The sequence below is a fragment of the Pleurodeles waltl genome, chromosome 3_1, assembly GCF_031143425.1.
Source record: "Pleurodeles waltl isolate 20211129_DDA chromosome 3_1, aPleWal1.hap1.20221129, whole genome shotgun sequence".
NCBI lineage: Eukaryota > Metazoa > Chordata > Amphibia > Caudata > Salamandridae > Pleurodeles > Pleurodeles waltl.
Window position 1 is genome coordinate 1,421,949,422 of NC_090440.1, and position 144,179 is coordinate 1,422,093,600.

General features: G+C 44.8%; 1 protein-coding gene across 2 annotated transcripts; it reads left to right on the top strand.

Moving 5' to 3' along the window:
* Positions 1-22,471: 22,471 nt before the first annotated feature.
* On the top strand, positions 22,472-84,895 carry LOC138285249 (uncharacterized). 2 transcript variants are annotated; one of them, XM_069224948.1, is made up of 3 exons: positions 22,503-22,992; positions 32,184-32,223; positions 33,474-34,537. In XM_069224948.1, the coding sequence occupies exons 2-3, from the start codon at positions 32,217-32,219 to the stop codon at positions 34,214-34,216; spliced, it is 750 nt and encodes a 249-aa protein (XP_069081049.1). In that variant the 5' UTR covers positions 22,503-22,992; positions 32,184-32,216; the 3' UTR covers positions 34,217-34,537. The 2 variants fall into 2 exon arrangements, 1 of the variants encoding a protein (XP_069081049.1); XR_011201552.1 differs by lacking the exons at positions 32,184-32,223; positions 33,474-34,537 and adding an exon at positions 84,104-84,895 and having other exon boundaries at positions 22,472-22,992.
* The last annotated feature ends 59,284 nt before the right edge of the window (positions 84,896-144,179 follow it).

A 144,179-nucleotide genomic window follows, 5' to 3' on the forward strand; every position in this document is an offset into this window, starting at 1 on the left:
GCATTTCAATCAGGGTTTATGGTGCTGGTGTATGGGGTAACTCCACACTACAAGTCGCAGAGAATAGATTTGTAACCCGCCTATTGGCACTACCCCAAAGTAAAGCAAGTTGATCCTTCATCTTGAATTAGGGGTAGATTATACTGATGACCTTATAGGCCTAGCTCCCCTGTTACTATGGATCAAAAATGTGGGCTACACCAAATTCAGTATTTTCTTAGTTAGTGTTAGCAGATTGTTTAAAATTGGCCAAATGGCAAGGGATCCCTTGGCTGGCATATTTCAAAAGAATTTTTTATGACCATGGCCCACAGGCTTTTCTTGATCATCCTGAGGCTATTTGCATACAAACTAAAGACCAGGTTAAAAAACAGTACCTGGCGTACAGGGAAGAAGGGCGTATCGTGAGAGCCCTACCATGGCATCAGTGACAAACTTTATGCAGCTTGAAAACATCTCAGGGGTGAATATATACTTGTCATGGCTGCCTAATCCACAGCATAGGTATTATATAACAAGGCTGCAGCTAAATTTGATTCACTACCTGGTAGCTTTTCCAGTAGCAGGGACTGGAATCTCCATACATTCTTGTTGTCCATGTGATAACATCTCTTTTCAATCTACGTTGCACTCTATGCTTTTTGTGAATTATATTCTGTTTATCGGACTCGCTTCCTTTGCCTCGTTTGTAAATATTTGCAACCACCATCACATAAAAATGGTCTAAGATACCTGCAATCTACTGAATCTCCTAAAATATGTTTTGCGGTTGTGAGTTTCATTATTGCGTCCTAAAATCAAAAGAAAGTCTATGGTACGGTCCATGAATTTTTAAGGCAGACTGATTTTCACATTTGTGTTATTATTCAATCCCACAGAAAATGCACTTTAACAGAATTAAATTGAGATATGTTTTATAGTGAACTGATTGTGTGAATTTAACGGTTTAGGGATGTTATTTTGTATAATTTGATCAAAGAAATTGTTGAAAGTGACTTGGATGTTTCTTACTTTACATAGCCGCTATTTAATTAGACGTAACATGTGCTCATATGAATAGAGCTGAAAAATATTTTTTAATGTGTCGATTCTTTCTTAAGGATTTTTATTGTATGTATCGGATTAAGAATTAATATAAACAAATATATTTCTTGCCCTTTTGTACATGTTTTGTAGCCTTTTTTTTATTTTAACTGTTTTAAGATTTTAAGATTATTTGTCACGTTTACAATGATTGATGATTGAAATTATTTCTGTGCACTTTTTGGTTTCAAGTGAGACTGAACAAAATTACCTTGTCTGTCTGTCTGACTCAAAGTAGAGTAGAGAGTTAATGCATCTCCTCAAAGCACACAAAGTAAAATGGAGATGGCAGATTTTTATTTAATGTAGATAGGCAAGTAGGTTACTTCTATTAAAACAGATACTTTTGTTAGTTGCAATTGCATTGTAAAACTTCCAATATAATACAGTGAGCTATGAACAATCATATGTGACTCCTATAACCTGTAACCCTCACTGACTTATGTAACATATCCTGCACATTGATGTACAAACTTGTTTGAGATGTGGTCAATGTAATGTGTATGTGTGATGTAAAGCGCTCTGATACACTGCATTGAGATGAATAGCGCTACAAAGAAATAAAATATAGTCATATATAAATTGTTATTTTGTCTAAATACTGAGACAGAGCAACACATCTGACATTCTTATAGTGCATGCATATGTCTTATAAACATGGACTGAACAAAGTAAGTGTGGAGTGCTAACAAACTGTGTGCTTTTGTTACCCTCCCACTACATTTACATGAAGATGTTAGGCTCCAGATAGCTCCCAGACAGGATACTCGAACAAAAGGAGGCCTGATGGCCACCTTAAATTATACATTTGTTATGATTCCAGCTGGAGTTTAAAATATGAAAAGTCCCTCCTTGCATGCAGGTAGCTGCTCAGAAGAGCAGACAACTCGCAGGTGTCCCAGTATTTGAAAATTACAATGAGATGAGTTCAGCATATTTCAAAGTGGGGGCCACCTTCTGGCATGGTGGACTGTGTGATGGTTCACAACCCAAACATTTCCCCTCTCCACTGGTATTTTCTCTCTTGACTCCAAGAACAACTTCCAGAATAAAGAAAGAACAAAAGGCACTATTTATATGAGACTCTATCGATATCATGCAACCATTAAGTATACATTTTAGGCAATAATTCTACTCACATTTGAAATACTTCTAAAAATAAAATGGTAGTATCAAATAAAAATACACATTTAAAAAAGAAAGATTTCCTCTATGCACAGAAGTTATCCTATTTCTGGAATCCCCAGTAGTAGTAGTATCCTGCACACAGTCATATCTGTCATCACCTCCATCTTTATTCCCTGTGTACAGAGGAATGTGGGTGGTACTTCCAAAAATCTTGTGATTAGTGATATGACTGACTCTGGAGGATGCTTGGCTACGTTAGGTTTATGGTTGTGTTTATGCTTATATGTATGGATAGGTTTATGATTATGTGTATGCTTATGGTTATAGTTAGGTTTATGTTATGTCTCTGTTTCTGTTTATGTTTATGGTTATGTTCTGTTATGATTATGGTATGCATTCTGTTATGGTATACTAAATAGGACCTTGTTACTCCTTTCAGATCAGAATCTACCACTAAAACAGTATATGAGGGTAGCCCTAATGTTAGCCTATGAAAGGAGCAGGCCTCACAGCAGTGTAAAAACGAATTTAGGAGTTTTACACTACCAGGACATATAAACTGCACAGGTACATGTCCTGCCGTTTATCTACATAGCAACCTGCCCTATGGGTTACCTAGGGCGTACCTTAGGGGTGACTTATATGTAGAAGAAGGGGAGTTTAAGGCATGACAAGTACTTTTAAATGGCAAGTCGAAGTGGCAGTGAAACTGCGCACACAGGCCTTGCAATGGCAGGTCTGAGACATGGTTAACAGGCTACTTATGTGGGTGGCACAATCAGTGCTACAGGCCCACTAGTAGCGTTTAACCTACAGACCCTGTGCACATGTAGTGCACTTTACTGGGGTCTTACAAGTAGATTAAATAAGCCAATTGGGTATGAGCCAATGACACCATGTTTTAAGGGAGACAGCATATGCACTTTAGCACTGGTTAGCAGTGGTAAAGTGCTCGGAGTCCTAAACCCAGCAAAAACAGTGTCCAAAAAGTGGAGGGAGGCAGGCAAAAAGTTAGGGGTGACCACCCTAAGGCTGTCAGGTCTAATAGTTGTGTTGTGTCATGTTATGTATTGGAGATTTGTAGAGCGTGGCTTATCACCTGCGAGGGGATCCAGATGCCAGAGCACGAGCTCTGTGCTGTTTGCACACCCCTTTTGTGTGCGAAGGTATCCTTGTGATGCTCAAGAGACTTTGAATAACACACAGGAGCACCAAAGGAGCCGTAAATCACCTACTTCTTTAAACTGTGTGCACACAGTTTAGAGAACTGCTTAATAATGCTGCTGAGTCTAACAATCATCTGCTGTTCTGCTGTGTACTTTGGGTGAAATCAAATGTGCCTATTGCTTTAATTTGCGGAGCATGAAACAGTCAGCTGACTCCTGATATTCAAGGGTCAACTGGTTGATTTGCAATCTCGAGGTGGAGCAAGTTGGCTCTAGTTCTGGGCAGAGATGGTTATCACCCAGTCTTTAAAAAGGAGCAATTTGGTACCCGGTGAGGAAGACACAGTTGGGGGCCAATTGGAGAGAAAGTTGGCATCCAGCCCTCATGGTTGAACTGGCTGGCACTTCAACCTCACAGTGGATCCGGCTGGCACCCTATCATCGTTCCCATCTCTCATGCATCATCTAGGGTTTTGGTAGCCTCGTGCATTTAATTCAAGAGTTTGCTGATCTGAAAAGAAATAGTTCGTGAAAATCATTTATTCATGTTGTCACCTGAGCAGATAATTAGTAAGGAGCCAATGGTGCTGGGATAATCCTTTGAAGGGAGGTCCAGATTTATAAAAAATTCATGCAACTCAGTGCAGCAACTAGTCTACTTTCCAGTACAAAAACTATCAACAAAACATCAAAAGGGGGCCATTCCAGTACAAGAACTATGCTTTCACACTCCATCTGCTATGTATATGTGCTGTGCAATGCAGCACATATCCAAAGTAGGAAAAATTTAAACATTTCTACATGTTACACCTATCTTGAGGAGGCATAGGATTTTGGCTGTGTATGAATGTAGGTAGATAGGGATTTGTGTCAAGACCCATGGGCAGTTGCATGGGATCGCACCATGTAGCATCCATGGAACACCCTCTTAATGCAAAGCAGTGCAGACCTCAGCTTTGTTTTACCATGGGAAACTATCCAACACAGATCCTGATTTGCATTGGTTAGTAAATGTACTAAAACTGCACTCATATTTCCCTATACTAATCCACCCCTGATTCCATTTGGGTTCCGGAGTAGCGTGCTACTCGCCGATAAGTGCTTTCTCGCCTCATCAGGGGTAGTAAGCGCCATATAAATATTATTACAATTATAATACAATAAATCTTTCTGTCTATCGTAAATGTCAGTATAACTCTTTCTGTCTGTCGGGGTTGTGTTATAAAAGTAATGCACCTCTGGCATAGAGCATTAGGAAGTATGGGCATGGGTACCTCAATATTTAAAAATATGTATACATAATTAACACAATTTAGGGGGTCATTCTGACCCCGGCGCCGCCATTTGGCCGCATCGCGGTCAAAAGACCGCTGGTGCCATTCCGACCTTCCCACTGGGCCGGCCGGCGCTAACAATGTTAGCGCCCGCAGGCCCAGCGGGAAGGGGGCCTGCAACACTGAAGCCGGCTCCGAATGGAGCCGGCGGTGTTGCAGGTGTGCGACGGGTGCAGTTGCACCCGTCACGCTTTTCACTGTCTGCTAGGCAGACAGTGAAAAGCAGGCTCATGGGCATTGCAGGGGCCCCCAGGGGCCCCAGGACACCCGTTCCCGCCAGCCTCTTCCTGGCGGTGTAAACCGCCAGAAACAGGCTGGCGGGAAGGGGGTCAGAATCCCCTGGGCAGCGCTGCTTGCAGCGCTGCCCTGGCGGATTTGCCCAGCCGGGGGAAATCCGGCGGGAAACCGCCGGACCCGGTTTTCTGACCGCGGCTTTACCGCCGCGGTCAGAATGGGCAGGGAAGCACCGCCAGCCTGCTGGCGGTGCTTCCTCCATTCGCGGCCCTTTAATGTCAGTAGACTTTCATCATTTTTTAAATTTTTCAGAACTTTACAGGATGCTTGGGTGGATGTGAAACCTAAGTTGTTTTTGTGTAATAAAGCACTTTGGGCTTTTGGGCTCTTTAAAGTGATGAAATAAGTACTGTAGTAAAGGATTATGAATATTATCAGCAGGTCTTTTGCTGAAATAAAACATGATATCAGAGCCGGACTGGGAACCTAAAACAGCCCTGGCAATTTTGTTGGACCAGCCTTGGATGGGGGAGCTGCAAGTGTGAAGTACTGCTGCTTTTGTTAATGGAGGCCGATATTGCAGCACTGCGGCAAAACCCAGCCCCTAATAACAAAACCAGCCCCACCACCTTAAAACCAGCCCCCACCTTTCCAGCCTACCAGGGAAACACCTGATGCCCGCTACGGCCAGTCCGGCCCTGCATGATTCCCATTTTAAAGTTGGTACACTGATGTTTTAAATGGTCAATATAGTCTAATTTTCCATTGAAGATGAACATATGGGCTTTATGTTTGCTCACTAACTTCTTGTTGACTTGTAATAATGCACTTCACTATTTTCCTTTAGAAGTTCTGAAAGACATAGACCATTATTAACCTCTGTTATATATACTTCCTTCAGACTCGCGTGAAAATTATGGTGTTTTTCAGGGTGGACTTGTCCAGGTTTCTGATATTGTTCACAGTGCTGATAAGTATGTCTGTGAATCTGATTGCTATCCACGATTCTGGTATCTTTAGCTATGTGAAAACGACTACTGTACGTGATGCTATTCCCTTTGTGTGGTTGTAAGCATTGTACATCGTGCTTTTATTTATGTGAATGTGAGTTCAATTTATGTCTGTTTTTTTTAGCTAAAGAGAATGCTATTTGTTACTCAAATATCCTTATGTGAATCTGAATGATGTCCACTGTTCTGACATCTTTTTCTATTTGAATGTGAGTGTTGCACATGGCTCTATAATCTATATAACTGAGTATGTAAGTACTGTCCAAAAAGATGACATCTACATCTCTGTGAATGTGAGGACAATTTGTGACACAACATCTTTGTGTGAATTCAAATGCTGTCCAAGGTTCTGACGTCTTTAGTTCTGCGAATGTAAGTACTGTCCTTGATGCTTACATTTTTATTTGTGGTTATATGCAGTGGTATAACAATGGCCCTAAAGCCCCTTGTTGTGGGGAGTCGAGCTCTAGGATGCACCCTCCGGCACTATGAATGGGAGGCAGGCCCCTGTTTGAGATCTCCTGATTTAGGCCCTCATTACGACCCTGGTGGTCGGTGATAAAGTGGCGGTAATACTGCCAACAGGCTGGCAGTAACTACCGCCAAATTATGACCATGGCAGAAAGATCTCTGAAAGACAGCCAATGTACCACACCGATCGCCAGGGCGGAAACAACAATCACCATGGCGGTAGCTGCCTACAGCCAAGCGGAAGGCAAAGTTCCGCCCACCATATAACAACTACACAATCCCCCACCTTTTCCGGGGAGGTACCAACGACATCAAAAGCCTAGCGGAAACAGACCTCGGAAGGGAAAGGACTAACCATTGGAGACACAGGGAAAAACCACGCCGCCATGGAACCTGAACTGCATGTCTTCCCCATGATCTTCTACATTCAGCTCCACCACGAACACCAACGCCAGTGAAGATGACGACGGTGAGTAGTACTGTTAAGCTCTGACACAGTAATGTAGTAAAAAGAGCTTTATTCAGAAACCACCAACCCGATAGCAGCGTAAGCTCCCATCCCTTCAACCATCCAGTATCTCTCTACTAGATTCTGACCTCACACCACTCATCCAGAATCTGAATGGCAGAGATTCTAGACTGTGCCCAACATTCTTAAGCAGCCACAACACATCCCCCTTATTACACTAAAGAAGGAATACATAAGGAGAAAAGGAGAAAACCCCCCCAAAACAAGAAAAGAGAAAATATATATATATATATATATATATATATATATATATATATATATATATATATATATATATGTGTGTGTGGATAAAAAACAAATAAGCAACAGTATGACAATATCATGGCAGAAATTAACATGGTAATAACAGAAATTAATATTGCACAGAAGCATGCAGAAAAGGAAGCGTCAGAATTCAAGAAACATAGTCCTTCCACCACAATGGTTTAGAACGGAGTCTGAAAGGAGTTTTCTTGTATGGTGTTACCTTGGACTCATCCCTTGTGGTGTGGTTTGCTCCACGGTTAGACAGATTATCGGAATAAATCCTGGGGTTGTTCCATTTTGCAATTCTAGACATACTCCACACACCACCATTGTCCAGCACAACCACATTTTTCCTCACCTCTTTGATACGGAAAGGACCTTTGAAACTTGACTTCCCTTTTGTTTTGTAATTAGGGTTTTTCAGCAATACCAAGTCATCAACCTTCCATGCAATATCGGACACACAAGATTTGGAATCATACTGCACTTTGTACTTTTGTTGATAATTGCTCCTACGCATGGACGCTTTACCAAGTTTCTCCTGGTCAAGTTTCTCCCGCACCAAAACACATGATCCCAATTTATCTCGGAACCACGCTGGGAACATCTTGCTGCAGCCCAACCTTCCCCTCATGTACTCAAAAGTGGCGATTCCAGCAACGCTATTGGGAGTACTACGATATGCCCACTATTGGTCTCTCAGGAGATTCCCAAGAGGAACCCGAGTCTCAACTGGTTCCTGGACACAGTACTTCACCATCCTGCTCATACGTTCTGCAAAACCATTCGCCTGGGGTAAGTACTAGGCAGTTCTCAAATGCACAATAGCTAAAGAGTCCAAGAAGGACTTCATCTCCACAGATGTCAACTGTACCCCGTTATCTGTAACCAAATGGCTGGGTACACCCTCTCGTGAGAATTCTTCCATTAAAAACTCAATCACCGTCCTGGTATCTATGGAGTTAACGCACTTGGTCACTACCCACCTTGAAGTATAGTCCACCATGAGTATGACGTACCGTTCACTAGCAGGGAGAAGATGGAAAGGGCCCATAAAATCTAGACCTAGCTTCACCCAGGGCCTCTCAGGCACGGCAACTGGGGAAAGTGTTGGTTTCGATACCACTTTACTCTTGTCATTTCGTGCACATGTCACACAATCTTTAACCACCGCTTCGACTTCACGATCCAACCCTGGCCACCAATATATCAATCTCAACCTTGATTTGGTCAGATTCCTGCCCAAATGACCCTCATGAGCCAAATTGATGATTTTACTTCTTAAACCAACGGGAGGTATACATTTATTACCCTTTAATACCTCACAACCACTTAAAGACAGTTAATCCCTAATATTCCAGTAACTCTTCAAAGATTCAGAAATGTCCTTATAGTCAGGCCACCCTCTTACAATGAAACCAGCAAGCTCATGTCTAATGGAATCTTGATCCACAGCAGACTTCCACTCATCTTCATTTATAGCCAACTCATTCACCCAGCTAATGACACTCTCATCCTCGCTTTCGTCATTACTATCAATTGAACTCCCAGACAAGAAATCTGCTACTGTATTCTTCGGCCCGGGTACATACTCGACAGAAAAAGTATACTCCATTAATCCTTCAACCCATCTCTTTATTCTGGGTGTCAATCCTTCACTTTTCTTTGAAGAGAAAATTTGTACGAGGGGTCTGTGATCAGTTCTCACAACAAAGGGTAATCCCCATAGATAGAACCTGAAATGCTTGACTGCCCATGAGCACGCAAGAGCCTCCCTCTCAATAACGGAATACTGTTGTTCAGACCCCTTCAGGGAACGGGAAGCAAAGGCAATGACTTTCTCCTCTTGACTCACTCTTTGGATTAACACCGCGCCCAGTCCAGTTACACTGGCATCAGCGTACAAAAAGGTTTTAGCGTGTGTGTCAAAATGGCCTAAGGTGGGCATCTTCCCAATGCAGTCTTTAACAAAGGTGAAAGCAGCTGCACAGTCACTAGTCCAGGCAAATTTGTTTCCCTTTTTCAACACGGATCGCAAGGGTTGGGTCACGCTCAAAAAGTTGGCAACAAATTTAGAATAATACTCTGCCAGCCCTAAAAAGGATCTCACACCCTCCTTGTCTTTGGGTTCAGGGGCGCTGACAATAGAATCAACCAACTCAAACTTGGGTTTAATCCCTTCACTGGTAATAGTATGACCAAGATAAGTTTCAGAAGAAACTCTAAACTTGCACTTTTCCTTCTTTACCGTGAGGCCAGAACCAGCCAGTCTACACAATACTTCTCTAAGGATTTTGTCATGCTCCTCTAAAGTTTTGCCATGAACCAAAATGTCGTCTTGAAAGAATAGGACTCCCAAGACCCCCTCCAAAACTTTCCCATAATGCGTTGGAAACAGGCAGCAGCGGGTCCAACCCGAAAGGCATTCTACGAAATTGATAGGCCCCTAGCGGTGTCACAAATGACGTGAGGTGTCTAGAATCTGGGTGTAAAACAACTTGGTGATATGCTGACGACAAATCTAGTACACTAAATACTTTTGAACCACCCAGTCCTGACAACTCCTCAGAAATATTGGGCAGGGGTTGGCGATCAACCCAAATATGCTTATTAAGGTTTCTGAGGTCCACACACATGCAAATTCGTCTCCCATTGTCCTTTGGCGCTAGAACAATGGGAGCCAACCATTCAGAGGACTCCATCTCCTCAATCACACCAGCATCCAAAAGCTTGTTAAGTTCCACCTTGAGAGGTTCTAACATTAATTTTGGAACTCTCCTCACTTTATGCACAGAAGGAATGGCATTCTTCTTCAGAATAATTCTGCGTTCAAAATTGGACAGACAACCTACTTCTTCTCTGAACACAGTAGGGAACTCCTTCAGAATATTAAGATCCATGTTGCTATCATTCACTACCATAACCTGACTCTTGGCATTAGGGTCCAATTTAATCCCCATATCACGTTGGTGACGCCAACCTAGTACATTGTTCCCTCGTTTTGCTACATAAACCTTTCCTACAGTGGCCTTACTTTGGAATTGAATGCGCATGATCTTATAACCAATGACTTCTATTTTAGATCCCCCATAACTGACAGTGTTGATATCGGGTACTGTTAACGAATGGAAATCCTCCCCAAAAATTGCCTGGTAATTCTTGCCACCCACCATGGTATAAGGAGAACCTGAGTCAGCCAATACTGTCACAATTTTTCCATGAAGCTTAATAGCACACTCAGGCATGGTTACAGGTCCTACATCTACCATTCCAGAATCATTCACAATGTTATTGGTATCTGAATCAATGCATAGGATCATCTTGTTAACATTCTCAGTGACAGCATCTATATTGCTCTTGTCACTTTTGCAGACTCTAACATAGTGCCCCTTTTTCCCACACTTTCTGCACTGAGAATTCCGCGTGAAACAATTAGGACTGTTGGCAGTGTGCCCTGTATTGCCACAACGGAAATAACGTTGAAGTCTAGGCTCCTTCTTCCTCTCTTGGGTAATTCCTGGGGTTTTACTGTCACTGTCACTGCTACCCCTCAAGACTTCCTTCCGAAGATGCGGTGCTTGAACCATGCACAAATCGTTCTCTCCATGGCCATTCATCTCCTTAATCCAACTATTGGCGCTCTCCATCCCTTCAACAATTGCAATGGCCTCTCTTAAGTCAGGGTTTTTCGTTAAAATGGCCACAGACATTTCATAGCAGTGTCTGGGTTCGCCTTCTGCCCCTCCAATAGACAAGGTCTCAAGACTATCATAGATATTCCTGCCTTCAATTCCTAAATTTTGCAACAAGACTGCTTGTTTCCTGGCAGGAGAGAACTTTTCCCCTCCTATCGCTATTAAATAGGAATCAAAAAGATTCTTCCAACGTTTCCACGGAAGAATCGGGTCACCTTTATCCGTTAGGAAAGGAGGAGGCTGAGACATTGTAGGAGTAGCCATAACGTGTATACAATAAGGTAATGAGGATTTGTTCAAGAACTAGAATAGTAAAACTAGCAATTGTAAGTCTTATTATACTCCAATGTAGAAGAAAGTCTCTTTAGACAATTATTAACCAATTGAATTGGTGCTCAACAATATCTGGCTTGGACGATTGAAACGCGAGCGCGTTGCTAGGCAGCGTTGCTTTGGCTGCGCATGCAATGCAGGCTCGCGTTATTAGGCCTCTTGTATGCTTCCCATTGCCAGGGCCGCGTTGCTAGGCTCCTGTAGCGACGCCACATGAAACGCGCATGCACCCTTGAGCGCGCAAGGTCCGTTAGAGGCCTAACACCACGCGCCGGTATTAAAACTGCAGCCGGCTAGAAATCGGAAAAAAAGGGGAACAAAAAAAACAAATCAACTGTTCCAGAACAGATAGGAAAAGGTTCCTGAACTGCGTGCTCACATCCACCAAGTGGAGGCCGCCGAAAATGCTCACGCTGCCATCAACACAGAGAAGACTTGGTGGAGGCCGCCGAAGACGCTCACGCTGCCGTCGACACAGAGAAGACCATCCTTGCAACCAGGAAAGCAGGCACCTTCACCCGAGCAGGTAGGAAAAGCGCAGCAACCCCATAGGAGATGGCGTAACGAAAGGAGAGCAGAGTAAGAAAGTCCGTGGGTTCTGGGTTGGTGGTCACCTCGTCGCCAGTGTTAAGCTCTGACACGGTAATGTAGTAAAAAGAGCTTTATTCAGAAACCACCAACCCGACAGCAGCGTAAGCTCCCATCCCTTCAACCGTCCAGTATCTCTCTGCTAGATTCTGACCTCAAGACCACTCATCCAGAATCTGAATGGCAGAGATTCTAGACTGTGCCCAACATTCTTAAGCAGCCACAACAAGTACATCCGCCTAGCACAGAAGGGAAGTGGGGAGTGACACACACATTCACAACACACACCCCACACACACACACTATACACACAACCAGATGTATTATAAAAACTATTTTACTCCATCACTCGGCTGAATAATGCAAGACTAAATGATTTCGCAAAAGTGAATGTAATGAGATCAACACAGTATGAAAAATAAGTTAGGCAAGACAATAGATATATGCATATGTCCAGGAAAAGGGGCACAGCCCAGTCCACAATGTTCGTAGGCCACATGGCCACAGGCCAAGGTCCAAGGCCAAACATGTCACCTGCTTCAACATGAAGAGAACACTGCAGGGGCATCAGTTGGTAAATAGGCAGGCACCTCAGGGGGATGGGGGAGCACCTCAGCTGGGAGATGTTACAAGAAACTGGTTCTGGAGGGGGCAACATGCCCTGTGCTTAATCCTGGGGAGTGCAAGGCCACAGTCTCTCAAGTGAGTGTCTTCCCCACTGGTTCTGGAGTGGGCAACATGCCCTGTGCTTGATCCTAGGGGGTGATGGACCACAGTCTCTCAGGTGGGTGTCATACCCACTGGTTTTGGAGGGGGCAACGTGCCCTGTGCTTGATCCTGGGGAGTGATAGGCATGTGGGTGTCATACCCACTGGTTCTGGAGGGGGCAACATGCCCTGTGCTTGATCCTGGGAAGTGAAGGGCTACAGTCTCTTAGGTGGGTGTCATAGCCACTGGTTCTGGATGGGGCAACATGCCCTGTGCTTTATCCTGGGGAGTTCAAGGCCACAGTCTCTCAGGTGGGTGTCATACTCACTGGCTTTGGAGGGGGCAGGCCGCACAGCAGTCCATGGAGGCAGGATTACATACTGTCCGCTGGCGGTGACTGCTGCACAGTGGTGGTGTTGCTGGTGGGGGGAGGCTCCTGCCCATCCCGTGCAACCTCAGATGGCTGCACAGTGGTGGTGCTGCTGCTGGTGGGAAGGGGCTCCTGCTCATCCCCTGCAACCTCAGACGGCTGGACAACCATGGTTGGTAGTGGGCTCTCCATCACAGTTTCTGCCCCAGGCCCCTTGGTCTTCCTGGCAGCTCGGGCAGGCTCCTTTCCCTTCTTGTCTGCTGATGCAGGCTCCTTGGTCTTCCTGGCAGCTTGGGCAGGCTCCTTTCCCTTCTTGCCTGCCGGTGCAGGCTCCTTGGTCTTCCTTCCTGCTGGGGCAGGCTTCTTTCCCTTGAGGCTGCCTGGTGCAGGCTCCTTCACCTTCATGACATGTGGCCTGGATCCCTTTCCACCACAAGTGGTTGTGGTGACAACTGGGCCCGTGGACTGTGTGGCTGCTGTGCTTAGCTGAGTTCTTCCTACCCTGCCCATATGTGCAGGATGGGGGGAGGGAGAGGGAAGAGGTCAGTGGTGGATAGGAACAGTTTTTTAGGAACATTGGGGTGGGAAGAGGGAGAAGGAATGGGAATGGAGGATGAGGCAGTGGTTGTTGGAGGTGTCTGTCTGCTGCTTTTGGGTGCAGGTACATGGGCTGTTTGCTGTTGTGAGGTGGATGGCTGTTGGGTGTCTGAGTGCGTGTGTTTGTGTACTTTAGGATGGGGGAGAGACATAGTGGGAGAGGACACAGGGGACGTGTGCATGGTTGTTGTGGAGGTGTCTGCCAGTGAGGTGTGTGTTCTGCTTGGTGTGGTGATGCTGGTAATGGATGATGAGATAGTGCATGCAGATGTGAGTGTGGATGGAACTGGGTGGGAAGTGGAGGAGGAGAAGGAGGAGGGGAGACAGTGGAAATAGTGGATGTTCGTGTGTCTGCAACTGGATGGTATTTGAGGGAGTGCCTGCGGGATGAAGTGTGGGGCTTGTGTTTGCCTGTGGCACTCTTGGGTGTTGTCTTGTGTGCATGCCCATCTACCTGTAAGCTTGGGATGGGTTGGGTTTGAGGAGAATGGGACTAAACAGTGGAAGTTTGAGGGGGGAGGGTAGAAACAGGGACAGTGGCTGCCATTAGAGAGGAGGCCAGAGCCTGAATCGATCTCTGTTGGGCAGCCAATCCAGCGTGAATGCCCTCCAGGAATGCATTAGATTGTTGCATCTGGGCTGCCAGCCTCTGGATGGCATTCACAATGGTTGACTGCCCTACAGAGATGGATCTCAGGAGGTCAATAGTCTCCTCACTTAGGGCAGCAGGGCTAACTGGAGCAGGGCCTGAGGTGCCTGGGGCGAAGGAGATGCCCACCCTTCCGGGAAAGTGGGCACGGGCAAATCGCTGAGAGGCTGCTGGGAGGGCGGTGCTGGTATGGGGGTGGTGGATGTATCTGTAGCTGGGGTGATCACAGAAGTGTCCGTCACAACCAGGGAGCTTCCATCGGAGGAGGTATCTGTGTCAGATCTGTCCCCTCCAGTCTATGCCATGGTGCTCCCCTCCCACTATGTCCCACTGGTGCCCTCAGCGTTGGTGGACTCTGCCTCCTGGGTCCTGTGGGATACAGCTCCCTGCATCGCCAGTGCCTCTGATCCTCCGCCAGATGATGCTAATGCACTTAAGGACAGGATGACAAAACAAAAACGGAGGAGAAAGAGACAACGAATACACTTGGTCAACGGCTGCACCCACACCACTGTTGCTTATGCAGCACCCTCACACACATAGAAAAGGCCTACCAATATGCCATTGCACTACCAGAGAAATAGTTACCGGCCAAGGCACAGGGAGGGCCACACACCACCAAATGCAACACTCCTGGGACCCACGCAGCCCTTACCAGTAGTAGATGCCTACAAGATAGGTAGCAAGATTTTCCATTCTGAACCCTAGCCACCGGGGGACCTACGCTGCAATGTCAGGCCTGGCCTAGGGCCACCCATTGACACACATCCCCCACCCGGATAACACCCTACCATGCATAAGTTGTAATTATGGGCTCTATACTCACCCCCTTGCGGCTGCTGTGAGGCCTTCAAGCACCCATCCAGCTCTGAATAAACCACTACCAGTATGCAGGCCATTAGGGGGGTCAGGGTTCAATGGACACCCCATTCCTCATTGGGAGGCCATACCCAGCTGGGCCTCCGCCGTCTTCCATGCTCAGCATCTCAGGTCCTCCCACTGTTTGCAACAGTGGGTGCTCCGCCTGCCATAGACTCCCAGGGTCCGACCTCCTTGACAATGGCACATCATATACCCTTCTTTTGATGGGCGCTGACTTGCAGAGGTAACACACAGGAAAATAGATTTAGAGAAACAGTCCTGCCTGTTAAACATATGGCCCTCCATACCCGTTTCTATCACCATTTACACACACATGGCCCAGCACACAACCTGTACGCCACCCAGAGGACATCCACCTACCCCCCTTACACGAGGCCTTCACACACACCACTCCATGCATTTATGACACATGCATTGTGCCCACAGTGTACTCACCTGTTGGTCTGGAGTCCCATACAGCAGTGCGAACTGGGGTTGGACCCCATCCACTAGCCTCTCCAACTCCTCCAATGTGAAGGCTGAGGCCCTTTCCTTGGTCTCATAGGCCATAGTAGGTTCCAGACACAGGTCACAGCAGCACATGCAGTGTAGGTCCTCACCTGTAGGAGGTCAGGTAGCAAGTGAGGAATCAGGTAGAAAATGGCGGTCATGTCCGCAGCGGTGCATACTGTCACCGCCGGCGTAGATCACCATTGGCCTCTGTAACCTAAGAGTTCCCGACCGCCTCCCGCAACTGCGCACATTGTGAGCAGAATTGCCTCACTTCCACCTGTCCCTCCACACAGGACAGGCGGACGGCATTTTGGGGGGGGCAGGTCCCTGAAAATTGTTGCATCACTGCTGATATTAGGACATACTGGACAAATCACACTGAACCATTACAAGTTAACAGAATGCAAAGTTCTGTTGTAGTTCCATTGTTCAGTTTGTGACCGGCTCCTCACTCTTTTGTCTCTTAGATTCCTACCGCTGCGGATGAATAGGAGATGGAGACATACCCCTGTGTACAGACCCATGGTGGACTTCGTAACACATTATCCTCACCTATAGACTTGACAGGGCTACAATCACAGAGCTGTGTGCCCAATTGGAGCCTGACCTGATATTGCTATCCGTCACCCCTCTGGGATCCCCCCTCATGTGCAAGTGCTATCAGTGCTCCATTTCCTGGCAACTGGTTCTTTCCAAGTGACAGTGGGCTTGGCAGCAGGAATGTCACAGCCAATGTTCTCAGTCGTGCTGGCAAGAGTCTTGTCTGCCCTGATTACACACATGTGCAGCTACATTGTTTTCCCCCAGGTCAAAGATTTGGCCACAGTGAAGGCCGAGTTCTATGCAATGGGACATATCCCCAACATAATTGGGGCGACTGATGGAACATGTATTGCATTTGTGTCCCCCCGCCAGAATGAACAGGTATTCAGAAATAGGAAGAGTTTTCACTCTATGAATGTACAGATGGTGTGCCTTGCGGACCAGTACATCTCCCATGTCAATGCTAAGTATCCAGGGTCGGTGCATGATACCTTTGTCATGAGGAATAGCACCATCCCAAATGTGATGGCCCAACTACAGAGGCACAGGGTGTGGCTAATAGGTGAGCCCTGGTTCCCACCCAGTATATGTTGGTGTATGGGTATGGTGTGGACCATATAGGATAGTGTGTGGCTAAATGTTGTCCCTCAATATTTCAGGTGGCTATGGTTACCCCAACCTATCATGACTGCTGACCCCTGTGAAGAATGCCCAGACAAGGACAGAAAAAGTTTATAATGAGGCCCATGAGTGAACCAAAAGGATAATTGAAAGGACCTTTGGCCTCCTGAAGGCCAGGTTCCTGTGCCTCCATCTGACAGGTGGAGCCCTGTGCTACTCACCCAAGAAGGTCTGCCAGATAGTGGTGGCATGCTGCATGTTGCATAAAATGGCCCTCAGACGCTGTGTCCCATTCCTGTAGGAGGAGGAGGCTGGAGATGCCTGTGTGCCAACAGTGGACCCTGTGGACAATGAGGATGAGGAGGCAGAGGATGAGGATGAGGATGAGGACAACAGAACATCTGTGATCAGACAATAATTCCAATGACACACAGGTAGGACAGTGTTACTTCACATTTCAATGACATTTGTTTGAATTTCTGTGGCACTTGGATGCTGATATTTCCCACTTCTATGCCCACTTACTGTTCCCTCTGCCAATTCATTTTGCAGATTTGGTGATCTCACATATACTCCTGGTGTGATTACTGCAGCCAGATACAGGTCATTAATCTATGCTCATGTTCTGTGCAGTTGAATTGCAATGTTTGTACCTGTTTCAATGAATACATAATTGATATACATGACATACTCCAAACTTCTTTTTTTCCAAGGGTGTTTATTGAAGTGTTAAAATATAGAGGGGCAAGTACAATGGGATAGGGTGATAATGGAGGAAAGTCCATGGTATTGTTCCAGTCTGTTTGTAGCACAGGTGCATTGTCCAAAGGGACATAGGAAGGGGAGCAATGGCAGTACAAGGTGGACAGGGAGACTGAGTGGGACACAAGGGTGACAATCAGGAGAGTCTCATTTCCTGGTAGTGGTCTTGGCAAGTGTTTCTGGCTTCTGTCTGGATCACAGGGAACATTTGCGGGGTGGTTCACCTTCTGCAGGGGGAAGGGTGCTGCTGGCATGTGAGTCCTGTGGTGGGGCCTCCTGGCCATGAGGGGTAGTGGAGGTGGAAAGCTGTTTGTTTAGATGCCTGGCTAGTGGCAGGGGCCCGCTGTTGTGAGACTGCCTCCCTCAAAATATTGGCCATGCCTGCCAGAACCCCTGCTATGGAGATCATGGTGTTTGTGATGGCCTGCAAGTCCTCTCTGATCCCCTGGTACTGTCCCTCCTGCAGCCACCTGTTCTACTGCACATTGTCCAGGATCGGGCCCATCGTGTCCTAGGAATGATGATAGGCTCCCAGGATCTCTGCAAGTGCCTCCTGGAGAGTTGGTTCCCTGGGCCTGTCCTCCCACTGGCGCACATCAGCCCTCCCAGTTTCCCTGTTGGCCTGTGCCTCTGTCCCCTCAACCGAGTGCCAACTGCCACTGACCCCAGGTCCCTAATGGTCTTGGGTATGAGGTGTGCCCTGGGGTCCCTGTAGAGGTGGACACACTGCTGATCGATGTGTCCTGGGGACAGAGAGGTGGGTACGCTGGGTAGGTGCTGTAGTGGTGTTTCCAGATGGGGGAGGCTCTGTGGTGGTGTGTGACTGGGCCTGGGTAACCAGCTGTCCAGAGGTCCCTGATGGGCCAGGTAGGCCATTCAGATCCTGAAGATCAGAGTTGCTGTCATCACTGTGGGCCTTTTCTGTTGGGGGACTGGATATTGCTGGCACCTCCTCTCCGCTGACATTGGCTGGGTTACCTGTGAGGATCTAAATGTTGTGTTATGGTTTCTGTGTCTGACATATTGTGCATCTGTGGCTTGCCCTCTTTGGTTGTATTTGCCCTGGCAGTTTTCACTTGGTATGTTGGTGTAACGTGGGATGGTTAGTTCTCTATAGTGTGCACGCTTTAGTGATGAGTGCCCACGCAGAGCTGTGAGTGGTGTCCATGCATTGGTAGAGCATGCAGGGCTTGGCATTGAGATGAGTGAAATGTGATGATGGTGTGTGGGAAGTGGTGGTGTGATGGGAGTGAGGGTGAGGGTGGGGGTGTGTGATGGCATGCAGGTAAGGGGTAGTAGTAGTAGTAGAGAGTTGACTTACCAGAGTCCAGTCCTCCTCCTACCCCAGCCAGGCCCTAAGGATACAGGATTGTCAAGACTTGCTCCTTCCATGCTGTTAGTTGTGGGTGAGGACATGGGGGTCCACCGCCAGTCCTCTGTACAGCGAGTTGGTGTCTTGCTGCAATGGAACGCACCTTCCCCTGTAGGTCGTTCCACCTCTTCCTGATGTCATCCCTAGTTCTTGGGTGCTGTCCCACGGCATTGACCCTGTCCATGATTCTCCACCATAGCTCCATCTTCATTGCTATCGATATCTGCTACTCCTGTGCTCCAAATAACTGTGGCTCTACCCTGAAAATTTCCTCCACCATGACTCTTAGCTCCTCCTCTGTGAAACGGGGGTGTCTTTGTGGTCCCATGGGTGTTGTGTGAGGTGTGTACGTGAGGGTGTGTTCGGTAATTTGTTAGGGTGTGTGATGTGGGGTGTGTGAGTGGTGAATAGGTGTGAATAGTGTGTGGTTCTAGTTGTGTCTGTGGTCTTGATGTCTCTCTGCAGGCAATGATTTGGAATGGTAAAGGGTTGTGGGTACTGTGGGTGTGTGTTTTATAGGGATGTGGGTGTGTGGGTGTGGTGTGTGTATGGGTGTCAGGTGTGTGTTGTTTGAATTATCCAATGTGGTGTTGTTTTTTTTGTGTGCATCCATTTTGAGCGCGGCGGTATGTACCGCCAATGGTTTACCGCCGTTGAATGTCTGCTGTGGTGATTCGTGGATCATAATGTGATGGGCGTAGTTCTGTTGGCGTAAAGGTGTGGGTTTTGATACCACCAGTTTATCACTGACTTTTGGCTGGCAGATTTGTGTATGTGGCTGAATACTGATGGATTGGTGTGTGTGTGTCATAATATGGTGAAAGGACATCCGCCGCCGTGGCGGTCAGTTGACGGCAGTCAGCATGGCGGTAAGTGGGATTTACTGCCAATGTCATAATGAGGGCCATAATCCGGAGTGTAGGGGGGCACTCCATGTATTTTACATGGGGGCACCTTCAAGTTTCCTTTCACCACTGATTACATGGCTGCTGTCTAAAGTGGAACAGCATGGTGGGAATGCTGACTAAGGAGGCCTACACTGACTACACAAGAGGTGGGCCTTCTGGCATAGCCAGCCCCTCCATAGCATACTCTTTCTCGTGTTCTGCCTTTGGGTTTGGCGCTTCCTCATTTCTCTCTCCTCCTCTCACAAGCAGAGCTCTCAGAAACATGTTTTAAAAAAAAATACAAACCATTTTAAAAAGAGGAAAATATTGGAGACCATGCTTGGTTTAAGTTTAATTGCATTAGGTAATGGGCAATTAACTTCTTGCTCATCAGAGTATGCAGGCTACACCCCAGCTCCCTTTGTGTCACTGACTAGAGGAGATTCACAAACAGCCCAAATGTCAGTCCGACCCAGAGAGGGAATCCACAAACAGGCAGAATCACAGACTGGTTTGAGCAAGAAAATGCCTACTTTCTAAAACTGGCATTTTCAAACTAACAATCTAAAAAACAACTTCACCAAAAGATGTATTTTAAATTGTGGGCTCAGGGACCCCACACTCCACATCGTTATCTGCTCTCAAAGGGAAATTGCACTTTAAGAATATTTAAAGGCAGCCCCCATGGTAACCTATGAGAGAGATAGGCCTTGCAGCAGTGAAAACCGAATTTGGTTGTATTTCACTGTTAGGACATGTAAAAGAAAATCACTACACGTCCTACCTTTAGCATGCGCTGCACCCTGCCCATGGAGCTACCTAGGGCCTACCTTAGGGGTACCTTACATTTATAAGAAGAGAAGGTTTGGGCCTAGCAAGTGGGTATAATTGCCAAGTCGAACTGGCAGTTTAAAACTGTACACACAGACACTGCAGTGGCAGGTCTGTGCCATGTTCACAGGGCTACTCATGTGGGCGGCACAATCAGTGCTGCAGGCCCACTAGTAGCATTTGATTCAAAGGCCCCAGGCACCTCTAGGGCACTCTACTAGGGATTTACTAGTAAATCAAATATGCCAATCACAGAAATGGCAATTACACATACAATTTTCAGGGAGCACTTGCACTTCAGCACTGGTCAGCTGTGGTAAAGTGCCCAGAGTAACAAAAAACTGCAAAAAAAGAGTCCATCACACAGCAGCAACCTGGGAAGTAGAGGCAAAAGGTTAGGGGAAACCATGCCAAGGATGCTAGTTCTAACAACTAGGAGCCCTATTAAAAAAGGCTGGGATCCTTTATCACCTCCATGCTGATGACACCAAATTCTACATCAAGGTGTCCTCTGCACATGACATCTCACTCTCCGCCAACCCTCAACTGTATCCATGAATGGATGATGTCTCATCACCTAAAACTGAATCTCTCTAAAGTTGAATTCCTTCGTTTATCTTCCTCTAATGCCCCACCACATGTTCAATCATGGATGGATAATCTAAACATTCGCAAAAGAAAACCTACCATCTCTGATAATGGTAATTCCCTAGTTGTCATCCTGGACAAAAGACTTAACCTCCAATCCCAAATCAGCACCATGATCAAGAATGCACACTTCCAACTGCACCTCATCTAGGGAATCCGACATTACATTCCTGAACAAGAAGTAAAAACTCTTGTCCAACCCTTGGTACTCTACCGACTGAACTACTCTAAATCTCTCCTTGCAGTTCTACCCATGACAAATCTATCTCCTTCAAAATCTATCCTCCACTCGGCTGTGCATTTCATCTGTAATGCCAAAAGAAATGACCACATCACACCTATGCTGCTAACTCTTTGGTGGATTCCTATGGAAGCCATGACTATACTCAAGATTGCATTTATCACCCATAAAGCCATCCACACTTCCACCCCTGACTTCCTTGCTAAAAAACTCAAGATAGCAGGTGGCTTTGCACCGTCACAAAATGCTGAAAATCTGCTGCCCGCACCCCCAATCGTCAAGAAGGAAAGACTCCTGGCACAATAGTTCTCAGGCAACGGGACTAGAATTTGGAATTCCCTACCTCCAAACCTTCGCACCACCACCTCTTTTCAGATCTTCAAAACAGATTTTAAACCTCTTTTAAAAAAAAAAAAAGTTTCTCAATGGCACTCCTTGTCAATGCGCCCCACCAGGCATATGCCCTCACATTATAAAGCATGACGATGACTGTTGCATGACACCCTTGAGAGCTATTATGACCTTTCGTCCAACTCTGTAAATATGTTTTATATATATTTATATAAGATTAATTGTTTTATCCTTTTCATTATGTGATTTGTTTGATTATTTAATACGCACTGTCACCTACTACCATGTTACTCCAAATTGTTCTCATGTAATTTTTCTTCATTCCATTGAAAAGTGCTCAGACCTTCTGGGTAATGCCTGCACTATTTGAAATGCTAAATAGGTAAATAAATAAACAAAAAATAGTTGTGTCATTATGAAGATCCTCTGAGATAGTGATGACACATTCTCATCAGTATATAAACTTGTACGATGGCTTCACCCCTGGGCAAGTGGATGCTCCATTACCTCCTGCACTTGCATTGTCATCATTCAGAAGGCTTCTCACAACACTCATGGGGAGAAAGGCTTGAGAAGTCTGGTACATGTGTGCCATGCAGCAGGCTAGGCATTCATAATGAAGCCCAGCAGAATAACCCCAGCTGATCCCTGCACACTGTGAGCGAGAGCTGTGAGGAGGTGCTTCTGTAAGGACATCACTTGTTTGCAAGGTGACTAGAAGGGCAGAGCCTGCGCAGGGAAAGGTCCTACATCAGCATGGGGTAACGGGAATGGCGTTACAGAATTGCTGCCGGTGCACCCTCCGACGACGGCACAGAAACTTTCCAACGAGAAGACCCGGCAACCTCGGAGTACTTCCGGGGTCAAGATAACGTGGGAGGTCCGAAGCAGAAAACAAACAGCGTTAGCGATGGAGACGAAGGAGGAGAGTGAGGAGATGCGGGGAGGCTGCAGCCGGAGGAGAACGGCAACACGAGCAAAGAAGACAACATGGAGGCGCAAGGAGATGCAGAGAGGCAGGAGCAGGCGGAGAAAGGCAACGCAAGGGAAGAAGGCGACACCGAGAAACAGGTGCAGGAGGGAAGAGGCTAGGCAAGAAAGGAGGAGCACAGAGAGAGCAGGTGCGATGGAGAGAAGCAGAGAGTTATATCGGGTCCAGGAAGAGAGGAGCCTGACACCAAAGAGCCCCACCACGTTCCTGGAGGGACGTGCCTGCACAAGGTACGATTTTCTTACAGGATCTTCCATTGGGGTGAAGGGGGAAGGAGAGGGGGTGAGGGGATGGCCAGGGGAACTATCCCTATAGAGAAGAGGTGAGTTAGAAGGGAAAAGAGAAACGCTTTGTCATAAGCATGCCCGACATGTGTGACACCTGTGTGAGCCCTCCTCACCCCACACTCACTACCTTCCTTGTGAACCTGTCCTATAACACATTAAACCACCTACCTGAGACCTGTTTTTTTTTCCTTCCTTTCTTCCTCGCGAGGCACGCCGGTCCAAGCAGGAAGTGACTCCAGAGGAGCAAGGAAACAACCTAGAGGGGAAAGAAAGAAGATAATAAAGGACCTTAATATGTAGTAACCATCTTATCCAAAAACATACCCAAGAAATACAAAGAATACACAGAGAACCCCAATTAGAGTCCGTATTCCATCTACTACGTACAACAAATTTGCACCTACATTGGGCCAGCCATAAGCCTCCAGAAGACTGGCTAAATAAAACCTGGGACTAGTCCCAGCATCTTATATACAGTTGAATTATCTGTCAGTCATAATGGGCCTGATTACGAGTTGCCTGTTAAATTCCGTCCCATGTATCAACCCATGTTGATGCATGGGCTGGAATTACAAGTTGTTAGGTATTCAACACATCCGGTAATTATTAGGCACGTTAAATAACTAATTCTTCATTAAACTGTAGCAAGTCAAAATTGCCAAAATTTAACTGGGAAAAAGCATACAATATTTACCACACCATGGGGATTTTGATGCGTAAAACACCAAAATGTGCATGTTATTACCCCTGAAAAATCGCAGTGGGTGCTATTTATTGCAGCCAATAAATATTGAACACAGTAGAGTCATTATTTATTAAGTGCCATAAATAGCACCTATACTTGTAATCAGGGGAAATAAGTTTATAGTCAGTTCTCCGTTGCCAGTGCTTAATTTGAATAAGAATAAGTGCCAGGCACCAACGTTTGTTCAGAAGCCCGCAGCAAGCACTTTCAAACGTCAGGGTTTTGAATACAAGGGTTGAATATTCTTGTTTCCATCTCATGTCTCTTTAATCCACCACCAGATGCTCCCTGCCTCTTTATCTCATTCTTGCAGCACCTTTTTCACCCCTGCTTTCTCTCCTTGTCACTGATCTTCCACCTTTCTCTATTTATTTCCCCTTTTGTTGTAGTTTTCTCTCTTGCTCTGAATGAAAGTCTGTTGAGAAAAAAATAAGTACTAATCCCCGAAAACAAATGCTGGTGGGCCCACCTGCAACCACTAGCTCAAATTAAACACTGACCACTGCTGGTGTGGGAAGGAATTTGCAAGAATGTCCCACTAACGTCTTAGGAGGGGAAGCACGCAGACCACATAGGCAGCTTTACCAGGGGTCGGTCCTAAGGCTGTGAGGGGGTACATCAGACCCAACACTATGTTAGAGGGCATGCTAACCTGTGTATGACGATGTGAGATTCCAAGATGACTCCCCATTCAGATGATGGTGTAAGGAGTCTGATTTGAAACAGGGTGGGTTGCATAACAGTCAGTCAAGGAACTTTACAAATGCCACTGAACTGGAGGTTGTAATGGAGTAACAGAGGCCCTTTCTGTGTTATTTAAAATGCAGTGCCAGAATGAAAAACATGCATGAAACTTTGAATGGCACCGTCTATAGAAGCATGTACAGAGGCAGTAAGAGAGCAGCCTATTATTCAGTACTGTAGCGAGGATGCCATGAGCCCTGGTGCAAGCTGGGAAATGGTCCATTTGACTGCTGCTCGGGTAGTAAAATACAGCAATTATCAGGGTTCACTGGACCCCACAGGGTTATGGACCCCAGTGCCACTTCACCTGCTTCTCAAATGGTAGATGCACTCCTTCTCTTATTGGCCACAGAGATAAGATATTAAAGCAAGAGAATTGACACTCATTGAACATGGAAACACATGCAGTGCACTACTAGCAAGAAAGTGGCCTCTCACTAACCACAGAAGCACAACACAAGTGCACTCGCCATGCAGGAAGAAAGGTGACTATCACAGACCACAATGAAGCTAGAGGCACATCTAAATGACCAGGAAAACAAACTTCTTGACAGTAAGAGAAGCTCACCTACCTATTCAAACATATACACTGACCATATTCTAGGGACATCTCAATGACCCGAAACATATTTATCTACCATAAAAGGGGCCTAGCACTGCAAACCGAAACACAGATGCTCATGGAAAGGGGTTTCTCTCATATACCATTGTAGTAAGAGAGAGGCCTCTCACATGCTTGGCTGTCAGCTGGTGACTCATGTCACAGACTTGTGACATAAAAATAATGATTCACAAACCACAACATAAAAGTAAACAAGTGTCCTTTCATCCAGAAACATGGAACATTTGTATTTAGTCCCATCCACAAAATAGACATCTCTTTGCTCCAACAGCCTCAGTTCCCCGTTAACTGGTGCTGGCCCTCTGCCTCATTATTTGAGAGAAGGAGGGAGCTTCCCGCCTATTTGTCTGAGTCATAGTGATAGCTCACTCTCTGTTATACCTGAAGCTTTTAGGCCACTGCCCCAAATAATAGCCTCTGCCATCTGGGATGAGGCAACAGCCTGTTGAACTGCAATTGCAAGCATAGGCATCAACAAGCACTGTTCGTGCATTTAGGCAACACACCTCCCTTGTGCCTAAAGCAGTTTACTGTTCCACCACAGCTCAACTGTGAATAACCTGCTTCAATAATATCATTAACCCTCATATAAGTATGGCTCATTAGAGTAGGTTGTATGCTGATATAAATTGCAGTTGCCTTCAAACTATGTTAAATTTAGGGAAACAAGCATTGACTGAACAAATGTTTCTTGTCTTTTTTATAGTGAAACGATTTTACCAGCAGTCACTAACACACAAGAGCAGCATCAGCTGCAGCAATGCAAGCACCTCTAATTCTAAAAGCTTATAAAGAATAGGAGGAATCAACATAAGGATCAGTACAAGATTCCCTCCCCCATGCACAAAACAGATAGAACTTCTAAAACAGCAATGCAACTTTCTTCGCTTGCAGAGGACAGGTATGGTTTTGACAGCAATAGTACAAGCACCCCTTACCTACACAACACAATTTCAGCCTATGCAATACCTATGTGAAAGTTGAAAGTATCGCAGGTGTATATTAAACCTTTTGAGCAGGACCCTCTAATGCTGAGGTGTACTTTTCTGCCAGGAATAGGTACTCTTTGACAAAACAACACAAACATTTTATGTAGTCAAGCATGATTGATTTTCAATTAGCCTGAGAATGCTTTTCTTACCCCCTTTCAGTTATTTGTGCATTACCGTCACAATTCCTAAACCCACTTGTGAAGACCACCATCGAGTTTACCCTTGTACTTACCTTAAGGTAAAAGTAGACTTTGGGAAAAATTGCTATTTTTTAAAAAGGGTTAATTGAGAGGTTTTTTTTGGGTGAGATTGTGTGAAAAGACATCAAACAAGAATTTATGAAAGAAACAGAGTCCACTCTGGATTCCTTTGAATACTGACCCCTACACTAAATCCTATGCACGTATTTACACTGGTGATACAGATCATGTTAACAGTTTTTTTACATTGTGTTAGTTTGCCTAACTCACACACAATTTGTCCTTTTTCTTTTTCTCCTGCTAAACTTCCTCAATTATATTCAAACCATAAGGGTGTTCCAGAGGAGAAGAAAAAACAAAAAACAAGAGCCTGTCATGACATTGAAAGTACTGCCTGCCATTCAGAAGACAGTCTCCAGCGGGGAAAAGAGGCAGGAAGCAGGCAGAGGCCCTCAATTAGCAGTCATTGTAAAACTAAAATGAAACGCCAGACACTTTGGTAGGAAATGAGGACATCAGGAAATTGAGGTCTTTAATTACTATGGAGTGTATAATTAGTTAGCAGCTGTCCTAGAAACAAAAACAACATTCCAGGCATTCCTGCAGAAAACAAGAACAGTAATAAAATTGAGGCCTTTAATTGGTTTCTCTGCAGTGCATGTTATTTTAACAAAAATACCAGAGGCTTGTACTTCATTAAACAGACTTGTTTAGAGCGCACACAAACTAAAGTGCATGGCATTCCCTTTAAATTAAACACTCAGCAGAGCATGCAAAATAGAGTACATAGCAGAGTACAAGCCACCTGTCTAAATGGAAAATAATGATGACAAAGGGGCACATGCATCCCTGGCAGACTGGGGCATTACAGACACACAAAGTATCTGAAATGTGGGGGTGTTGGTTTCTGAATTGGTGGAATGAAAATGGGGGAGGGGGTTATCACTGCAACAATAAATAGGTTGAATTATGGAGGAGTAATAGAGATGAGAGTGTAGGCAGAACTGCAATACACATCACTGAAATTGATCGTGTAGAGACGTCTGTTGCCAGCAACTACAGGAAGATGGATAACTTGCAAAGGCAGCACCAAACCTGGAGGCAGAAGAAGGAACCTGTATGAATTGCAGATGATGAAGAGGGGTATGAAACAAGTGTCGTTCACAGCATAGAATAAACAATTGTGATTGTTCTGGGTTACATGCACAGATAAGAATCATGATTGACAGGAGCAGCAGCAAAGGTTGACAGTGACAAGTATAATGTCCAGCTTGTGTTTTAACTCAACATGGATGTAAGAAGCTTGAAGCAAAAAGCACACATTTCTATTTAGGGGTATTAAATGAGGGACAACATCATGATAGGATGGGATGGGAAGGAGTAGAGCAGGAATGGTGAGCAGACAGTATGAGTCGTTGAGTCATGGGATGAGAATGTCAAATCAACAGGGAAAAGGGGTTGTCTCTGTAATGTTAACACACTTCTTTGTTCAGGATTGAAACCTTCACACACCCTCATATGTCATGTTTCATCATAGGGTCCATCCTCACACCAACATCAACATTGTTGGCGTGACCAAAATACACTTTAATAATGGAGGAGCTCTTTCAGTGTATTTTATGACATTTGTTTTCCCTTTATTATTGCGTTATATACTTGTATTTGGTTTAGTTTCTAGGATCAGTATCAGCAGCACACAAGGTACTCATGAGCCCGAGCTGCTGCCTTGCTGTGTTGTTGAATTCTAGAATGTTATGCCCCTCTCAGTGTCAGTTGATCTTTGCTTTTAGTCACCTATCCACTGCTGGGGACTTACTGCACAATAAACTTGTTTAACGTCAAGCAAGTGTCTTTTTTTACTCTACACATATTGGCAATGAGTGGTGTTGTACCCAGCTTCCTCATGGAGGAACCCAGGAGAAGCAACAGGATTTAAGCAGTTTTCCCTGCCCTTTTCATTGGTAATAGAATGGAAAGATCAGTGACATTTTCCAAAGTAATACATGAAGATTATCACTCTGACATTGCCCTAGTGCTTGGTGGAAAAACAGATTTAGTAAAGGACTCTCCAGTAGAGTTGCATCCAACAAACCTAAACGTACCAGCTGTTGTTCTAATACACACATGAATAAGACATCTTGTCCGGCTTTGTCTAAGGACTGCTCTAAATGTGGATAAATGGGGCATTTTTCCTAAGTGTGTTTGGCACAACTCAACATCAATATGAATAAAGCAGAAACTACTCACGATATTGTGGAGAAGACAAATATGGTGTTAATGGTAGAAGGAAAGGATTACGAAGAGGAAAAGGAAATAATATTTGCATCGGTTGACTCTGATGCTTGTAAAACTCCTATTTGTGAGATCATTATTGTTGGTCTAAAGTCCTCAATGTTGGTTGGTTCAGGTTCACAGTTTTCATTGTTTTTTAAAGCCTTTTTCAAAGAACTTTAGAGAAACAGAAGCCTTGAAGTAAAGCATATAAAATACTTTGGTTATGGGAACTCTATGACAAGCATTTTAGTTCATTTTGTTGCATCCATATCATTTCAATCTGACACCACCCTTGGAAAAATCTATTTTCTTAAGAATGGTCAACATATCTTTGGATGGTGGCACCAGGGAAACTTTGGATTGATTCTGCATCCATCTGCTGACATTCCAGTTTGCTGTATGGCTATTCACCAAATTATTGATGAGGTTATATCTCAGTACAAGGGTATTTTCAGGAAAGAGTTAGGCAAGGTAAGGGGATTTACTCATAAAATCAAACTTAAGTCTGGAGCATACCCTGTTCCTCATAAACTCGGGTGTGTTCCACTTAGTGTCAGAAAAGATCTTAGTATTGAATTACACCAGTTCCACTCTGATGGTGTCATAGAACCTGTGGATTTGTCTCAGTGGACTTCTCCTATTGTGGTAGTAAGGGAAAAATCTGGTACATTGAGGTCATGTGCAGACTTGCTCAATAAACAGATTATTGTGGATTGTCATCCCCTTCCCAAAATCCAGGAACTTTAAGCTCAAGAGGGTAGTAAATGTTTCACCCGATTACACCTCAAGTTTGCATTTCACCAAATTAAACTGGAAGAGGGTTGTAAACACCTCACAACAGTAATTATTCCTGAGGGCACATTTAGATATGTCTGCATGCCCTTTGGTTTAGCGTCTGCCACATCTGTCTTCCAAAAATAACATGTTTACACTTTTCAAGGGGATGCAAGGAGTAATGGCCTTTCAAGATGATATTTTAGGTTTTGCTGATTCTACTGATTTTCACAATTCATGACTTTCAGAAGTTCAACATATTTTACAAGACAGAAGTATGATGTTACAAATGGTGAAGTGTAAGTTTCTCACCCAGGAGGCTGAGTATCTGGGACATATTATTTCAATTTCACCCCACTCTAGTCTTATCTAAGCTACTGAAGCATTAACCACTCCCATATACAAAGATTAGTTAAGATCTTACTTGTGGTTGTGTGAGTTTTACTCCATGTGTGTATGCAAGTTTTCCAAATTAGTTTAGACTTAAGGGAGTTAATTAAAACAGTGTGAAATGTGTGTGGATCAATATAAATCAGAATTCTTTTGACAAAATGAAGTGTTCCATAGTCTATGCAATGTCTCTTTTACCTTTTGATCAAAAAGTAAGTTGTTTCTTGTATGTTGATGCTAGTGCCAATGGACCTGGAGTTATGTTTAATCAAAAACGTCAAGGTGTGGAGAGTACTGTAGCTTTTGCTCCATATTCTCTTTCAAGTGCTGAAGCCAAGTATTCCATGATTGAAAGGGGAGTATTAGCTTGTCATGGGTTGTGGTACATTTTAAAACAAATCTTTGGGTCAAGGAATTTACTATTAAAACTGACCATAAGCCCTTACTATCTCTGTTTAACAGCAATGGTACGGGGAGAGCATTCACAAGGTTGGCTAGAATTTTATCAGAGTTGTATGAGTATAACATTCTTGCTGATCACATCTGAGCAGCAGTCAATATGGTTGCTGACTGTTTACAGATTACCTGACCCCCTTCAACAATTGAATCAGATCTTGTTGAATAATGTGTGGTTGCATCAAGTGACGAAGTGCTGTCTTTGTTTGGATGTGAGTTATCTAGAGAAAGATGGGTGAAAAGTTCTAAGTCAGATGAGGAGCTTAAGAGTAACAAATAGTTCACAAAGAAGGTATGGCCTTGTGAATAATTGTTAAGTCCTGCACTTCAAGTTTTGTGGAAAGTCAGACACCATATCTGTTTTTGGGGATCTTATTTTGAAGGAGGACTATGTAAATATGCCAAAAGATATTCATCCTACTATTATTAAGTTGGCCCATACTGGTCATTTGGGAAAAAAATGGGTTAGGGAAGTTTTCTGGGGGCCTTAAATGGGTTTGGACATTTCAGACCGTGTCAAAAAATGTTCTGTCTGCTCTACCTGCATGAATTCTGACAAATCCTTAATCACCAAAAAGACTTGTATCAATGGGTGAAAATATCTATCTAGGCCAAGGGATAAAATTGCATTAGACATCTTAGGACCTTATGAGAATTTTACAAGGGGGAAAGTATGTGCTTTCATTCCTATTGATTATTTTCCCAGATGGGCAGAGTTTAAATGGGATTTACAATCTACCACTGACAGCATAATTCAATTCTTACAGGTGTATTTCCACAAAGAAGAATTGCCAAGCAGTATTGTTCCAGACAATGGCAAGCAATTTACTTTCATAACGTTTCAAAGTTTCATCAAAACTGCATGATATATTACATTTGAAGACTCCCCTCTATTCTCCCAACATGAATGGCCTTGTAGAGAGGTTTAATTGGCGGTAGAAGCAGTGCAGGTTGCATTTGCCAATAAAGTTACTTTTAAAGAGTTTTTTGGGGACAAATCTGGGCACATCACACCACTCCCAATCTAGCTACATGATTTTCTCCATTTTCCATGCTGGAATTAGAACTATAACTTCACTTGTACCATTTTAGATTAAAAGAGAATCACCCATTTTAAATCTTAGATAGAAGAGCATTATTTGGCCAAGAACAATATTTTGGTTAAAAGAAAAGCAGAGGTAGAGAAGGGTTTCAAGAATAATTTGGTTAACACAAAGACTGTTGTGGAGGTGTGAAATTGTATAAAAATTAAACATCCAAATCACATCAGGAAAGTGAATCAACAATTCTAAAGTATTCAAAGTTGTCAAAGTGGGAAAATTATCTGCACAAATAAACAATGGTTCGTTGTGGAGCTTGAGCAGGTTACCTAATTGAGCAGCAAAATAAATTCTGAAGTGAATTAGCGTAAGAATCATAATGATGATGTTGTTGATTTTGGTTCAGGACTCTCCTCTTTTACAGATTCTATGTATCCTCTGAAAGCTTAAGCTCTGATGCATGTGTTATCCCATTCAGTGTGTGAACAAAAAATGTTGTAGGATACAACAGAGGGTGATAACAAGAAGAATGTTGTCGTTTCTTAGGAAGGGGATGATGAGATCATCGCCATGCAATTAGGTCAAAGAAGTGATGCCTATTTTATATTACAGAATAAGTTAACCTGGACAGTGGTCCTAAGAGAGCGGTTATTGTACATAAGAAATTCAAATATTTATTTCTGGTTAATTTGTCATTTTCTTTTTCACTGTTTCTAGTGTATTTCTTGTTACAGTGTTCTATGACTCTACATATTAGTTGTTTTATTTTATTATTCTAATACCCTGCTTTCTCTTTTCCCTCTCCTCTGTTTGTAATTGTTACATTGTTATGAAGGATGGAGATGTATTATACTGTTGCATACATGTATTTGATTTACTTTCTAATATTAATATCAGCAGTGCACAAGCTACTACCAGGAGACAACACAGATGCAGGGTAAGTCGCATGGGGAACAAAAATGGGTATTTGTAAACTGCAAGCGGGGGGAACCTACCTACTGCACAATGCTTGGAAATCATGATATTCAGGGAGTGGAATGGGCAAAGGGGCACAGCACGGGGCATGGGCTGTTCAGAGGAAACCTGGGGCACAGTACTACACTACACCAACAACCTTAGAATTGGGGTATGCTGCCATGCCAAGGGTGATGGAAAGGTAAAGTCAGTCCAGGAGGGTAGGGTACAACGTAAAACTGCCATGCTGCCACATGACTGCTGGTATTGTCGCTACATGAACTAGGGCTCAATTAACAGTCTCAGGCCATATCCGCAAGTGGAAGTTAACATTGACAACAGTTGCCACTACCCCCTCTGCTGTGTGCACAGGTCAAGTAGCTAATGGTAATTACGTGCCCATGGATCAAACACACCCAAATTAGAGGGTTCAGGATGACAACATTATCAATCCCCTGAAATCAATCAAAATGTGCCAAACCAGACAAATGTGAATGTCCATAGTCGCTACGAACATCAGCCATTGTCATAAACATTATGAGGTACACAACAGTAATGTCATACCCATGCTGCATATGTCAGGGTCCACCCTGTGCCTCGGTCACAATAGCTGCAATGACACCATGCAACATCCCAACTGTTCTGCTGCTCAGACAACAGGATTGAGGGGGAGGACATATGTAACTGGCTAGCGAAATACACCCGCACAGTCAGAAGAGGAACTGGAACACTACTAGGACCATCAGTGCAATCCAATATAGCACACATTCCCCAACATCAACATTACACACTACCAATGCTGACATCTGTAGTGTGCCATGCCAATGCTATGCATAGTATATGCTTGGTCTCAGAAACATATAGCTGGATGTGAAATATGAGTCTGGGGCAGTTCCACACTGTTAAGTGTGGTGCAAGTGCCATCAGAACACCCACAGCCAGTGCAAGGCAAAACATGAGAATGGAAGTAGACGGAGGGTTGATTAGGACAAGAAGGTGGCACATACAATTTGGGCAGAACCTACACCTAGAGGATGTGATGCTGACATTGCCCCAAACTGCCCGACTACATGTGACATGCAGGTGGGGCATAGACCTGGGAGAATGCTAATATTGATGACAGGAACAATGAACGGGAACCAATATCACAATGTGCAACTATTAGGAAGTCCGGCACATCACATTACAAATGCCACAACACAGACACACTAATTGTACCATATCTCATTGCAGAGGACTATGGCTCTCCTGGGGATATGCCTGTCCTGGACTTTCCTGATGACATAGATGACGAGCTGACAAACATCAGCCAGCAGACCCTCCAAGATGTCCTCGGAATCCTCCAGTCCCCACCTTCAGTTGCAAGGAGGAGCACAGATACAGCAGCCATCACAGAGGACCCACCCACCAACCCAATAGTACGAACTGCCAGCTCCATCCCAGCTGACGACTCTGACGACACTGGCACCAGCTTTGAGAGAACTGTAATTGGAGTACAGCGGGAGCTGGCCAAGGAGGTGCGGGTGGGGATGCAAAATATGGAAGCCAGTCTAGAGGGGGTGCGTTCGTGCATGATGACAACTGCAGAACAAGCAGCAGCAATGCAAAGGCGAACATCTATCTTGCAAGAACTGCAACAAAGTGTGAAAGAAATAAGCACAGCAGTAAGGAAGTTGACACAACACCTCCAACAACAAACCTTTCAATGCGTGCACGAATGCAATATTGACCCCCTCAGGGCCGACCTGGCTGCCTACCACAGTGATGTAGCTGCTATCCTTAAGAACCAGCAGCTCCTCCTTGCTGCAGTACTGCCCTTAATAGCCCCACAGTTGGCAGGTACCGGGATTTCTGACTCCACGTCTTCAAGCACTGAAGTGTGTGTTGCCCCTTTAAACCCACCACCACCAAGGGCAGAGGAGACGACACACGCATCAGAAGATGAAGACGTGGAACAGTACACCTTTAACCCGTAAGAGTACCCAGTAGCACAAGTCCATGCCACATGGCCACTTATAACCAAGGTCCTCTGCTTAGTAACATGCCAGTCTTGCAACAGCTGCTCACAAGCACTGTTCTCCAGCCCACTGTTTATCTTGTCACTCTGCCCTGTGATTGTCTTTCACTACCTCATTGGCAATTCATGTCCCTCTGCACTGTATGACACTTCAGCCTAGCATGTCCAATGACATGTCCATTTGCAGTTGTGTAGGATCACAATGGAAGGTGTCACACTGATGGACTCTGAATCCTGGACTATGTAAAATAGCACTACAGCACTTTAAAATAAATAGCACTTAACCAACCACTTTGTCTCTGTGCAATGTGACACATCAAATGTGAGGGAGCTTAGTGATGTTTGCCTCATGTCAATACCTATAGAATGTCAATACAAGAATGTGGACTGATAACTATGCGCTGTGGTCTGGATTGTACCATCCTCTATCCTTCCTGAGGGTTAATTCTGAGGTAACTAGAAACTATACAGTATAATGCTGTGTTGGACAGAATAAGTCTTCTTCAAGGGATGTCTAAGCAAAAATATATTGGCCCATATTTATACTTTTTTAGCACTGCATTTGCATCATTTTTTGAAGCAAAAGCGGCGCAAACTTACAAAACACAATTATATTTTGTAAGTTTGCGCTGCTTTTGCGTCAAAAAGCGGCACAAATGCGGAGCTCAAAAAGTATAAATACAGACCATTGTCTTCTAATTTTTCTTCCAGACAATCTTCAAGTATGTGATATTTGACACAAATCTTTCCTCACACACACCATACAGCAGGAATGGATGTGTATGAGTGTACGTACAAGTAAGTAACCTGGCTGTACAATGTAACAAATGATAGGTGTGAGTTATGTATACTATACTACATGAAATTATACCATCACTCACCTTATCAGGGTTCACATGAACATCAGGCTGCAGGCAGACGTAACACAGTGTCCTCAATACAAAATCTGGTCTCAAAGTATGTCAGATTGAAAACATACATCCAAACTTAACAACACATTGGGATCCATAGTAACCTTGAATGGTGGGTGCAATGAATGATAGATGCAAAGAGAAGTAGCTTTGGTGTAGCTGCTAATGTGACAGCTCAATTGGGATTTGGATGCAGGATGGAACACAAATGCAAATACTAAATTGACACTGTTCACCCATGCCAAGGCCCTGATCCCCAAGCATGAGACACATACTGTAAATGAGTACCTAAATATTTATTTAACAGTAAAAAAAGGATACTAAATCTAGGGGAAAAACCTTAACTAAACTAACCTATCCTAACTACACATTACCCACAACTGGCCCAAACTAACCTAAGCTAAACTTACTTATCACATTTAACTAAACACTCGAAACAACAACCCCCCCCCCACCCCCCTTTATATGACGGGAGACATGGAGGACACAATATACTAACCTAAACATATACTATATTATACTAAACAAATATATATGTATATATATATATATATATATATATATATAATATATATACATGTATGTATGTATCTATATATTTTTTTTAACACAAAAACCCCATCATCCTACACCCACCCACCCACACACATAAAAAAACATGTAAAAATATTATACCCCCTCCCCCAACCCACTACTACTAACTAAACTATACGCCTATTCTAACCTAATACTGAGTCCGCTAAACCCACTAATTAAAAGAACCAAGAAAGAGGAAAGAGGGGAGGGAATCATGGGTGAGGGTATCAGATTCACAAGTTTGACCTCTGCAGGGTCTTCTCAACGGCACGCACCCTCTTATTTATTTGTGACACCTCTTGCTACAGCCTGTCCAGTCTGCGCAACATCCATTGTATGTCACGTTGCATAGCTCGAAAATCACTAGGGTTAATGACTGCAGCAGGGGTCGTCTGAGTGCCAGTTGTTGAGGGTTGTCCGGTTGGTGGTGCCATGCTTGGAGGGGGAGGTGCAGGTGCTGCTGTCAGTGGTCCTGGAGCTGAGGAAGTTGATGGTCCTGCAGTGGTGGGCGTCATCCTTGGTGCCACCTGGGTCGTAGTGGTGGTGCTGGTGGTGGCGGCTGTTGTAGACATCGAAGGGCCCCCTTGGGCAAATGCCTTCCACACCCATGAGGATCTTTCATGGCGATAAAGCCGTGCCATGTGGTGGAACCCAGACTCCATATCCAGAATGTGGCGGTAACGCATCGCCCGCTGCTGAAATTCACAGATCTGACTTGCATCTATATTGGCTGCTGTTAAAAGCCAAACATTAGGTACTTCATTGTGTGATATAGCTACTTATGAGAATCAGACAATACATCTAATGTAGCTGAAACAGACTATATCACCATAAAGATCACAGATTCTTCCTGAGGAAGTACATGCCAACGCAGCCTACACATGTCCTATCTAACAGCACAGCAATACTCTAAAAGATGTGTACCAACTTAAATGACCTATGCATAATTGTTCAGCCATTAGTCACGTAAAAAATGCTGCAAGTCCTCCACATGTGACAGGCCAACTAATGACTGTCTTCTGGATGACAATCAAGTGCCACAAGATCTGTGATTTGTAAATGGAATTGCCAGGATGGTATGCAGTTGTTAATCAAGAGTGGGTATCCTAGGTTTGGACAAGTGATTTACAGATTTACATGTCTGTGTACTAAACTTGGATCTTCACACCTAGGTACACATATCATAACCCTAAGCTTGTGCCTCAGGGGGGGATGGACAAGCAACACATACTTTCAAACATGAAGGACACCCAGGAAGCTCTGGACAGCTGTACATGGGTTTAGGCAGTCCACCACAGGTAAGGAGGGTGTCAAACTAGGATAGACACAAATCTTGGACAATCCCATCTACATTTATGTTTGTAATTGCAGACACTTGTCAACATCATTTGATGCCACTAATAACTGCCCAAACTATAATCACACCACCGGAGAGTTGTGAGGGAGATTAGAAACATATATTTGGTGGGAAACGTCCCATACTATCTCCCTTTTCAAAAACTAGTTACCACAAGAAAGTATGGGGTTCACCGATGATGTAGAGCTCAGTTCACGAGAGATTGTCTGTGGGCTCCTGGACCACGCTGGGATCAGAAAATGCGCGGTGTGGGTGCTGTGTCGGGTGGGGGAGGGGGGATTTCCTTTTACGGACTAGGTGGCCTCACACACTATGTACTGTCATGCTTCATCATTTGACCACCTAGCCCCACCCAGGTAGGATAGTACCACCTGGGTGGATTCAACCTCACTGTTAAAAGAACGGGAGGGAGTGCGTAAATATATTTTATCTGGAGATACTGGGATCCAGCTAAGCTACGGGGATATAAAGGCACATAGGCAGTCACCTGTGTGTAGTCTACACTTTTAATAGTGGTAACTGCTGGTGCAACTAAAAACGGGGCGAGACACCACGGTGAGACAAAGGACTTACTGGGTCACCTCACTAAACGTTGGCCGACATGTTTCTGCCCTCTAAAACTGGAAGGTCTCGGGGCATTCTTCAGGGCCTAGGATCCCTAACCATCATGCAAGGTGCAGATAGATGAGCCTCCCCTCGAAAAAGGGGGGGGGAATGTAATATATTGATAGAGTGGGCCTACCTGTGGCAAGGAACTACCTCGCGGAGGCCTGAAGGGATAGAGAATGTGAATTCATCAACACAACACTGCAAAACACACTATATACGAGAATTAAATATAAATATACATATAGAATAGTGCCACAGCAAGCCAAAGTCATGCAGAGCACACAGTGAAAACACAGTTCTGTAAAGAAACAATTAACCTTACCCTAATGAGGGGGAGTGTCCCCTTATAGTCACACTTTAGGGGGGAGGGCGGGGAAAAGAAAAGGAATAGAGACATAGACGACATTTGTCATGAGATTTAAAAATATACTGTGAGACTCAGTAGGTGTCCATTAATAATGGTGGAGAAAGCATGATGTGCCCAGCCCTCGTTGCTAGTTGGGGGCTGTGGAGGTGCCTACTGTGAAGAGCCTAGCACATACTGACTGTTGAAATTGACCAGAGTTTGTCAAATCCAATGAAAGTAGAATTTAACTGCCACTAGTAATAAAAACTAATAAGGTAATCCACATGTGCTCAAACACACAAGATTAAAAAGTGCACACAATCAGGCATTCAGGCTTATCTGTAGTGTAGCTGGAGGTCCGCTGTACAGCAAGTGCTGAAGCACTTACTACATCAAAGGAGGCGCTCGCCTCATTTGCCAAGTTGGACGATCAACGGGTATACAGCAAGCTGACACTGTCACATTATTAAAACATGGTTTGGCAAATGTACCACTGTGCCAATCATGATGATGTAGGTTTCAATTTGTATGTACCTTCGGAATGGCCGCAGTCACAGGAATGCTGGTCTTCTGATCTTAGCATATGCCCATGTCTGTGATAGCCTCCATACTGTGAAGTTAGTTATTGTACATATGATGCACTAGATCAGCAGGGGTGTACCAAAAGAAACTAGCAAAGTATTAAGGAACTTTATATGTATGATGGAATTGGTCACGGTTCCCTTGCACGACATCATGCACGTAATACATTGTGAGCATGCATTCCCCGATGTCAGGTATTCCATGATGACCCCATAACTTATGAGAAGTGCATGGCTATAGAGTGACACAGATGGGAAATGCATTAGCTCTGTTTAAGCTACATTGTGCATTCCAGTGCTTGGGCACATGTGGCAGATCACACTACTGTGGACTATGATCCTCTAACTGTTGTACCAGATTAGCACTCTTCACTGACACAATAGATACCCAAACCTTTGGAATACAAATTGGTATTACCCAGTTTGAGCAGGTTGTGGGTCAATAGAGGATAACAAGGCTACACAACTTAATACATTAACTCATTGCCTGTGTGTTAATGTCTGTGAATTGGCTATTTCAATTTTAGTTGGCCCTCTGTGTGAACATCACAAGACGTGTTTTCATAAATGTGCTTGTATGCATGTGTTGTAAATGTGGATAACCATCAGATGCTATTCAGTGTGGAAATGAGTCAGGAAATGTGTTTGTCATACACGTAGCAACAAGTGCTGTGTGAACTTCCCTGACGTTTGGGACAAAAGCATCTCCCATGACAAACTAGGCACAGGATAGATAGAGGATGGGTGATAATGGCAATGTTGCAAGACTAAGCCATCACATGTACTGGAATGTTGGAGACCACTTCCTGGTCACTTGTTTGTATACTACCCATGAGTCAGGCATTTGAAAATGCTATGGGGTATATTTATACTCCGTTTGCGCCGGAATTGTGTCGTTTTTTTTACGCAATTCCGACGCAAAACTAACTCCATATTTATACTTTGGCGTTAGACGCGTCTAGCGCCAAAGTCCATGGAGTTTGCGTCATTTTTTAGCGTGGACACCTACTTTGCGTTAATGAGATGCAAGGTAGGCGTTCACGTCTAAAAAATCAACTCCGAGGCATGTGCGTCGTATTTATACTCCCGGGCAAAATTCACGCCCGGGAGTGGGTGGGTCAAAAAAAATTACTTACGGCTGCTTTTGCGCCGTTTTTTAACGCCTGCAAAAGGCAGGCGTTAAGGGACCTGTGGGCTCTGAAGGAGCCCAGAGGTGCCCTCCCATGCCCCCAGGGACACCCCCTGTCACCCTTGCCCACCCCAGGAGGACACCCGAGGCTGGAGGGACCCATCCCAGGGACATTAAGGTAAGTTCAGGTAAGTGTTTTTTTTTTTTTTTTTTGTGGCATAGGGGGGCCTGATTTGTGCCCCCCTACATGCCACTATGCCCAATGACCATGCCCAGGGGACAGTAGTCCCCTGGGCATGGCCATTGGGCAAGGGGGCATGACTCCTGTCTTTGCTAAGACAGGAGTCATTTCTATGGGGGTTGGGAGTCGAAAAAAATGGCGCAAATCGGGTTGAGGCGAAAAAATTGCCTCAACCTGACTTGCCCCATTTCTTGACGCCCAAGCCCCATATCCCCCTATGCCGGCGCTGCCTGGTGTACGTCGTTTTTTTCCACGCACACCAGGCAGCGCCGGCGGCTAACGCCGGCTAACGTCATTGATTAAATACGGCACCCGCATGGCGCTTCAGAATGGCGTTAGCCGGCGCTAATTTTTTTGACGCAAAACTGCGTTAGCGCAGTTTTGCGTCAAAAAGTATAAATATGGCCCTATGTATGTACAGTGTTGTGACACAGAGTCCCAAAACCAATCCAAAAATGTAATGTCACTCCACAGTTTGAGTCATATAAATGACCTATGTTTCTCTTGTGGCAGTGGAGGACCAGCAGACCAAGCAGCATGTGTTCACATATTTCCAGTGGTTAATTACACAAAGGGGGTCATTCTGACCTTGGCGGTCCATGACCGCCATGGCGGAGTGCGGCGGAAGCACCGCCAACAGGCTGGCGGTGCTTCCTGGGCGATTCTGACCGCGGCGGTAAAGCCGCGGTCGGAAAAGGGAAGCCGGCGGTTTCCCGCTGGCCCAGGGAACCCGCCATGGCGGCGCTGCTTGCAGCACCGCCATTGGGATTCCGACCGCCTTCCTGCCAGCCTGTTTCAAATGGTGTCCACCGCCAGAACCAGGATGGCGGGAACGGGTGCTGTGGGGCCCCTGGGGGCCCCTGCACTGCCCATGCCACTGGCATGGGCAGTGCAGGGGCCCCCTAACAGGGCCCCACTAAGATTTTCACTGTCTGCTTAGCAGACAGTGATAATCGCGACGGGTGCCACTGCACCCGTCGCACCCCTTCAACTCCGCCGGCTCCATTCCGAGCCGGCTTCATTGTTGAAGGGGCTGTCCCGCTGGGCCGGGCGGCGGTCTTCTGGCGGTCGCCCGCGGGCCGCGCGGGAAAGCCGGAATGGCCGCCGCGGTATTTTGACCGCGGTGCGGTCTTTCGGCGGGAACAGCTTGGCGGGCGGCGACCGCCGACCGCCGCGGTCAGAATGACCGCCAAAGTGTCCAGTTGATGTGTGTGGCCATGTGTACCGTGTGCCATTATTGGGGTCTGTGTTGTCACAGTTATGTGCAGGTCTAGTCATGAGTCTGTGGAGCCATTCCCTGCATTAACAGAGTATCCTTCAAAGCAGAATTGAACAAAAGCCAAAGAGGAATTGAAAACACACATGGGGATAGTCCAGCTATGGCACTGCAGAAGTTTTATGAGACTGACAAGAGGGCAACCTTGGTGTGCTCACAAAGAGAATGAATCAATAATTTTAAACCAGCAGGTTTCATCACTACATTTGTACACAGGGTGGCCTCAAAAATTCCCACTGCAACCGGCAACATCAGTGCCTCTGTGCTGATTAATCTCACAGCTATTCACCACGCAAGCCCCATCAATAGGTTGGGGCCGATGTGAATCTGTGTGTGGACCGTCAGGGCACAAACATGTTTTGTCCTTTCATGCACATTAGCAAACGTTGTTTGTTGTGCTGTAGGCACCATACCCAATCCATGCATATAGCCATGGTACACTGTCACTGTTTGTCACTCATGCATACATGAAACCCCGATAAGGGATGGGCTGTGGTTTAGGCTATTTGAAGACATGCCCCACACCATGATGCAATAAGTAAACTGATTATGCTATACAATCTATTTGAGGATTCATCGTAGACCTATCAGACACAATACCCCAGGAGGAAAGTGAGGGCATGGAAAACAACTATGAGACAAATGTAGCCACAGGGGACCTTTATGGTAACAGAAAGACAGGAACCAATCAGGCTAACAGGATGGAGGCTCTGTCAGGAACTAACATGAACAAGGCAAATACACAGTGAGCAGACTGAGACTGGGAAAAGCTGGAACAACACTGTGGAAAATGAAAACTGTATTTGTTCTGTGGGCTGCAATATTACACAATCACCCCAAGCCTGTGTTACACAAGCGATTTATACGGCAATGCATAACCAGGATATACACATAATAGCAGCTTCTAAGCCGTTCCAGGCAGCAGCAAGGGCAGTGCAGGTTCAAATGGCTGGTCTGCATGGAAGTGCTCACAGGTTTGTGCAGCTTCAGTCTCTCACAAGTCCTGTAGGTGAGAATCAAGTTTAAAGGGCCAACAATACCTTTCACAAGGGAAGCAATGGAAAGGTCATTACAGGTCCTACAAACTACCAGGCAGTGCATTATCTGACCTGAAGTCCTTGCAGACAGATGAACTATGACCATGGCATGCCATACTAAAGAGGGAAGCACACTGGAGTCAGAATGTGAGTCTGGCGTGTGTAGATGAAGGATTATCTGGGTACAAATAGTCCATTTCCAGGGCCCCCTAGAGAAGGGTGGGAAGAGACTGAAAACATGGCAGTGACAAGATTTATGACCTGGAATGGACTGCGCAGGGCATGTCTTGTGAGCAATACTTGTCATACCTGGGGAACTCGTGCTATCCATTTGCAGCTTACATGGACTTCTTGTCACACATACTCCTTGCAGAGATAGCTGATGTCACACTTACTGCTGTCAAGGGTCTGGTCATACATTCCTGTTACCTATGCAATAGCACATCCACTTCCTCGTGTATGAAGCAGTTTTTTTACCTTATGAATGATGGTGTCTTAGTTGTGTGCCATATGCTGCAATGAACCAAGTTGCCAACATGTATGTGTACCATAGCTGTGGTCCTCTGATATTGACCTTCAAATGTGAAATGGACAGGATATATGCCATTCACACTGTGTGTGAAGTTGGCTGTACATTATACCCATCCAATGTGATGTGGATTTTTCAGTATCCTGATCTGTATATCTGCAATGCTCCATGAGGCTAAACTCTGATTGTGAATCCTAGGGATAACGTGATGCATAAATAATTATCCAGACCATGATTTAGTGATTAGAATAGGTGTTTAATGACATATGGTAAGACAGTGGTGATGGTGAGTAGAGTTAAAAGAGATTTTGTACAATGTGTTGTCTCCGACGCAATCCTGCTGCAGTGTTTGGATGGTCCCCCTCATGTTGATGGACAACATCCTCCTCTTCCTCCTCTTCAGGCATTTGTGGGTCTGGTTCATAGAAGCGAATGGTTCTACTTACACAAATGTTGTGCAGGATGGCACAGTTCAAAATGATCTTGCAGACCATTTCAGGTGAGTATAGGAGGCTGCTTCTGGTGATGTTGTGGCACCTGAATCTTGACATCAGGATGCCAAAGGTCCTCTCTACTATGATGCATGTTCTCCAATGTGCATCATTATAGGCACGCTCTGATGCTGTGCTTGGGTTTGCAAATGGGGTCATGATCCCTGGCTGGATCCCATACCCCTGATCAGCTGAAAGAGAAAATGAGTGGAAAAGTCTGATAGAGATTGCACCATGATTATCACTTTGCATGGCAGTTGTTCTCTTGTGTTGTCTGTGGCTCATCTGTGCTTGTGTTATTGTGTGGAATCCTAGGCTTCTAGGATATACCATCGGCATTGGGATGTTTCATTCTCTGAACTGGTTTTTGGCTGATTGACCGGATGTCAGCAATATTTTTGTAGACTTGCATTACATTGTGTACTCCCATGCATTATATCATGTGAAAGAGGTGTCCATGTGTCTTAACTGGGGGTGACATGATACTTCCATCACAGAATCAATTCCACAGTGGTGGTAACACGGTTGCATCTATATGGCCTGGACAGCCCATCGAATTTATCATATGAAATAGAATTTGTTAAACATCAGTGAGACCCTTTGATTTGGCTCGGTGACAATGTACAACGCATCTCCATAAGTTGGCAGCACTGACGTGTTGACAACTGACAATGCACAAATATCCCATGTGTGACAAGTTCTCTGCAGACCTATTTATCTGCCCTTACTGAGTTAACTCATGTTCAAATGTGTACGTACACTACTAAACCTGGTCCAGTTCAGCTAGCTAACTTGGTTGTGGGGTTGACGGTTTAAGTGTCAGAAGGTCCATATGCCTGTACATCTGTTGTGTATATGTGTAACTGTCTCAAACCATGTATATAGGAATGTGCACTTTTCAATATTGTCACATCAATATGTTTTCTTAGCACAGTCCACTTGCTTATTGGTTCGTGGGCAATGCCAGCCCAGGAGTGATGTGGGATGTTGGTACAGCCTCAATGATTCCATATCCCATTCATTAGAGTCATCATCATCATGCGATGTGTCTCATGGTGTTATACCTGCAGCGAAACACATTGCATACCCCCTACACTGTACATATTGTTTGGAAGGGTGTGTGATTGAGTGTAATAGATGTGATATTGTAAGATTAATCTTCCAAGTTGTACTGGCAGTTAAGGGCATGTCATTGTCACTGTGTGGTTTTAAATTGTCCCCTTGTGTCTGGGGACTGGTATCTGTTGTTATTTGCATCTGTCATTTGTCCCTAGGTGTGTATCCCATTGGGTCAGGATATCAAACATGACTAGCAGTGTCACAACATCGGTGTCTTCCTGGCCACATGTCAATGTAGTGGCGTATGTGTTGTTTGTCCTACAGGGTAGCTGTGCTGTGTGTATATAAGTAGGTTTCTGTACTTACCAACAAGTAGGCCATGCCATATCGTCCATCCTGGAAGTGTTGATTGATGGTGCAGTAGTGGAAGATGAATGAATCATGTACACTCCCAGGATACTTTGCCATGATGTTGGTGATGAAACCCCGGTGATCGACAATGGCCTGCACATTGATGGAGTGTGTGTGCTTCCTGTTGTGGTATAGATGCTCGGTTGCAGCAGGTGGCAAAATCCGTACATGTGTGCAGTCAATGGCACCAAGCACATGTGGGAAGCCGTTGATTTGGTAAAAGCCCTGTTTGGTCTCCTGCTGCTTCTGATGTGTGTTGGGAAAGCTGATGTGGCGGGGTGTGAGGGAGATGATGGCAACCAATACCTTGGGTAGGAAGGCAGAGAATGAGGGCTGTGAGATCTCGGTAACCAGGGCACCAGTGGTTTGAAACAAGCCACTTGCCAACATGTGGAGGACAGCTAGCAGCTGGGTCTCTGGTGGAATGATGTGGGGTGTCTGCAAACTGGGTGCCAACTGTGGCTAAATGTGGCGCAGCAGCTGCTGAATGGCTTGCCAGTTGAGTCTGTACCTCTGGATGATGTCTTGTTGCCTGAGTCCCAGAAGGTTTGTCCTGGTGCGACTATCCTCTCCTGCCTTCTGCGTTGCCTTTGGGGACCCTGCTAGTGAGGTGGAAGCTGCTGGCATTGGTCCTGTGCTCTGTGTCTTCATGCATGCTGGATGAATAGCACCTCCATGTCTTCCTTTTGGAGCTCTGCTGTTGCTTCTGTGTGTTTTCCCTAAGTACTGGTGTGCTTGTCCCATTTTAACGTCTCCCTTGACCCAGGCGTTCTTTCTTTATGTAAATCGGGCTGTGCGTCATTTTCCGACTCCGACTCCCAGCCGTGCAGGATTTTTGCACGGTACGATAAATATGATGCACGGGTGTTTAAGTCATGTTTAGTACGGGAACATCTACCTTGCATGTCATTAATGCAAGGCAGTTTCACGCATCCAGAAAATTACGCACACAGCAGAATTTTGGCATTCACCGGGTCGGGCCTCAAAGTATAAATATGGTGTAGGGTTTGCGCCGAATTTGCGTTAAAATTGTTGACGCAAATTCGGCGCAGGCAGAGTATAAATATGCCACTAAGCTTTTTGAACTTAAGGAAGTGTCTTCTTTTACACACCACACTCTATGTGAGCTATTAGTGTAGATGGGGTGAATAGAGTACAAGGTAAGTGTTGTAAGAAGTGTGTATAAAGAAAGGAATACATACAGATGGTGACACACAGTAGTTATGGTAGACTTCCCTCTCAGTGTTTGTCCTGTTGGAGTGTAACAATGATGCAAAGCAAAGTTGGTGGTTGGATAGGGATGTGGGCTAATACATGTAAAACAATGTGCCCCTGAGAATGAAATAGAATGATGACTGAGATTTTCTTTTTTATATTCAGGCATAATCTTAGATAATTCCTAAAATTCGTTGTACATGAAATATACGAATTTGTGCTATTTCTCCTAATGCAAGATTTCGCATGATTTTCTCCCCAGGGGATTGATCAAAGTACAAAAAATGCCTTACTGATAGATACTCTTTCTTTAAACGAAGCATTTGCTCCTTGAACTAGTATCCTGCTAGTATATGGCATGACATTGCTGTGCGAAGTTCTTTATCAGGGAACATGTTTGTCCAAGATACCAGCGAAGTGCATTTCAACGAACAAGAAAAATATTGTCTATTTAAAAAAATAAAATGCTACTTTAGCAGATCCCTAACGATAACCTGCTATTCACTCTGACATTATTGGCTGAAACCCATTCCTTTATGCATCACCATACATAAATGAAATTAGCTCTTTATTTATGAATTAGCGTTTATAATAGGATTGGCTCCACCAACAGGAATTGTTATGTAAAACACTCTCTTGCTTGAGAACAAGTTGCCCTAAATGCTATAATTTGATGTAAAGTCAACAGATGAACCTCTATTTTAGATTTATCCGTTTCACAGTAAAGCCAAGTGTGCAAAAAAGCAACAATTGTCTTTAGTTGGAACACACAAGGCAACCACCCTTCTGTAGCTGCTAAGCAGATTTTTTGACTTCTAGTGACTTCTTGCACTGGAAGCCACGAAAAATGCATGTAATGGCTATAACTTCGGAAGTAAAGGACATTCAGAAGCAGTAGCAGAGGTGAGTGAAGATTTCAGGCAAGAGGCACGCAGCTTTGGGGGGCTTTTGCTTGAGCCACCGTAGAACCCATCCTGCAAACTCCTGCAAACATGTATTGGCAAAGCGTATGCCTTACCTTGTGGTCTATTGACTTTCCCAACACGTTTGCAGATGCCGTGCACCATCAACAAAAATCAAAATTGCTGACGATGTGAAGCATCATGAGAAAAAAAAAAGAAAAAAAGATGCAGCATGTCATTGCACTTGAGATTACTTTTGGCGTGCACCTGTCACCATGCATGCTCATGCCTGGGGAATGATGAGAATGCCATTTTCTTTTGATTTTTTTTGTTTACCGATTGAAGATGTCAGACTCCATTTCAATCGGTGAATAAAAACAGTCAATTTACGTTAAATTGGCGAAAGTGCGTATTGGCATGCGGAGTAGCCCAGTAGCAAGTGATAGCTGCCAGACACTTCGAAAACTTAAACTTAAATTTAGAAAATAATAAAATAAAATAAATACAACAAAGGTATTCCAGGGGTGAGGGAACAATGGAGGAGCAGAAGGGACAGCTCGAAGGTAGGGAAAACATGGGAAGTGGGCAGTGGCAAGAGAGCAACAAAGGCACTTGAGACTCAGGAAGCAAAGATCAGGAAAAGCCACGGAGGCGTGGGATGAGAAATGGGTGACCTGGGGATAACAGGAAACAATATGGATCCCATATGAGGGACAGATGTTTGTAAGGGGGAAGCAGCACAGGAGACAGAGACCTGGAAAACACGTGCACTCTCACGGATTGATGAAAGAAAAAGAAAAAAGTATTTTCCTAAATGTGAGCAGTAGAGGAACACATGTGAGCCTGTCAGAAGGATTTTATGGGTGCCATGCCTTCGGCTAAAGTTAATCACAAGTAGAGTAAGTCAAGCCAACGATTAAGAAGCAAGAAAATGAGAGGGACACCTATGACAACCAATGGTAAACAATGGACAGGTTGTAAAATCTCACTGCAAATTTTAATATGATACATAACATTTCTTTCTCAATGAAATACCTGAAAGCTACCTACCAGGCGACATATACATTTGAACAACTCCTGTTTATTTAAAAAATCTTTACTGGAAAGAAAAAAAATTCATATAAATATTAAAAAAGAGGAGTCTTTCAGTGAGACAACCCTCATCAGCAAGCCTTAGAACAGATACAAACATCCAAGGAGATTTACATGAGAAGCATGAAAAACACCTGATAATTCAAAAGCTTGGGAATATTCACCACTGACGTCCTAATTTTGTCATCATAAAACATCAGCTACCCATCATTGATCACAATGAGAGGTACCAGGCTAACTTTGAAAGCCTTTGGCACACATGCGTTAATTAGCTCGTAGGCCCATGTTTATACTTTTTGACGCAAACCAGTCCGGGGCTGGTTTGAGTAAAAATATTTACCGCCAGCTAACGCCATTCCAATGTGCCAGTCAGGTGCCTTATTCATAGATTGACGTTAGCTGGCGCTGTGGGCTGCTTAGAGTAAAAAAAAATGACTCTAACCGGGCAACGCAGGCGTAGGGAAAAATGGGAGTTGTGCGTCAAAAAATGGTGTAAGTCAGGTTAGAGTAAAAACTCATGGCTCTAACCGGACTTGCGCCATTTGTTGACGCACAACCCCCATTGAAATGACTCCTGTCTTAGGAAAGACAAGAGTCATGCTCCCCTGCCCAATGGCCATGCCCAGGGGACTTCTGTCCCCTGGGCATGGTCATTGGGGCTCAGTGGCATGTAGGGGGGCCCAAGTTAGGCCCCCCCATGCCACTTATAAAAAAATTAAAAATGTACTTACCTCAACTTACCTGTACTTACCTGGGATGGGTCCCCCCATCCATGGGTGTCCTCCAGGGGTGGGCGAATGCTGAATTCGAGTGGTAATGCTGTGCATTCAACACCATTTCCCTGGTGCCCTATTTCTGTAGTTGAGCTGTGCTGTGGGCACATTGCAGTGCTGGGTTCCTGTAGTAATGTTTTACATCGAGCCTTCTTTAACTCATACCTCCTGCTTTGTAAACAGGGAGTGGACCATTTCAGTGCTGGATTCCACTAGCAAGTCTGTGTATTTTGTCACCTTTTGTTCGACTCCTATATTACTGCGTTTGAGATGTCTATTCGGCCCACTGCAGTGCAGGATTCCAGTGGTAATTTTGTTTTACACATTGTTCTCCTTTTAAGTTGGCACATTAAGCTGTTGAATTTCAATGCTAATGCATTTGACTCTCTGATTTAGGATGACTCCACTCACTGTTCTTTCTTATTGTAGCTCTTCATCAAGCTATATATGTGGCTTATCTCTGATTAACCACTACTAAGGGCAATACCGCCAGTTAAAACAACCCTCACCTGAAGCAAATTTCTTATATCTGCAAACATAGTGAGCGATCAATCAGCCATCACTGAGGATCCTAGAAATACATGTCCTGATGTGGTTCATAAATATGCATCAAGTCCATTTTCACCAATGTAAATATATCAAATATCTTTGCATATGAAGTTGGAGACTTGCATCACAAGCAATGTTAAGGATCTCGTAAGGTTCTGCTGGCTAAGAACAAAGGGGGTTGATTTAGCATGATCTCGCTGAAAAGATTCAGGGGTTTATCAATGTTAGATACTGGGGGGCATATTTATACTCCGTTTGCGCCGGAATTGCGTCGTTTTTTTTGACGGAATTCCGACGCAAAACTAACTCCATATTTATACTTTGGCGTTAGACGCGTCTAGCGCCAAAGTCCATGGAGTTTGCGTCATTTTTTAGCGTGGACACCTACTTTGCGTTAATGAGATGCAAGGTAGGCGTTCACGTCTAAAAAATCGACTCCGAGGCATGTGCGTCGTATTTATACTCCCGGGCAAAATTGACGCCCGGGAGTGGGCGGGTCAAAAAAAATGACGCACGGCCGCTTTTGTGCTGTTTTTTAGCGCCTGCAAAAGGCAGGCGTTAAGGGACCTGTGGGCTCTGAAGGAGCCCAGAGGTGCCCTCCCATGCCCCCAGGGACACCCCCTGTCACCCTTGCCCACCCCAGGAGGACACACAAGGCTGGAGGGACCCATCCCAGGGACATTAAGGTAAGTTCAGGTAAGTGTTTTTTTTTTTTTTTTTGTGGCATAGGGGGGCCTGATTTGTGCCCCCCTATATGCCACTATGCCCAATGACCATGCCCAGGGGACAGTAGTCCCCTGGGCATGGCCATTGGGCAAGGGGGCATGACTCCTGTCTTTGCTAAGACAGGAGTCATTTCTATGGGGGTTGGGAGTAAAAAAAAATGGCGCAAATCGGGTTGAGGCGAAAAAATTGCCTCAACCTGACTTGCCCCATTTCTTGACGCCCAAGCCCCATATCCCCCTACGCCGGCGCTGCCTGGTGTACGTCGTTTTTTTCCACGCACACCAGGCAGTGCCGGCGGCTAACGCCGGCTAACGTCATTGATTAAATACGGCGCCCGCATGGCGCTTCAGAATGGCGTTTGCCAGCGCTAATTTTTTTGACGCAAAACTGCGTTAGCGCAGTTTTGCGTCAAAAAGTATAAATATGGCCCTGGGTTTCCGGTTGGCACGGGTATGCTGCCAGTCCAATCAGGAGCCACTGTCCTAATCAGGGTAAGTGACCAACACATCCTAAGTTAATCTGTGTTCACCCCCTGGTAGCTTGGCACAGAGCCATCAGGCTTAACTTAAGAGGCAACATGTCAATCATTTGTGCAATACTTCAAACAGTGAAACAATGGAAACACCACACAAAATGATACTACACCTGGTTAGAAAAATAGAGCTTAATTTAATGAACAAAAGAAGTCCAAAACCACAAAACTCCAATACATAGAATTTGAGATATGAATCTGCAAATGATAAACTGAAATGTAGTGCTTAAAAGCATAAAGCGCCAACTGGGGTGATCTGGTGGCTCTAGACCAGGTCAAATCTGAAAGTTTAGGCAGACCACGATAGAGCGCGGGTTGGATTCCTGTACCAGCCTTGGCTCAATGCAAAAGTACCTTGTTTGTGCGGACGTCGAGGGAGGTGCAAGGTTTAGGGGAAATAATGCTTTGTCATTGATCCTTAGGCTATAGGCAATGTGTCTGTTTCAAGCCACACAAAGTCAGACATGCATCGGAAATGGAGGCCATGTGCTGTGGCCTCGATGATGCAATGTCCTTGATCCTCGCAGCAGTGGTGCTTTGCAGGCATCGATAGATATGCACCGGACTGTATTGGCACCACTTGGCACGGCAAGACTCACAGAGTCCACGTGATGTAGCATGTGAGTTGGAAGTCTTCTATTTCCCTGAGACTTAATCAGGAGCCAATCCAGCAAGCCCTTGGAGCCACTTTGGTTATGAGTTGAAGAGATGCAGGTCCAGCTCTTCTCATTCCCAGGCAAGGAGAGCAGCATGCAGCAGGTAAGCACAGGAGAGCAGAAGTCCAACAGAGCAGCAGTCCAGCAGAGAGGCTGTCCTTTCAGCACAGCAATGTACTCAGTTGTTGGTGTCTGAGAACCAGAACTTATGCCATTTCACTACAGGGGAGTACACAGCCCTTTGTATGAGGATAGGACACAGCCTACTCACGTGTACATGCCAGCTCCTCCCTCCCATCCTGCCTATGATGGCCCTTCAGGATGTGGATGGTCCATCAGTCACACCTACGGTTCTTTTGTGTGGCTGTCTAGAGGGCATGCACAAAGTCGAGCTGTCATGTGGTAATCACAATGTTATCCTTTGGGAGAGTAAGGCCTTTCAGTACAACTGATTTAAGAGTTTTTCACTACTAGGACTTGTAAAACTTAAAAGTACATGTCCTACTTTTTAAATACACTTCACCCTGCCCTTGTACTGTCCAGGGCCTAAATTAGGGGTCACCTATATGTATTTAAAAGGAAGGTTTGGGCCTAACAAGAAGATTAACTTCAAAGGTTGACATAGAAGTTTAAACTGCACACACATGCCCTGCAATGGCAGGCCTGAGACATGATGAACGGCTACTTAATTGGGTGGGGTAGTCAGTGCTGCAGGCCCACCAGTAGCATTTAATTTACAGGTCCTGGGCACAGGTAGTGCAGTTTATTAGGGAGTTGTCAGTATATTAAATATGCAAATTATTAATACACCAATGTTACTATGTTTTAAGCAGAGAGTACATGCACTTCAGCACTGTTTAGCAGTGGTAAAGTGACCAGAGTACTAAACTCAGCTAAAACAAGGTCAGCAAAGTAGGTCTGAAGTCACAAAGTCAGGGTAAACCATCTTAAGGATGGTAGGTCTAACACGTATCCCCCCAGCTGGAATAGGGGAGAGCTACCCAACCCCTTGGGAGTTCTCTTTACTAAGGCGGAAGAACCTAGAGAGACCATCAGCATTGGTGTGGTATGTTCGATAACTGAGTTCCACCATAAAGTCCATTTCCTGTAGGGAGATGGACCACCTCAACAGTTTGGGATTCTTACCCCTCATCTGCATTAACCATCTGAGTGGTCTGTGGTCTGCCTGAGCCTGGAATTGAGTACCAAACAGGTATGGTCTCAACTTCTCCAGTGCCCAGACGACAGCAAAGGCTTCCCTTTCTATTGCGCTTTGCCTCTGGTCCCTGGGAAGTAGCCAACTACTGATAAAGTCTACAGGCAGATCCAGGCCCCACTTGTTTAGATGTGAGAGCGCCCTCCTATACCATGTTCTGAGGGGGGTATCTGTCTGTTAAATTAACTCTTGGGACAAGTCAGGGGACTTGAGCATGGGTGCTGTGCACATGGCCTCCTTCAGGACTCTCAAGGCTGTCTGGCACGCCTCTGTCCAGATCACCTTACATGGGTGCTTTCTGGAAGTCAGCTCTGTTAAGGGAGCGACAATGGTGCTATATCACTTGACAAATCTCCTGTAATAGCCATGGAGGCCTGGGAAGGCTCTGGCCTTTGTCAGGGTCTTGGCAGGTTCTCAAGTCAGAATGGTTTCAATCTTGGCATGGAGGGGCTGCACCTTACCCCCTCCCACGTTGTGATCAAAACCACAGAACCCTGCCCTATCTGGCATTTGCTGGCATTGATAGCCGTGCCTGCCCTCTGCAGAGCCTGATGCACTTCTTTGAGGTGACAAAGATGGTCCTCCCGGCTAGAACTAAAATCCGCAAGGTTGCCTAGGTAGGCTGCACTGAAGTTCTTTAATCCAGCCATGATTGGCTTGACCAACCTTTGGATGGTGGCAGGGGTGTTCTTCACCCAAAGAGCTTTACCTGGAACTGCAAGTGTCCTTCTGGGGTTGAGAACACAGACCTCTCTCCATCTTAGGCTCCCTGGTTTACGCAATCTGACAAAACCCAGACTTTAAGTCAAGCATGCTAAGGAAGATTGGTGAGCTCATCAGCTCGGAGGATGGGTTGCACATCTGTCTTGGTGACCGCATTGAGCGCTCAGTAGTCCACACAGGACCTGGAGGGTCAGCCATGGGGACCAACACCAGTGGCTTTTACCAAGGGCTTTTTGAGGACTCAATAACCCTAGCACCAGCATCTTGGAGACCTCCTCTTTAATGCTGGCTCTCAGTTTGTCAGATAACCTGCACATTTTATTCTTCACAGGCATGCTGTCCCCAGTATCAATATTATGGGCACACCATGTAGTGAGTCCTGGTGTAAGGGGGGACTAAGGAAGCAAACTGCCCCAGCAACTGGTAGCAGTCCCTCTGTTGGTCTAGGGTCAGAGTAGGGGAGAGGTGGGTGCACTCCACTGACCCATCCTGCTCCTTAGAAGACGGGGGGTCAGGAAGATGTTCTCTCTCTTCGTCCATCCCATCATCAGTAATTAGGAGCATGGTTAACTCAGACCTCTCAAAGTTGGGCTTGATGTAATTGACATGCAGGACCCTGAAAGGGTTCCTGTGAGTCTTGAGGTCCACCACTCTTGCGCTCCTTCACCTCATATGGCTCAGGCCAGGGGTCTTGCATGGCCATGGACTCCTTCACCCACACTTTTTGGCGAGGCTGAAACTCAACCAATCAACCAGAGTAGCATTCTGATCATACCACCATTTCCTGACCTCCTGGATGGCTTCCAGATTCTGCTGATTGAGTTTCTAGAAGCGTGCTATCTGGTTGCAGAGTGCCAGCACATAGCTGACCATATCTGAGATGCTTTCTTGGGAGCAAGCTCATAGCCCTCCTTTACCAGTTTAGGAGGTTCTTCTAGAGGGTGCCCATACAGAAGTTCAAAAGGACTGAAGCCAACCCCCTTCTGCAGTACCTTCCTGTACACAAACAAAAGGAGGGTCCTGATTGACTCATACCCTAGCCATTTAGTGTCCCGTTGTACCTCTCAACAAGCTAATTTGTTTTGGAGTGGTAAGAAGTGGAGAACTTCTAGGTTACCCCACACTGCTTCCACATGGCCTTCATGTATCCGGACATGAAGTTTGTACCCTGGTAAGATAGTACTTCCTTGGGGAAACCCACAAGGGAAAAGATCCGGATCAGTGCCCTGGCCAGGCTGGCATAGTCACTGTTCTCAGAGGGATAGCCTCCAGGTACAGTGAGGCTGGTCTAACAATCACATTCAGTGAGCACTGCCGGAGATAATTTAATACAGGTCTCTTCGCAGTTTTGGGTGGAGTGGGCCTTAAATAGTTAAAGAGACAAAGCAGCACTATTTTACCAACTTTGTGATAAATGCTGCTTGTCACAAGAACTTTAAAGGCATGTGCTGCTTTTGGCAGGAAAAGTCACAGCATTTGTTAACATATCTAGACTACACAGAAGAACATAGCACAACAAGCTGAACTAAAGTACCAAAACATTTACATAACTTTCAAGAAAACACAGTGAAAATGAATCCCAGTACATCCACCATTGTAAAATACAACATCACATTTCAATAGTGCAGCACAGAAACATATCAGCACATAAACAACAGAACACAATGCAATAAACATTGACACACAATCATCAGCCACTTACAGAAATGTGCTTAGATAATAATATGGTGGTAAAAAGTATTTGCTCACATCATTGCCTTAACTTATAACCAAGAACATGTGACACCACCAACAAAAACATGTAATACCACCATTCAAAAATGTTTTGCCACCAGGACCTCAGTCTTCGTACAAGAGGCAGTTCAAATGAAAGTCATACAGCAGTACTGAGGGGCATACTTATGATGCCCCTAGCACCACCGTGTACCACATTTGCATCATTCTTTTACGTAAATGTGGCGTTTAGGTGGCATTTGCCACGCCATATTATTGTGCCACTATGTAAACCATTGCGCCACATTATGCCTGCGCCAGGTATAAGGTATGCAAGGGGAGCATTCCCACCTAGCGATGCCCAGAAAATGGTGCACTGAAATTTACTAGATTTCACTGCTATATTTTTAGCATCATTATTAACGCTTGCCTAAAATTAGCTCCATAAATTATAAAGCTAATGTGGACATGACGACCATGGTGAACGGTATTGTAAATACGACACACATATGGTGTCATTAGGTGGACACAATGGGGTGCTAGAAAAGTGGCACATCATGAATGATGCACCACTTTTACATAAATATGCCCCTGAGGGGCATATATATACTCTGTTGCGTCCTCCGTGTGCGTTATTTTTTGGATGCTGGAAACCGCCTTGCGTTGATGACATGCAAGGTAGGCGTTCCCATCCAAAAAAATGACTTTAAGGCCTGTGGGCCTTATTTATACTCCTGCGTCATTTTGACGCACAGGAGGGGGGGGCTTAAAAAATGGCGCACAGCCTGATGTGCGCCATTTCTTAACGCCTGGGTGAGGGTAGGCATCAAGGGACCTGTGAGCTCACTTCCATGGCCCACAGGTGCCCTTTCCTGCCCCCAGGGACACCCCCTGCTACCCTTGCCCACCCCTGGAGGACACCCTTGGATGGGGGACCCATTCCAGGTAGGTACAGGTAAATTGGGGTTAGTGTCATTTTTTAAAAGTGGCACGGGGGTCCAATTTGGGCCCCCCTACATGCCACTGTGCCCAATGACCATGCCCAGGGGACAGAAGTCCCCTGGGCATGGCCATTTGGCAAGGGAGCATGACTCCTGTCTTTGCTAAGACAGGAGTCATTTCGATGGGGGTTGTGCATCAAAAAATGGCGCAAGTCCGATTAGAGCCATGATTTTTTACTCTAACCTGACTTGCACCATTTTTTGACGCCCAACTCCCATATTCCCCTACGCCGGCGCTGCCTGGTTTGAGTCATTTTTTTTACTCTGACCAGCCTGCAGCGCAGGCTAATGTCAATCCTTAAATAAGGTGCCCGCCTGGCACATAGGAATGGCATTAGCCGGCAGTACATTTTTTGACGCAAACCAGCGCCGGTGCTGGTTTGCGTCAAAAGTATAAATATGGGTTTGAGTGTCTTATCCAGCTGGGAATGAGGAAATATAGAAACCTGGTTAAATACTTTTTTATCATGATTCTTCCACAGCGGAGATAATTGTAAGGTGGTTTGGCCCCTACTGATGCTGACATGAACTTTTTCCCTGTTACAATTAAATTTAAATTTACACAAAATTATAGGGCTCACCAGGCCCACTTACTCTTTCAAGGTCTCTGCTCAGTCAAACATAGATGTTCCCCTTAGTCTCCAGCTTTACTTTTGCAGATATTACACACATAGAGGAGCTAGAGCTTCATGCAGGTGGCTGTCCTTGGACACTGTGAAGCCTTAAGTATGTGATGACGGATTACTAGTTAACACCAATAGTGCTTTCTTCTTAGCCAGTCTATTAGTTTCAACTACAGTCACCATGGGTTAAAGATGTAGGTCCATGTTCATTAAGCTTGTACGTTGCCCTTGCCTTGATTGTGTGGCCTTGAACAAGGCACCCAGGTGACATGGCCGGGCCTTGGGGGTTGGGGTCTCAGGGCCTAAAATCAGCCCACGTATGGGGGCCATGTGGCCCCCATATCCCATTAAATAGTGGTGGTCCCCAGGGGATGGGGTCCCAGGGCCAAAATCAGCTGGGGGAGAGGGGCCACATGCCCCCCTCACCATTGAATAGTGGTGGGCCCCAGGGGTTGGGGTCCCCTGGGCCAAATTCAGCCCAGGAAGAGGGCCACACAGCTCCTCTCCCCTAGAGTAGATGGATCACTCTTTAAAGTGCAACAAGTATGCAAATGTGCAAACCACCAGGAAGCTGCAACCACTTGGCCCTGCACTATCCAACTTAGTAGTAGCCCATGGTCTTCTCCCTTTTGCCAGGATGATGGCATGTTTTCAATGTCCAGGAATATGAGAACATCTCCACAAAACAAAACAAAAAACCTTATTTCATATAGATAAGATGAAGGAACTTGGTTTGGTGTAGATTTACATCTTCATAGTCTTATTGGCCTCTCTATAGGAGAATTCATGTTATCACAGATTTCTAGAGAACAGGCAACAGGAATAATCATGTTGCAAAAATGCACACAAGGTCACTGGTGACATTTCCTTGTGCTCCATTACATAGCTGTACTGTAGAATACGTACTGGAAATTTAACCAAGGAGGTAGAAAGTACTCCACTCGCGTAGATATTTTATGCAAAGCTTTGGACTCTTGCTGGATAAAAGGGCAGGGGAGGTTCCTTTGTGGCATAGTCACTCACACAGTTACTGACACACCCACACAGACACTTACACACCCACTCACAGATGCACTGAGACACTCCATTCAGACACTAATGCACCCATTCACAGACCCACTCAGACACTCACACACCCACTCACAGACCCACTTAAACACTCACGCATCCCCACTCACAGACCCACTCAGAGACTCACGCACCCACTGACAGTCCCACTCAAAGACTCACAAACCCACTCAGAGGCTCACACACTCACTAAAAGACCCCCTCAGTGGTCACGCACCAACTCACAGACCCACTCAGAGACTCACGCTCCAAATGACACACCCACTCAAAGTTTCATGCACTCACTCACAGGCCCACTTAGACACTCACACACCCACTCACAGACCCACACAGACACACACCCAGTCACAGAGACACTCTCACACTCACTCTCAAACCCAGACACACTCTCTCACACTTATTTTCATACCCATTGAGCCAGGCCCTGTAGCCAAGTCCCACTGCACACAACCAAAGGCTGTGCGCAGCACGGGGTTAGGTGGTTAGGGTGGATGGCAGAAGGGACTGGCTGTAGGCTAGGCCCTGTGCCAACCCCTACCACACACAACCGAAGGCGTGCATGTCATTGTTTGGATTAATGTATAGTAATGAAAATTACTTTATGATAAAAAACATAGAAAGTCACTGAAAAAATCAAAGGTTGCAGTGACATTATACTTAGGAAATAGAATTAAAAAATAAACCTTGAAATTCACTCAAAAAAACCAATGGTTCCAGGGATGTTATAGTTAGGTTCTGATTTTACTTGCACAAAACCAGAGAAATTCAGCAGTTATAGAGTTATTTCAAGTAACTATAACTTGTGACCTAAGGTAACTATAACTCACACCCTTATCATGCAGTGCTAATTACCCCTGATATTACAGCACTTATGACAACTTTTATAACTTCAATAAAATATCAATGAAACATTAGCAGTCAAATTATTGAAGAAACAATTGTGCATGGCAGGGGCGCGACTTATTGTGACCTTAAGCTGCGAGTTATAGTTACTTGAAATAACTCTAACTTTAACTACTTAATTTTGCTGGTTTTGTGCGAGTAAATTCAGAACCTAACTATAACATCCCTGAAACCTTTATTTCTTTAAGTGACTATCTATCTATATATATACATCTATATATATAAATATGTATATATTTATATAAATATGTATATATCTATCTATCTATCTATATATATATATACTGCCGTCATCACTAGGTGGCTATAGCTAGGACCTAGTTTCTATTGAAAAAGTGTTTTTTTGGTTTGCTAATAACTTTTGTGCCATTTGATGAATTCTCACAAATGTTTCCACCAAAATCTGGTGGTGGGGTCCTAGAGGGAACCCCAGGTCAAAAAAGCATTAAAAAAATATTTTGGTGGACATTGCAGTGGATCCACCAAATATTTTTAAATAACAAGGTAGGCCTCAAGGCTTGTTTTTTAATAAGGCCACCTGGTGGGCCAGATCCTGGGAGCATTGTTATTTTTATGTGGAAGGGATACCCTGCTCCGAACCCTGTTCCAGGGACTACTACCTCTCAGGGGGTTTCGTTTCTTTTAATGCAGGGGGTGCCTAGTCCCCGCTGCCCTAGGGACCACCATCTCTCTGGGGCTTTCATTAAATTTAGTGCAGGGTGCATGGTCCCCTTCTGTCCGAGGGACCACCACTTCCCTCCACAGATCTTGGGATCACCACCTCCCCAGGGCTATACTAAAACAGTGAAGGGGGTTTGTTTTGGACCTCTAAGCCCTCGGGACCACCACCTCCCTGGGGCTATTTTATTGAAGGGGGGGCCATGCAGCTCCCCGCCGGGAGCCAATGATGGCTCTGGGGAAAGCCAACCCCCAGGGCCAGCTCCTTCTATGTCCTGGGTTCCCACCCCTGGGACATAGCTATTCGGTATGGCTTGGCGGCAGCTTTGACAACTTCTGCCAAACACTCAGTTCACAGTGAGGGAGAGCTGTCAAACTGCTCTCCTTCACTGTGAGCAGAGGTTTTCTCTACACAGAGAAAACTGCTCTCACACAGAGGGAGCTGCTTCATGCTATGCATTTTATAAGACAAAGAAACCTTCCTTTAAAAACTACTTTAAGTCCTTGTTATTGAATTATAATAATTTGTCCTCATCATACACCCTTGGAAGGTACATAATTTTGTTAAACAATTAGGATTTTATGAGCAAGTATTTTATTATAAGATGCCCTGCCAATAAATTAAGTCCAAATACATTTGGCTTTGAAAGCAAATACACACTTTAGCAGCTCACTTCTAGTTAGACTGTTTACTAAACTAATTGTATCCAGGAAAAACGGATAGGTTATTTGCTTAACATAGTGAGGCATGAAAGGAAAATTAAAAGCTAATTTGTTTAATCAAACAAGCAGTCAAACGGAGTTACTTCCTAATAAAGACAAGAATAATTTGTGACAGCAAATGAGGCACAATGGAATATCTCCTTGAAGAGAGGCTGCTGTCAATGGATGTAAAAAGTAATGTGCTGGAAAGGATGAAAGGTTCTCTCTCACTTTCACAATCTTTCTTTCTCTTTCTGATTCCCACTCACCCTCTGTTTCTCTGATTTTGTTTTTCTCTCTCTCTCTCTCTCTCTCTCTCTCCATTTCTTTCTCCGTCTTTCTTTCTGCAGTGCTCACTGTTCATTTCGTTGTCTTTTCCTATCGCTCTCTCTCTTGTTGCAAAGTAACACAAAGCAGTGCATAGCGGAACTTTCTGTTACTATGGCAAACTATTTTTTGCGTGTGGCATTTACAATTTATCAAATTGATATGCATTGTTTGATTAACATGTGCATGCAGGAATGCACGTTTATCACTGAACCATACAACGAGTAGTAGTGGTCAGAATGCCAGGGTGTCCACAGTAGAGGTTAGGGGGAGGTGCTTGTCCCCCTCTGGATTTAAGTACAGCCTGGTGTGCAGGGTCAAAGTGCAGTGTAACACTACGGTTGCCGTAGTATTAAGCTGCCCGTACGAGTACGGCTGTTGCGCCCATTAAAATAACTCCCCCCTGAAAAAAAAAAGTCTGTGGATGCCTATATCAGATGCACTCTTTTGTACACGTTCACATTGGAAGTCTTTACTGATCATGTTATTGTTTTGAATGCTGTCAGTAGGGTGTTGAAGGTGAGGAGGATATAAAAGGGAGCAAAGAAGGTTCTGCTGGAACACTTACATGGGAACTGACCTGGAGTTATGTTGGAGCCGCTATGCTAATAAAGAATTTGGGAAATACCTCTGTGTCTCCATGGAATCATTGAGATACTTCTACCACTGAACACTGGTGACAAGTGGGAGTGAATCTTTACCAAATTAAAGGAAAACAGCAATGTTCCCTGGAGACCGTTTAAGCGATTATTGGGAGTATTGGGAGCCCATCGGTCTCACCTGTGTTTCAACAACTGTTTTAAGCAATTATTGGGAGTCCAGCGGTCTCACCTATGTTTCATGACCGCAGGCAGATTCCCAGGTACCAGATCAGATTTTTTCTGTTCTTCCTCTTTTTTTACAGGTCGGTGCAGTCTCGTGAAATGCGAAGCAGGCTCACCAACTTTAGCACTTTACGTATTCTGGTGACGTATGCGCCGTTGCCCGGACATTGCACCATCATTTTTGGAGTCCATTTTCCTATTGGGATTATTTTTTTAAAAGTTACAGTGTTGTTTTTGTGGAAACTAGAATTCCCCAAAAAAGTAAACATTGTGTTGTGCGAGTGATGCACACACCCACAATTCTATGTCAGGACCAGAGACTAGGATTATGCATTTCTTTCTTCACTTTATTTTAATAGCAGTTTTCAAAGATATATGAAAAGAAATAATATTGCAATGACATATCCAGTGAGACACAGTGTCCATAATAACCACAGTCCAATCATAACTCGGTCTGCAGTATATAAGTGTAGGACGTCCCTTCCTGTTCCTCTTACTTTGCTGCTTGTCAGTTAAGAAATTGTGTTTCTTCATCACTTAATTGATAGTCATTGAATATTGTATTTTTTTTATTATTTAATTATGTACCTGAGGCCTGTGTATTCTTCTCACCCGCTGTAGGCTTTTCTGCCCAAGTGCATTTCACTACACCATCCGGGTCCTGAGGAGGTGCTCTTGCGCATTGTCAATGGTCCAGTCAAGCGGGTTGCGGCCTCATAAATAGCGGCTTCTATCCAGTGCTCTTTCAAAGCTTGCACGTGCATTAGGGGATTTTTGTGAAGAATTCAATCGGTTTCCTTGCATTATTCCCCTGCCAACCCTCACCCTTACAACGCTACAATGGTTGATATTGTAAGCAAAGGTGAGGGAGCTTTCCTGTGTACATTTTGGGGGTACACTTTTCCTTTCGGTGCAATCACACTCATTACTAATACTCCTCCTTCCAAGATGCTGAAGAACAATGGCTTCCCCAAAGGTTGCCTGCTGGGGTGGACCAAGCACTTTCAGTAGCAATTTCTAGAGCACTGGTCCCCCCTTAAAGACTGAAGTTGTCAAATTGGCCAAAAGTATCCCAGGGAATTTAAGTGACCTTACATCTAAAGAACCAGGCCCTAGTACTAGTATATAAGGCGGAAAAGGGGGAAAGACGGGCTCTAAGCATGATGCAGGGGGCCTGAAGGCTTGAGAGAAATTGACAGACACCTTCTGTAAGATTGTATGCATGCTTAAACATACACCCTATGGGGAAGGAGTGAAGCCAGGAGAAAATTGTAATGCTGTCGCCCAAAATTCAGACCCTGATGGTGGGTTTCATATGGGGGGCTCTGATAGTGACATTTCCTGTAAGGAAGATCAGGAATCTAGTAGATCACGGCATCCGGGGTATCATACTTCTGAAGCCCTGGATGGGGAACAAACCAGTCTGCCATGTTCGACCCATCTGGTCTCTACCACCTACACTCATCCATATGGACATCTGCCCAAACAACAACAGATTAAGTCGCTTGTAAAATCCACCAACCTTTAGAAAAGGAGGTCAAAGCAAAACAGAGCAGAGTGCCCCAGAACCTCTCTACAGGTAAAATAGCATCCACTCCGGATATTGATGCAAAATTATCCACATTTTTCAATAAATATGGAAAGGACCCTAAAAAGAGCATAGACATATCCTGGAGAAATGACCAGGAGAAACTCCTGGATGTTATTGGTCCTCTTACCCAGATCATCCAGGTGGCGAAACAAGCAAAGCAATCAGACATTCCCATGTCCATCGAAATAGTAGCTGGGTGGGTGCAGAGAGCTATATGTTTGCTGGGTAACACAAACTGCATGCTAGAGCCTGAAAGCAGGTGATCCCTGATCATTAAAATTTACCCCAAACTTGTGGATTAAGCAACTCCTGAGACAGGGGTGATTGCCCAGGGTAACCTCTTTGGGGAGCCCTTCATAAAGGAGTTGGGGAAGTTTGTGGCAATTTTGTTTCACCCTTGACAAGGCTCAATCTTCAATTAAAAAGATCTTCCTGTGGAAGGTTTTTGCAGGGGCCCCTTCTCCGGCCGGTCCTTCCTCCAAGGTCCCTCTAGAACTCATTCTAAAAGGAACAACGGCTGGAATGATGGAAAACAGGGAACCTTCCATCACATTAGAGGCTCAGGAAGAGGAAGAAACAACTGAGCTGATGGAGGAGGTGCTAATGATCCAGGAGGAAATGGTGGTAAGCAGTACCCTTTTTCCCCTCAAAACCTAGGGGGGAGACTCCTAAAGTATGCTCACAGTTGGGTGAGGTTACAGTGGACCCTTGGGTCCTTCAGACTGTCTGAGGTTTTCACATAAAATTTTACAGATCCCCAATTCAGAAAACTCAACCCAGACCTCTGGTCTTTTCAAACAAAGAGAAGATTCTCATCAATTCAGAGGTGATGGAGTTGCTACACAAAGATGCCATATACAAGTCAGTACTCCACCCTCATGGGCTTCTGAGCAACTTGTTTCTTGTTCAAAAGAAGGACAAGGGTTTCAGACCAGTAATAAATCTGAGAAAATTCAATGAGTGGTTGGTTTACTGCTTCTTCAAGGTGAGGGAATCCATTTTCTAAGAGACATCCTTTTGACAGAAGATTGGATTGCCAGGTTGGATCTCAAAGATGCCTACCACACGATTCACATCTTCCCCCCTCATCAAAGATTTTTCCAGTTTGGTTGGAGGGGACAAGTTTATGAATTTTGAGCTCTCCCCTTCATTCTATCCGCAGCCCTATGGTCTTCATAAAGCTCTTCAGACCAGTAGTGGAGATCCTACTCACAAGAGGAGTAAGTATGATCATCTCCTAGGATGACATCCTTCTGATGGACTAACTCAGATTCAATCTGAATATGATTATTGCTCTCCTCCAGGGTCTGGGGCTTGTCATCAACAAACGGAAATCATAACTTGTTCCAAGCCAAAGTATGACATTTCTAGGATTCCTCCTTCATTTAGTGATGGCTTCACTGAGTCTTCCCTCTTTAAAGGTCATGAAGAAACAGAAGAAACTCTGAACTGTTCTGCGATGGGTCAGAATATTTCTGCGCCAAATGGCCAAAATAGTGGGACTTCTACCATCAGCCATCCAAGCCATTTTTTTCCGGGACATTTGCATTATCAAGCCCTCCAAAGACTGAAGACTTATCACCTACAAAGGGGCCTAACAACCTTGGAACTGATTTCCTTGTCTTAAGAAGCCAGAACAGAACTTCAAGCATAGATCACATAGAGGTTTGGAATGGGAGGGCCATATATGGGACAACACCAGACCTAATCATAGAATCATATGCCAGCTGACTGAGTTGAGAAGCCAGGTGCAGAAACATATCAATGGGACAGATGGTCAGAAGAGCAATTACAATTACACATAAATTGCCTGGAACTCCTGGCTGGATCATTCGTGTTAAAATCTCTTGCCATGGACAGAGTTCCCTGTTGTATTCTGCTATGGATGGACAATATCTCAGCAATCCAATACATCAACTGCCTAGGAGGAACACGTTCAAATATTCTATTGGACTTGCAAAAGGATTTCTAGCATTACTGTTAACAGAAACAAATCTTGGTGACCCCAGAGTACCTTCTGGGGATTCAGAACACTATGGCAGACTGGAACTCCAGGAACATCATTGAAAGCAGTGACTGGCAACTGGATCACACAGTCTTTCTAGTCCTGATGGAAAGATGGGGTCCATGAAATCTGGACCTTTTTGCTTCCTGAGTGAATCACCAAGTGGCTTGAAATGTGAGTTGAAGACCAGATCCACAGGCAGTAGTATTGGATGCTTCCCTATAGGATTGGTCAAAGGATCAACTGTATGCTTTTCCACCTTTTCTGATAATTCCCAGGGTGGCAGCTCAGGTCAGATGACAAACAGCATAGCTGGTGCTATTAATGCTAATTTGGCAAACGCAAGCATGGTTCCCAACACTGCTGGAAATCTCCTGAGATCTCGCGATAGAATTGCCCTTGTTCCCTTCGATCCTACGGGACTATAAAGGTTGCTTTCATCCAATGGTCCTTCAGACCATTGGATATGGCATGGAGGGATGGCGTAGACAATAAAAGCATGGGCTTCAGGCACCACTAAGAGATATTGGTTGGCTTGGAGAGGATGACATTGTTGGTGTGTGGAAAAACATCTGGATTCCTTGGGGACAGAAGTTGCTCATATCATAAATGTTTTGGCAGAACTAGCCTAAACAGGACTAGCATACAGTACAATCAATTCCTTTAGGTCAGCCATATCTTCAGGGCATAACACCATTGACAACAAACCCATTGGTGAACTTCTATGGATTTGCAAACTGATGAGAGGTATTTGTCTCTCCAAACCTCCAGATCACAGATATTTGGGCCTCTGGGATGTTTATGTGGTTTTGAGTCTATTGTTGGGTTGGCAAGATAATCAGTATCTGGCTAGGTAGGAGCTCTCAGCAAAATTAGCCATATTGCTTTGTCTCAATTCATGCAAAATAAATGTACATCCGAGCTCTGGATATTTCAAAGAGGGTTTTCCAGATGGAGTCACATTTACTATATCCAGGAGGACCAAGACTAATACCATGTCAGTATATTATTCAGCTTGTTCTGAACAACCTAAACTATGAGTGGAAAGATGCATTACAGCATATGAGGACATGACAGCTGATGCCAGACCACCAGGGAAAAGACAGCTTCTCATTGCTATGCAGAAACCACTTAAGGCAGTAACTTCTCCCTCCATTGTGAGGTGGGTATGATGGATCATGGCGGAAGCCACGGCAGATATAAATAAGTTTGGTGCTCAATCAACAAGAGGAGCCAAGGCATCTACAGCCATTCAGGTTGGTGGCAAACTTGAAGACATCATGAATGCAGTGGATTGGTCATCCGACTTAACATTCAAGAAGTTCTATTTTAAACCTATCTTAGAGGCCGCATCTCTGGTGGTAAGTAAGCTTTGAACATGCATAATTCCCTCCTCTGGGACTGGCATAGAATGAAAGGTCTCCAAGCTAGTGAGAAGGAAAGGTTCATTTCTATTAAGGATAAGGAGTGGAGGATTATCCCACCCATTGACATCAAAACATGATCTACTGGTCCTTCCTTTGACACTTCGTTTTCAGTTAGTTTTGTTGATTACCACATTGCAGTGATGCTCACACCTACTAACACATAGACAAAAGGGACTGATTTAATTATTTTGATTTGTAGTTTTGCATGACTGTAACTATGTCTATTTTAAGTAATTTAATTTACTACAATTATATATGGCTGGTATTATTTCACCCCGCTCATTTCTTTCTGCATCAGGGGAACCACCCACAAGCTTGGACATATGAGACTCAGGCCCATATTTATACTTTTTGAGGCAAATCAGCGCCAGGGCAGATTTGCATCAAAAAGTTTACCACCTGCTAAAGCCATTCCAACGCGCCAGCCGTGCGCCTTATTTATGTAATGACATTAGCCGGCGCTGCGGCCTGGTTAACGTAAAAATAAATGACTCTAACCAGGCAACGGAGGCGAAGGGAAGACTGGGGGTTGTGCGCCAAAGATCGGTGCAAGTCAGGTTAGAGTCAAAAATATTGTCTCTAACCTGACTTGCGCCATTTTGTGACGCACAACCCCCATGGAGATGACTCCTGTCTTACCAAAGACAGGAGTCATGCCCCCCTGCCCAATGGCCATGCCCAGAGGACTTTTGTCCCCTGGGCATGGCCATTGGGCACAGTGTCATGTAGGGGGGGCCCAAGTTAGGCACCCTATGCCACTTTAAAAAATATATATATTTTTTCTTACCTGCACTTACCATGGATGGGTCCCCCCTTCCATGGGTGTCCTCCAGGGGTGGGCTAGGGCAGCAGGGGGTGTCCCTGTGTGCAGGGAAGGGCATCTGTGGACCTCTTCCATGGTCTCCCACCATGGAAATGAGCCCACAGGTCCCTTAACGCCTGCCCTGACCCAGGTGTTAAAAAACTGCGCAAATCCGGCTGCGTGCCATGTTTTAAGGTCCGCCTCCTCCTGTGCGTCATTTTGATGCCAGAGGATAAATAAGGCGCACATGCCTTAGAGTCATTTTTTGCGTGGGAATGCCTACCTTGCATGTCATTAGGGCAAGGTAGGTGTTTACGTCCAAAAAGTGACTCAAACTCCATAACTTTGGCGCTAGATGGGTCTAGCGCCAAAGTATAAATATGGAGTTAAGTTTGCACCAAATTTGCGTAAATTTGTTTGTCTGGCGCAAACAGAGTATAAATATGGACCTCAGTATTTCTAGCATATGTGAAAGTAGTATAGGGAGATGATTGTGGGCCAGAAAGGAAATTTGCCCTATTTAAACATTGTTAAACATTGTTTCTGAGGCTTTGGCTTAAATTAATATAATAATCGGAGTATTTTAATAATCTGGACATTTTGGACGTGTATCACTATACTTCTAGACAAATGAGTATAAAGTATAGTAGGAAAAGAAACATAATGGAAAGATTTTTGTTTCTTCCAGAAAACAAGGTGTGAATGAGTATGTGGAGGAGAATGTCTCCGCATTAATATCACTGACATTGATTCGAGATTTTGAACACATAAATTATGAACAAGTATTGCAGAACCACATTTTAATGAAAACAAATAACAAAGAAATACAAAAAAAAATTATGGACTAGGACTGATTTGTCATTTCATGCAGCTATTGAAGTAGCAAAGCTGTTGAACATTCAGAAACATTTGTTCAAAAATTTAGAGAGTCTGGATAATGCCATACATATTGATAAGAAGAGTATTGGAGACAGATTCAAGAAATCCGCTCTACAGAGATGTGAATCTAAAATAATACCAATGTCATCTTATAGATGTTGTTGTTTATCTCATTTGGGAAATTTAAAATATTGTCCTGTTATGGGCAAGGTGGGTTCTAAGTGCAACAAGAAAGGACATTTTAGCAAGGTGTACAAGTCTTATTCCAAGAGAGTGAATTTGACCAATGAAACTGTAGAAAGAGTGATTGATTCTTCAAGTCTTATTCAAGATCCTAATACCATTATTAATGTGGGACAACCTATTTTTAGTGTAGACAATGGCAAATCATGAAGGGAATTTCCATCTTGCAAAATCACCAACTATTGTGAAGTGGGACAAAGTATTTGTTGATTCTTTCGCATAGTACACTATTATTGGTCAAAACATTTTTGAAGAAAGGTGGCCAAATAGAGAGTTACTACTCCCTGACATATCTCCAGGGGTACAAAATTGAACTAATTATATATTTTGGAGGAGGACTAGAATTTAATGGGTGCAACACCCTTAGGAAATTATCGGGGTGGTCTCGCCAGGAGCAAATGAGCATTAAATTAGATCCAAGATTGAATCCTCCTTTTTGTGTTGTTGACCACCGTGAGGAACAAGTAAACTTCAGTGAAATGTCTAATTTAGATGGTTTTGTTATGAACTAAGAAAATACATCAGCATTATTAGTGAAATATTGGGTGAATATTGTTGGTTTAAACATTGCATAATAATAAATAAAAGTATCATACCAATATGACTCCTCACCGACAGAGAAAACCGTAAAACCAGGTTGAAGGATTTGTGTAGGGAAGGGAATAATTGAACCTGTGGAATCCTTTCCATGGGTGTCTCCGGCGATCATCTCAGTTAAAGCTTATACAGAACTGAGTCCATGTGTTGACTTACGAAGCTTGAACAGAGCTATTTGGATTGACTCTCACTCCATTACTAATTTGCCCAAAATTTTAACTACACTGGTGGAGGCAAGAGAGTTCTCCATTCCGGACTTGGCAAATGTCTACCACCAAATTGCACTTGAAGACAGATACAAATTGTTGACATCTTTTATCACTCCAGAGGGTTTATTTTGATATTGTTTGATCCCACTTGGTCTGGCTACTGCTGCATCTGTCGCTGAAAGGGTTAGTTGGGGCAGTGGAATTTCAAGACGACATTTTAGTCTTTGGACAGGATGTGAAAGAACATGATAAGAACTTAGAAAAAGTCTTAACAGCTCTGCCTTAAAAAGGTCTTACCTTGAAAATGAACAAATGCAAATTTAGGAGAAATGGAGAACTGAGGCCAAGTAATACGTGGAGCTTGTACTAAAACTAAACATAGTCATGTTAAGAGCATCTTAGGGGCCCTTGTTCCCGAAGGCAAGGAACAATTGCTGACTGAAGTTTATGCAAAATGTACTAAACATGTTGCTGCTATAGTAAAGTCTTTCAAATGCCTTTTAAAAAAATGTTAAGACAGAAACTATGACTCAAACTTTTAAAGATCTGAAACAGCATGTGGTCGAGGGACCCTGTTGGAAACCATTTGTTATTGGTGAAGATTGTGCTGTAGTGGTTGATGCAATTAATTGTGGTTTGGCAGGAGTACTTGTGCAAAGGGAGAAGGGGAAGGAGTAGATTGTTGTGCATTCATCAAGGGGATCTTGTGAAGCAGAGAAACACTATTCCTGGAATGAGAGAGAGATACTTGCATGTGTTTTGAGATCAGAGCATTCTAGAACATTTCTTTGGGGTACCAGAACTACCATAAAAACTGATCACAAACCTCTGGCACACATGTTGTCACCAGGTGGAGGGCAGACTATGACAGCCATACTGTCTGGGTTTTCATCTGGGTTGCAAGCATTTCAGTATAAGAATGAGTATGTACCACGGAGGACTAATGTTCATGCTGACAGCATGTCTAGGTTACCTGTAACGGAGGAAAATTGCATGGAAGATGAATTGGATGATTGCGATGTGGCTTACAGCCTGAGTGATAATAATTTGATTAGTGTCAAATCTACATTTCAGGAATCTATACAGAATGAAGAGATGAGGGCTGATATTGGCTTCAGTCATGTTGTAGAGAACAGTGGCCTGCAGAACGGTATGATTAACTTGCAGGATTTTTCAAACTACATGAGGAACTCAGCATTGAAAATGGTATTGTGGTCAGGGGTGATAAATTTGTGCCAACTTTTGACTTGATATATAAAATCCTTGACAGTGCCCATGATGGAAAACATGGGAATATATGGTACCAGAAGGTGAGTCAGAGAAAGTTTTTGGTGGCTGAGAATTGATGTTTTAGTGGAGCATCATGTTAGACTGTGAGATGTGTGTGTTTCCAATGATAAATCAGCTACAGCGCTTGTTGCTGATGCACACCCTTTTGAGTTTCTTGATAGAACTTGGAAAAAGTTAGGCATAGATATTATTGGTTCATTAGTTGCTTTACTTAAACAGAAGGCATTTGGCACAGTCCGAGTTGATTACTTCTCCAATTGGCTGGAAATTAGGATGGTGATGGAGGTTACATCTGAAGTTGTTGTGAAATTTTTAGATGAAGTGTTTTGTACAGAAGGAATTCCACATGAAGTGGTTACAGACAATGGACTGACAATTTGTCAGTAAATTTACCCAGGATTATTTGCAACAACGTGGCATTACTCACAAGAAAATATCACTGTTCCACCCTGATCCCAATGGTCAAGTGGAAAAGTTTATAGAGTAGTGAAGGGTGCCATTCAACTAGCTATAAAGGACAAGCTAGATTGGATGAAATCTTTACAAAACATGCTTTTGCCTCATAGGACCACTCCTATTCTGTAACATTAATTACTCCCTTTGAGTTACTAAGGGGGCTCAAACAGTGCACTAATCTGCTCCCATCGTGGCTAAAGAAGAAGAAAAGAAAAACAATTGAGGTAGACTTTCAGGGAATAAGGACGCTTGTGGAAGATTATATGTAGAAAATGAAATGTGGATGAGCAAAAAGAGGGGTTTTCCTAGTAAACAGCATGTAAAGGTTGGTGATTTTGTGTGAATCAAAAAAGGAGAAAGCTGCAGTAAGGGTTTACTGTGTTGGTCTAATTCTGTAACTGTTACAGAAGTGTCTAAAATGCTGTGCTGATAGATGGTGGAACCATATGTAATTTTAATTTTGTTTCTCCATTGAAAGGGAATTGATCTGGGATGGAAAACAGTATTGAATCTGTTTCTGGATGTGGTGGAAGCGAGTATCGTGAGACACTGTGTACCTGTTACAGACTGTGATGATCAAAATGCTGTTCCAACCTCCATCGTTTATGATAGGAGGTTACATAAGGAATGAGGGAAAAGTAGGAGGATGCACAAGTCAGAGTCCAAGACTATATAATGAAGTGAAATGTGACTTTTAAATATAAATATTTGGTTGTTAGTTGGCCATTTTTGCTCTTTATTTATAATTATTTTCATTATTTAAAAATAAATAAAGCGGAAAGATGTTTTACATATGTAGCATTTACAATTACAATTAATGTCCATTGTTAGATTTACATGTGCACGCAGGAGCGCACTTGTTTATGATTGAACCGTACATCGAGTATTACTGGTTAGCATGCACTCTTTTGTACACATGTTTATATTGGAAGTCATTATTGTTCATGTTATTGTTTTGGATGCTGTCCGTGGGAATTGGTATGTGGGGAAGAGATAAAAGGGAGCAGGAAAGGTTCAGCTGAAACACTTGGCTGGGAACTAGGATGGAAATATATTGGAACATCTACACCGACTTTATGCCAATAAAGGATTTGGGGAATACCTCTGTGTCTCCGTGGAGTCATTGAGATGCCTCTATCTATTTTAATGTAATCATAACAACTACCACTATTTAGTTGTTGTTGGGAGTGAATCAAATAACGTGGATCTCAAAAAGGAAAAATGGAGAAGAAACTTCCTTGGTTTATCTATTTTTTATTAATACAGTTGAATCCATTCAATATCAAAAGTGCAATTTACAAATCAGAGGTCAAAATAATTAGAAAAGACAAAAACTTTTAAGTTGCCTGCCATCTTATAATGAACAGATCATGGACAAATGCCATTAGAATTTAAAATAACCTACAAAACTATATATTCTGAGAAAAACGGTATCTTAATGTAAACGTTTTGTAATTTAATTTACTAGTTTTTGGTGCAGAGGGCAGCAACTTTTATTCATGCTGCACTTAGATGGCTCCCAAAACCTAGTCCACAGGCATGCATCAATAATACTCAAAAATGATTATCGACTCAATGCTTTTACTTGTGAATAGAAAATGTACTGTATTATGCAAACACTGCCCATACTAGGCAAGCTCTAGGCATTTGGGAGGTCGCTACAACCAAGCTGAGAGTCTCAGTCTTGCCAGTTTCATAAAAGAGTCTGGAAAGTACAGGTGCAAGCTCGGTACAATGAAGCTTATAGAAAATGGAGGATTCCCATCCAAGCCTGGAGATTTTCCTAGTTTCACTTTACATTTTTGCAGGTATGATCTACTCATTTGTTAGATTTTTTCCCAGGGCTTCTTGAGTCTCTGGAGGGAGCGACCACTGAAAATGTTCCTTGAAAAATTGTGCCACCTCCACCAGATCTATTCACTCCCTAGATTATAGCTGCTGATAAAAGAAGTTTAAAATATTTATGTGGTAGATTGTGAGTTTGACAGCAGAATGGATGGATAGAATGTTAGACTCCGTGCTGTGTTCCCTTTGACATCACATTAGAGTGTTGGGGGTGGAAGCTCTGGAGGGATTCTGGTGGATGTCGGTTGGACTTGAGGATAGCTGTCTTTGATGGTGCTCCTGATCTGTGGATGGGATACTTTTAATAAAGAACCTGCTGAACTTACTCTGGATCTCTCTTCACTACAATTTGGCGACGAGGTGACCCAGGAGTATCCCAACACATGAACTGTTTGAAGCTCTGAACTGTGATGTCTCTCCGAAGATTTTTTGTTTTTCTCTAAACCTAACAGTGCCACCTTTTCAATCTATTGCTGCATACTTGATCCAACTGAGGTGAGCTTTTACCTTATGAATTTTTTAAAGCCTTACTTTGAGGTATCTTCAGTATTTTAATTTGAAAAACATACGCGTGTACTCACGCGCACTGTATTTTCTTTTCAACAGTGCGCGAGGGACGCTGCGAGGCGTTTCCTAAGCGCGTGTCTGTGGATTCTAACTTTACCGCGAGAGACGCCGCCTGTCACGAGCTTTTGATTTCTTCGTGCGCTGCGCTCCTGCGTGTGTACTTTGGAAAATCGGAGCAATAATAGAAAATTATACAATTTTAACAATTGCTCTCACCGTCTAAACTTTAAACTTGATGGATGTTGTATGGCTGTTCAAGTTACCGGGTCTTCAACATTTCGAGACTGTGAAAAGTGAGAGGTTTAAAGAAAACGGCATAAAGGTATATTTTTCACATAACGACGATAAATAAGAACAAAAGTGAAATTTGTACTACTCAGCATATTGAACTCTCGAATTGAAGTCTGTTTTTACATAACGACGATAAGATGCTACAAAATTGAAATTTATATTACTCAACATATTGAACTCTCAAATTGCTATTCTCAAATTGAGATTATAATATTTTTTTTTGCTTGTGAATATTTAAAAGTTCTACTAACGCAGCATGCAGAATATCTCACCTCCACCGTTTTTCCTAACTGTACCAGGAGAACCACCGATTAAATGGTCTAAATGGAAAAAGACTTTTCTTCATTACTCTAGAGTGTGTGGCACCAATTTGTCCAATGAAAGGAAAACTGCTTTGCTTATGCACTGTTTAGGTTGTGAAGATCAGGAATTTTTTGAGACCTTACCTGATCCAGGGGATGAAGGTACAGATTTGAATGAATTTGAAATATTTTTAAAGAAATTGGACCTGCATTTTCTGCAAAAAGTGAGCACCATTTTGGAAAGATATCATTCTGGTAGGAGGGAACAAAAGTCAGGAGAAACCGTAGAGGAATATATAACAGCTTTAAGAAAATTAGCTTCCACATGTAAGTTTGGAGGCACAATTGATGAACGTATCAGAGACCAGTTCATGTTACGATGTTTAAGTGAAAACATAAGACAGGAATTGTGGAGTAAAGATGACCCACCTTTACATTAAGTTATTTTGTTGGCGAAAAGTGTGGAACATACCTTAGCATGTGCTGAAGAATTGGAAAGAGGGAGAAACCTATCAATAAATAAGGTTACTGTAAGAAAAGAAAGTGTAAAAAAAGAAAGTGATGGTGATAAAGGAGATGACAGAAACACTCAAGAACATTGGATCAAATTTAAAGATGTTAGGTGTTTCCGCTGCGGCAACTCTGGACATTACGCTTCCTATAAGAAATGTCCTGCCATTAATGTAACCTATAGACTTTGTAACAAAAAGGGTCACTTTGCTAAATGCTGCAAATCCTCTAAAAATCCAGGGTCTGTGAAAGTAGTTGAAGACTGTATCCTATCCGTCTCATCCGGTGTTCAAAAGAAAAATGACCCAAAGGATAAAGTAACCATTTTAGGAGTCAAAAGTGAAGTTTTATTTGACTCAGGTTAACTTTAGTATCAAGTGAGTTTTTGATGAACACTTTAGTCATAAAGTTGAGTTGAAAGATCCGGATGTCATACCTGGTGCTTACAGTGGTCAAAGCATAGATCTGAGAGGATATTTTGAATCGGAGATTACATTTAAAACAAATACTATATTTGGGAAAATGTATGTGCCTATCAAAGGTGACAGTGTTTTGAGCTGGCCGCATCAAAGGGACCTTAACATTATTTTAGATCCGAATTCTACCACGCCTGTTATGATTAAAGAGGAGTTCATTGCAAACTGTCGAAAGATTCCTATAGTTTCTATCAAAGCTGCGGATGTTGAAAAACCTCCTGCTTTTGTTAAAGAGTTCAGTGAGGTATTTAGTGACAAGCTGGGCTGCTTAAAAAATTATGTTCATCAAATAAAAATCAAAGAGGGATCTGTTCCAGTTGTGGCGAAAGTGCGGCAAATACACATCTCAATGAAGGACGATGTTGAGAGAGAAGTGAAAAGATTGTGTAATGAAGACATCATTGAACCTGTGGAATCATCTGAGTGGGTTTTGCCCATTGTAGTTGCACGCAAACCAACGGGTGGAATCAGATTGTGTGTAGATTTAAGAAATCTAAACAAGTGTATCGTCAGTGACCAATTTCCTCTTCCAAACATCACCGAAATGGTCATGTTGCTGCATGGGTCAAAATATTACAGCAAGTTGGATTTAACTTCAGCTTATCATCAAGTCATGCTAGATCACGATTCTAGAGACTACACAACGTTTATCACTCCGTTTGGAACTTTCAGATACAAGAGGATGCCTTTTGGTTTGGTGTCTGCGGCTGCGGTATTTCAACACGTTATGTACAATTTGTTTGGATTGGAGCCAGGGGTGAAATGTTTCCAAGATGACATTCTTATTCATGGACGAACAGAAACTGAACATGAGATGAGAGTCAGGAGGGTTCTTACCATTTTAAGAGAAAATGGTTTAACTTTAAAGCTTAAAAAATGCTCTTTCTGCAGAACTGAAGTGGAATATTTGGGACACAAGATAACGTCTAAAGGAGTGTGTCCGAAGGAGAGCTTAGTGACGAACATTTTAAACCTACGAAATCCAGAAAAAAAAGAAGAACTTTTGTCATTTCTAGGAATGGTGGAATTCCATGTCAAATTTGTACCGAATTTGGCCTCAAAGACAGTGCACATGCAGAAGTTACTTAAGAAGGGTTGTGAATTTATTTGGGATGAGGAATGCAAGAGTGAATTTGAGTGTATAAAAAGGGATCTATCTGGTGCTGAAAGTTTAAAGTCTTTTGATCCAGATAAACAAAGTGTCATTATGACGGATGCAAGCATGTGTGGTTTGGGTGCTGTTTTATTGCAAGAAACTGATGAGAAAGTCCTCAAACCGATAGTTTACTGTTCCAGAACGTTGCGTGGAGCGGAAATCAAATACTCTAAAATTGAAAGAGAAGCTTTAAGTGTGTTTTGGGCTGTTCACAATTTAAGGAATTTTTTGTGGGGAAAACAGTTTTTGATCTTCACTGATCATAAACCTTTAGTAGAGGTTTTCAAGTGTAAAGGTTTGGATTCTATTTCAAATAGAACCAGCAGGTGGATTGTTGGTTTACAGGATTTTGCTTTTGATGTACGTTATGTTCCAGGCTATGGTAATAAGTTAGCAGACTTTTTATCTAGACTTAGCACAGAATAAGAAAAGTGTTGGGAAAAGAGTCAGGAAAGTGAAATAAGTGTGTGTAGTATGACAGATGGAATTGTAAGTCAAGAGGAATGGGAGAAAACTGTTGTGGAGGATGAAGTATTGCAATGTGTATGCAAAAATATTTGTGAGGGATGGAGTGTGAGTGCCAAGCGTGAGAGTGAATTGGAAGGATTTGCAAAAATTAAGGATGAGTTATCTATAGATGGTGGTGTGCTTTTGCGGGGCTCGAGATTAGTAGTTCCTTCCAATTTGAGGGAAAAAATAATTGATTTAGGACATGAGGGGCACCAGGGTATGGGTAAGACCAAGGCTAGAATCCGTCTTAATTACTGGTGGCCAGGGATGGATCTTATGATTGAAAGGGAAATTAGAGATTGTTCGGATTGCTGCAATAGTGACAAAGTATATAAGACTAGAGCACCTCCAATGGGAGTTAGAGTAGAGTCGCATAAGCCATGGGAAATTGTGGCCCTCGATGTGGTATGACCCATTCAAATGAAGGGTGGTAGTAACTATATTTTGGTGTTGGTTGATCAATTTTCGAGATGGGCTGAATTATGCATTAGTTGCAGTATGGAAACAAGGAAAATACTTGATTTTCTGAGTGAAATTTCAATCGTGAAGGTTATCCAAATGTGATTGTGACCGATAATGGTCCTCAATTCGTGTCAAGGGAAATGGAATCGTATCTTAAAGAAAGACGAATTAGACACAATACGTCTTCACTATATCATCCTGAGGGTAATGGTATGGTCGAGAGATTTAATAGATGTATTGAGGAGTGCATACAATTGGAGGTTGTGGCTAACAGAAATTGGAAGGATGGTCTTAAATGTTTTCTGCATGCATATAGATCTACTCCTCACACTACAACAGGTAAAGTTCCATTTGAATTGTTTCGAGGACGCAGAGCTAATACCTTATTAGCCCCAGGATGGGTATATTGGGGAAAGAGTGAGAGTGTGATGTGGGATAACATGAGAGACAGGGATGAGCATGAAAGAAAAGTGTGCAGAAGAGGAAGGAATATTACGATAATAAGAAGAGCACGTGTGAAATTAATATTAGAGCAGGAGACAAAGTTTTAATTAAGCAACCAATGTGGCGCAAAAGTGAAGGACCTTTCGAAGTCATAAAGTTGTTTAGAAATGCGGAAAAGATCAGAGATGGGAGAGTGTGGAATCTCAATCGGGTTGTGGTTGCAAAGAAAAGTTCAGGAAGTTAATTTCCTATATATTTCTGTTCTAAGTTGTGCATTTATTGTTAATTGTCTTAACATTATTTTTTTTGTTTTTTTGTTGTTTTTTTTTTCTTAAGAGGAAAGGTGTGTGGTAGATTGTGAGTTTGACAGCAGAATGGATGGATAGAATGTTAGACTCCGTGCTGTGTTCCCTTTGACATCATATTACAGTGTTTTGGGGGTCGAAGCTCGGGAGGGATTCTGGTGGATGTCGGTTGGACTTGAGGATAGCTTTGATGGTGCTCCTGATCTGTGGATGGGATACTCTTAATAAAGAACCTGCTGAACTTACTCTGGATCTGTCTTCACTAAAATCTACAAGGCGACATCATGGTGGAGTGTTGTGCTGCAACCGGTGGTTATCTCATGAACCCTCTATAAACTGATTTTAGCTTTCAGTTGTACAGCTAGGAGTTTTCCTGCTTTGTTGGCCAAGGAGTAGTAGTACTATTTCGTGAGTATCAGGGCGACTTTGGCTTTGTCCTAATCCACTGCTTTAAGATACTATCTAAGAGCTATGATTTCATATCAAGCTTATTAGAAGGAGCCTGCTTGTTTTTTCTACTGCTTTCACCAGAGCTGATTCAAGCGTGTCCCTCTTGCCTCTTCACATTTTCTTCTGCCTTACTGCTAGCACAATGATAATACCTTTATTGTGCTCCTTGAGAGAGTTCCAAAGTGTAGGTGTTGCAATTTCTGGGAAATTGTTTTCTTGGATGTAGTGCTCTATTTCTTCTATCTCCTCCTGATTTAAAGGGACGTGTCGAAAATTTGATTCCGCACCACATGGCCACTTTGTGTGAGCACATTTGTATATTTATTGTGATTGTGATGGGAGACAAGGCAATCAGACCTATATATACATTGCTGTATTTGCCCATCTGAAGCTTGAAGCCATTAAAAATGGTACCGTCGGGCAAATTATATGTGGGCCAAGGAGTAAAACGTAAAGTCTTTCTTCAATACGTGTGGCCCTCTATGCATCTAGGAGTCTAATCTCATTCAACCAATCTATGAAAGGGCCAGAGACTGAACACAACTCCATTATCAATTATAATATTTAAGCCACCCCCTACCAGAAATGTTCCCCTGCTCATATTCTAATGCTGTTGAGATGTTTATGTTCCTGTTGTGTGTTGCGAACATATATGTTAAGAATAGTATATTTGTGCACTCCCAACTGAACCATTACTCCCAGGGCTCTTTTTTCATGTGAGAAAACCTCCAGCAACTCCACCTGAAAGTCCCAGTTACACAACATTGCCACCCTTGCCTTTGCTAGTGCTCCTGGTCCTTAGTAAGTAAACTTACAAGGGGACGTGTATAGGTCGATGAACTTTTTGAATCGCATGGAGTATCCTAGTTATGCAGTGACTACTGATTTGATAGCTAACATCAATAATCAAGAAAACATTCTATGGAAAACAGCTTAAAATGATCTACTCATGAATAACCACACTCAGTAATGAGTTAAACAAGTTTATTTCCCTATTGATTATAACTCTAAATCATCCATGAGTTCAATCTTCATTCAATCCACTCAATTTATTAGTTCATCAATAGGAAACATCACCACTTCAAGAACAACATATGCAGAACGCAATTCCATAAGCCACCATTAATAGCAGAGTTCAGAAAATAAGTTTGTCAGTCAGTTGTCACTGTCATTCGTCACCCTTAACAGCCTACCTAGCCAAGATTAGCATCAGCATGTGGGTCGTCATGAGAAAACATTTCAGAGAAAACATCAATTTGGAAAAAATCTATCTAAGTGAGAATTCTATAATCAGCGCAGTTGGTACCTAGAAGAAAAGGCACAAGTTGTCAGTCACATTTTCATAGCTACTTATCCAGGATGGCTCAGCAACAAGTCAGTCTTCATCTTCAGGTCATCAATTAGTCAGCCAACCACCAGGCTCATAAATTATGAGCCCAATGACAGAACCTCAGACAGCGTCTCCTGATGTCATCAATTATTCCCTCCCTTCTCCCCACATCATCATCTGAAGTTTTAGCCCCTTGTCATTACTTTTTATTAGGGTCTCCCAGTCCATCCCCCTAATTCCTAATTGGTCAGTCAGTCAGCAGATGTAACTTTAACCTATAATATTTGTTTACCAGATCTACAAATTTCAATATCAGTCCATTCACAAGATGCGGATTGGTCCACTTTACGATGTCCTCATCATCCGGCTCTTCAGGTATCGAAATTATTGCATGTTCCTCTTCAGTCAGTGCCTTCGTTGTTCAAGTCCTGGGAAAGTACATTTAGCCTACTCTACAAATAATTGTATCAAATTGTCTTAATCATCTCCTGTCTGCTGGTACATTTGCAGAAAATTCTATCTAAGCAACTTTAACATCGGATGGGCCAAGGCTAGTTCATAGCAGCTTCTTTGTAAATGCGGTTATTGATTCTGCTCTCAGTGTGCAAGTGCTAGGGAGTCTAGGCCTTTAAGTTTGGCTAAGTTATTACTACAAGTGGAAGTAAAACACAGGCTATACATTTCAATATGACATATTACTACATTTTTCTCATATATTTTCATTTATTTCATATAGTTCCAGTTATATTAGTACACATGGTGATCATACCCCGAGGTCAAATTTTCAAACGTGCTCATTATTTTCTCTATAATTCATTTCTCTACGCATATCTCATTAGTAAACACATAAACATCATTAATAATTCTCCTAGTTAGCATATCTGCTTCAACACTTTCATTGCCTCTGCTGAGGAGAAATAGTGCCTCGGGAAAATTTTGACCTAATCCTATGACAGTTCTTCATGACTAAATGGGTTTCTTGAGTAAACGTATTTTCTGTTCTGGTGGTTCCTAGAAAACCCCTAATTGCCAACCTCATAACAAGGGAATTAAGGCTCTTAACATTAACATTAAGACTTAAAATTTGAAACATTTGAACACCTATGGGGGTTTTGTTTGCCAACCTATTGTGCAGGTTCCAGTACTGCACTCCCTCCCTCTTCCATAAATGCATTCCTACAACCTTAGACTGCCTCTTTCTTAAGTGCAGCTGACCTTTTGGTTTGTCCCTCCATCCCCACACACTAAAGGAAACAGGTAAAACTGTGTAGTGGTTGAAGTTTGAAATTGTGACCCCTCTCGTCCAGTGGCCCTCCTAATTTAGTTGAACAAGTCCTGTGGCTACTCCTCTCCACCAAAGAATCTTGAATCTTCCACCCTAAGCCCGGTGATCTGATCTAACTCATTGTCCATGTCTTCACCTAGTCCACTGTCATTGAAGACCTCAAGGGCCTCTTTACCCTCGTCTGATTACTTGTTCACCTGCCTCATTGTTCAGCTTCTTTGGAAACTGCTTGATTCACCTTTACCATTTTCCCTGGGGGGCATTTCTCCCTTTATAATTCCTCTTCATTGTGTGCCAAGCATAGTTTGTCTGTTATTGTCATCCAGCCTACTGAATGGTCTTGACTTAATGTGTCTGTTCTTGCCATAGAAGCATCAAGTGGAATGGGTGGCCCCATTGTAAAGAGGTCCCAGTTTTGCATAAGTGTAGTTTGTCTTATAACATGTCATCTTTTGAGTGTCAATGTTGCCAAGTCATTATAAAAGGTAAGGTTCTAGCCTACATAACTACATTATCCATGGTGCAGATACAGTTCATGATCTCTTCCTTTTCAGCAAGGTAGTGCAACCGTGTGAGAATGCCTACCGGGGTCTCTCTGCATTGTACCCTAGGGTACAGACAAATGGGTGGGTCTCCAGCACACCCCCTTACATCCAGTACACTCCCTTGCATCCTGCAGCAACTTCTGGAACTAGGCCTGAATAAATGTGCCTTTGTTTCCCGCAGTGGGGGACGGATTGGTATGTCATTAAGTCAAGATCTGTTCTCGAGGTCTTTTTATTTCAATGCCATCTTCTCATTCCTGTCCCCCAGAGCTACCCTTCTAATGTCAAGCTGGCATGTTTCTTCAGACCTCATGTTCAGGTGGTGCTCGAGGTCATTGACCCAATTTCTAAGGTCCGATATTGCTTTGTGAATGTCTTTCAAGTAACTGTTAATGTCATTGTGAATTGTGCTGACCTCTTCTTTTATTTTTTATTTTTAAATGTTGAAGGAATTCTGGGTGATACTGACACCCGGTTGTCAGTTTGATTTGGTTTCTTCCCAGAAAGCCATTGCCCGAGACCGGCAGTCCATCTTATCCGCCTTAGCTGTTTTGTTCTTCAGTAACTCCTTGATGGACACTTCCCTATCGGGTCTACTAGCCGCCATGCTGTGGTTTGCACATAAGGCTTCTGTCAATCTTCTGCTGGCTCTGTGTGATGTCATTAACTGTCCCCCTCCAGGGGCTCTTGGAGGACTCTGCTGTTCTTTTTTTCTTAGGTAGAAGGGCAAATCGACTGCCCTTCATGTCTACATACTGCCTGTGGCTGATGTACCCCTGTACTCACAAAGTGATATTTGCTACCAAAGATTGTCTGGTGTAATGAAATAGTATTTTGCCCTTTCACTCCTTTAAGAGGGATTGGATCTCACAATTAGTGGCCCACTGCTCTTACTGTGTTATCAATCTTTTTATTAGTCTCTTGTGGGTTTACTGATGTGCTGCTCCTGCAGAGCTTACCAAGCCCCTAGGCAAGAAGGTTATATAGGCACGGTGTGAGATCTGTAGGTCTGCATCAGCATCTTCCCTTTATCTCAAACCCCCAATTCTCTTCTAGGGAGACGTCTCAGATAAGTACCTCACCTCTCCAGTCCTTCATTGATGTTGGCTGAGCCCATTCTTAATTTTGCAAAATGTACCTGTATTAGTGGCATTTGTGTCTCCTTACCCTCTGCACACTAGTGCCACACTTGAGTTTGCCCCGTTTGCTATTTCTTCTGATGGGGCCACATTAAGAGACTGTTTCTACCCCGATCCTCTCCATCTGGACCAGAAGCTCACCTCGATATAAAGCTTGATGGCTACCGGAAGCAAAGTAAGGCACTATTTTTGTTTCTTTCTGCCCTGAGTGAGCTATAAAGACAGTTTGCACTGGGGAGGTCCACCCAGTGATTTCCAAGAGCCCCACTAATGAGCCTTCACTAGGATGCGCCTATTGGGAAAACCCAAAACGGCATACACTACACCAACAAGTGCACACCTTCATTAAGCCAGTAAGTATAGTTCTCCCACTGCAACCAAAGCTCTTCTCTGTCATCCTCTGTGTCTCTGGGCATTTTCAGAGTGATCCATTTTAGAGAGCTGTGAGTTGCTTGTGTCGAGTGGGTGGAGAAAAGTGCCCAACACCCATATTTACTCCATTTCCCCTGCTAGCCATGCCCGATGTGTGTATTTTTTGTGCAGATGCATAACTGTGACACAATTCGGGTACCAGACATACACTGTGCATCATGAAAAAATATAGGTCTGTTTAGTGGTGGCAGTGGAGATAATGGAGTTGCAATGGACCATGGCTTGCTTGAGTTAGGGATGAGCAGACTGGTGCAGAGGAGCCCTGAGTGGGCCAGCTGCATTCATCTAAGCAGGGTTTGAGTGGGTTTGGAAAGGGGGACAGGGAATCCTAATTTAATATTCCTGTTGCAGGGCTTCCAACAAGGCCCAGGGTGCTTGTCTGCAAAGTGGTGCCAGCCCCCTTCCCCTAACTCCAGATCAAAGTATCCCCATTAAAAAAAGGACTGAAGCATTTTGTACCTTTAAATAACTCATGTAGTTGCAAGCTGAGTGAGTACGCAACTTAGAACACCCATATGGCATGCTCTAGAAGTGTATTACAACTAATAAAATTGTGGTATAGAAGTGGATTTTTCATCTTTCTTAAAACAGGGTGATAGACAGAATGGCAGGGCAGAGTCCTCTCCATGCAGTGGACAATGAAGTAGAAGTATTGAAATTCACTGCATTAATGTTGAAAAATCAGCGGCATATTTAAGAACCCCTAGCGCCATTCAAACGTCACATTAGCATCATTTTTTACACTGATGTGGCGTTAGAAGGCCAAAAACACTGTGCCATAATTACAGAGTGGTGCAATGCATGCATTGCGCCACTTTGTAACCCTTTGTGCTACATTATGCCTGCACCAGGCATGATGTATGCAAAGAGGTCATTCCCCTGTTAGCAGGACCGAAACAATGGCACAAGGAAATCTAGGAGATTTCCTTGAGTTTTTTTTTTTTTCACCACTTTTAACGCCTGCTCAGAGAAGGTATTAAAAGGAGGCTTCCCTTGCTTACAATGGGCCTCTGGGTCCTTTGCAGGATTACCATCAGAATTTTTTACGCTAATCCTGCAAATCACCAGACTAGAGTTAAAAATTCTGATGCTAGTCCTTTAACTAACATCATGTGGTGCTATATTTTAAATATGGTGCACACATGGTGACGTTAAGGGGGGCAATAAGGGTTGCAAGAAAAGTGGCGAAATATGCCCCTCAGTGTTTTCTAGGATTTTGGAGGGTATGTTGAATGATTGGCCATAGATTGTTTCAGGAGTGGTGTGTCTTATTTTCATGCTGAGATGGTTGTTGGCTTTTCAAGGTTGCATTAATTAGTGGAACGGAAGCTTGCTCAGGTTTTGGCTTTCACAGGAAGCTAGTAAAGATTCTTCGCTAATAGCTTCCTCTCTCACAGCGCACATTAGCCAGTCACTGTACACAACACAGTAGAAAGCTGAAACAGCTGCAAAGCTTCTCTTGGCACCGTTGCAAATTTCTGTACCAAGTGACTCACAATCCTTTTTTGTCCTGTTTCTGCAGGAGGTGGCAGGAGTTCAAGAGCACAGGGCAGTGGTTTATCGATTCCTTTCTCACCCAGCAACCCAGAGATCAGCAGCTGGTTCCATGTGAGCCAGGGGGATTTCAGAGACAACAAACCCTGTGATGAAAGGTCATGACGTCCAAGCTTCAGATGATGAACAGGTCCCCTGGAACCTCTCAGCATCACTCCTTCGCTCCATGGTGCTGATGTCAGGCGTATGTTCAGCCAAATTAACAAAAGGCAGAGATCATAAAACACAGAGATGGAGCCTTTCCAATTGAAGTTTTAATCAGTTCACTTTTGTAACTAAATCGCATCACAGGACAGTGCAATTTCATGTTATGGAGAAGTGTAGGAGTGTCGGACCATAGTATAAAAAAGGTTTGATAACTTATTGTCTTATGTAGCCCTTACCATTGTAATTATTGAAATTTTCTAGGCAATATAACTAACTGGTTTTAAGATTAGGCAGTTTACTTAAATTTCCTGTATAATTTTAGACTGGAATAAAGGGTCATAAATACAAACGAATTCTTGAACTCCATCACTGGTTTATCATGAGACACTGTAAAATATTTTGCTCCTCTTCCCTCTGAGACTCCTACCTCTGCTACATTTTAGTGAAAGGGGACGATAGGGAAAATGGGATGGAAAGAGATACAACAGTCAGTTGTTCACTATAAACCCAGGCAAGAGTTGGTTACCTAAGGAGATAGAAATACATCAGTTACATCAGATATTGTAGAGGATGTGAATTTTAAACACACAAAGACTCTTGCCACTAACCTTTATGCTATCTGAACTTTCTTGGCTGCTTACACTCTGTTATAACACATATATATGGTTTCCAGTAACTCTCTGTTTTAAAACTAAAGTACGTGTTGTGAACAAGGAAAAGAAAGAAATGGGTGTGGCAAATGTGCAGTAACAATTTTCCCTTTCTACCATATTTCCATTTTGTTTATATCAAAGTCTGATGTATAAGTCCAACAGTAATGTAGTTCAGTGACTTGCCAGGCATTCAAAATTAAACACGCAGGAAATTAAACACACCCAGGTTGTAGTCACTTCCAAACAAATAAAGCCAGCCATTAAAATGTAATCTCCAAAGTGTAGGATACCCTTCAGAATTGTTCCCGTGGACAAAGACAAAAACAAAGCTTTCAAAGCTATTTTTCCATTTCACATTACCAGCTCCTGAATAGCTCTGTTGAAAGTCTTCAAACTCCACCTTTTTGACCTCCTCATTTCAAGCAGCAGAAAACTCATAAATTCAAAGGTGACCTTTGCAACTCACGTTTAGTTAAGCAAATGCAAACTTGCAATTCAAAGGAAAAATAAATGCTGCTCAAAATCTTCTTACTTAACCTTTGCCAACACTTCAAGTCAAGCAGCTGAAATTAATCACCCTTTATGTCCTCACACAAAAGTCAACAGAGCAGTTTGCACTGTAACAAACTCATCAGAGAAATTGATAGTTTGGGAAGCACTGTGTTCCTGTTCCTAAAAGTATTTAATATAACACCTCACTGTATTAGCAAAGACTAGACCACAGTTCCAAAAAGAACTTCAATGTGGCGCTTGAACCTGTGGAATAGTTCAGTGCTGCAATCCATTCCAATTCTAATTTGACTACTTCGGCAAAGGCAATCCCTGAACCGGTATTTGAGAATTATGTTTTTTTGGCTAAAAAAAAGTTTCATTAAGAAAATTATCTTATATAAAACAACAGATTAGTCTTATTAAATAATTTCAAAACATAATTTCTTAAAACAACAAATACAGAATCTTCATTTGTGACAGAAAGACAGAATTATATTTCCTAGAATTAAAGCTAGTGTCATGCAATTGCTATCTCTGTTGGGAGAAGATACTTAACATATGGTACCCTTTCGAAAGGGAATACGTTTTATCTAAACCAATATATGCACATTCAGTTATACCCCTAAGCCTACCCTAAAAATAGCCCTCATATTAAATCTAACATTAAACTTGACCTTAACCCTGCCCTTAAGGCTATGGCTAACCACAATCATCTCCACACTTCTTACACCATCGTTAACCTTACCCTTTAGCTTAGCCCCTAAATAGTCTGTTACTTTAACTGTGATCCTGCCCATAGGCTTGAGACTGACACCACCCAGCTGTAAATGACCTGAGATTGTGCGACCTCAAACAGTAATCAGAACTCCTAATATGATCCAACGTATATCACTGACAAAAATTACCTATTCTTAGAGCTTTTAACCTCTTATCTGCTGGGTCTTCCCCCCCCCCCCCCCGCCCCCCCCCCCCCCCAGTGCTGAGCCCTTTTTTTGGCTATTTGGGGTAGTTCGCGCTTAGGCCTTCATAACTTTTTGTCCACATAAGCTATCCATGTCAAATTTGCGTCCTTTTTTTCCAACATCCTAGGGATTCTAATGGTACCCAGAGTTTGTGGTTTCCCCTGGAGCAGACCAAGAAATTAGCCAAAATACAGTGAAAAGTTCGTTTTATTAAACAAATGGGAAAAAAGGGCTGCCGAAGAAGGATTGTGGTTTTTTCCCTGAAAATGGCATCAACATAGGGTTTCTGGTGCTAAAATCACCATCTTCCCACCTTTCAGGAACGGGCAGACTTGAATCAGAAAACCAACAATTTTCAACACAATTTTGGCATTTTACTGGGACATACCCCATTTTTACTATTTTCGGTGCTTTCAGCCTCCTTCCAGATAGTGACAGGAATGGGTGTGAAACCAATGCTGGATCCCGGAAAGCTAAACATTTCTGAAAAGTAGACAAAATTCTGAACTCAGCAAGGGGTCATTTGTGTAGATCCTACAAGGTTTTCCTACAGAAAATAACAGCTGAAATAAAAAAATATTGAAAGTGAGCTGAAAAAAACAGTCATTTTTCTCCACGTTTTACTCTGTAACTTTTTCCTGCAATGTTAGATTTTTTAAAGCAATATACCGTTACGTGGGCTGGACTCTTCTGGTTGCGAGGATATATAGAGCTTGTAGGTTCATCAAGATCCCTAGGTACCCAGAGCCAATAAATGAGGTGCACCTTGCAATGGGTTTTCATTCTATACCGGGTATACAGCAATTCATTTGCTGAAATATAAAGAGTGAAAAATAGGTATCAAGCAAACCTTTGTATTTCCAAAATGGGCATAAGATAAGGTGTTGAGAAGCAGTGGTTATTTGCACATCTCTGAATTCCGGAGTGCCCATACTAGCATGTGAATTACAGGCCATTTATCAAATAGATGTCTTTTTTACACACTGTCTTACATTTGGAAGGAAAAAATGTAGAGAAAGACAAGGGGCAATAACACTTGTTTTGCTATTCTGTGTTCCCCCAAGTCTCCCGATAAAAATGGTACCTCACTTGCGTGGGTAGGCCTAATGCTCGCGACAGGAAACGCAACATGGACACATCACATTTTTACATTGAAATCTGACGTGTTTTTTGCAAAGTGCCATGCTGTAGATTTTGGCCTCTAACTCAGCCGGCACCTAGGGAAACCTAGCAAACCTTGGCATTTTTGAAAACTAGACACCTAGGGGAATCCAAGATGAGGTGACTTGTGGTGCTCTGACCAGGTTCTGTTACCCAGAATCATTTGCAAACCTCAATATTTGGCTAAAAAAATGCATTTTCCCTACATTTCGGTGACAGAAACTTTTGGAACCTGAGAGGAGCCACAAATTTCCTTCCACCCAGCGTTCCCCCAAGTCTCCCGATAAAATTGATACCTCACTTGTGTGGGTAGGCCTGGTGCCCGCGACAGGAATAGATCACACAACGGTCAATGTTGGTCCTTTCATGAGGCAGCTGTTGATCCTGGGGTGATCCATTCCTGACGCAGGCACTAGGTGTAGGCACTCAAGTGGGGTAGTGTTTTTATCAGGACAGGTGAGGAATCACTGGGTGGTAGGAATTTTGTGGATCCCAGCATATTCCTGTAGTTTGTGTGACAGAAATGTGAGAAAAATAGAGTTTTTATTCAACATTTCAGCTTTGCAGGGTATTCTGGGTAAGAAAACTTTGGGGAATCCACACAAGTCACACCTCTGTGGACTCCCCCGAATGTCTAGTTTCCAGAAATGTTTGGGTTTAGTGTGTTTCTCTATATGGGCGCGGAACCCAGGACCAAAAACACAGGTGCCTGCCTTACAAAACCAGTTTGTTTTGCGATAGATAATTTTGATGTCTCCACAATATGTTTTGGGCGGTGGAATTTGGGGCTGAACTAAATTGGGGAGCTCCCAAGAGAGCACTCTTTCTCTCTGCTTGCCGCCGCATTCACCTGCTCTCTGGGTTGGGCTAACCCACTATTACCCCGTTGCACAGACTGTGCTTGCGAAGGGACAGCAGGACTGTCCTCATCACCTCTCTCATAATTTATTGGAAGAGGAGTTATCGAATGGGACTCCTCCGACTGAAAAATCACTCCCAGAGTCTGCGCCATTGTCCTATCCCTCAGATGCTGTCTCAGTATCTGATGTCTCAGTCTCTGATCCTATGTCAGAGCTGTCCTCTATAACCCGAGTGACGTCAGCAGTCATCCATCAAGATGCCATCTCTGCTATTGGCTAAACTGTTGCTCTAAAACACTAGCCTACGTAGACAGTCACAAAATCGATGGTGTGTGTGAGATACGTGCAACAGTAGAGGCCACCTTACCTGCGCTCCTTCCCTCAATCAGCACGTTCTTTCAAGACACTTAAAAAACACCTTGTCACATACCATTCGTCACAGTCTTTAGCACCTCCTGCGCCCAGTCCAACAATCATTATTGGTGCTCCCGCTCCCTCCTCCTCGGATTCCCTCATTCCCACCCAGCAAAAGTGCCCTTCATCTCTCCATAGCCGCCCTCCACCCCTCACATACATTTCATTTGTATTATAGCGCAGGTAATGGCTGACTTTACTAATGTACTCAGCTATTTACATAAAATACAGATTTGCTCTTTGCAGTAGGCATAAACCTTCTGCGCTTCTTTATGGCACTAAAACTGCCACTAGACAAGTCTGACCCTTTTGTAGCAGAAACATAATCACAATACTTACTTGACTTTTTTATTGTTGCCTAAAAGCTACAGTTGAAAAGCGTCAGTTGAAGTATGTGCATTGCTTTGAAGAAGACGCAAGCTGCAACTGCAATACAACTGGTGGCAAAAATATATATATATATATATATATATATATATATATATATATATAGATCACTTTTATATGTGGGTCTGGTTTTCCTGGGGGCCGATCGCAGCCCCCAGGAAAACCACACATGCATTGAAATATAAATAAATATATATACATAGATATATCTATAGATAGATCTATATATATATATATATATATATATATATACATACATATATATCTATAGATCTATCTATAGATATATCCATGTAGATAGATATATCTACATAGATATATCTATATATATAGATCTGTATATATAGATCTGTATATATATATATATATATAGATCTATATATTATTTAGTTGTTGTATGGTTTCCTTGGGGGCGCCCAGGGAAAACCCTACAACAACAAAAAAAAAATTGCCCCCACAGGGGGTCGCCCTGCCCACGTCCCTCCCCCCCCCCCCCCCTCCTGTCCATTTTTTTTTTTTTTTTTTTTTTTTTTTAATAAAATGTTGCCCCTGGGGGGGACCTAACTTGTTTATTTTTTTAAATATGCCCCCGGGGGGGGCGGCCCGTTTTCCGAGGGGGCCGAACCCCAAAGTGAAATCCCTGGTGCGAACGTGGGGAAGGCCGTTTGCGGCCGCTTCCTGCTCCGATGGGGAAATCCACAAAGTGGCGGGTGGGGGGAAACACGGAAAAGCTTCTGTGTCCCACGGGGAATAAAAAAATAAAAATAATCCTCGGGTCGGCCACTGGTCGTGACCTGCATCAGGGAGGTAGTGTGGGCGTCGGCCAATGGCCGACGCCTGCATCCAAGGGGTTAAGTAAAAAATCCAACTGCCATTTGTGATTATTTTCTTCCTCGCACCAGGTGAGAGGTTGTGGACTGCTATATTTAGTGTTATTCACCTGGTAGGCTAAGGATTATTTGTGAATGTGTTTGGCTTTGTATTCGTATGATCCGATTGGAATTACAGCTATGGTGAAAATCCCCCAATCCCGATATCTGTAGATCAAATATCCACTAATTGGTCACTGAAAATATGCCCTCAAAGAAGAAATACATTGGAAAAGCTCATATATCTATTCTCATTAATATACCGGAAAATGTTTCACCGTGTTCAGATGATCGTATATTTACTTCAGCATCAAACTCTGCCACAGTTTTTGTGAAGTCTGTCACAAAGGCGATTCCGTTGTTATGGATCTGTTACTATATCCAAAATGTCCCCTGGAGTCCATAGCCTCATGATTCACTGGCTTTCCCTCTTTTAGCTGGATATCCCTATAGTACGGCTTTCCTCGACTACATAATATTCTCAAAAGTCTCTGCCTTGTGCAGGATTTTTTAAGTGGGGGTTGAAAATTCCAAATGATAGTCACTTCTACCCAATTGTAGGATGACACATCATCCCTCTACAATTGTCCCAACCCTCTGTCAAAGCATTTAGGATTTTCCAAGATGGCACCTCTGAAAGGTCTGTTAAAGGATCTTCTCTGAAATATAAGCCTCACACATAACTGCCAAACCTGCCTGGATTTGTTCCTTCAAAACTTTAAAGGGGTATCCCTCCTATAACCTGCTCCAGAGATCTGACTATCCTACTTTGTGGCTGTAGGGTTGAGTCTTCCCAAGTCGAATGCAGTGTTGTAGGAGGCTGGCCTCGTTTGTACTGGGTACCTTGGGTACTTACACCTTATATCAGGTCCAGTTATCCATTATTAGTGAAATGTAGTAGTGTTCTAGCAGCTTAGGCTGATAGAGGTAGCTATAGCAGAGCAGCTTACGCTGAACTAGGAGACATGCAATGCTCCTGCAATACCACTTAGTTACACAGTACTCATACACAAGTAAAGACAATAATCAGTGTTTCCAAAAATAAAGGTATTTATTTAGGTGACACAGTACCAAAAATATCTTAGAGACAATACTCCTTCTAGAGGTAAGTATTATACACAATATATACACTACACACCAAAATTAGACAAGTAAATAGTCATAGAACAATGCAAACAGTAGGAATTCCTATAGAATGCAATGGGAGAAAATAGGTCTAGGGCAACACAAACCATATACTAAAAAAGTGGAATGTGAATCACAACTTCCCCCCTAGACAAGTGTAGTGTGTGCAGAATCGCTGGGAGAGTAAGACTACAGTAAAGGTAAGTAAAATACCCCACCCCAGAGCCCAGAAAAGCAGGAGTAAAGTACTGCAAGTTTCCTTAGGACACACTACACCTCGTTTTTGGGATTTTCAGCAGTCAACCAAGTCTGCAAAGAACAACTGCTGGATTATTGGACCTGAAGATGTGCAAAGGAAGGGGACCAAGTCCAGAAGTCGAAAGAAGTTCCAGGAAGGGCAGGAGCCCCTGCCAACCCAGAAGAGGGTGCAAAAGAAGAGTCCCTGGTTACCCAAAGACTGAAGAAATGCACCATAGGAAGATGCCAGCGGGTTCCTGCATAATGCAAAAGATGTCCCATGGCGTGAAGATCGTTGCAGATGAGATTTTGTGTTGGAAGGCACCAACAAGCCTTGGCTATGACAAAAGTGTGTTTTTTGTCAAAATGGCGCTGGATGGACCCAGGAGGGACCTGGGGGCCTTAACTCAGTGTGAAGAGGAAAAGGGGGCTCTCTGCACTTTAGAGAGCCCTCAGGATGCCAGCCAGCGCCCCCAGAAGCCGTAGGATCTGGGTTCAAAGGAGGTGCAAAAAGCAGTTGATGCAGCACAACAAAAGAAGGTTCCACGCTGCCGGAGAACAACTCAGCAAGTTGAGCATCGTAGGGTGGAGTGCTGGGGACCTGGGCCAGGCTGTGCACAAAGGAATTTTGCAAAGAGTGCACATAGGCCTCAGGAGGTGAAGAAGACACAGTACACAGGGGTACCATCGTTCTCGGGGAAGGCAAGGTTTTACCTTTTCAAATTGCGTCAGCAGGACCTTAGGACAGTCTATGTCGATTATGTCCACCCTATTGTGTGAGGAAGCATTTGATACTCTGGCTAGCCAGCAAAATAATTAACCTGGTCCTGTAGGGTGAGTTAAAGGCTGGAATTTTATTAGGGGTCATATATTAGTGTTTAAGCCTAGCGTCTAAATCCATCTATGCTGAAACTGTAATTTGTAGCAGATTTCACGCACAGTGTACAATACAGTGAAACATACACTCTTTTAAGTAAATCACTACAGGTGTGCAAGTTCACACTATGAAAGTTAATAATAATAATAATAATGATAATAATAGCAATCATAATAATATTAATAATAATAATAATAATAATAATAAGAACTAGAAGATGAATTAGAAGAAGAAGAAGAAGAAGAGGAAGAAGAAGAAGAAGAAGAAGATGATGAAAAAGACAGGCTACCGGTGCCTAGATGCCAGGGCAAGGTAAGCAGTAATCTAAGTAGCTCAACCTGCACACATGTGCTCATGTCCTATCATTCCAGAGCCTCTTACCCTAACAGTACAGCAGTGAACCACCTTAAAGGAGGTTAATGTCAATTATCACATACAATCACATTTTAACAGAGCTTACAGTAAGTGAAACTCAATTAGTAAGGTTCACTCAAAGAAAAAGTCCAAGATTGTATAGTCCAAAGAACAAAAAATCTAGGGGCACTAATGGATTGGAAAACATTTCTCACACTCTGTAAACATTATTGTGGATAACATGTAACCTATGATCTCAGTTTTACCCCCCTGTTAACCTCCTGGGCATTTATTCCTGTGGGACGTAGTTTTGTCTTTGGCCATTCCCTATGGAACATACTCTTAGATATGATTGCCTATAAAGACTCTGAATCTCCTCACACTTGTACCACTCATAGTTTTATGAGCACTACTGCTAATCGTATTCATATTACTTTCATATTTCTCATCAACTGGTGCTTCACCTCTGTTATAGGTTCCCTATGCTCTATCTCCCTCATGCAGTGGTCTGATTCTTCTACTACTTTGGATCTATCTATTGGATGTATTAACTATAAGTTATCAGCATCCCAAATTTTCACATGCATCTCCTATATAAACATTGTACAACTAGTTGATCCTTCCTGTGTTTACCCGTCATTCTTCAATTTGACACTTCATTGAAAGTTATTGTAGTCTGGCCACAAATTCATCAATGGTGTGAGAAGTGGGGTTGTTGATTGAGGGATGTAAACCTCTACTCAAACAACATCCAGAATCTTTGTCAGGGTTAACCATAAAAATCACAAGATTTACCCATGTGTAATGCGGTACAAAGCAGTCAGGCTTAACCCATCACGACCAGTGGCTAACACCACAGAGGGTTTTTTTATTTTCTTTTTTTGTGTGTAGTAGACGCGGAACAACTTCTGCATCTCCCCTCACACCCCTCCCGCCCCTTTGTGACGTCGCGAGACGCGCTGTCATCACATTTTTACCCAGGGGAGCAGCAGAGGAGCAGGTAAGCGTCCTCTTCCAACTCCGGTGGGGAAAAAAAGGCCAAACGGCCTCCCCAGATGCCAAGGAGGCATTGTGGTTCTAAAAATTCTGGACCCATCTAATTTACTTTGCCACAGCAGTACGATTTTAGTATCAAAAGGCCGATAATGACTAGTACACTAAGCATGAGCATTTTCGCTCAATTCCAGCAGCGTTTTCACCTCGAAATCGCCATTTTCGTCCTGCACTCGTGGCTCCCATTTTATACACGGCAGCCATTTTAAAAGTTGCCCTCACATAGGCTTATAATACAGTCAGATTTGATTCCAAGGACACGTACACCTTGATTGACTTTTCTCTGACCTGGGCAAGCTGGAACCATTGCCTCAGGCCAAACCTGTTTGGTCAGTCCCTCTCCCAGTGGCCGAATCAGATAGCATCAAGGCACACCATGCCATAAAACCCTTATTATCGCTCACACACCCTGCCTAATCTTGCTCACACCTGCACCTGCTCTTTTCTTCTTCTTACTTTACGAGGGGGAGGTGCCCGTTTTTATTGGGGGTCCACACTTATCTGATGTAAAATACTAGGCCTTGCCGGGTAATTTATTATGGGTTGGATGACATGAAATATGAGGTTTCATCATGACACTGTTTTTTCCTTTGTAGTGAAAACATGTGAATGACCAACCAAAATGTCAAGAATGTTTGCCTGAAGCTTAAAAAACTGTATATAAGGAAACCTGACTTTGCATTGAAACACAGTCTCCTGAGAACATACAAACCGTGCTGTTGTACAACACTTCACCAGTGCATGTCAATTTGGCTATAATGGTATTGAAGGAAAATAAAAAGAGATATATAGGATCAAAGTGCGTCACCTGCAGTTAGTCACGTTACTGCCCCTTCCCTTAAAGGAACAGGCAGCCCTACATTTATGTAGCCTTGATTGGACCTAAGGATGAAATTATAGATCTGTGACTCAAGGTGGCCTAATTTCTATATTACATTAGTTAATGATGTTCTGTTTCCTAAGTAGCATATGGCTTTCGTTCCTTAAAAGAAAACCAGGTTTTCATTTTTTTCCTGAAGAAGGAACTGAAACATTAGCTAGGAGTACCGTATATGGTGTAGTCGCCAACGGTAGAGTTAAAATTTGTGTAACTTTGGCCTTTGTGTATCACCCGTACTCTCGGTGTTGTGTCACATGCCTGACTATCACCCAAATAATTTTTTTTGTTCTTCCTATAGATTTTTTCTTTTGTTACTTCCCCTGACCAATGTCGCATCATGCTTAGTTATTGAGATTTTAGCTATGTCCTAGTCCCATTTCTCTTTTTCGAATTCCTTTCACCAGTCAGCCCTTTTATTATTATTGATGTATTGTTCACGTTCTCATTTCCAGACTGCAGTGATGTACCAGGGACCCCCATGTTATGTATAATTCCCTTTGGTATGACCAGACTGGTTTTCAAGAATTTGCCTTAGGCCTGCTTCAATGTTTTCCAGCCTGACTGTCAGGGTAGCGATAGACTGGTTAACTGACTCAATATTATAGTAAGACAAGTTTTCCATTTCAATAGGAGATATCTTATGTTTACCTTTTTGAACATGACGAATTTTCAATGTCTATTTTAATTTGGTTTTCAGTTCCCTTCTGTTCCTGCTACTTTAATTTTTGGTGGGATCAGATGTGTCCTAATCATGCAAATATCAGGACCCTCTAGTTCTTGTCTTTTTGTTTGCACATTTGACTATTAGCCTGTGTATTGCATAGTGCACCTGATGCACAGTTTTTAAAGGAAGGTTTCTACATGTCCCTGATAATCGGTATCATGTGATTTCTCTATTGAGATGTTCTAAGGTAAGGAGGAACACCTACACTTAATCATTGAGGAAAATATGTGTTTACCCCATTAGACAATGCCACTGTGTGAGGAAATCCATTCAGATAGAATTCTCATGTAGCTATAGATGGCAGAGAATAATGGAGAGAACCCAATTAAAGATGCTAGAGACCCTGTTTTGCCCTTCTGCCTTTGTCTTTGTATTTTATGCCCATGGTGTATGGCTACTCCTTTGAAGATTGCAGACCACCTGCTTGCAGTCCCCTTGTTAAAAACCATGAACTGTTTTTTTTTACTAAATTGAAGGAAACTAACAACTGTGGCACATTTCCTACGTCACTAGATTCTGCGGGTATCAAGTCATAATAACCTGCAGGACATTGATTTAAGCCTAATTCCCATCAGTGACAGCTACAGATGAAAGACGGACGTCTTGGCCCTATAGTCTCAGCACCCAGAAAGTAGCAAAGCTGGACAGCGATCGCCAGCGCATGGTATCGTACTTGCTCCATCAGACGGCGTTGGACATCGCAGAGCCAAAGTTTCAGTGTAAAGGAGCTAAAGAGAAGGATTCCTGTTGTTGATGGCAGAGCTGTTTTGAGGTTTCATTTCTCTACCTGTCATGTGCTGGTAACCTCTGACAGTGTGCAATCCTTTGAGCCCCTTGGCCTGAGTTTTGGCCACACCCCCCCTTTTTCTTTGCTCCAACGGAAGAAGGGCAGTGCACCGGAGATTTCAAGTTTGGAAAAAGGCACTATATTGTGGTGCCCATGAAAGAGCAGCTTGAGCGTCCTCTGACACTAAATAATGAGTGTTGGAGTCTGAAAGTGCTGCTGAGCTTGAGCTATTTCCCAATTAATGGTGCTTGGGTCTGCACGAGATGATTTGTGCCCTTGATCAATGAAGAGCACATTGTTTGTAGTGTCTGCCACAGAGGAGAGACACTGGTGCATTGCTTTAAGACATTGAGACTTTCGAGTGAGCTGTGGGTGTTTGCCAGGAGGGCACTCCAACTAAGCAGTACTTTTCTCATGAAGAGGCCTGAATTGAGAGGCCCATGCGAAAGAAAACAACAAAAGAAAATTTGATGGACAATAGAAGCCTGCCAGAGAGGCTTTTTGAACGGATTCTGGGCATAGTTGGTTTCACAAGAGGTTTCCGTGTCATTATATAGACTAGGTGTTAGGAGACTGATTGTTTTGCTGGCATTGTTTTAAAGTACTATTCTGTTTAGTAAAAGCAGAATAAAGTCCATCTTCTGTGGAAAGAGTACCCCCTTTTCACCTTAGAGCATTGATGAGAGTCACCACTGTTCCACCTGAACATACAAAAATTACTGAAATGCAGAGGAGCCCTAAAAATGTTACTAGATAATTTTAGGATTTGCTTTTTGGTTAGGGTTGTGAAAAATTATTATTTCATTTGTAATAGTGGTCATTACTTTCTCCCGTTGTCTATATGTTCTTAATAACGTGTTTTCTAGTGTCTTTTAAACATGACGTTGTCATTTATGGGTGGGATTGTTTTTCTCTACTCAATTGACTTCTGCACCCACTTCCCAACCTATGTCTTTTCCTACTATTGTTTCTTTGCACTCTTTTCACCCTTTTCCTGAACATGAGCAGGTTAGAAGATCAGAATTCGTAAGCAATTCTTTTGTACAGCTTCTGCATCAACACTAGTTAGTAGTGAACATCACTAATTGTTGGGTGTGTGATCTTATGCCACCTACTGCAGATAGAGGTATTCCTTATTTTGTCCTGCCATATGTGGCCTTTTGTGCTACTTCATGTTCGAGGAGACCTGTCCAGAGAGAGTTACCAAGTACTAGAATTTTGCTCCAGCAACATCTCCATGGCCTTATAAACATAGACCTGGACTCAGATTAGCATGAGAATAGGTTTATTGCCTATGTAAGGGCAAAAGGAGGGTTTGTGGTTCTAAAAATTCTGGACCCATGTAATTTACTTTGCCACAGCAGTACGATTTTAGTATCAAAAGACCGATAATGACTAGTACACTAAGCATGAGCATTTTCGCTCAATTCCAGCAGCATTTTCACCTCGAAATCGCCATTTTCGTCCTGCACTCGTGGCTCCCATTTTATACACGGCAGCCATTTTAAAAGTTGCCTTCACATAGGCTTATAATACAGTCAGATTTGATTCCAAGGACACGTACACCTTGATCGACTTTTTTCTGACCTGGGCAAGCTGGAACCATTGCCTCAGGCCAAACCTGTTTGGTCAGTCCCTCTCCCAGTGGCCGAATCAGATAGCATCAAGGCACACCATGCCATAAAACCCTTATTATCGCTCACACACCCTGCCTAATCTTGCTCACACCTGCACCTGCTCTTTTCTTCTTCTTACTTTACGAGGGGGAGGTGCCCGTTTTTATTGGGGGTCCACACTTATCTGATGTAAAATACTAGGCCTTGCCGGGTAATTTATTATGGGTTGGATGACATGAAATATGAGGTTTCATCATGACACTGTTTTTTCCTTTGTAGTGAAAACATGTGAATGACCAACCAAAATGTCAAGAATGTTTGCCTGAAGCTTAAAAAACTGTATATAAGGAAACCTGACTTTGCATTGAAACACAGTCTCCTGAGAACATACAAACCGTGCTGTTGTACTTCTAGGACGCTTGTTACTTGGCTGCAGCCAATAAATTCGATCTTTGACTTCACCTAGAAGACTCTGAGTTTCTGTGGTCTGAATCAGGAAAGTACCCGAGGTCTTTGAGTGTACCCTGGCACCGCTGGGTTACCGGATCAGTACCGGTTCTGAAAAACCCAGTACCTCAGCATCGATGGAAAGGGGAGACTCTCCCCTTTCCATTGATGCCTCCCTGGCACCGTTTCCTGGCCATGGATCGCAGCGCGGCTAGACACCAGGGATCTTCTTTGTGGGGGTCGGCCCCCTTGTAAATGCCCTCCTCCCCTAGGGGGCAGTATTTTACAAAAAAATATGTTTGGGTTGCTTTGGGGGGGGGGGGGGGGGGGCGATCGTGCCCCCAGATAAAAAAAAAGATAAAAAATAAAAATTAAAAAATTTAAAAAATTGGTGGTGTTGGAAAATGGGTTATTGGTAAGGGCAGGTAAGTACCTACACTTAGCAGTAGGCCACAAACCTCCACTTAGGTCCAGTTAGGTCTCTGTAAATTAAACCTAGCTCAACCCTTGGTAGCTTGGCAACGAGCACAAGGCTTAACTTAGGAGACTAAGCGTAAAGCATTCAAATATCACAAAACAGTAATTAAATAAAACACAGGAAACTGCTTAAAAATCCAAAATCAATTTATAAAAATAGATTATATTTTTATCTTTAAAAATACGCCAACACGAATAAAATCGGATAAGGGGAACCAGAGATAGGAATTTTTAAAGAATTAATGCTTTCTAGCGCATAGATGCAACTAGCGCTCATAGGGTTAAAAAAGGTCACACTGGAAAGGAACAAAGACCAGAGTTCAGGCCACCCACGAGGTAAACCACCACAGAACGTCTAGGGTATGGGGAGCGGCTAAAAAGTGCGCACAAAGTTTTGTAGTCACCCTATGGCATCTAATATTGCTCCTATGTTCATTGATACGTGTCTTAACAGGACGTGTCGTCATTCCAATATAGCGTAGTCCACAAGGACACGTAATAATGTAGATGCAGTTCTAAGGATAAGGCTCCTCAGACACGTTTAACATGTGTCTCCACATTCACTCCACTGTCCAACGATATCAAGAAACTGGTCAACAAACGTTGGCCAATTTTGGAGAGTGGTGGGACTATAATGCCAAAACCACTATTTGCCTTCAAACGCACTTCTAATATCAAAGACATAGTGGTTCACACTTGTCCACGTGCTCCTTGTGACATTTCTACCCAAAGAACATTGTGAGATCTTCCCCCAGTTGTAGGCCACTACCCCTGTGGTAATTGCAATGTGTGTAGACTGACTAGACAAACAACATCACTAGACCTTGATCCTATAGGGAAGTGGCACCTAAGAAAACACACAAACTGTAATTCTAAGAACTGCATCTACATGATTACGTGTCCTTGTGGACTACGCTATATTGGAATGACGACACGTCCTGTTAAGACACGTATCAATGAACATAGGAGCAATATTAGATGCCATAGGGTGACTACAAAACTTTGTGCGGACTTTTTAGCCGCTCCCCATACCCCAGACGATCTGTGGTGGGTGATCTTGGAAGCCCCCAGAGTTCGATTGAATGACCCTGATCTCCTTTTCAGAATTGAACAACGTTGGATTTTTAAATTAGGGACCTCCATTCGGGGTTTGAATGATGATATTCCGTGGACTACACTATCATCTTGACTCTCTCAGCACATGGAACTGTCTTTAAGTCATTGGCATTCTGAAATGACCCTTTTTTTAATCATTATGCACTTATTGACATGAAAAAAAAAAAAATCACTCTTATCTGCATTACGATTATATGTTCAAGTCTCATGTGTTATACATCGGTTATTCTTTCCCCTTTGACTAATTGTTAGCTCAATTTGCCTTTTTTTCGACTGACCAGAGTGGTTTCCCACATGTGGTACATTAGAATAATACGAGGTACTGGTTCCCCGATTCAGATTGAGTCAATTTTTTATTTTTAGTATTCCCTGACTAAGTCTGTCTTCTATTTTTAGTATTTTCCTGGCGCGCGAGCCAGGAAACTCTTTCCGGGTTCCCATGTCTTTACATATAAAATCGCACCGAACGCCCAGCCATTCGTCTATGGGGATGCTGTCAGGCGGGTAGGTGTAAACACCTATGAATCTACTGACCAATGTAAGTCAAAACCTTTCATTTTCTTTTTCCTATTTACCACGAACTCACGCGCACCACCGGACGAAAAATAAACATCATTTCTTTCAGTCTGGCGCCCCACTAGCAGTTAGATCCATTTGATCCGAATTTATTTGACCGCATGTTATTTTTTCAGGTCCTTCTTAATTGATTGGGTTGATAACTAGGTTTTAACACTCTCCTAACACTCGCCTAGCACGTTGGTGAGAATGCTTCCTTTTTGGGCATAGTCTTTGGCCTTTTTAAGAGGTAATTTTTATTCTCACCATGCACTTTGTCACACTGGTACGTATATCAGTTGGTGATATATATTGGGTTATCATGACTGTTATTACACTATATGGAGATAGATTTGTTATCACAACATATTATAGATGTTGGGGATTTATTGATTTATTAGATGATTATAGTTGACATTCGACTACAGATGTTCCAATTTTTGCTAACTGAGTAACTAAACTTTTACGACTACCATAAATATAGGATGTCAGTTCCAGTTCCTGACATGCTACTCCTAGGAGCCTTATCCTGATATCGGGGTTGGTAAGCCTATTTACTTTTATATTGTTTTGTGAACTACGCATTGAATTACTATATTTACTATGGTTTACTTTGGATTTTACTCTATATGTGTCCTTTGATTTCATTTTCAGGGCGACCTTTTTTGACATAGCACTCACACAAAAGTAAGTGACTGTTTTAGTACTCTTTTCCCTACTTGGGCCCATAGCAATTTATATAGAGATTTTTTTTTTTTTTTTTGGAGAAGTTATAATTCATTCTTGGTCCTGATGAAGCGTCATTGGATCCGGTTGGACCACCAGACGCGAAACATGTAGACCCGATCACTAGAGGCACCATAGTAGGTTCAATCCTCTTGTATAAGTGTTGGGAGTATGTGAGCATTACCACTCACTTTTTTTGACTCCCCTTCCGTTTTTAATCTTGGTCTCCATCTTATTGGTACTGATTAAACTTATGATTAATATTATTTGATGGATAACCAATTTTAATATCTCACTCTCTCCTTGATTGCTCAGATACTTTCATTTTAGTATTCCTTCTGTATGATCTGATTCCACCTGCTACTATTAAAGCAACACGGTTAAGAGCCCCCCTCGGGGAACCCGTTAGGCATTGCAGCACCGGCCAATTGAGGAGCTCTCCCAATGATGAAGCCAGTCATCCAGTGTGATGCTTGAGGGTTCTCGCTCCTGTTGAATTAGGTCCCCCTTCTTTCTTCTTTTTCTTATAGATTGGAACAGTGTACCTTTAATTTCTTTGGAATCTGTTTTGGGAGACTGTGCACTGGACCATTAACCTTCCCGTCCCTCTCTTTGTTCCAAGTGTGACAGTTGACAGCTCCTCCCCTCTCATATGTTTATATTCCTTTATTCTGTATTATCCAAAGCATAAAGTAATCAAATTACAAAAAAGTAATGAAAAAACTTCTAACTAAATAGGCACATTCACACAGAGCGACAACTGTGGCAAAGGTATACACACAGAGTCAGCTGTCGTATTGGGTGGGGCTGAGCGGCCATTTTCAGTGAAATTCAGCCAGCAGACATATACAAGCAATGCATTCAGGTAATCGAAGAATACACACATGGGCATGCACAGCAGTTAACCTGGGGGACAATCCTGTTGGGGAACGCCGGCCGCAGCCAGCATGGGATTGAGTATGGCATTTGTGCATTATGGCTTAGACAGAAACAAGAGCTGCAGTCTGTTCAGGGTGGCCTCTCATCTCTATTGACTTCCAACTGTGTGATATATGTTTCCCAACACATGTCTACTGTACCCCCCACTAAAGAGGTGGGCCTTAGTAAAAAAAAAAAAAAAACAATTCCGCCATGGCCCAATTCAATAGCTCTCATATCCAGTGCTTCATGTTGGAGGGCATGCTGACTTTCCACGACATTGTGATCTGGCTTCTGAAGAGTACCAAAGCCACATTGATAAACTTACTGGTATATTTGTCCCCCTTGGTTCTAGGTCTTAGGCTAAGGAGACAATAGGCAGGAGTGCATGGTATTAGGTGGTCGACTAAATCAGCTAAAATACACACCACCTCTTCAATCAGATCTGAGGTTGTTTCATCTTGTGACATATCTAAGATGCATAATAATCCTCAATGGTGGAGTTAATATCTGCTTGGGTCTTGCATATTGCTTATCAGTTGTGCGGAGGGCACCTGCCGGGGAGTGCTGCTGCTCATTTTACCAACCCGCACCCTCTCCCCATGCTGGTATACCAGGTGGTCCCTATAGTCAAAGTGTAATAAGTGGGATGCCAGTGTACCTCTAGAACATCGAAGTGACTGTAATCTTCGTGCGCCATCTAGGTGGAGTGGCACTTCAATTTGACATCACACAACTCAACTATGCCTCTAGTAATTCATGGAATAGGGTCTGTCTCACTCCCCAGGTGTTATGAATGTAGTGGCCCGCCACACCAATTGATGTGCTTCCCATTAGTGTACCTAGCAGAGGTGGAGCCTGCATTAGTGTCAAAATATTGCATGACGTGTGAAGCCATGGTGTCTTGGTAGGGTACATTCAGGAGCCCCTCTGTGTGGAGACGCCAGATTGGTATCATTGCCTGTTCCTTCCCCCATTGCAAGGTCAGCAGCGGTGGGCACTAGTAGGGGCGAGATAAGCTGCTTGAGATGTGTGAAAGGGCAACACATCTCTGCAAAGGAACAGGTGTAGTCCATGTGTACATCATTCAGTGGTGAGTAAAACAAGTATTCCTGTATGGTTTGGTCCATCATTCTCCACACATCCTGTAATCTCATCTGTTTTGTCCAAGACTGACGTGTTGGATCAGACTGCAGCTCACAGCTCCATACAGGGGGGGAGTGGACTGCTTGTTTCCACACTCCACACACAATTGTAATCTCCTGCCCAGATATTAGTGCCAGTGGATAGTGAAAGATAGCGGTGATCAAGTGGTCTAAAAATTCAGAATGATTCATGTTGGATGCATAGATCAACATAAGGAGATAAGTGTGAGAAGGTTTCTTTCCAATGATCCATCAAGGGTCACATACCTGCCCTCCCGGTCCATTCTGTGTGATGACCCCACACAAGGAATCTCCAGGGAGATGCATATAGGCACCCCTCTTTCAAAGGTGGAAAATGCCATGCCGAACACCTGGCTCCTCCACCTTGCTCGTAACATTTGCACATTTGTAGTGACCAGGTGCATCTCCTGCATTTCCTGGGTTTTGCCATGCCGCACACTTTCAATGTTAGGGTGCAGGTGGGGCCACTACCTTAGGTCTGCCACCCATGTATGCTGTGCTGTGTCGCGTGCTGCATCTCTGTAGGTCAACGCATGGGTAGCCCCAGGCAACACTTGGCATCACTCACATAGCACATTGTACAGGATACCATGTGGCATGGATTCAAGAACAAAGAATAACAAAGTAAAACGTTGTCCCAACTCTCTCCTCAAGGTTGGACAGCCACTAGGCAGCACCCAGCCATCAATATGCAACAAGTACAAGTGTAGGTAAACAAACATTAACAGTGTGCATATGTCCAGCCAGAAAACAGCGGGCATGTGGTAGGGCTCGTGAAGTTCCTTGATCTGCCATGCCCCTTAGGGGGCAGCCTCATCAGGGAGCATTTCTCAACTCAGGCCAGGGAGTGGAGACCCAGTGGGTGTCTTCCGTGCCCAGGGCACCTCTGGGAAGATCACCTCTGCAGGTCTCCAAGCTCATCATGCAGCAGACCCTGCCAAGTGAACAGAATCATCCTCTACTATACCGAGGCACCAGCATGAAGCACTGCTGAGTGGGCCACCCAGCGACAGGACCCTAGGGAAACCCTCAGGTTCAACAAGAAGAGGGAAACCCAGGTCAAAGAGACCCTATGGGCTCCTATCACTAAGTCACAAGTCAGTGCCTCTCCATTTTCCATGCAGCATCTGCATACTCTCTTAATCCATGCAGCGCTCGTGGTTCATCACTACAACAGGTCCTGGAGTGAGGGTGGGTGGTCACAGGCCCCCAAACGTTTATTGGGCCTGGACAGGCCTTCTCACTGCAGCACACCACGCCCTCCCCGTCTCCACTGGTCCCACCTCATGACCGCACGGGCTCAGGACGATACCCTCAAGTGATTGCTCCTCTATGGGTCCTGATCTCCCGCACAGATAATTCCATGAGACCGACTGCCAAATGCGGCTGCCAACCCAGACCTTATCAGGTCTCTCCTCTGTGTTACATTGCCTGCTGCCAGGTCACAGTCTCAAGACATGCCTCAGTGTTAGCGTAGGCCCAGGCTGCCCTCTCTCGGCAGGTGCTCCCATCAGTCAGGGTTCAGGTGTCTCCTTTGGTCAGTCCCAGCCAGCCCACCACTGTTCAGCAGGTGCAGCTCCTTCTCCCATGCACAGCAGTCCGCAGAGGTCGGTTCTTCAGGGGCACAACACAGCAGTCTAGCAGCCCCCAGGCAACAGGCATCACACTCAGCAGGTCCAGAGAGTCACCGGAGCCTCTGGATTTTTGGGTTCAGGATGGCAAAGGAGTTTCTGGGACAGCATCTCAAAGATCAAAATGAAGTGTCTGCTGCTACCACCATATTTTCCATGCCCCCAGCTTCCCCCTTCCCATCAAGTCAGGATGGCTAATCCTGCCAACACCCAGACTCTCTATTGTGTGGCTGTCAATGAGGAATACACAAAGACCAACTTCCAACTACATCTAGTCATGTGACCCAGGAAATAGGCTGCAGGCACCAAATGGTTAGGACAAGAAAATGCCAACTTTCTAAAAGTTAAATTCTCTGAATTGTGACTCAAAGTCTGACTTTACCATTGCAGAGGGTGGAATTGTTTAGACACTAAACATGACATTTCTACCTGCTCTTGTCTGGAAATGCCTCTTTCTATATGGCCAAGTACTTCGACTGCTGCTGCTGGTTTGCTGACTTTGCTAACCAGACCTCAATGTCAGTGCCCTGAGCCTAAAGTGTATGTTGAATTGGCTATACTGAATTGGAGATGGCTAACGTAATTGTAAGTCCTTAGTACAGCACACACAGCAGAGGGGCACAACAGCTGAAGAATAATGCTGGTGCAAGTTGGAAGCCCAAATTCTTCAGCCACTACCACTACTTCCTTGCAACACCAAGGACTAAGAACAAATGCTCAGATTTTCACCTGATTTCACTGAGGCCTGGAGTTGTTTCAGGGAGTTGTTGATACCATCAGCAGGCAAGTTATCAGCTCAGGAACGATTAGTCTGTGACCACAATAACGGGCAACAGTAGTCTAGTGACAATTGGACTTTGGCCAGACCAGAGAGGACTTTGTGGAACATCGACCCTGAAGCCTTGGCCCCCTCACCATCTTAGTTCACTGAGGTATCCCTGCAAGAAGACCCCCATCAACACTGTTGTCGTCACAGCATCTTTAGAGCTTCTTCAGCAGTCTTCATCTTTTGCATCAGGACCACTCCATAGGAAACCATTGCAATGCGGATAAAGTGCCTAGTATTGCTGAAGGACTGCTTTTCCTATGAAGGGATCTTTTCTTGAGGACCATGCTGGTCCCTCTGACTAGCTCCTTGTTGGAAGTTTCTAAATGTCCAATTCATTTACTTTGCCAAGGCTTGTTCATGGTTGTGTGTGTGTCTAAACTGATGTATTATTACTTGTAAAATCTATATCTCTGGATCTCTCTAGTGGATCTTTTTTAATTCTAGTATCTAAATTCTTATAAAAATACAACCTTTATTAATAAATTGGTGTTGTATTTCCTGATTGTCATGTCAACTTTTCTTCAATAGTGTTGTTGCTGTTTAAATGTTTAACACACATTCCTCTGTGTAACCCTTTCTGTTCAGTGCCACTGCTACTCAGGGTTGAGCTGAGGATTTTCCAGGCTAAGCCTACTGGACCTCTAGGGGTTGGTAAGTGTATAACACTGTGATGTTGCATAACCACACCATATAATACATCCCGTCTCCTCACAGTTCCCAAACAAGCAATATCACTTATTAAGTTATAAGGTAACCCAAAGTTATCCTATGAAAGTGGTAGGCCTCATGGTAGTGAAAAACAAATTTCACTACCAGGACATGTAAAGCCTACAAGTACATGCTCAACCTTTGAAATACAGCACACTCTGCCCTATGAGATGTTTAGGGCCTATCCTAGGGGTGCCTTATATGTATAAAAAAAGAAGGTCTGGGCATGGCAAAAGGCTTACTTTGTCAAGTGCAAATGGCAGTTAAAAACTGCACACACAGGCTGCAATGACAGACTTAAGACATGTTTACCAAGGCTATTTAAGTGGATGGCTCAAAAAGTGCTGCAGGCCCACTTCCAACAATAGTACTAGTTTCTTGATGTTGAGTAGAGGAAAATTGTTAACCGTGCTATTCTGAATAATGCTATGAAGTGTTACACAGAAAATCAATCTCCAGTCTGCCTTTTACATTATCATAACAATAGGTAACTATTTTGATGCCTTCTCCTGTTCTAAAACCCCTTTATTAACCGTCAGCTTTATCATGCAACATGGTTTCCTCATATTATTACAGGTACTCTTCCCAAAGAAAATTGTACAAGTTATTTTAGTACAATCATTTGAACATACCATTTCATTGGGTGCACCCAGCCCATTGTTTGTTCATCATCAGCTAACTATGCCTTTCTATGTATCTCATCTCTGGAAGAAAACAGATTATTAGTTGTGAAGGTATAGCACCCGCCCACAACTAATAATCCTACTTTTCCTTTTACTTGAAACCGATTACCTGATTGTAGCATTAACTCACTGTGAGGTGGACAGTCCTGAGTCATTGTGCTCACCTTTGACTGACAGGTTTGGTTTCCCCATCGCTCTGGGTCTCAGGAGCACCTGTGGGAAAAAGAAGAAACAAACTATCAGTGAGGGAGGGGACTCCCAACAAAACATAAAAAATGGACTTCCAGGGAGAAGAGAGGTGGAACCCAGGAAGACGCTGAGTAGTATTGTGGGAATCGGGGCAAGAACCAAAAGAATACCAGTGAAGGAGAAAACATCAGAGAGCTGTGGGAGTAATAGGATGAAGGAAACTGAAGCCAGGAAGAGACGAGTGAGCAACTGGTCGAGAAGAGCCAGTGCCAGAACAACTTCACCAACCTCGATGAACCCTCCGAGATGTGGTCCGAGGTTTAGTGGTCACTACGAAGGGCGCCATCTCGCCGGAGAGTTGTGGCTCTGCAGGTGAGTAATTCAGAATGGGAGCAGGAAGCAGGGTTGATTCACACAGCAGAATGGGGGAACGAGGAAAGTTGCTTTTGGGGGTGTCTTGTTGCTGTACGCTAAGATGGTCAAAAGAAGCCTGCTATAAAGCAATACTGACAATGCTTAAAAATGGTGATTTTCTTACTCTGGGGTGAACTTTTTGGGTGAATTTAGCGTCGTGAGCATGAATACCGGCAACAATAAGGAGGAGAGCCTCCTATTTATGTAGACTTTTTAATTTTATTTTTTTATGTTGTGTTTTCCCTATCAAAGACCGAGAGAGGTTATAGGCACAAAGGGAAGGGGGACTAAGAGACATAAGTTAGGTGAAACGAGAACCCCAATACAAGAAACATCTCACTATTTTCTGCATGATACAATTTCCACTGGTGTTGTGACAGCTCTATACATTTCATTAAGGAACATCCTACTTACCACCCTTTTCTTTTCCAAGGACACTGGCAGCAACATCCACCTAGGATAAACTAAGAGCAAAACATTTAATAGTCTCATCCAATGCCGATGATTCTCCCTTCCTCTTGTTAGAAATGGGGTTTTTGGTTGGCAGTCAGGTTACCCCCTGTCCAAGCAAGGACTCTCACTCTAGTCAGGGTAAAGGAGAATCACCCTCAGCTAGCCCCCACTCACCCCCTTGGTAGCTTGGCATGAGCAGGCACGCTTAACTTAACTTCAGAGTCTAAGTGTAAAGTATTTGTACCAACATGGTGAAAACACTACAAACTGACACAACACAGGTTTAGAAAAATAAGAAATATTTATCTAAACAAAACAAGACCAAAATGACAAAAATCCAAAATACACAAGTCAAGTTATTCATTTTAAAAGCAAAAGAGTCTTAAATCCTTTTGTGAACAGTGAAAACACTGTTAATGTTGAAAAGTACCTGGGTAGGGTCAAAATAACATGCTCGGGCGAGTGTGCGTCGAAAAAGGTTAACAAGGCGTCGATTTCTCACCCACAAGCGAGACCGTGCGTCATTTCTTCTTCTCCAGGTGGGTCAGCGTGCGCCGTTCTTCCTCTCCGCAGGACAGCAATGCGCCGATCCCGGCAAACACTTGGGTCCGGGCAGGCGTTGGGTTGTTTTTCCACACCTAGCAAGGTTTGCGTCGAAAATCCTGCCGCACGGTATCAGCAAAATCACGCTGTGTGGGTTGCGATGTTACCAGCGTCCATTAGCGGTATTGCCCGTAATTTCTCCTGCTCCATGCATCGATCTTCCTGCCGCGCTGCAGACGGAGCGTTGTTTCTTCAGCTGCATCTCGGAGGTTGCGTCGAAATTTCCCCGCACGCAATCTGTGCATGGATTTTCAATCTTGGTCTGCCAGCTTCACCTGTCAAGGCCACAGGAACTGGATAGGGCACCACTTGGTAGGGCAGGAGTCTCAGCAGAGAATCCAGGTGCTGGCACGGGAAGTCTTTGATGGCCCTGAGACTTCAACAACAGGAAGCAAGCTCAGGACAAGCCCTTGGAGATTTCTTCACAAGCTGGAATGCACAACTAAGTCCAGTCCTTGTGCCCTTGCACAGGCAGAAGCAGCAACTGCAGGATAGCTCCATAAACCACAGTCACGGGCAGGGCAGCACTTCTCCTCAGCTCTTCAGCTCTTCTCAAAGCAGAGGTTCCTCTTGATGTCCAGAAGTAATCTAAAGTCTGTGGTTTTGGGTGCCCTTCTTATACCCATCTTTGGCTTTGACGTAGGCTCACTTCAAATCCTGCCTTGCCCAGGCCAGGCCCTAGATACACACCAGGGGGTTGGAGACTGCATTGTGTGAGGGCAGGCACAGCCCTTTCAGGTGTAAGTGACCACTCCCCCACACAGATGGCTCATCAGGACATGAAGGCTACACCCCAAATCCCTTTGTGTCGCTGTCTAGAAAGAGCTGCAAACAGCCCAGCTGTCAAACTGACTCAGACAGGGAATCCACAAACAGGCAGAGTCACAGAATGGTTTCAGCAAGAAAATGTCCTCTTTCTAAAATGGCATTTTCAAACACACAATCTTAAAACCAACTTTACTAAAAGATGTATTTTTAAATTGTGAGCTCAGAGACCCCAAACTCCACATGTCTATCTGCTCCCAAGGGGAATCTACGCTGTAATCATTTTTAAAGGTAGCCCCCATGTTAACCTATGAGAGAAATAGGCCTTGCAACAGGGATAAACAAATTTGTCAGTATTTCACTGTTAGGACATTTAAAACATATTAGCATATATCCTACCTTAACCATACACTGTGCACCCTGCCCATGGGGCTACCTGTGGCCTACCTTAGGGGTGTCTTACATGTAAGAAAGGGGAAAGTTTAGGCCTGGTAAGTGGGTACACTTGCCAAGTCTAATTGGCAGATTAAAACTGCAGACACAGACCCTGCAGTGGCAGGTCTGAGACATGATTACAGGGCTACTAATGTAGGTGGCACAACCAGCGCTGCAGGCCCAATAGTAGCATGTGATTGACATGCCCTGGGCACCTCTAGTGCACTGTACTAGAGACATAACAATAAATCAAATATGCCAATCATGGAAATCCAATCAATAATACAATTTACATGGAGAGCATATGCACTTTAGCACTGGTAAGCAGGGGTAAGGTGCTCAGAATTCTAAAGCCAACAAAAAGAGGTGAGATAAAATAGGAGGCAGGAGGATGACCCTGCATAAGGAAAAAAGTCCAACACCTCTGAAATCCCTCTAATGATGTTTTTTCCAAATCTTCCAAAAAACTTCAAGATTCAGAAAACTACTCAGTCTTTGTGTCCATATATCCGCCCATCTCTCCTGCACACACTCAGGATAGAGGGGTAGAGCAGTCTAAAGGCCAGTCAGGGGTGGTGGCGTAGTCTAGTGCCCTCGTCCACTGGCAACGAACAAAGAAGCCCCAAGCAATCATGAAAATGAAAAGCACTTTATTATGCAGACACTAATCAATACTAAGAATTAATGTATGTATATATTTATATATATATATATATTGTAATAACCTAATATTGTAATAATTTAATAATTTATATATATGATAGCAGATGAAAATGTGTATGGTCACACCACAATGTCTGCCGTAAATAGGAGACACAAAATTCAGAGAGGATCGTAAGCCTGAGTATAGCTGTGCGGTAGACTGTGCTATTTGAAATTACAATTTGCACCAAGTACGTGCTAGGAGTCATCAGGGGAAAAGGATCTACTATCCAGAGGTTATCATGGCCTGCACCGGTTAAAGCACCTGCCTGAAATGATTCAGCGAGAGAACAGGGAGAAACAGCCATACCAGTGGCGTAATAAAGGCCCCCGCAGTCCCCGCAGTGCAGGGGGCCTGAGCTCCAGGGGCCCAACCACGCAGAGTACACTGTGAACGGGCGGCATGCCCCATATTGTCTCCAGGGGGGAGTGTGTCCCCTTCAGGTTCTCTGCAGGGTCCCTCCCTCGAGTTTCGTTACGCCACTCAGCCACAAAGGCATATGGGCAACACCCAGACTTGACAACACTAAGCGAGTTGCTCAGAGCTATCAAGTTGCTGTGATTAACTGTGTGCTTGTATTAAAGAGGGACGCATGTATGAAGAAATTAAAAGAACAACCACTGGCAACAGTTGGAAAAGGGTTATTAGAGGAGGCAAGTGTGGAGGAGATAACAACCTGAAGGGATTGGCTAGATAACCAGCTACGCCTGTAGAAGGCTTTTGGGGTCAAGAAAGAGAAGAGGGCATTTAGGAATGTGGAGAAGTGTCAGATGGATTTGAAGAAAAAGATGAGACACAAGTCTCATCTGAGGACCCATATTTATACTTTTTTTGTGTCGCATTTGCATCATTTTTTGAAGCAAAGGCGGCGTAAACTTAAAAAAATATAATTGTATTTTGTACGTTTGTGCTGCTTTCGTGTCAAAAAGTGACTCAAATGCACCCCCAAAAAAGTATAAATATGGGCCTAATGCCCATATTTATACTCTGTTTGTTTCGTATTTGCGTCTTTTTTTTTTTACGCAAATCCAGTGCAAACTTAACTCCATATTTATATTTTGGCGCTAGATGTTTCTAGTGCCGAAATTTGGGAGTTAACGACATTTTTTGCCTGCGGAAAACTACCTTGCATCAATGAGATGCAAGGTAGGCATTCCTGGGCAAAAAATGCCTCAAAGGCCCTAGCGCCTTATTTATCCTCCCTTGCAAAAATCACTCACAGGAGGAGGAGGGCCTTAAATAATCGCGCTAAGCCTGATTAGCACCGTTATTTAACGCCTGGGTTTGGGGAGGCATGAGGGGACCTATAGGCAGATTTCCATCGTCAGAGACCATGAAAATTGCCCACAGTTGCCCTTTCCTGTCCCCAATGACAACCCCACCCACCCCCACCCACCCATACCCACACCCGGAGGTCACCTACAGATAGGGGACCCATCCGAAGGTAAGTCCAGGTGAGTATACTTTTTTTTTGTCCAATGCCGCTCGGGAGCCCTGACTTGGGACCCCCTGCAGGGCGCTGGCACCAATGGCCATGCCCAGAAGACATTCGTCCCCTGGACATGACCATTGGGGTGGTAGGCATGGCTCCTGTCTTTACTAAAACAGGAGCCATGTCCATGGGGCTTGTGCACCAGAAAATGGCGCTACACTGCTTAGAGGCAATTGTTTTGCCTCTAAACAGTGTAGCGCCATAAATTGGCGTACAAGCCCCGGCTCCACCTATGCCACCCAGCCCTGTCTGCATCCTTTACAAGGACACTAACAGGGCCTTATCGCCAGCTAGCGCCATTCCATAAATATGGCACCTGGCTGGCATCAAGGAATGGCGCTAGCAACCGCTATACTTTTTGCCACAAACCTGCACTAATGTAGGTTTGCAGCAAAAAATATGAGTTTTAATGGAAGTACCACTTGTAGGAGGATCAGAGGCACTGGGAGACTGATGGAGGATGGAAAAAGAGGACTATTTCAGGAGGAGGGCTATGAGTAGACATTTCTTTCTGTTCCATTTTCTTCACTCTCTCTCTCTCGCTCTCATTCTCTCTCTCACTCTCTTTCTCTCTTGTCCTCTCATTATCTTTGTCTAGCACTCTGTTTCTCATCATTCTCTTCAACTTTCTTTCCTCCACCATTTATCGCACTATACCATTCTTTCTCTTCTTTTGTCTCTCTCTCCTACTCTACTTCTCGTTCTCTCTATATATTTCTCTCTTACTCTATATTTGTATCTTCCTCTAGCGCTATTTCTGTAATTTCTCTGTTTCTTAGTCATTCCTCTCTCTACATCACTTTTTCTCCAGGTTTATCAGAAAATAAATTTATGTATGACATATAAGTTCATTATACATCACATTTGCATCTACAACTTTGCCTTGCTAATATACTGCATAATTGAACTCATCAGTGAAAATAATGTGATCAAATGAAATAAAAAAAGATCAGAAGCAAGAAAAATATGACTTTGAAATGATTTAATTCCGATCCTGTGATTATGTGACTTCTTCTAAAAGGTTTCCAACTGTTAGTCTGAAATGTTGCGATTTAATGAACTGTGGTAAAATGTTACTCTATTTTTAGTAGATTCTGTCTATGGTTATACTTAATCTGCATGATTAAAAAAATATATATATTCACGTCCCCCCTCGTCCTGCAACCCTAACAAACATTCAGCAGGAGTAGACACCTTCACTGTTTCTAACTCCAAGTCTAATTTTGAAATGTCACCAAAATCAAATATAGCACCAAATGACAGACGTGTGGGGGAGGGATATTGAAAAGGGCACCTGCTGAGCATAAGCCAGAGATAATCAGAGACAGGTTTTTGATCATAGATGATGTCCTGTTCCTGGTGGATCTGTTTGTGCAGAGGAGGAAGTGGCTGTCTCTCTCGTGCCGCTTGCATTTAGTTAAAAGGTAAAGAGATATAGCCGCTCATGTGTCCTAGAACGACCTCTACCTGCAATGGTATATGAAAATGAACGATAGAGGAAGTTGTTGTGAAATGCACAACTACAGAGGCCACAATGCAAAGGGAAACCAGAAAGAGAAAGGACGTTTGAAGTCGAGGTAGACAACAGATAGACGATTATGTTATTGTTGAATAGCTAAAATGTGGGTTTAGGACATATTTATTAAAAAAGAAAAAACACGCAGCAAAGTGAGTGACATTGCTCCGCTGCATGACAGGGGAAGGGCAGGAATGAAGGGAACACAGTACGGAACATTTCTGTCTTGTACCTGTGCTGACAAAGAATGTACTGCCTACTGCCAATGCTGGCACCCTTGCTCAATGGTGCATTGCATGTAGGATTTTTTTTTGTGCAGGAAGGGACACCTTCCTGCACAAAAATAATTCTGATATGCATTTTCCTCTTTCTATGTGTGCTGCAAAATGCAGCACACATAGAAAGAGGAAGCCACAAGGAGAAATACAAATATTTCTCCTTGATACGCCTCACCTGGGGAGGAATAGCATTTGAATCCATTCCCAGGCCCACCAGTAATGGTATATCTGGGAATGCGCTAAAATCTATGGATGAATGCATGGGAACACCTACGCTGGCTCCATGGAATGATTTCCCAGGACATATTAATGCAACACAGCAATTTGCGCTGTGTTTCGGTACTCTAGATTTATCAAGCTAGGCAAGGCCACACAAGGTGGCCTTGCATGGCTTAATAAATCTAATTTAAGAGTTGAGTCACCCTTGCATGCCATTGTGCAGCACAACTCTTTCATTAATATGTCCCCAAATGTAAACCTGTGTTTATGTAGAACCAGCAGGATGCAGGTACAAGGCGAATGAAGAATTTTTTTTAAATTATCCCAGTGCGGTTTTAAAAGTCAAACATTACAAATAATCTGCAGTAGCCCTAACGTTCTTAACATATTACAAGTGATTGCACTTTGCCAAAAGATATACCTAGCGAAGACCGCAAATTGGCCGCGCAAATCATTTCACAACTTAGGTGCATATTTTTGAGAGGCTTGCACCACTGTTGCATCACTTTTAGTAACACAACCTCGGCGCAAACTTTCCAGGCATATCTGTGGGGCCTTGCAAAGACCCTTTGGGTCATATTTACAGGAAACTGGCACATCAGTGCTGATGCACCAGTTTTCTTGCGTCTCCCCTGCCCCACAAAGCGACACCATGGGTGCACCATATTTATAATATGCTGCACGGGGCCAATAGTGTCAACATTTTTCATGCTCTTTTGGCACTTTGCCGCATTAGCGTAAACATTTTTGATGCTAGTGCAATAAGTGTAAGGAGGCTCATTGATAAAAAATAAGTACGTCACTTTAACACCTGCTTTGAGCTGGCATTAAAAATGATGCCAAAACTGGTGCAGTGAAATCTAGTGGATTTCACTGTGCCATTTTTGTGGGCCTCCTAATGCCAGAACGACCTCCTTGCATATATTATGCCTGATGCAGGCGTAATGTTGTGCAAGGGGTCGCAAAGTGGTGCAATGCATGCATTGTGCCACTTTGTAAATATGGTGCTGTGAAAGTTGCCTCCTTGAGCCACATTAGTGTAAAACAAATGACGCTAAGGTGGTGCAAGGAGGTGCCAGGGCTTTGTAGATCTGGCCGTTTGTGTGGCTTTGAATGGCCTCATAGATATAGAATAAGGCAAGGCAGGGAAAATTGCTGGGTTCCCACACAACGCACATGGATTTTGAGGCATCTCCAGATTTACAAGGTCATTCAAACCTGGGGATGCATGAAAACCTTTTGCCTCCAGAGGAGATGGGCAACGAGGAGAAATATCTTTATATCACCTCATTATTTCCTCTTTCCATGTGTGCTACATTCTGCAATACACAAAAAAAGAGGGAAACGCCTACCAGGATTGTTTTTGTGCAGGAAGGTGTCCCTTCCTGCATAAAATCAATCCTACATGCAACACGGGCACCCTTTCACCATGGTGCAAGGGTGCCTGCATTGGCAGTAGGCTGCAGATTTGGCGCCAGCACAGGAGGAATGGACAGAAACGTATTGTATGCCATAGATATGGTTAATTTCTTCCCTTTCACTTTGAGTCAGGGCAGCGCAAGGTCACTTGCTGCACTGCCCTGCACCAAATACCTAGAAAACTGTAAGCTCTTTTTAACTTCTCCAGCTTTTTGAAATGTGTACTTTGATTTTTTTTGTGCAGTTAAAAAGTGACTCTGTGTCACTCTGGAAAAGTTACTGTGGCTGATTAGGTCTGCAGGCCCGCAGCTCAGCAGCAAATGTCTGCAGAAGGCAATGGAATCTTTGCCATTACTCAGAGGTGGCTATTGTGTTTCCTTGAAACTCAGGCCAATGGGCAGTGTGACTTGAAGGAGGAACAAAGTTCCCTAAAACAGTGTTTTTCAGCCTCTGGTCCGGGGACCCCCTCGGAGTCCACAAAGCCTCCTCAGGGGGTCCACAACTACTTAGAAAATTAACTCATTTTAAAAGATTAATACAAAGTGTATATAAATAAAGTGGCTAAATGTACAACTGAAAATTTTAAAATGTACTGTAAATTTCAAGGAATTTGAAATTGGAGGGTACAAATGAAATTGATTGATTTGTGGGAGCAGTGCTGGTGCATCACACATAATATAGTATAAGCAATGTGCGGCTTCAATTGAATTTAGAAAAGCTCCATCCTTGCTATTGAAGCTATTTTGTATTTCATCTGTTTGCAAATTTAAAAAATGTGTTGTCATTTGTGTATGTGTTTGATGGAATACTTGTTTCTGTATTTTTGTGTATTGTTTTGCGGATCAAATAATCAATGAGGATTAGGCGGGGGTTCCCGGCTTCCATTAATGACTCAGTGGAGCGTCCCCAGATTCCAATAATGATACTATGGGGGTCTCTAGTTTCCAGTACTGATAAGGTGGGGGTCCACAGAAGTCAAAAGGTTGGGAACCGCTGACCTAAAGTCTGTAATCCCTCCCAACTTGTTTGTGGCACCATGTGCATAGAACTGGGTGGTATGAGGCTAAGTTTTTCCTGGAAACAAGTTACGTGTTCACTAGGAAAAAAAACTCTTGACTTCCTCAGACATTGTTGAAAGAATGTCACTATTATTATTAATTTTTATTAGGACAGAGCTATTTCCTACATTCTTCTCTCCTTTACTATGTACTTTCCTCCTGAAACAGACTCTGCTTAATAGGCAGCTATGCATACGTTCCACCTAGTTACCTTTGTAAATAGAAACATGTAGGACCTGGGCTTTTCTGCAGGGTCACACTCATGTTTTGCCTTTACCCTCCTATTTTTGCTGAATTCATTTTTGTTGGCCGTAGGGCTCTGTGCACTTTATCATTGCTAGCCAGTGCTAAAGTGCTTGTGCTCACTCCCCTAAATTTACTTACACCTGATTGGCACATTTATTTCACTTAGAAGTTGCTTGTAGAGTGGTATTCCATAGAGCCAGGGCTTGTAAATTAAATGATGCTAGTGGTCCTGCAGCGCATTTTTGCCTCCCACTGAAGAATCTCCTTAAAACATGTCCCAGGCCTGCCATTGCAACATGAATGCAAGTTTAAACAGCCAATTCAACTTGGCAATATAACCCCCTTGTCAGGTCTTAGACTCCCATTTGCATTTTAAAATAGATCTACGCTTAGGGTTTTGTACTTGAAGGAAACCCTTCCAGCGCAAAATGTATGTTAGACTGAAGGCATAAACTTTTGTACCATGGTGGAAAGGTCTGTATGCAGAACCAGACAACCTTAAAAAGTGCTGTCATGGGACAAGGAACACCCCTAAGGTAGGCCCTAGTTAGTCCATAGTGCAGGGTGTATTGTAATTAAAAGTTTGGACTCTTAGGGCCAGATTTATACTTTTTGACGCTAAACTGCGCTAACACAGTTTAGCATCAAAAAGTATACCGCTGGCTAGCACCATTCCAAGATGCCAACTGGGCGTCATATGTGTGGAATGGCGCAATCCGGCGCAAAGGGTGGGCTGATATCATGGAAAATGTCATTAGCCGGGTGGGATGGCAGTATGTGAGTAGTGGGTTTAGAGTTAAAAAATTACGTTAGGCTGGTGAGAGTCAAAAAAGATGACTCTAACCAGCTTAGTGTCATTTCCTGATGCTAAACCTACAATACCACATGACTCCTATCCACCACCCAAATGGCCAGCACAGGGGACATGGGTCCCCAGGGCATGGCCATTGCATCCAGTGCCATGTATGGAGCCTCATTTCAGGCCCCCCAATGGCACTGTAAAATAAATTTTAAAATACTTACCTATACTTACCTGGGATGGGGTCCCCCATCCTCCGCTAGCCCTCTGGTGTGGGTGAGGGTGTCCCTGGAGCCTGGGGAGGGCACCTGTGGGCTTAGTCCATGGTGTTCCACCATGGAAATAGGCCCACAGGTCCCCTAATGCCTGCCCTGACTCAGGCGTTAAATAATGGTGCTAAGCAAGCTTAGCGCCATTATTAGGCCAGCCTCCCTCCTGTGCACCATTATTGCACGGGAGGATAAATAAGGCACTAGGGTCTTTGAGTAATTTTTTGCCCAGGAATGCCTACCTTTCATCTCATTGACGCAAGGTAGTTTTCCACAGGAAAAAAAATGACTTTAACTCCAATGTTTTGGCAATAGACATGTCTAGTGCCAAAATAAATATATGGAGTTAAGTTTGCGCTGAATTAGTGTCAACAAAATTGATGCTAATTCAGCGCAAACAGAGTATAAATATGCCCCTTAGTTTTAGGCTTTACTTGTCACTGTAGTGAAAACCCCTTAAATTCGTTTTCCACTACTGTTAGTCCTACCTGCACATTGAATAACATTGAGTTGCATTATTACAGTTACTAAATGCTAACTTTTGATTAAGGGATAATAAACATTCCTATTCTAGTATCTATGAAATCACACTTAAAAATCCTCTTTAGTGGTAAAGTCGGATTTTAAATTTTAAGTTTGAAAAGGATACCTTTAGGAAGTTGGCATTCTTGTGCTCTTTTTCTCTTTTGTGTAGTTGGCAGTTGGAGTTTGTCAATTCCTCCCAGACAGGCACACAATAGAGGAATTAGGTGGGCCATCTGCTGGCAGGGCGGGAAGCAGAGCTGGGCATAGCCTCACTTCCAACTAAAGAGGTTGTGCTCTGCCTTCAAAGAAAGAGGTTGTCACCACTGCATTGTCCCTGCAGCCAGCTTGGAGCCAGAGCAGGGGAGTTAGGAAATTCCAAGCACTACAAAGAGAAACCTCTAGAAACTTCTACTACTTCAAAGAAGGCACCAAGTATTAAAATAAGACCCTCAGACCCCACTGTCCAGTTCACTTTCTGGGCCTGCTTCTGTGACCTGCTGTGTACTCCAGTAGACTGCTTTGCTGCACCTGGAAGCACTACTTTGCTGCCTGAAGCCTATCTTGAACCCTCAGACATCAGACCTTATGCCTGAGTGTAGGAAAGTACCATATTGCCTGGCATGTTACCCCCATATTTCACTGTATATATGTTGTTTCAGTCTATGTGTCACTGGAACCCTGCCAGGCAGGGCCCCAGTGCTCATAAGTATGTGCCCTGTATGTGTTCCCTGTGTGATGCCTAACTGTCTCAGTGAGGCTCTGCTAACCAGAACCTCAGTGGTTATGCTCTCTCTGCTTTCCAAATTTGTCACTAACAGGCTAGTGACTAAATTTACCAATTCACATTGGCATGCTGGTACACCCGTATAATTCCTTAGTATATGGTACTGAGGTACCCAGGGTATTGGGGTTCCAGGAGATCCCTGTGGGCTGCAGCATTTCTTTTGCCACCCATAGGCAGCTCTGACAATTCTTACACAGGCCTGCCACTGCAGCCTGCATAAAATAATGACCACGTTATTTCACAGCCATTTACCACTGCACTTAAGTAACTTATAAGTCACCTATATGTCCAACCTTCACCTGGTGAAGGTTGGGTGCAAAGTTACTTAGTGTGTGGACACCCTGGCACTACCAAGGTGCCCCCACAACGTTCAGGGCAAATTCCCCGGACTTTGTGAGTGCGGGGACATTATTACATGTGTGCACTGTACATAGGTCACTACCTATGTACAGCGTCACAAAGGTAACTCCGAACATGGCCATGTAACATGTCTAAGATCATGGAATTGTCACCCCAATGCCATTCTGGCATGGGGGGGGGCAATTCCATGATCCCCCGGGTCTCTAGCACAGAACCCGGGTACTGCCAAACTGCCTTTCGGAGGTCTCCACTGCAGCTGCTGCTGCCAACCCCTCAGACAGGTTTCCGCCCTCCTGGGGTCCAGGCAGCCCTGGCCCAGGAAGGCAGAACAAAGGACTTCCTCTGAGAGAGGGTGTAACACCCTCTCCCTTTGGTAATAGGTGTGAAGGCAGGGGAGGAGTAGTCTCCCCCAGCCTCTGGAAATGCTTTGATGGGCATAGATGGTGCCCATCTCTGCATAAGCCAGTCTACACCGGTTCAGGGATCCACCAGCCCTGCTCTGGCGTGAAACTGGACAAAGGAAAGGGGAGTGACCACTCCCCTGACCTGCACCTCCCAGGGGAGGTGCCCAGAGCTCCTCCAGTGTGTCCCAGACCTCTGCATCATGGAAACAGAGGTGTTTGTGGCACACTAGACTGCTCTGAGTGGCCAGTGCCAGCAGGTGACGTCAGAGGCTGCTTCTGATAGGCTCTTACCTCTCTTGGTAGCCAATCCTCCTTCCTAGGTAGCCAAACCTCCTTTTCTGGCTATTTAGGGTCTCTGCTTTGGGAATATCACCAGATAACGAATGCAAGAGCTCACCAGAGTTTCTCTGCATCTCCCTCTTCACTTTCTGCCAAAGGATCGACCGCTGACTGCTCAGGACGCCTGCAAAACCGCAACAAAGTAGCAAGACGACTACTAGCAACCTTGTATCGCTTCATCCTGCCGGCTTTCTCGACTGTTTCCAGGTGGCGCATGCTCTGGGGGTAGCCTGCCTCCTCTCTGCACCAGGAGCTCTGAAGAAATCTCCCGTGGGTCAACAGAATCTTCCCCCTGCAACCGCAGGCACCAAAAGACTGCATCACTGGTCCTCTAGGTCCCCTCTCAGCACAACGAGCGTGGTCCCTGGAACTCAGCAACTCTGTCCAAGTGACTCTCACAGTCCAGTGACTCTTCAGTCCAAGTTTGGTGGAGGTAAGTCCTTGCCTCCCCACGCTAGACTGCATTGCTGGGTACCGCGTGATTTGCAGCTGCCCCGGCTCCTGTGCACTCTTCCAGGATTTCATTTGTGCACAGCCAAGACTGGGTCCACAACACTCCTTCCTGCAGTGCACAACCTTCTGAGTTGTCCTCCGGCGTCGTGGGACTCCCTTTTGTGAGTTTGCGTGGACTCCGGTTCACTTTCCTTCCAAGTGCCTGTTCAGGTACTTTTGCGGGTGCTGCCTGCTTATGTGAGGGCTCCCTGAGTTGCAGGGTGCTTCCTCTGTCTTCTCCTCCAAGTGGCGACATCCTGGTTCCTCCCGGGCTACAGAAGTACCCAAAAACTGCTACCGTTACCCTTGCAGCTAGCAAGGCTTATTTGCAGTCTTTGTGCATGGGATCACATCTGCAAGCTTCAGCGCAACGTGGGACATCCATCCTCCAAAGGAGAAGTTCCTAGTCCTCTTTTTTCTTGCAGAACTCCAAGCTTCTTCCAACAGATGGCAGCTTCCTTGCACCCTCAGCTGGCATTTCCTGGGCTCCTGCCCAGTCTCGACACTGGCGCGACTATTGGACTTGGTCCCCTTGTCTTGCAGGTACTCAGGTCCGGAAATCCACTGTTGTTGCATTGCTGGTGTTTGTTCTTCCTGCAGAATCCCCCTATCACGACTTCTGTGCTCTCTGGGGGTAGTAGGTGCACTTTACACCTACCTTTCAGGGTCTTGGGGTGGGCTATTTTTCTAACCCTCACTGTTTTCTTACAGTCCCAGTGACCCTCTACAAGCTCACATAGGTTTGGGGTCCATTTGTGGTTCGCATTCCACTTTTGGAGTATATGGTTTGTGTTGCCCCTATACCTATGCGCTCCTATTGCAATCTACTGTAATTTTACACTGCTTGCATTACTGTTCTTACTATTACCTGCATAATTTTGGTTTGTGTACATATATCTTGTGTATATAACTTATCCTCATACTGAGGGTACTCACTGAGATACTTTTGGCATATTGTCATAAAAATAAAGTACCTTTATTTTTGGTACTTCTGTGTATTGTGTTTTCTTATGATATTGTGCATATGACACCAGTGGTATAGTAGGAGCTTTACATGTCTCCTAGTTCAGCCTTAGCTGCTTTGCCATAGCTACCTTCTATCAGCCTAAGCTGCTAGAAACACCTCTTCTACACTAATAAGGGATAACTGGACCTGGCACAGGGTGTAAGTACCTCTGGTACCCACTACAAGCCAGGCCAGCCTCCTACACTGAGCCCTGCTTCATCACCTGAACCCAAGACTAACAGAGTGACTCCAAGGGCTAGTTTGGTGGCCTTCTGTTCAGAGTTATGGGGGACATAATAGGGTCTAACCACCTTGAACCCAGCCTGAGTGAGTCCTGAACCCCCAAGTCCCTCTCCAGGTCTGTACCCTTGGTTGTGGTGTTAAAGGTGCCTGGATAACCAAAACCCAAAACCTGGGACTTAAAAAATCTTTGGCTACATCTGCTCTGATAACTGAGTGAAGACTGTGACCAACATTCTTGTCAATCCGCCTAGGTGCATTGCTGGTCCGCCTGACTTTGTGGTAGCTCCCTCTGTTTTCTCTGCAGCAGCAAATGCTGTTTAGTTGTCCCTCAATAAAGGGGTATTTGGCCTCCTGCAATTCCCATCGGCAGCTGGCTCCAACTTCGACGTGCTGAAATTTTTTGACTTCCAGTACAAAGAATAAGGGGGTCATTCCAACCCTGGCGGTCGGTGTTAAAGCGGCGGCCAACCCGCAAACAGGCAGGCGGCCCAAAAAATGGAATTCCGACCCTGGCGGGAACCGCCAACACAGACCGCCACTTTAACACTCCGACCGCCACGGCGGTACAGACAAGCAGCGCGGCGGTCACCGGCAACAGACAGACGGCAGACAATGTACCGCCCACCCTATCACAACTCACCAATCCGCCACCTTTTCCGATAAAAACACGGCGGAAACAGACTACGAACGGGAAAACGCTCACCTATACACACTCCACGAGGAATCTGGACAGCATGGAACCAGAACTACACATCCTACCAGCAATTGTCTACCTGCTCGTCTATCAGGAGCACAAAGACAACGGTGAGTACTGCACCTACGACACAGGGGAGGGGGGAGGAGAAAAGATTACGGCCACACACATATGTGACACACCCCCCCCCAACTACCTACACACCAATGCAGAGCAACAACTCAGAGTGACACCCCCCAACCCCCACGGAAGAATGCAAAGACAAAATAATATGTTATTGGAATACAAATATATTGTAAGGCTAAGTAAATAAGTAAGTCCAACATCCCATAACTATATACACATAGGGTATATTGTACGTGGGCCAATGGTCCTCAACACATGGGCAAAGCCCACACATGAGACCCGAATCCATTGGAGAGAACACTGCAGGGGCATCAGATAGGAAAACTACAGGCACCTCAGGGGGAAGGGAAGGGGGGCCACCTCAGCCACATGAGTCCACGACGCCAGATCCACGAGGGGCCTCCACGGCCACTGTTCAATCCTGGGGAGTGCAAAGCCACAGTCTCTCAAGTCTCTACAGTGGGTGGCTTGCCCACTGTGCCATCCTGGGGAGTGCAAAGCCACAGTCTCTCAAGTCTCTACAGTGGTGGCTTGCCCACTGTGCCATCCTGGGGAGTGCAAAGCCACAGTCTCTCAAGTCTCTACAGTGGGTGGCTTGCCCACTGTGCCATCCTGGGGAGTGCAAAGCCACAGTCTCACAAGTCTCTACAGTGGGTGGCTTGCCCACTGTGCCATCCTGGGGAGTGCAAAGCCACAGTCTCTCAAGTCTCTACAGTGGGTGGCTTGCCCACTGTGCCATCCTGGGGAGTGCAAAGCCACAGTCTCTCAAGTCTCTACAGTGGGTGGCTTGCCCACTGTGCCATCCTGGGGAGTGCAAAGCCACAGTCTCTCAAGTGGATGACAGACTCCAGCGGTATTGGAGGACTCTTGGTGCCCAGAGTGTATCGTGCAGCCCTGTCCGACACTGATCCGGGCCTGCCCCTTCTGCCAATGTGTCAGCGGTGCTTGAGATGAAGGGCCCAGCGGAGCGGTGCAGAGACGGCGGTGCCCAGCGGAGCGGTGCTTGAGATGGAGGGCCCAGCGGAGCGGTGCAGAGACGGCGGTGCCCAGCGGAGCGGTGCTTGAGATGAAGGGGCCAGCGGAGCGGTGCAGAGACGGCGGTGCCCAGCGGAGTGGTGCTTGAGATGAAGGGCCCAGCGGAGCGGTGCTTGAGATGAAGGGCCCAGCGGAGCGGTGCAAAGATGGCGGTGCCCAGCGGAGCGGTGCTTGAGATGAAGGGCCCAGCGGAGCGGTGTAGAGACGGCGGTGCCCAGCGGAGCGGTGCTTGAGATGAAGGGCCCAGCGGAGCGGTGCAGAGACGGCGGTGCCCAGCGGAGCAGTGCTTGAGATGAAGGGCCCAGCGGAGCGGTGCTTGAGATGAAGGGCCCAGCGGAGCGGTGCAGAGACGGCGGTGCCCAGCGGAGCGGTGCTTGAGATGAAGGGCCCAGCGGAGCGGTGCAGAGACGGCGGTGCCCAGCGGAGCGGTGCTTGAGATGAAGGGCCCAGCGGAGCGGTGCTTGAGATGAAGGGCCCAGCGGAGCGGTGCTTGTCTTGAAGGGCCCTATTCAGCGGTGCTTGTCACGGCGGTGCCCCGTTCAGTGGTGCATGTCTTGAAGGGCCCTGTTCAGCGGTGCTTGTCACAGCGGTGCCCCGTTCAGCGGTGCATGTCTTGAAGGGCCCTGTTCAGCGGTGCTTGTCACGGCGGTGCCCCGTTCAGCGGTGCATGTCTTGAAGGGCCCTGTTCAGCGGTTCTTGAGACGGCGGGGCCCTGTTCTGCGGTTCTTCACATGTGTCTCCAGGGCACCAGATCCGGCCAATAGATGGTGTTCACTCGCCATCCGACTTCTCGCTTGCTGGGCCCTCCTGTGCTGGTGTCCCGTGCCCGTGGGTGTCCTCCTTCACCCCCGGAATTGTGCTGGTGGGGCCCTCCTGGGCAGCTCGCCTGCTGCCGGACTTGTCGGCCGTGCTGCCCTTGCCATCCTTGCCTGATCCTCTGTGGCCCTTGCCTCCCTTTGGAGATGTGCCAGGTGGCACCCCACTCCCTGACGGTGCCAGGGTGGTGCCTGTGGAGGCTGCCGTCTCTGTCCTCTCGCGCCGGCCCTTGGCTTTTTTTGATTTTTTCCCAGGGGGTGGGCTGGCTGTCCCTTTGCTGCTGGCCGATGTGGCTGCCCTCGAAGGTGGGGGACTCCAATATCCCTGGACTATGGTCCTTGTAGGTCCAGGGGTTGTGGTGGCTGAGGTGCAGATTGGACTTTTACGAGATGGAGGGGGTGGGTCAGGTGATGGAAAGAGGTTCATTTTGGAGAGGAAAAACTTTTTAGGAGCAATGGGAAGGGTAGGTGCAGTGGGTATGGGAGTGGAGGAAGAGGATGTGGTTGTAGGAGAGTCAAGTGTGCTGTCTTTGGGTGCAGGTGCTTGTGACGGAGGCTGTCGTGAGGTGGATGGCTGTTGGGTGGGTGGCTGCCTGCGTTTGTGTGGTTTGGAAGAGGGGGTGACAGACACACTGGGAGAGGACACAGGGGACGTGTAAATGGCAGTGGGGGTGGTGACTGCACGTGTGTGGAGTGTTCTGGTGGGTGTGCTGGTGATGGACGTAGTGGCTGATGAAGTGGTGCATGCAAGTGTGAGTTGGGACGTCACAGGGAGGGAGACGAGGAGGAGGGGGACACAGAGGAGGCAGTGGCTGTTGGCATGTCTGCATGTGGATGTTGCTTGTGTGAATGCTTCTGTGATGTGTGGTGCTTATGGTTGGCTGAGCTGACCTTGGGTGTTGAGGTGTGTGCAGGCTGGTCTGTAGGTGTGTCTGGGATAGGCAGAGGAACAGGGGAGTGGGACTGAGTGGAGGGAGTTGGAGGAGGGAGGCAGGAGACAGGGACAATGGCTGCCGTCAGTGCTGAGGCCAGAGCGTTGAACGATCGCTGATGGGCAGTCTGACCCGAATGAATGCCCTCCAGGTATGCATTGCTCCGATGCACCTCCCTTTCCACCACCTGGATGGCATTCAAAAGGGTAGACTGCCCAACAATGAGCGTCCGGAGGAGGTCAATGACCTCCTCACTGAGGGCAGCAGGGGTAACTGGGGCAGGGCCTGAGGTGCCTGGGGCGAAGGAGATGCCCGCCTTGGTGTGCGAGCGGGCACGGGGCGAACGCTGAGGGGCTGCTGGGAGGGCGGAGCTGGTGCGCTGGGTGGTGGCTGTACCTGTTGTTGCGGTGGGCACGGATGTTGCTGCCACCACTAGGGAGCTCCCTTCCGAGGACGTGTCGGTGTCGCTGATGTCTCCACGGGTCCCCGTTGTGGAGCCCCCCTCGCCCTCCGTCTCACTGGTGATATCAGAGTCCGTTGCATGGCCCTCCGGGGCCATGTGAGATGCAGCTCCCTCGTGCTCCAATGCCACTTCTCCTATGCCAGATGATGCTAATGCACACATGAACAGGAAGAGCAGACCAAAAAAGGGGGGGGGGAATAAAGACATGTTGAGTGCATGCATTGGCAACACAGTTGGCGGAGAGGACAGACACAGAAGCCCCCTGCACTACGCCGCGCACTTGGGGTACACTACTCAATCATTGGGACTTGGCCTACAAGCCTATGGACGACAACTGCACACATAGGTGACACAGGGCCATTGATAGCTGTACTTGGAACCCTACAGAGGTGGGGGCGGGGGCACAGGGCCATGCCTTACGGAGGGGCCTAGCCTACAGAAATCGCCCTGGCCTAGGGATACCCACAGCCCTCCTCCCCCACCCAGACACCTCCACTGCGCGCATAGTCAGCAGAATGAGAGTGTACTCACCCCCTTGTGTCTGCTGTGATATCCTCACGCGCCCATCCAAATCTGGGTAGGCCACTGCCAGGATCCGAGACATCAGGGGGGTCAATTGACGTGTGGCACCCCTCCTACGTTGGGAGGCCATCCCCAGCAGAGCCTCTGCGGTCTTTCTGCTCCCGTGGCGGATGTCCTCCCACCTCTTGCGGCAGTGGGTGCCCCCTCTGTTGTGGGCCCCCAGGGTCCGGATGTCCTTGGCGATGGCACGCCAAATGTCGACTTTCTGATGGGCGCTGACCTATGTGACACGTACAGGGAGAGAAAATACAATATCATCATTTTCTGCATGCTCGATGTGAGTGTCCCCCCATCCCCACCCTTGCCATGTGGCACATGCTCTCATCTGTCCTTTGATGCATGCCTCATACGCTCCCATCCGCACCATCGTTCATTCACCCCACTCAACCCAGGCATTGCACACAAAGCATGGTCCCAGTGTACTAACCTGTTGGTCTGGAGGACCGTAGAGTAGCGCATACTGGGGGAGGACCCCATCAACAAGTTTCTCCAATTCCTCAGAGGTGAAGGCAGGGGCCCTTTCCCCAGTCGCAGCAGCCATTGTCTCTTCCAGACCGAGGTCACAGCAGCACTTGCAGTATAGCTCCTCTCCTGTGGATGATCAGGTCTCGAGTGATTAAGCAGATAGAAAATGGCGGTCACGCCCGCGGCAGTGCGTACCGCGGCGGTGCGTACCGCGACCGCCGGCGCACATCGTCATTGGCTCCTGAGACCCATAGGTTTCAATGTTAACCAATGCTGCTTTGCGCCGCAGTCTTCGACCGCCTACCGCCACGGTGTGCCACGACAGCACATTGACCTCACATCCCATTGTCACACTTCACAGGTCAGGCAGCCTCCATTTCAAGGGCCCACATGGCTTAATTTCTACTGCGTCACACAGGCCTAGGCCTTGCATTGCCACTCATACAAGCCATTCAATGCATAGCGAATCGTGTTATGTGCAAGCTGTGGTTACGTACCTGTGGGTTGCTTGACTCTGTGCTCCATGTTGTCCTTCCTAGGCACCGTCCGCTGGGACTTGCGAGGAGATGGAGGAATGTTCCCGTGTACAGACCGCTGGTGGACCTGTCGACAATGGAAGAAAGACATGTCATACTGACATACAGACTTGACAGAGCCACTATACAGGAACTGTGTGCCCAGCTGGAGCCAGACCTAATGTCACCCATTCGCCAACCCACAGGGATTCCCCCTCTGGTGCAGGTGCTGTCAGTACTCCATTTTTTGACAAGTGGATCATTCCAAACAACAGTGGCCATATCATCAGGGATGTCTCAGCCTATGTTTTCTAAGGTTTTGTCCAGAGTGTTGTCTGCCCTGATGAAATACATGCGGAGCTACATTGTTTTCCCTGAGGTGGGCGATTTGGCTACAGTGAAGGGTGATTTCTATGCCCTTGGACATATTCCCAACATCATTGGTGCCATTGATGGGACCCATGTGGCTTTGGTTCCCCCCAGTGAAATTGAGCAGGTGTACAGGAACAGAAATATTTATCATTCGATGAATGTCCAGGTGATCTGTTTGGCTGACCAGTACATCTCCCATGTAAATGCCAATTTCCCTGGGTCAGTGCATGACGCATACATCATGCGAAATAGCAGCATCCCTTATGTGATGGAACAGCTACAGAGACACCGTGTGTGGCTAATTGGTGACTCTGGTTACCCCAACCTGTCGTGGCTACTGACCCCAGTGAGGAATCCCCGGACCAGGGCAGAGGAACGGTACAATGAGGCTCATGAGCGGACTAGGAGGGTGATCGAGCGGACCTTCGGCCTCCTGAAGGCCAAGTTTAGGTGCCTGCATATGACAGGTGGATCCCTAATGTACTCACCGAAGAAGGTGTGCCATATCATCGTGGCCTGCTGTATGCTTCACAACCTGGCTTTGCGACGCCAGGTGCCTTTCCTGCAGGAGGATGGTCCAGATGGTGGTGTTGTGGCAGCTGTGGAGCCTGTGGAGAGTGAAGAGGAGGAAGACGACGGGGACGACACAGACAACAGGGACACAGTGATACAACAGTATTTTCAATAGCACACAGGTACGAATCAACACCGCCATTTTACATGTACTTACAGTCTCATGCCTCTCTACTGTCTGTGTTTCCCCCAGTTTATGTTAACTGAGTTGTGACTTTCCCTTCCGTTTTCAGAGATGTGGGCCCCACTGCGTGACCTCTGCTTTGTTTCCCCATGGACACAGCTGTGTGACAGTGGTATGTTGTCATCACAATGTAACTGTACATTTTGGCACCGTTATGTCTAATACATTTGTTCAAAATACAAGCAGACTCCAGATATTTTTAGTGCAATAAGTGATTTTATTAAAGTGCTAAATTTAGGGACATGGTTGAAAAATGGTGATGGGTGATGGTGGAGTAATGTCCATGGCAGAGTCCAGTTTTCAGTCTCACAGGTGCATTGTCCATATGCCTGTGGAAGGATGGAGCAGGGGCAGTTTAAGGTTGGACAGGGTGACAATGTGGGACAGTGGGATGACATCAGGGGGTATCCTTTGCTGGCGGGGGTCTTGGCATCCTACTCTGTCTTCCTCTGAGATCTCAGGCCCGCTTGCGGGGTGGTTCTTCTTCTGCAGGAGGTGGGGTTCTGGTGGCCTGTCGTTGTGTGGGGGCCTCCTGTCCACTAGCGCCGGCGGAGGTGGTAGCCTGGTCTTGGTCCATGCTAGTGACAGGGGCCCTTTGTGGTGCCACATGGTCCCGCAATGTGGTGACTATCTGGTTAAGAGCCAGGACGATGGTCCCCATTGCGGAACTAATGTTTCTCAGTTCTTCCCTGAACCCCATGTACTGTTCCTCCTGCAGTACCTGGATCTCCTGGAACCTGTCCAGTACCGTAGCCATCGTCTCCTGGGAGCGGTGGTATGCTCCCATGATGGAGGAGAGGGCCTTGTGGAGAGTGGGTTCCCTGGGCCTGTCCCCCCCCTATCGCACAGCAGCCCTCCCAGTTCCCCTGTTTCCCTGGGCCTCTGTCCCCTGGACCGTGTGCCCACTACCACTGCCCCCAGGTCCCTGTTGTTGTTGGGGTGGTAGGTCAATCTGGGTGCCCTGTAGTGGTGGACACACCGCTGATTGACGTGTCCTGGAGACAGAGACATGGGCCCGCTGGGTGGGAGCTGTGCTGGTGTTCCCAGAGGGGGTTAGGTCTGCTGAAGCCTGTGGCTGTGTGAGGGGAACCGACTGTCCCGAGGTCCCCGATGGGCCGGGCTGGTCATCTGGGTCCAGGGAGACAGAGCTGCTGTCATCACTGGGGGCCTCTTCTGGGGGTGGGATGGACATTTCTGGACCCTCCTGGGCGGTGTGGTGGCGTTCGGGTCCTGCAGGGGTATAAGAGTATGGTTATTGCTTCTGTGTGTGCCATTTCGTGAAATGGGTGGGTGGCCGTGTACCCCAGTGCTGGCATGTGACGGTGGCTTGTGTGGGAGATGGGTATGTGCAGTGGGCATGCTTTGGTGATGGGTGTCCATGCTTTGTGGACGCATGCAGGGCTAGGTGTTGGGATGGGTGGGTTGTGATGGTGAGCCATTTGCAAGGAGTTGGTGTGATGGGGGTGGGAGTGAGGGTGGGGCTATGATTTGGCATGCAGGTGGGGTAGGGGGAAAGAAGTAGTGAAGATTTGACTTACCAGAGTCCATTCCTCCGTCTACTCCTGCGAGGCCCTCATGATGCAGGATGTGCAAGACTTGCTCCTCCCATGCTGTAAATTCTGGGGGAGTAGGTGGGGGTCCGCCGCCAGTCCTCTGCACCGCGATGTTGTGCCTTGATACCATGGAACGCACCTTCCCCCGTAGGTCGTTCCACCACTTCCTGATGTCGTCCCGATTTCGTGGATGCTGTCCCACAGCGTTGACCCTGTCCACTATTCTTTGCAATAGCTCCATCTTCCTGGCAATGGTGGTGTGCTGCACCTGTGTCCCGAAGAGCTGGGGCTCTACCCGAACTATTTCCTCCACCATGACCCTGAGTTCTGCGTCAGAGAACCTGGGGTGTCTTTGGGGTGCCATGGGGTGGTGTGGATGAGGTGTGGGGTGGGGTATGTGTTGTAGATTGTGGTCAGTGTGTTGGTGTGTGGTGTTTTGTGCGTGGATATTGTGTGGGTGATGTAGTGATTTGCCTCTGTGTGATGGTCTACTCTATTCTGTGCTGTCTCTCTCTGGCCTTCAGTCGCAATTCTGGTCATAAGGGTTTGTGGGTGATGTGGGTGTGTGTTTTATATCGTATTGGGTGTGTGGGAGTGGTGTGTGTATGTGTATCAGGTGTGTGTATTTTGATTTGTCCAATGTGGTAGTGTTTTGTAAAGGTGTGTGTATTTGGACCGCGGCGGTGTGTACCGCCAATGGAATACCACGGTTGAAAGACCGCTGCGGGATTTGTGGGTCATAATGGAATGGGCGTATTTCTGTTGGCGTGACGGTGGAGGTTTGGTCATCGCCAGTTTTTCGCTGGCCATTGGTGTGGTGGACTTTTGTTGATGTCGGGTTTTTGGCGGTTTGCCAGTTGCGGGTCAGAATGATCGTGGTGGTTTACCGCGACCGCAGCGGTGTTATGGCAGTCTTCTGACCGGCGGTAAGCGTCTTTTACTGCCGAGGTCCGAATGACCCCCTAAGTCTGAATGTAGACATCTTCCCTGCAACTTCATCCAGAAGCACCTCAGCAATGATGCTGTCTCGTTGAACACTGCCTGCAGGCCTGAGCCACTGAACTTTACCTTTTCAGAACATTTTGTTCAAAATTTTAAGCTTGCACCGGGCCCAAGATGCTTTTTGTATCTGACCATCTCGACTGCACGGTTGGCCATACTTTTAAACTTTGAGCCTCAAGGAACTAGGTGTCTGCAGTTGATACTTTGATATTATAGGTGCTAGAATTTACTGAAAAGTTTCAAAAATCATAACTCTGGTTATACTGATTAGATGTTTATCATTTTGGTGTCAAATACATTATTAAGATTTTCCCTATTTTTCTAAATTGGTGTGGGATTTGTCTTGTGCCAAGTTTTCACTTTATTACTGTTTGGGTGCTGCCTAAATAAATTACACATTGGCTCTGAGTTAAACCTTGCTGCTTTTTTTATGTCAAACTACCAAGGGTTGAGCACAGGTTAATTTATGGTTTACCCAGACAGGTATTGTGGCTGTTGCTAGAATAGGGGTCACGCATTCAACCAATAACCCATTTTCTCAGAAAACACAAATGTTTTTTGTATTTATTTTTTAGAAGAATGTGCATTTCATTTTTTTATTTAGTAAAAAAGGGTGAAATGGGATACACACTGTGAAGACCTATTGTAGGAGCAAATGTGCAATAAAATATGCAACAAACAACTTGTGAAAAATCACACTAGTACTGCTCCACCAGCAGTTGTAGTAGTAGTCAATCAATGAATATGCAGTTTTTTAACCTGTTGTATGCTGCCACTACTAATGTAAGGTTGTGGTGCATCAGTGCTATGTTACGTAATATGTCTCAAATATTGAAACTGAGATGTCAACATGGAAAACGAAAATCTTTCAGAAGGTCAGTATGAAATCTGTTTTCTCCTAGTCTTCTTTGCTCTCACCTCTTGGACAGTTGATCCTAATCAATAATTACTATTATTACATGTTTTATTCCATCTGCACAAATTTTGGGAGTACCTAGTTACCACGTTTAACTGGCATTCAGAAGTTGTTCCCAACAGTTTGGAGTTGTGCACTCCTGCCCTATGTCAAAGAGCCTCCCTGCACAGCAGTGTAGGTCTCAGACAGAATTCACAAGGATATTTTAAGCATTCAGTAGGCATCTGGGCAGAAGGAAGTGTTGTGTTTATTCAGGGAGTCTGCAAAGTAACTGATGGAACCTAAGTGAGAGATTTATTAACGCAAATTACTGTGCAGCCTTGCACTATGGGGAAAGACCAGCGCAGAACAATGTTTTCTAAATATGGCTTCCTGCCACTCTCTTGCCTTGGGACAGCACTTTTTAAGGTCGTCTAGTGCGGCACACACACGGTCCCAACAGGGTGCAATAGTTTATGCATGGTGTCTAACATACGTTTTGCACTGGAAGGGTTCCCTTCAAGTACAAAATCCTATGCCTGGATGTAGTTTAAAATATTTCACACATTGGGTGTGAAATGTTGACTGCAAGTTACTGCTACCTTTTTCAAATCCATTCCTATCATTCTATCTTTACTCAAACCTTTACTATACACATGAGAAATCATCAATGATTGAACAAGGTCAAAAAAACACTTTTTATTGGTCTACTAACTATCAACCTCTAAACGTGGGTTCTGGACTAGCATGCTACGTTCTACTAAGCATTTCAACACCTGGTCAGGGATACTAATCACTAAATACATACATTCATCAATTACAACACACATGTAAAGTGCACAGCACATTTCCAACGTGTGAAATGTTAGGAAAAATAAAAATAATTCTGCTACTTTGAGCATGCCTGAAGGAGGCATTTTTTGTTATATAAAGTATCAAACAATTTTATAAGTAGGGGCTTTGTTTCAATAACTAGGGGGTTTACCCTGAAATGCCTAAGTACCACTATGAAACTTTGGCCCAGATTTACAAATAATGCATGAGCACAGCCGAGCAACCAAAAAGGCAGTGCTGCATTGCGTGACAGGAAGGGAGAAGGAGAGTGGCATATCTATAAAGACATGGCACTCTCCTCCCCTCCTCCTAGCGCCAGCACTGATTTTAGCTGCCCTGCGCCATGACACACCTTTGTGCTTCAGTGCAAGGGTGTGTGCCTGAGTCTAACATAGGTTTTGGACTGGAAGGGCACTCATCCAATACAAAATGCTATAGTTAGACATACTTTAAAAGTTTTCCTACTTTGTATGCGTGCTGCACAGTGCAGCGCACATGCACAGTCTGAAAAGAAAGTAGAAATGAAAACATTTCTCCTTTTAACGCCTGCTTACAAATTGTGTTAACTTTTGGCACTAAGCCCTATCTACTATTGTTTGTAGATAAGGTTTTGCATCAAAAGGCATGGGTGGTAACGCCCCCTCTGCGCTAAGTAATGCAAAGTAGTGCTTTATGCTGCTTTGCGTTACTTTTAGGGTCATTTTCAGTGCAAAATTGGTTTTGGGCTGGAAGGTGAAATGAGGGAAAAAACACATTTGGGCCCATATTTCTACTCTAATTGTGCAGGATTTGCAAACCAGCGCAAACTTAACACTATGTTTATATTTTGATGCCAGACCCATCTAGCTTCAAAAATATGGACTTTGCATCATTTTAAGGATGCGTGAAACCGCCTTACATCAATGAGATGCAAGGTAGGCGTTACCATCAAAAAATGACTCAAACACCTTAGCGCTATATTTATCCAACAGAGCAAAAATGATGCACGGGTGGGAGGCGAACCCGAAAAATGACGCCAAGCCCGATTTGTGTCAAGTTTTAACACCTGGGTCAGGGCAGGCATTAAAATGAGGCAAACACACCACTACCGAAGGAAAACACACGCAAGCAACATCATACCTCAACAGGACAACATGGAGGTGCTACTGATGCATCATGATAGTCGACACAGAGCACAGGACTAACAGCAGCAGCCACCACCACCCCAACCTGGCCCCCAAAGGCAACGCAGAAGGCAGGAGAGGGCCTTCAGGACCAGGACAACCCTCCAGGGCCTCAGGGAACAGGACATCATCCAGAGGTATAGACTCAACTGGCAAGCCATTCAGCCGTTGCTGCGCCAAACTGAGCCACATATAACGGCCAGCCTGCAGACACCACATAATATGCCACCGGTGACCAAGCTGCTAGCTGTCCTGCATATGTTGGCAAGTGGCTCCTTCCAAACAACGGGTGCTCTGGTCACTGGAGTATCACAGCCCTCATTCTCCGCCTTCCTTCCAAGGTCCAAGATGCCACCATCTCGCCACATCAGCTTCCCCAAACCACAGCAGAAGCAGCAGGAGATCAAACAGGGGTTTTATCAAATACATGGCTTCCCACATGTGCTTGGTGCAATTGACTGCACCCATGTCCGGATCATACCATCTGCAGCAACAGAGCATCTATGCCGGAACAGAAAGCACACCCACTCCATAAATGTGCAGGCCATAGCTGACCACCAGGGATTGTTTACCAACATCTTGGCCAAGTATCCTAGGAGTGTACATTATTCCTTCATATTCTGCCACAGCACCATCAATCAGCACTTCCAGGATGGACGATATGGCAATGGCCTTCTTGTAGGTAAGTCCATAAACCTAGCAATATACACACAGCACAGCAACCCTATAGGACACACAATACATACACTACCACATTGACACGTGGGCTGGAAGACACTGAGGTGTGACACATGTAGTTATGTTGTACAACCTGACACAATGGGATACACACCTATGGACAAATGTTATGTTATGTTATGTTATTTTTATTTGTACCGTGCACAGCTGCCCCAGCAAAGGGGCGCCCCGGCGCTTTGAGAAGGTAAACACAACACAGCACTAAAAGCGGGCAAAAGAAGACAAAACACAACAGATAAGCTTAGACAAAAAAAAAGGTCTTAATAGCCCGCCTAAACTGAAGGAGCTCATCAATGGCCCGGATTTGTGGAGGAAGAGAATTCCACCAACTCGCTGCCAGGACTCGAAAAGAGCGGCCCCCAATTCTGCTCAGCTTAAAGCGCGGAACCACTGCTAAGTTCTGGCCTAACGATCTAAGAGTGCGAGAGGGAACATAAGGAATCAGCAATTTCTCCATGATTTGCGGGGAAGTACCCTTTAAGATTTTAAATGCAAAACAGAGAACCTTAAATCTAATCCTCTGCTGCACAGGGAGCCAGTGGAGAGAGCGCAGAGTATTGGACACCGAACATCGCCTGGGGAGACCAGTCACCAGTCGGGCCGCAGCGTTTTGAACCCGCTGGAGCCGCCGAAATTCTGACTGGTTTATCCCCGCCAGTAGGGAGTTGGCATAGTCCAACCTAGACAGCACTGATGCTTGAACCACCAGCTGTCTTGTAGGTGCATCAAAGAATTTGAGGATAGGTCGAAGTCCTCTGATGATGCCATAGCAAGAAGCCGCCACCTTCTTGGTATGACAGATGAAACTCAGAGAAGAATCAAACCATACCCCCAAGTTTTTTATCTCTGCCGCTGGGAGGGGAGTCACACCCAACTCCGAAGGCCACCATTTATCATCCCACAAAACTACCTGTTTACCAACCACCATAATCTCCGTCTTTTTGGTGTTTAACTGGAGACAGTTGGATTTCATCCAGTTAGCCACTTCCCGCAGACCATCACAAAACCTGGGAGCCTCCAGGTCTGAGTCCCCACTCAGTGTGACCGCCAGCTGCGTATCATCTGCGTAGGATACCATGGTTAGGCCCCACCGCTTGACGACCGCAGCCAACGGTCTCACATACAGATTGAAAAGGGTGGGACTCAGTGAAGACCCCTGTGGGACTCCCTGGTCTAACGGGTAGAGTGACGACTTACCGGGCGGGATCGCCACCTGGAATGACCTATCCATAAGGAAGGAACAAAACTAGTGCAAGGAGGAGCCAGAAACGCCCACCTCCTCAAGACGCCGAATCAGAATTCCGTGCGAGACCGTGTCGAAGGCGGCACTAAGATCTAATAACAACAGTGCCGCCGTCCGACCGGAATCCATCACGGAGCGCAGATGCTCGACCATCGAGAGGAGGGCCGTCTCCGTACTATGACCCGCGCGGAACCCGTTCTGGGTAGGATCAAGAATGTTAAACCTACCAAGGTGGTCTGTAAGAGTGGCATTCACATGGGCCTCTGCTATTTTCGTGGCCCAAGGAAGAAGGGAGATAGGGCGGTAGCTTTCAGGTTTAAGGGGGTCAAGGGTCGCCTTCTTCAGAATTGGCGTAACTACTGCCTGCTTCCATCTAATGGGAACCACTCCAGAAGAAAGAGACAGGTTGATCAAGGACAGTACCGGGGAGCGGCAAACCGGTGCCAGAGTCTTAAGTTGGGCGGGTTTCAACGGGTCAGCCGGAGAGCCAGACTTAATTTTGGCACTGAGATAGTCAAACATCTCCAGAGATAAGGGGGGTAAGATGGAAAGACATTCCCCCTCACCTAAGGTGCGACCAACCTGCTCTAGCATCAGGGAACCCGTTGGGAAAGTGCGATAGATGGCTTGCACTTTTTCATGAAAGAAAGAGGCCAAACCCTCACAATGTGAATCCGAGCATATTTCCCCTGCAATTACTCTCTTCGCCATCAGGTCCTTTAATACTTTAAAAATAAGTTTCGATGGATTGGTAGAATTCTGAAACTGTTGAGCATAAAAGGAGGCACGAGTTTGACACACTGCCCTGTGATAAATCTTGATTTTAGCAAGATAACATATTTTCAGATCAGAGTCATATGACTTCCTCCATAATCTTTCGGCCTGTCTACAGACCCTCTTAAGAGATGCCAAGGAAGTGTCATACCAAGGGCTCGGCTCCTTCCGGTGACACTTAGACCAACACATAGGAATCAGAGAATCGAGGGCACCAGAAATCCACTCACAGAAGGAGTCGTATCCACAATCGACCTCAGTGAGCGGACCTAAAGGAGCCTTCTCGAGCTGATGATAAAAATCCTCCAGACTTAATTTGTTCCAGTGTCGTTTAAGAACAAATCTATCCTGAGATACAAAAGGAGAGTCACACAGAGAGCATGCCATTTTCACCAGCATGTGGTCTGTCCAGACCAACTGAGAGGAACCAAGAACTCTGAGACCTTCTAAATTTGTGAAGAACAGGTCAAGAATATGACCACCTTTATGTGTGGGGAAGGTAATCATCTGCGAGAGCTGTAAAGCCGTCAAGATCCGCCAAAAAGCTCGTAATAGTAGGTAAGGAAGGACAGTCCAAATGGAGATTAAGATCTCCCACAACATTAAAATTTGCGCATCCTAGTGCCTCTATGCTAATATACTCAGGAAGAGTAGCCCTAAAAACAGAATCACAGCCCGGAGGCCGGTAAATTAATAACCCAGAGAAGGTAAACTGATGACTAAACGCTATTTTAAATAGGGCACCCTCACACCCCAAAAGTTCAGCGGCTTTCCACTGACAGGGATAACACCGTTTGGTGACCATCGCAATACCTCCACCTCTAGTCGTACGATTTAAAGTAAAAATAGCATATTCTGGGGGAAAAGCTAAGTTAGTTATCGAGGAGTCAGAGTCCTGGAGCCACGTTTCCGTCAGAAAAAGCACATCCGGCGAACCATCAGCAAGAAGGTCGTAAATCTCCTGATAGTGCTTTACCACAGATCTGACGTTTAAGCTCCAGATACTCAAGTCCCGTTGTCCTATCCTCTTTACAGCAGGCCCTAAGGAGCGTATAAGGGAGGGGGGTTCCAATGACCATACACCGCACCTACAGTGATATGGGCCACACAACGGGCCTACAGGCGAACACTCGCAACGTGTACATTGACCCCGAAGGGCCAGTAAATCGGACCTACTATAGGTTCTCAAACGAACAGTCATGATTACCAGGTCCAGAGTTCTGCCACGAGCCGCGCTTCCTTAGCGCGGACGGGCGCAGACGGGCACGACTCTGGCACGACTCTGGCACAGCGAAGGCACGCCCGCTGCACGTATCCGCTGCGCGTTGGGGGGAGCTTTAAATAGGCGTCCCTCCACTCAGCCGGAGCGCTAGACCGCTCGTCAGCAACCCCACCCAGAGTGATCACCACTCCAAGATGGCGCCCAAAGTGACCACCACTCCAAGATGGCGCCCAAAGTGACCACCACTCCAAGATGGCGCCCAAAGTGACCACCACTCCAAGATGGCGCCCAAAATCAATACCCCAGAGACCGGACCCGCCAAACAGCGGTGGGAGAACCGATTAGAGTGCAGGTAAGGGGGTTACAATAAGTCCTATAAAATCAGGGCAATAAACAACTAAAAAAGAACATAAATAGTTATAAAGGTAGCTTTTAAAATAATATCGCAGTATAGAGGCGCATAACGCGATGCAAAGCACGAGTACCTTCTCAGGGCAGCCCCCAGGGCAGGTCGCCTTAAATAGGCGTCCCTCCACTCAGCCGGAGCGCTAGACCGCTCGTCAGCAACCCCACCCAGAGTGATCACCACTCCAAGATGGCGCCCAAAGTGACCACCACTCCAAGATGGTGCCCAAAGTGACCACCACTCCAAGATGGCACCCAAAGTGACCACCACTCCAAGATGGCACCCAAAATCAATACCCCAGAGACCGGACCCGCCAAACAGCGGTGGGAGACCCGATTAGAGTGCAGGTAAGGGGGTTACAATAAGTCCTATAAAATCAGGGCAATAAACAACTAAAAAAGAACACAAATAGTTATAAAGGTAGCTTTTAAAATAATATTGCAGTATAGAGGCGCATAACGCGATGCAAAGCGCGAGTACCTTCTCAGGGACAAATGACAGCTGCCAATAACATTAGCACACAGTGACAATGACATGACCTGCACTAGAAGTACAACTTGGAATATGAACCATTTACTATTACATTAGGGCACATAGTCAATCTGACACCATCCCAAGCAATATGTAGCATGGAAGTGGGTTGTGCAATGTGTGTTGCTGTAGGTCTAACACCATGAGACACATACTGTAGTATGATGATGCAGACTCACTTGTAGGTGGCACGGAAATACTGAGGCAGTCCCACCATCATATATCACTCCTGGGGTGCCGTTGCCAGGTAGCAAAAAGGAAGTGAACTGTGCTATTAACACATATCGATGTGCCACTAATGCAAACTAATGCAAACTGCTGTCCACACTGAAAGAGCCAATTGTCCATCAAAATAACAGATGTACAGGGAGATGGCTCTTCCTACACAGATACATCCACCTCCACAAGGCAGTTAGACAGGTTACCTGGAGCAAGTTTAGTAGTGTAGGTGCACGGTTGCACATGAGCCACTAGCAGAGGGAACAACAAAGGTTTGCCTAGAACCAAGTCACACATGGAACAATTGTGCATTGTCAATACTGAACACCTCAGTGCTGCAAACTTATGGAGATGTGTTGTGCATTGTCACCTAGCCAAATTAAAGGGTCTCACTGTTGCCTTTCATCTGCAATGACATATTTCTAACTGGATGGGATGTCGAGGCCATGTAGTGCAACTATGTTGCCACCACATCTGAATATGTCGTGTGTGTGCAAGTATCATGTCCCCTCCAGTGAAAGCACACTAAAATACGTTCCTCACTACACAACGCATGGTACAGATATACTGACCAGCAGTTCAGAAACAAAATCATAGATACCAGGTCAATGAGCCAAACACAAGTTGTCAAGTCAAACAACTAATGGCAGAAAAAACCTCACAGAAGCCCAGGATCTCACACAATACCACAAAAACATAGGAGTCACAGACAACACAAGATATCAACTGCCATGCTACATGACATTCCTGTTGCAAGCACCATCAAAATAATCACTCCTATTTTCTTTTTCAGCTGATCAGGGTTACGGGATCCAGCCATGGATCGTGACCCCATTCCCCAACCCAAGCACAGCAGCAGAGCATGCCCATAGTGATGCACGTCGAAGGACACTAACCATTGTAGAAAGGACCTTTGGCATCCTGATGTCCAGATTCAGGTGCCTGGACATAACAGGAAGAAGCCTCCTACATGCCCCACACAATGTGTGTAAAATAATATTTACATGTGTTATCCTGCACAACATTTGTGTGAGGAGAAACATCTCTCTATATGAGCCTGAGCAAGAACTGCCTGAGGAGGAGGAGGATGGTGCCAGGAAAAATGAGGGGGGCATCAAAACACGGCTGCAGGAATGCACCTCAGACAGCAGATTGTTCAAAACCTTTTTAACCAATAGTCACCATAAACACCTTGTTAGGATATGAAATTAAATACCTTACTTTAAACACAATCCTGCTCTGGTTACTTATTTCTCAATCACATGTTCTTTAGGAATGTGAGTATTACCTCAGTGGACATGTCACAAAGACAAATCTGACTACTTCTGATGCAACATCACATGTGAGGCATGTGATTGTACAGCAAACATCACACACAAAAAACCTCATCTTTAGAATTTCACATATGAAGGACAAAATCATAGGACCACAGCATATGACACACAGCCACATTGGCAACATGGTCTACTGTAGCACATGCCACACAACTATGACATCTCCAATCATAAGGTAAATAAGTGCACCATACTTGAGGCAGTGGATTTGAAATATCAGTGGAAACAGGACTGTATGAACAGACCCCTGACATTAGTAAGTGTGACATTTGCTATCTCTGCAAGGAGCTTGTGTGACAAAAGGTGCATCATTTCTGAAAATGGATAGCATGAGTGTCCCAGGTATGATAATTAATGTTCACAACACATGCCCTGCGCAGTCCATCCCTGGAAATAAGTCCTGCCACTGCCATGTGTTAAGTCTCTGCCCTTCCATCTCTAGGGGGCGCTGTAAATGGACTATCTGTACCTTGGAAATCATCATTAACACTCACCCAGAGTCCCTTTCTGACTCCTGTTTGCTTCCCTTTTCCACATGGTAAGCTATAGAAGTACTACATTAGCCTGCATGGACTTCGGGGGTCATTCTGACCCCGGCGGTCTAAGACCGCCGGGGCCAGGGTCGGCGGGAGCACCGCCGACAGGCCGGCGGTGCCCCGCAGGGCATTCTGACCGCTGCGCTTCGGCCGCGGTCAGAAGAGGCAAACCGGCGGTCTCCCGCCGGTTTACCGCTGCCCTTTGAATCCCCCATGGCGGCGCAGCTTGCGCGGTTCGCGGTTCGCCCGCCAGGAACAGGATGGCGGTAGGGGTTGCCGCGGGGCCCCTGGGGGCCCCTGCCGTGCCCATGCCAATGGCATGGGCACGGCAGGGGCCCCCGTAAGAGGGCCCCGCAAAGTATTTCAGTGTCTGCTAAGCAGACACTGAAATACGCGACGGGTGCAAACTGCACCCGTCGCACCCCTGCAACTCCGCCGGCTCAATTCTGAGCCGGCGTCCTCGTTGCAGGGGCATTTCCTCTGGGCCGGCGGGCGCTCTTTTGGAGAGCGCCCGCCGGCCCAGAGGAAATGTCTAAATGGCCGCCGCGGTCTTTTGACCGCAGTGCGGTCATTCAGCGGCGGTAGCTTGGCGGGCGGCTCCCGCCGCCCGCCAACATTAGAATCAGGCCCTTCATGTCCTATAATGCACTACTAGGTATTCGGTAAGACCTGTAATCTTCTGTCTATTGCTTCCTATGGGAAAAATTCGGTTGTCCCTTTATACTGGATTCTCTCCTCCAGGACGTGAGAGACTGAAGCTGCACACACCTGTGACCTCTCTTGTACAGCACAGCCATGTGACTCTGCCCTGGCCTTGCTGCTGCCTGGAACTCCTTAGAAGCTGCCATTCCCAGAAGCTCCTCGTCGTGCATTGGAGTACGATTCATTTGTGTTCCAGAGCCCTTGTTGGATTGTGTTGCAGTCCTGATTACGGCTGAACCTGCTCTCTATTTATACAGTGCTGTTCCTGCTTGTTCCAGTCAGACTCTGCTCCCTGTTTCTCAGCATTTTTCATGTTTGTTTCTGCCAGAGCCTGCTTTCTGTTATCCAGACCTGTTCCAGACTTTGTGTCAACCTGAGCCTGTTCCCTGTGCCTGGCTTTGCCTCCTAGTTGGTTCCCTTGCTTCCTGTTTCCTCTTGGGTTATCGTGTCTGGTAAGTGTCTTATAAGTCCTCACCTGTCTAGAAGTGTTTTACTTTGTATTTGGTCTGACATCTGGTTTCCAGGAGGCTAATCCAGCCCCCATCCTTTGTCTAGTGTTACATGTAGTCATTAGTGCCTAACAGTGACAGTGTGCTATGGCTGTATTCCAGGAATTGTTACTGTGTCTCCAGCCTGACCAACAAGGGCTAGTCTTGTATATGTAAGTACAATCCTTGTTTGTGCTTTAAGGGTCCAGACACAGATTCACTTCTGCTGCCACCTTTCTATGGGGTTTGTGTGGTGACTAGCTGTAAGATTCATCTGCACAGAGGCACTGACATTCCCTGTTGCTGTGGGAAGTTCTGAGCCCTACTCTGTGTACAATCTTAGTGATAAGCCCTGCGTGTTTGTCTATTACGGACCTGTTCCATATTTGTCCACACTAAGGTTGCTCTGTATACACTTTTCTGCCTAACAATAACTTCCCCATACCCTTGTATGCCTTTAGCTACTGTTCTGCTTTGGTACACTTCTTCCTTGCAAGATACTCTGTGAACTCAAGGGTTGCCCCTAACAGACTCCTGACTAGACACACACGAAACCGTAACACCATGGAGCCCAATCCTGACACAGGGTACATATACCCACACACTTGAACTGGACACTTCTGTGGAATGCATATCTAAAAATATGTGAACACATGCAGCCGGGGCAGCAGGTCCACCACAGCAACATGAGTAACATAGGTAATTTTCTTGAGTCAAACTGACAAGCTCATAACATTTTTATGGGTGGAATTAAGGCACCGTACGTACAAAACATGTACACATGGCCGACATATGGGTAGTTCACACACAAGTCACCATGAAGTCATAGCCAACAATTAATGACATATGAGGGGTAACATATCCAACCTAGCACTCATCAGCCATCCTCAATCATCCCTGAGTTTTGTTTGTTGTGTGAAATGTAATGTCTCCAAAGTCAAACAACTACACACATCAAATGAGTCAACACATATTACAAACACATATCATGACTGTTGTACATCACTGATTGCCATCTGATGTAGATACCCATTCGTAAGACATTCATACATGAGCATTATGTCAAATGTATTGCATGTCGTTCCTTCAGAAGCACACATATTGTTGTTACAGATCATTCACACACAAAACACACAGGCCATGATTCATACTTTTGTTGCGCCATATTGCTGTCATTTATTGACGCAAAAGCGACGCAAACTTACAAAATACAATTTTACTTTGTAAGTTTGCGCCACTTTTGCATCAGAAAGTGAAGTAAATGCAGCACAAAGAAAGTATAAATCTGGGCCACAGTTGCATGTTCTACCACATGTGGCCAACCAATATACCACATACTGCAGGCCATACCATCCTATCTCCATCTTGATACAGGGTGCATGCATGTTAAATAATTGAAAATCATGCAAACACAGTTTGAGTCCAAAAAATGTACGCAAATGCATCGGAAAACAACACAAACGCTAACTAAACATATATGGGCCCTTAGCGTTAATTCCACCAGCGCACCACACACATGTGCATATCCATTTAAATAGAACTTACCCGGTAATGCGTGGTAATTTGCCTCACATGTAGGTTATGCGTCAAAAATAATAACGCAAACATCGTAACCATAAAAAAAATACACGCAAGACGGAAAAAGGGCTGCAAAGGGGACAGGAAGTGATGTAATAAGAAATCCTGTTTACAGACATGGTATTGTGGGTGCACTTTTACTTTCACTTTACAGTCTGTGCTTTTTCTTGTCTGTGTGGCTATGTCTTGGTGTTGCTCGTGTCTG